We start from the raw sequence: 137,145 nt of genomic DNA on the forward strand, positions 1-137,145 counted from the left end.
CCTCTCCAAATCTCGTCTGCGTCACGCAGCGGACAGCGCTGCTGGCTTTCGGGACCCAGTGAGGACTAAAGGAGCCGCTGTGCCCAAAGCCCTGCTCCCCCAGCTCCCGCCTCCCCAGCACCCGTGGCCCCAGGAAGCCACCAGCATCCTGGCAGGCTGCACCCACTGCGTCCCTCGGAGTCCTGACAGCCCACCACGCCCAGTGCTGTGTGGGGCACTTCGCAGGTGATAATAGCAGCTGTACAGACACTGCTCGCTGCCCCCCACATCCACCCTCCCTCCACCCTCAGTACAGCACTCTGATTTTATGGGGCAGCAATGTAAAGACATCTCTCAGCCTCCTTGCAGCTCGAGGGACCCAACAAGATGGAAGCAAAAGTCATGCCAAAGGGCTTCCAGGAGAGCTCCAGAGAGGCCAACTCAACTCAGAAGGTCCCCATTGCCCTGGGCCTGTCCCCTTCCTCTTACCTGGAATGCAGGTGTGAAGGAGGGAGCCCCAGCAACCATTTGCAACCATGGGGCAGCCACGAGCCTGGAAGCTCTGTGCTCAGGATGGCAGAGCAGCCACACAGAGGAGCCCTGGCCGCTGATGAGACCTTGGAACTGCCACACGGCCCCCAAACTTCTGCTCGAGAAAATCAGCTCCAAATGTTTTTGTCACTGTAGTCAGAGGTCTGTTACTAGCAGCCACGTGCAATTCCTGATGGATTCACTGTCTGAGAAGCCCTGACCCCAGGCCAGGCACGGCACCCCCTTTTCTGACTTGCACACATCATCCAATTGCCACTACCTCCCGAGACAGTGGATGTTACCAACTGCTTCTACAGAGGAGGAAAGGGAAGTTCAAGTCCTGTGACTTGCCAACGAGCCACAGCCAGGAGAGGGGCCAGCCCAGCCCGGGACTGTGGACCCCAGCTCTTGGCCGAGTGCACGCCAGGGGGAAGACGCAGCTAGAGTCAGGGTCTCAGTACCTCGGGGCCCCCCTGGCCAGGCCACACCCGGCCTTAGACACACAGGCTCCGCAGGACGAGGCTGACCCTCAGTCTGAGGGGCACGCAGGAGTGTGAACACCTGTGGGTAACAGTGGAGGAAGGGGCTCGGGCTTCGGAGCCCCGGGTGGGATGCTGGGCCTGATCCCACGTGATCCCGCCCGGGGAAGCATCCCCACGGGAGATGTGCGATCACACCTGGCCCGCAGGAGGTGCTCCCCACGCGCTCCCAGGCCCTTTGGTCCACAGACTCGCGGCTCAGACGGTGCCGGGGGACAGGTGGACACACCTCGCCCCACACGTGCCCTACCTCCTTTCTCTGATTTTAAAGCAAATACAGGAAATATAGACATTGCAAAAATGTATAATAGCAGAGAAAAGGATTAAAAGCCTCCAGAAATCGCCATTAATACAATTTGGAATATCTGTGATGATTCTAGTTAAAAATGAGACTGCACCATTTCTCACGCTGAGGCCGCTGGCAATCCTGCGTGGACTCTCCCTGTAGGACCCACGCCTACAGTTGCTCCAGGCCGCAAGTGTCCTTTCCCACTGGCAGTGACCTCATTCTGCTGACATGTTTTCTGAAATACACACGTTTATGATAATATGTGGGTTTTCTAATCTAACTTCTTTGTCTCCCAGTTTCTTTATTTTTTTATTTTTTTAATCTTTTTAAAGTATTTGTTTTTATTTATTTATTTATGGCTGTGTTGGGTCTTCGTTTCTGTGCGAGGGCTTTCTCTAGTTGTGGCAAGCGGGGGTCACTCCTCATCGCGGTGCGCGGGCCTCTCACTATTGCGGCCTCTCCCGTTGCAGAGCACAGGCTCTAGAGCACAGGCTCAGCAATTGTGGCTCACGGGTCCAGCCGCTCCGCGGCATGCGGGATCCTCCCAGACCAGGGCTTGAACCCGTATCCCCTGCATTGGCAGGCAGACTCCCAACCACTGCGCCACCAGGGAAGCCCATCTTTATTTTTATACAGTACTTTAGAAGTCCTTCCAGAAGTTTACATGTTGCGTTTCACGTCACCGCTAACACACATGTGGAAGCACAGAGACACAGAGATGGGAGGAGACTCAGACCCACCTCCCAAGCCCTGAGCCACAGGAAGTGTTCCCCCCACCTCCCAACACAGGGCAGCCAGGGCCTGATGAAGCAGGACGTGGCCAGGCCGGCCCTGTGTCCTGGGGTTGAGGACGGAGCCCTCATTCGCACCCTCTGAATGTCCTGCTCCGACAAAGTGGTCACGGCACTCGCCGGCCTCCCGCCCCGCGGAGGCTCTGGCCACCGCACAGCCGCGGGGCACAGCCAGCCGCATGGGCCGTGGGGCTGAGACCGCTGTCCCCGCGCCCTTTCACGGGGACATGGCTCCGAGGATGGCCCAGGTCCAAGGAGCCCGGTCTGGAAGATGAAGGGCGACCAGGCCAGTTTGTACAGCAGACACTGATGCCCGCCAACGCCCTGCGGGAGGGTGGCCCCACTCGGGGGACAGTCTCACTTCCAGCACTACTCAGATTTGGAACCGCGACGAGACGCCAGTGCCCGCAGCTCCTCTCTCCAGAGCCCGGCACCAGGCTTCAGTGGACACCACACTCCATGAGATGCTCCCCTTCCTGGTGCAAGCCGTGCTTGGCCACCGCCGGGAGAGCTGGCCTCGTGGACAGGAAAGCAGAGGGAGTGACAGGAAGGGCCAGGCGTGCTGTCCCCCAGGTGAGGCCGGGAGCCGGAGACCCCTGCCCCAGGCCCCTTGCCCACTCTCCACACGTGAGTTCCCGTCTTTGGCCTCCGTTTCTCCATCTGAGGACTGAGGGCAGTGGGTGGAGGGACCCGAGATCAAAGGAGAGAAGTGTCTGAATTGGTAGGGGCGGAGGCTCAGGCCAGGCAACAGGCAGGAGGCCCAGCCCTGGTCCCTGCAGGGCTGCACCCACACCCCTGCCCGCCGGACCCACAGCCCGAAGGTAGGGCTGTCGTGCCTGCCCAGACTGGGCCCGGCCCGGCCAGACCTAAGACGCAGGCATCGAAGGGGCCAGGCTGCGGGCGGAGGGAGACAGGCTGGGGCACGAGGGCCGAGCTGCCCTGCAAGTGCCTGCCTGCTGCCAGGCAACGAGCCTGCCCCGGGAGGGAGGGCGCCCCAGCCCCCGAGCACCACCCCTGCTCAGGCCCGCAGGCTGGAGGAGGTGCAGCGACCCTCCCTGGGGCGGGGGGTGCTTCCTCAGGGCGCTGAGCCGCTGCTGGGGCGGGGCAGGGGGGGCGTTGCCAGCCCGTCTGAGTGGACCCTCCCAGGAGCACACGCGGGGCCTCAAGTACACGTTTCAGGGAGTGGCCAGGGCACCCTGTGCCTGCCCCGGAGGGGCCCCGTGTGTGTGGATGTGGACGCCCCCCAGCGCTGACCACACACACACACACACACACACACACGCCCGCGTGGGGACAGCCACAGGCGCACAGTCTGTGCTCGTCTGACTGCAGCACCCAAGGGTCTCTGAGACCCCCTGCCCACGGCCCCTCATCTGTAGACGAGGACCTGAGCTGGCTGGGGTCCCTGGCTGGGTGAGTCCTGGGCCTCTGTCTGACTGCCCAGGGTAGGGCAATCACCTGCCGTCTGGACGCCCTGCCTCGTGCCCAGCAGGGAGGCCAGAGGCTGACCCTGGGGGTGTGGAAGGGCTGCGAGGGAGGGGACACCGGGAGGGGCAGAGGCCTGGGCAGCAGGATGTCTGGGCGCCAGAGTCCCAGCCCCCAGCCTTCGAGAGGCTCAGGCCTGGAGGCTGAACATACACAGGCCTTTGATCCAGCCGTTCTACCCCCAGGGTGTCGCCAGCAGACAGCAGCCCACGTGCCCCCCATGCAGGGGCAAGAAGGCACTGGTAGCAGCCCCCAAGGGATGACAGCATACTGCCCCTGAGACATGCATGTCCTAAGCCCCAGAACCTGTGACCGTGTCCCCTTACTGGAGAAAGGACATTGCCGATGGGATTAAGTGGAGGCCCCTGTGGTCCCACTCTTACCACGTGGGTCCTTGTAAGAGGGAGGCCGCCGGGTCAGAGAAGGAATCAGACATGGGGTGAGGAGGCCACAAGCCAAGGGATGCAGGTGCCTCTAGAAGCTGGAAACGGCCAGGAACGGATTCTCCCCTGGAGCTTCCAGAAGGAACCAGTCCTGCAGACACAGTGATTTTGGACCTCTGAGCTCCAGAACTGGGAGAGAATGAAAGTGTGTTGTTTTAGCCACTGATTTGGGGGGATTTGTCAGAGTAGGTGAAGGAGGAGGAGAAGCCAAAAGCTGGTGCTGTTTGTTTTTAATTTATTTATTTAATTTATTTTTGGCTGCGTTGGGTCTTCGTTGCTGCATGTGGGCTTTCTCTAGTTGCGGCAAGCAGGGACTCCTCTTCGTTGTGGTGCATGGGCTTCCCATTGCAGTGGCTTCTCTTGTTGCGGAGCACGGGCTGTAGGAACGCGGGCTCAGTAGTTGTGGCACACGGGCTTTGTTGCTCTGCAGCATGTGGGATCTTCCCAGACCAGGGCTCGAACCTGTGTCTCCTGCATTGGCAGGCGGACTCTTAACCACTGCGCCACCAAGGAAGCCCGAGAGCTGGTGCTATTTGCTTCCCCTAAGTAAGTGCAGCCCAGAGAGCGGCGCACACCCCTGGGGCCGGGGCGGCATCACCCGCGGGGGGCGGGGCGTGCCTGGGAAGGGCTCAGCTGTGTTCGGCATCTCAGTCTGGGTGCTGGTCTCACGGGTGTTTCCTGCTTGTGAAAACTCACCCACCAGACAGGTCGATTTCACACTTCAGGAAAAGTGAGCATAAGATCAAGGCCAGAGAGTGCTGGGGGGCCGGGGGTGGGCGCAGGGGGCAGCTCAGCGTGGTTTCTAGAGGCCGGGAGGCTGACCAGGCACCTGGAGTCCGGGCACACACCAGCTCCGCAAGAGCGCCCGCTGCGGATGGGCACAGGCTCCCTCTTTGCACCTCCACGGCCTCCTGGACCACGAGGGACACATCCCCACCCTCGGTCAGACACCCCGAGGCGCCGGCCTGCAGTACAGCCCGGAGCCCGTGGGCAGGGGCCCGGCTGTCTCCCAGAGGCCGCCCTGGGCACAGGCGTTTAATCAGAGCCTGGGGGTCAGACGAGCCCAGTGGCTCAGGCAGTCTCCCCAGCCAAAGCGGACTCTGCCCCCTCACACCCCAGGGGCCCTCTGTGGGCAAGGCAGGGGCCCCAGGCCGAGGAGAAGGAGCTCCCCGAAGATACGGCCCCCCCCGCCCCACGCACCTGGGTCTCCCCTCTTCCAGAACCCCTCACCCTAAGCCTCACCTTTCAGCCTCACACCCGCGCGAGCCCACCTTCACCCGTCCTTCCTGGTCTCCCCGCCCTCCTGCCTCTTCGCAGCCTCCGCCAAGGGCATCCCTTGTCCTGGGCTGGCTCAGCGTCCCAGCCTCCGCCCCCAGCCTGGCCCCAGCTCCCAGGCAAGGGGGAGCCGGTGGGCAGCGCCTGGAGGGAACGGGCAGCGTGGACGCAGCGCTGTGGGTGTGAGCCCCCCGCGTGCACAACCACGGCTGGGACACGACACAGCGAGCAGCTGAGATACAGCTGGGGAGGGAGAAGAATCAGACCATGATTTCCTTCGCTTTGTGATAAACTTCCTTCCAAAATGTGGAGCCCCCACAAGGCGGTGCACCTTGGGCGCTCAGGAGCCGCGCATTGAACTGATGAGATTTCTCTGTGCGCCGTCTTCAAGGAAGAGTAAAATGACAGCTATTTCCAAAACACACAAAGTCGAAGTAACCCTGAGTAATTAAAGCGTCTGAGAGGTGGGAAACAATTCCGCATATCAAAGACGGAAAAAGTTCAAGAAGAGGTTTACAAAATGGTGTTTTACCACCCCATGTGATCTCTTGCTATGAAACTGCTCTTTTCTGTCAGATGCTGTGCTTTATTTCCTGAATAAGGTAACCAGAATTCAGACTGGCTACGCACAGTTACTAATGCTTGCCCAGAGTGTCTTGCTGTCCTGAGTACCTCCGCACGCTGGGAGCTGTGACAAACTCTTCCTGGAGGACTTCTGGAAACGTGCGTCCAAAGTTAAAATATGCAGACCTCTGACCCTGCATTTCTGAGAATTTTTTTCTAAGGAAATAATTGTGCAAGGATGTATATGGCAGGAACCTTTGTCCTAATGGTGAAAAACTAGCAGAAAAGCCACCGGAACCTGGCTGGTAGAGTGAATAAACGGTCCCCCCGTAGGGTGGGGTAGGTTCGGCCTGTGCATGTCTCCAGAGGAAGCTGCCCCTTGGTTCCAGAAGTTACAGCAAGATCTCAGCTGTGTTAGGACGCAGCAGCAGTCCTCAGCCAGGGACGGGTTCCCACCCGACTCCCACAGCCGGGGACACGGGCACTTCTCCAGACAGTTGCGGATGTCACGAGGTGACACGTGTGACTGTCACGACACAGGTGCTCCTGGCGTCTGGTGGGCGGGGGGCAGGGAATCTGCTCACCATGCCACGAAGCACGGGTCGGGCCCTACGCGGAGGATGTCGGCCGTGCCAAGGTTGAGAAAGCCCAGAATGCAGCCTTCTGAGTATCTGACAGTCTGCCCGCCACTCCGTTAACAAAGTTGAAGCCTGAGGTGCAGGGCTGACGGTGGAGGATTGCAGTGGGCCCGACTCCCTATATATTCGTTTGAATTTTCAATAAATTATTCTACGAGATTTGTCTCCAAAAGGCCACTTTGAGTCCATTTCCCTCAAGGTTCCTAGTCGGGCACAACGCACTTTGTTTCAAATGGCCCCTTACACCCTCCTGCCCCCGGCTTGTCTCTGCGTGTTAGGATGATAAGAACGTGTGCTGAAGCTGTTTACTTTCCACCCACCCCCCCATTTTAATGGCTTTATTGAGCTGTAATTTACATACCGTAACATATCCACAGAGTTGTGCAACCAACACCACCATGTAACTGTAGGACACCGTCACCCTCCCCCAGAGAAACCTCACGCCCATTTGCAGCCACTCCACACACACCCCCACCCCCCAGCCCTCGGCAGCCACAAATCTGCTCCCTGTCTCTTTAGATTTGTCTATTCTGGATACTTCATATAGATGGAATCACATAACATGTGGTCTCGTGTGACTGGCTTCTTTCACTTAGCGTAATGCTTTCCAGGTTCACTCATGTTGTAACACGGAGCAGAACTCCAGTCCTTTTTGTGGCCGAATAATATTCCGTTGCGTGGAAAGACCGCGCTGTGTTCATCCATCCATCCGTCATTGGACTCTCGGGTTGTTTCCACCTTCCGGCTGCAGTGAGTAATGCTGCTGTAATCACCCATGTACAAGTTTCCACAGGAACAGGTGATTTCAGGTCTCTTGAGAATATACTCAAGTGGAGTGGAATTGCCGGGTCATGTGGTAGCTCTATGTTTAACCTTTAAATGAACTACCGGACTTTTCCAAAGCGGCTGCAGCCGTTTTCACTCCCCCACCGGCAGTGCATGAGACCCCCCTTTCCCCACCTCAGACGAGTCCTTCTACTTTTAAACAGGAACCTTCCAGGAGTGCGGCCCCTTGAGAGCAGCGGCCCTGCAGTCCCAGCAACGAGATAGCGCTTGCTACCTCGTCAAACTCTGTGCAAATAAATGTGGAAAATGGACAAAATGAGCACTAGCCTAGGAAACATAATTTACTAAAACTAACAAGGGTTGGGGGAGAGACCTAAATAGAACAATTGCCAGAAGAAAAAGAGAAATTTGTCAAGCAGCCATGTTCCAAAAAAGTACGAGACCCAGACAGTGTAACCAAGGAATTCTGCCCAACCCCCCTCCAAGAAAAACGGATCATTCCAACATCATTCACACGGCTTTAGAGCACAGACACAGACAGGTTCTGATTGGATCCAAGGTAAGCGTGATACTGATGTCAAAATCCAACGTATATTGCACATAAAGATGGATCTCTTCTATGAAGACCCATGCAGAAATCCTAAATAAAATGCAAGCAAACAGCTTCTAGCCTGTTTGCACTTTTGGAGCATCAGACTGCATGAGAAGCAGGGCCTATTTCAGGGGGCAGTTTACTGACACAATTCGTGGATTTGATGAAGACGTTTAATGAAATGCAACATTCATTCTCATTTAAAGTTTAAAAAGGTAACGAAATAGAAATAGGTGGAAACCTCCCTCCCTCACGTGATAAAGACACCTCCGCCCCACACGAGCATCATGCTTGATGGGGAAATACATATCTTTGTCCCTAAGACCAAAGCAAGACAAATCCACCATCCGCCCTACTGTTTGGCATTGCTGCACAGGTGAGAAAAGGAAAGAAACCAGGGGCATTCAAACTGAAAAAAGAAAGGTAAAATTAATACTATTTTCAGAGTATATGATTGCATACTTGGAGAAACAAATAAAATCAACTAAACATCGTTATAAGCCAAAGGAGAATTCTGCATGATGACTAAGTACAAAAATAATATATAGAAATCTGTAGCTTTCATCAATATCCCTAATAATAAATTGTAGAAGATAGAAGAGAAGATCCCACTTGAAATAGCAGCAAGACTGATAAAATCCTAAGGAATAAATTCTACATGAAGAAAATTTTTACACAGATACGTTTTGAATGAATAAAAAGTCAGACTATGCCCTTGCGTAGACAGATTCAACATCATAAAGATGTCAGTTCTCTGTAGCTTCGTCTAAAACATTAATGTGATTCCAATAAAAACACCAATAAAACATTTTAAATAAAAAAGGAAAAGTTTAAATTAAAGCATCATAATTAAAAGCAGGTGGTACCATCACGCATGTAAGCAGATAAATGCTGGACGAGGCATTCCTGGTATCAACCCAAACATGCGGACCACGTCCTGTGTGGGGAGACCTGGGTTGTTCGGTGTATGACAGGCGATGTTGGGACAGCTAGAGCTGACTGGGGGAAAGCTTAGATATAGATCTCACATTTCACACCAGAAAAGTCAAAGATATAAATACAATGAAAGCATGAATGTTCAAAGGACCCGTGGGAGACCATTACATTTCCTTATCTCAGGGTAAGGAAGGCCTCTCTACACAAGACAAAATCTGCAGACATAAAATCATGGTACAAAGTAACTGCTTAGGGGGACTTTTCTTCTGCTTAGGATGGAAGAAGCGACAAGAGAATGTCACTCCCACCGTGACACGAGTAAGGCTTCAGAATCATCATTTTGGAGCCACTGGAGGAGCGAGGTGGAAGGACAGCCCCGGGAGCTGAAATCCAGCAGACAAGACGCACAGCTGCCCCCAAGCTGGGAAGCAGAAATCGGCGGTGTTTTGACAAGTTCCCAGGACCCCATGGGGCTGACATGGCGGTTTGGAAGCCCCAGGAGTCCAGACACAGGGGTCATGCTTGCTTAGGCCCTGCCGAGTCCTGGGGGCCGCCCAGGGGGCTTGGAGAGCCGCTCTGTGGCGCAGGGCACGGGGTGCCCATCCGGCGGCGATGGAGGGGCAGGTGGGCCAGGAGAAACCACCTGTGCCCCTGATTCTGTCTGATACCAGGCAGGTGTCCTCTGCTTCAGGGGACATGACCAGCCTGGCTTCGGGACACCAAAAATGAGGCTGGAGGTGCTGCCTTTGGGAGTGGGGTGGGATTGCACGTAAACCCTGCACTGGGTACCGTGGGGCGAAGGGGGGAAGACGGCAGAGGGAACCCTGGAGGCCCAGCACGTTCCGTCCTGGGGAACATGTCCTGTGTCTGTCGTTTAGTCAGTAGGATCCACCAGGGTAGGTGTCAGTGTGGACAAAGGCGCTGTACCCTGCAGCATGTCAGCTCTGGGGACAGGGGGGAGAAGGGTCTCCTGGAGCTCTTCACTAAGTCTGCAATTACTTCAAGATGAAAAGTTGAAAAAAACCGACAGCACTGAGAAGCAGTTTGCACGCTCTTTCCTTTCTGCATCCTCTATCCAGGGGGTGTCACGATGAAACCTCGGCCCCAAGTTCCACCCTGCCCGTCAAGAGGGAATCCTTCTGCCAGCCCTGCGTGCCTGTGAAATGACCCGGGGCTGAGGGCTCTGGGCCCAAAAAAAGGGAACACCTGCGTGCCCACACGTCTATGTGCGCACGGGACATACCGCGCACTGGGGCGAAAGTGTGCGGGGAACCGCAATCGGGGCCACCGTGCGCACACGCGCACGGGCATGTGCACATGCGGAGGATGCAGGCAGCGCGTGTGCACAGCTCCACGTGTGTGTGTCCTGGCTGCAAGTCCAGGTCTAGGTGTGCCCCACTACAGACGCACAAACCCTCAAGAGGCCTCCAGGAGGCGGGGCACCCGCGGAAGGAGACGTGGCCCTGCACAGGCCCCAGTACCTCTGAGCTCTGACCAAGGGATTTACTGTTTACTCAGAAACGCTAACTGCAAACGTTTTAAATAATGATTAGTGGTTCCTGGGGAGACCAGGTTCCAGCTGGGGGGGTCCCTTGGGGTTCACAGCACCTGGCACAGAGCAGGAGTCAGATAATGCCGGACGAACGCCTGAAAGAGGGAACCAGTAAAGAAACAACGGAATGTCCCGGTTCCCCCTGCAGCTCCCCAACCCGCCCCCCGCCCCGCCTTCTGCCACCCGTCCTAGTCAAGCTCCTGGGCTCACCTCACTGGCCCCCCAGGGCAGGGACGCGCTCTCCTCATCTCCGGAGACAGAGCAGAACTCTCTCCCACCCCCTTTCTTCCCTCCTTGCAGCCACCTTGCGCCCGGCTGGCCCTGGGGCCACACGCACACGTTTTGCCCTTGGACCCGGGAACCCCAGCCCGTCTCTGTTGTGGGAAGCAGAGACCTGGGAACCAGGGACCCCAATTCTGTCCAGGCCGTCCTCGTGGTCTCCCTGTAACCTCCTGCCCCCTCCCAGGGTGCCCCTGAAGGGTCTGTTAGCTGGCATCTCCCCACCACCATCCTACCCCAGGAGAAGGCAGGGCAAGCGGGGTGCCTAAGCCATGGCTTGGGGCCCAGACACCCTGACAGGACTGGGAGTGCTGAGATGCTGCCCCGTGGAGGGGAGGGTCTGTTCAGCTTCTCTGGAAACGCAGCAAAGACTGAGGCTCTGCAGGACGAGGGGACGGCCCTGCTCAACAGAGGACACCTGCGCACAGCTTGGCGATGGGACGCTGTCCCCACTCGCTAACCTTCAGGCGCTCGGGGGCGCTAGTCTCCGTGACCCCCAACCCCCGGCCCCACCCCGCTGCCTCCAAGCTGCATTTCTAGCCCCCACTCTGGTCCGCGCCCCCCCGGGTCCACCCAGAGACCTTCTCCGCAGACCCCCGGCGCAGCTCTACACGGTGCGCCTGGCTGGAGAAAGAGGGGTGGCCCTTCCGGGAGGGGAAGGGCAGGTCAGACATGGGAGGGACAAAGGGCCCACGGGCCCTGCCCTGGGAGCCTGTGGCCTGTTCAGACCTTCTCGTCCTGCTGCAGGTCTCAGGCCAGCCAGGAGGGGTTGGGGGAGCAGGGCACTGAGCCCCACTGGAGTCCGCCATGCTCCGAGGCCACACGAGGGCCATGGCATCCCAAACCCTCCACGGTGGCCGCGTGTCCCAACCCCTCGCGTCAGCACCCCACGGGGCACCCCTGCCCTCCCGCATTTCTCCCCTTCCTCGTCCCTCGCTGGGTACGGTTCTCTGAAACCTGACGGAGAGAAGGCAGCCTGCCTCACCGGGGCTCCTCCTGGGCCGCCCGCCGGAGCGCCCCTCACCCCAGCCTCGTGGCCGCCATTACGGGTTGGCTGCTCCTTCCCTCCAGGTCTCAGGCAGTGGAGGGGAGGCGAGCAGGTGGGAAGATGGGCCCCAGCGGGGAGGGGGTCTGCCACAGCTGCACCCGCCCCTGAGCAGGGCTGTGGGCTCATTCCCACCGAGCTCAGGCCCTGGCTTTGGGGCCCAGCCTCAGACAGGCTCCTGGGGGCCCTGGCCCACCGCCCAGCCCTCCACCTCACGGTGTAGCCACCCCCTACCTCCCACGCAGGACGTGCCCTGTATCCCCATCTCCTGCGTGTGTGTGGCGGGGGGCTATCTCAGGAACCCCCTGGAATTCAGCTCTTCTCCGCCATCGAGTTCCCAAGGGCCCAGGAACCACGAGGTCATAGCAGCCGTCCCCGCGAGACCTCAGCGTCGCAGGCACTGTCCTCCCCCTGCAGACTCTCCCCTTCCCACCCGGGGGGCAGAGGGGGCGTGAGGCCCAGCTGCACCTGCTCCCCACCCCCCAGGGCAGGAGAATCTCAGGGGGAGGCCGAGACCAGGTCACCCAGGGCTGGATGCCGGGGTCCAAGAGGGGAGCGGGAGGGGCCCACAGGAGTAGAGCTTGGCTCCCTCACGCTCGGCAGGGTGGGCAGCGGCTGGAAGGACTCGGGCTGTGTCTGAACACTGGACCCCAGCCTTGCCCTCGCCTGACCAGCCATGTGACCAGGCGGTGGCCTCATGTGGAAGGTGAGCGACACACAGGCCTCTGCCCTGGGATGTCTGCCATGGGCAGGTTTCGAGGCTCAGAGCCCTCTGGGGGCCGTGGGCCTTTGGGTCCAGTGTGGGGTGAGCCCCAGGTCACCCCACCGTGCCAGGGAGAGGCTCTCAAGATGCGTCCTGGGCTGGCAGGGACTTGCATGGACCTCCGCCCATCCCTTCTCTCTCTGTTATCACCGGGGACTGCTCCCCCGTGTGAGAGCTGAGGCTCCTGGGGGAGGGCCCGGTGGGGCGAGGGTCCCGGTCCACTCCTGGGCAGAGCCCTGAGCAAGCAGGGGGCCAGGGTGTGCCACATCCTCCCCCGGTCCCGGGGTCCAGGTAAGCGGGGACGCCATGGCTGTGGAGAGCAGAGGCATCTGCAGGTGGGTCCTGCTGCTCTGGAGCCTGGGCGTCCCGAGGGCAGTGGTCAGTTTATGTGACCCTCAGCTAAGCTTTGGTGCCGGTGATTCAGTCGCACAGGAATCTAGGTGCTGGGAAGCCGGTTGTAGATGGGCCAGCATCCGAGTCAGCTGGCTTCAGTAACGGAGGTGACCCCCATGGCCCAGGCAGGCCCCCAGAAATCTCCTGACTGATGATAAAGGTGCTGTTGGTTCCATCTCTCTGGCACGGCGGGGCTGCAAGGGCGGGGTGAGGGCCGCCTTCCTGCAACAGCCCGAAGAGCTTCGAGCTTGTCCATTTTATAGACTGAACTGGGGTCCAGGTAAGCTCTTCTTTCAATTAAGCATCTTCTGCTAAAAGTAAAGTTTGCAAACCACTGACAGAGCCAAACCTCATCAATGCCCCAAAGGAGGCAGTGCAGCCAGGGGAGGAAGAGGCCGGGCCGGTCAAGGGCAAAGCCAGGTGGGGGCAGCCCCACACACCCTGCGGCCTCAGCCTCTCCCTGTCTGGGTCTGGCGCTTCGGGCCAGGGTGGGAGAAGGACCTGGCAGGGAGCCCCCTGCAGCCGGGCCAGGCAGCCCGGCCCCTCTCCCTGCATCGATCACTGGCAGGCAGCCCCAGGTCTGTCATCAATCACCCAGGGTTGATGGAGCCTCACTTCTGGAAGATTCCGGAACAGTCTGCTTCACCGCTCCCATTCTTTCTCCAGAAGCAGGGTGGCATCAGGGAGCTGTTGGTGGCCTCCTCTTCCCCCGCCCTGCGCTGACGTGGGGTGGGGCTCCAGGCCATTCTCCTGAGGCTGAGCCCCACCTCCATCGGCTGTGCATTTGGGACCCCGGGGAGGAGGCTGTGGTGGTCTCAGGGCATAGGGGGTGCTGCCTGCCCGCCACCCCGCTGATGCAGAGCTGGGCGCCACGGCCAGCCCTAAAGACAGGCCAACCCCAAACCAGGCCAAGGCCCATGGGGCTTTGGAGCCCCCCGCACGCACGCCCCCAGGGGTCTGCTCCCCACTCCCCGTCCAGGGAACCCCTTGGAGGGTGGCCCCAGAGTAGGATTGGGGTGACAACATGGAAAGACACAGGAGGCGGAGATGCCTCTGGAAAAAGCATGCTGGTCCAGACAGGAATCCCTCAGATGTGCCCCAGCGCAGGCCTGGGTAGCAGAAAATCTAACCTCACCCAAGACAAGGTCTGGTCACGGCCCCGGCTTCCAGGAGGTGAGCCCTGAGCCCTTGGAGGGTACCACCTAGTGGGGGTGCCTTTGTTCACCTGGGGACCTCGGTGACAAATGTGATGTGGGGTGCAGTCTTGGGGCCATGTGGTATCAATTGACCTCAGGAGGGGCTGGACGCTGAGGTCAGCCACTTGGACAATCACCAATCAGTCAATGAATCGTGCTCACGTAGCGGGGCTCCCGGAGGAACTCCGGACTCGGGCTGCAGTGAGCCCACGGTTGGCTGTGCTCCGGGCCCCGATCTCATGTGGATGCGGGGAGGCCGGCCATCCTACCTCCAAGAGAGGACAGTGGAAGCTTCCTGTCCGGCGTTTCTCCCAGGTTCTGCCCTCAGCTTCTCGCCCTGGCTGCCTTTAACCTGTCTCCTTTCCCGGGAAAAACCGTAACCCTGAGTGTAGCAGCTCTGGTGAGTTCTGAGGGTCTTTCTAGTGAATTGCAGAACATGAGGCTGGCCTCAGGGACCGCAGACTTGTCACTGATGTCAGAAACAGTCCTGTGTGGATTTTCCCTCCCGCCTGTGCCGGGTAAACTCTGGACCCCACCTCCCAGAGCTGCTGCGGGGAGACTGGTCCTGCTGTCCCAGGGGGCCCCCGACGTGTGGCGGAGTTGCTGGAGGTCACCCACTTGCTCCTCTGAACACAAATGGCTGTGCTGGCAGGGCGGTGAAGATGGAAAGGGTCTGTAAACATCTAAACAAGCTCTGGCCACTGGCCCTCTGGGACTCGGGTTCCTTAACTGGAGAACGGCGCAGTGGGGTCCCCCTACCGAGGCCACCTTCCAGGGCCACACTGCAGCCGCACGGGGGGCCGGGCCAAGGCTCCACCTCTGCCCAGCGGGCCATCTGCACAGACCTCAATTTCAAACAGAATCAAAGTCTTTTTGGAGTTTGGGCAAAAATCTTGTGATTTTTCTTCTTTTCAAATAGTTTGGGCTTGGCAAATCCCAAACTATACTTTGCCAAGCTCTCCTTCCTCCTGTAATTTAACGAAGAAGAAAAAAACAAGATGCCAAACCACTGTGCATTTCAAGGGAAACTCGGTCTGTGTGCCACTTCTGCCGCGTCATCAAAATCACGGTTTGGAGAATCGATGTCGGGCCCAACGGCCTCACAGAGCCTTTACCCGAGTTTGGTCCTTTTCTATTTTATCATTTTATTTTTAATCCGTCCATGAGGTGCTGTCTCTGCAGGGAGTTGGGAGCCAGCCAGGCCACAGGTGGCCAGGCGGTCCCTGCCGAGAACCCCTCCCCAGGGCTGTCAGGCCTGAGGGCCGGTACCCGGGAGCCGGCGGGCCAGACCCCAGCTGTGGGCGGAAGGGGGACAGCCGGTGAGGGGTCCTGGGTTGGGAGCTGCCGCCCTCCGCCCTGCCCGTCGCCTTCAGAGGCTAGGGACCCAATGCAGTCTCCTGACTCTGTGTGGCAGGACAGACAGACTTGCTGACACCACCCCCAGGGCCCAGAGGGCCTCGGTGGGCTCTGCTCCGTGCTCCGGGGGCTAACAAGGAAGGGCTGCTCTACCACGGTGGGCTCTGCTCCGTGCTCCGGGGGCTAACAAGGAAGGGCTGCTCTACCACGGTGGGCTCTGGGGAAGGATGAGGGCCTCGGGATCATGGCTGGTGCTTGACCTGCATCTTGCCCTCTGGGGGTTCCCTGGGAAAACAAAGGATAGAAGGGTGGCCTCCTGGGTGAGCAGACCCCAGGCAGGGGAGGCGCCGGAGGGGTAGGGCCCCTGGCTGAGCTCTTGGGACAGGAGGCAGGCTCTGCCGTCTGGTCCATTCGACTTGTGCTGCCAGGGCCCCCCTCACCGAGCCCCGTACGTCCTCCATCCGTGGGTTCTCCGCGGCCCTCAGCGGAGGAGGGATCCTGCAGGGCCTACACCATCTGCAGATGGGCGGGTGCCATGCCCCAGGGAGCCGCCGAGCCACACGCCTCTGCGTAATAACAAGGCACCAGCCCGCTTACGGGGCCGGGAGCCAAGTGTCCACAGCTTTGAGCAGTGGTTTCTGCTCGGATTAAGGGATGCACATCTTCGTTTCCACCATGGGACCCGTTCTGCAGATCTGCCCGGGGGCACCGGCCTTCTGGGGACACCAGGCCCACAAAGTCAGGCGCAGGCCAGCGCCCAGACCTCATGAGGGGAGGTTTCCACCCTCCAGCCCTGGCACGGCGCTCAGCCGTGCACCCCCAAGTTCAAAATTCCAAAGGACCTACTGTACAAAGATGTGCGGGGAGAGGCTGTAGACCCCTGGGTCTCAGCTGCTGGACATGGGGGGGTTCTGGGGTGGATGACTCCACCCATTTCGGACACACAAGACATAGGACACTGGAGGCTCCCTGACAGGCCTTTGCTCAGTGACTCACTCGAGCAGGAGCCCTCCTCCCGAGCAGGCGGAGCCCCTCCTATAGACCCCACCCATTTCCAGGCAACCCCGGAAAAGCCACGCCAGCCTCCCCAAGGCAGGACGGTGCCGCCGTGAGCACTGGCGATGACGACTGGGTACACTAAGCAGGCCACGGAAAGCCCGGGGCAGGACAGGAGGGGGTCAGGGTTCTACAGGGAACTTTCCAGACTGTGGGACACACAGCACCGGAAGCTGCCTAAGGCAGGCCAGGCCCGACAGGTGCTGTCCGTCACACCCTGGCTGAACAGCAGCCAGAGGTACACTGGGGACAGAGCCACTGATGCCCCTCTGACCCCACAGTCACAGCAATGTGGCCACCTGCCCTGAGCCCAGCAGGGAGTCCCGGGGCAGGAGAAGTCACCCAGACCATCAGAACCAGAGGGCTTGGGGGCTGACCTCAGCAAACCACAGCCAGGATGGGGTTGAGAACACCTGCATTTCATGTAGGGTTTAATCCTGGGACAGAAGGATGGCTCGGCATCAGTAAATCTATAAATATAACCCACTATGTTAAGAAGTGAGGAGAAAAAAATATGATCATCTTAAAGGTGTTGAAAGCATTTCATATCCTTTCCTACTAAAAACTTTGAAATTTCTTAGCAAGAAAAGAATGGCGCAAACCTCCCTAACTTGATAAAGATTTCCTCTAGAAACCTTCAGCCAAAGTCATGATTAACGGTAAAACTTTAAAAGCATCCCCCTTACAGTCATGAGAACAGACAAGGGTCTCCATCGTTACCAATATTTTTTTTATAAAGTTATTTATTTATTTTTATTTTTGGCTGTGTTGGGTCTTCGTTGCTATGCCCAGGCTTTCTCTAGTTGCGGCGAGCAGGGGCTACTCTTTGTCACGGTGCACGGACTTCTCCTTGCGGTGGCTTCTCCTCTTGCAGAGCATGGGCTCTAGGCACACGGGCTTCAGCTTGTGGCTCGCGGGCTCTAGAGCGCAGGCTCAGTAGTTGTGGCGCACGTGCTTAGTTGTTCTGCAGCATGTGGGATCTTCCCAGCCCAGGGATCGAACCCGTGTCCCCTGCATTGGCAGGCAGATTCTTAACCACTGCACCACCAGGGAAGTCCCACCAATATTTTTATAACATTTCGTCTTTTACCAGTATTACACTAGAGATCATAGTCAAGGCAGTAATATATATACTTTAAAAAAAGAACTGAAAGCCATAAATATTTGAAAATAAAAAGATCAAGCCATGACTAACTGTAGGTGCTATCGAGAAATCAGAAGGCGGCCAACTGAAAAGCTGTTTGAATTCCCTGGGGGTCCGGTGGTTAAGACTCAGCACTTTCACTGCCGAGGGCCCAGGTTCGATCCCTGGTCAGGGAACTAAGATCCCACAAGCTGCGCAGTACGGCCAAATATATATATATATAGATATATATATATCAATGTTAGAACTAATTATATAATTTAGTCAAGTTGTGAGGTCAAAAAGCAACATTCAATAGTCACTAACTTCCCTGTACAAGTAATGACTGATGAAAATACATTGTCAAACATGTCACAAGAGCCAAAAAAAATCTAAAAATAAATCCAAAAAAATGTAAAAGGCCTGGATCAGGGGTCCCCAACCCCCGGGCCACGGAGCACTACCAGTACATCGCCTGTTAGGAACCGGGCCGCACAGCAGGAGGTGAACAGGGGGCGAGCGAGCGAAGCTTCATCTGTATTTACAGCCGCTCCTCATGGCTCGCGTTACCGCCTGAGCTCCGCCTCCTGTCAGCATTATGGGGAGTTGTATAATTATTTCATTATGTATTACAATGTAATAATAATGGAAATAAAGTGCACAACAAATGTAATGCACTTGAGTCATCCTGAAACCATCCCCCCAACCCCAGCCCGTGGAAAAACTGTTTTCCACAAAACTGGTCCCTGGTGCCAAAAAGGTTGAGGACGGCTGGCCTACATGATAAAAATTATAAAACTTCATTGAAAAGCAATTGTTTAAAAAAACTGAATAAAGGGAGAAATTTGAAATACATAAGATTCTCAATTTTGAGAAAAAAAATCAATTCTCCCAAAACTAGCCTACACATTCAGGGCAATTCATGAGACTTCAGGTCGAGCCCAAAGTTCTTACAGAGGAGAACATTTGAAAGAATAGCCGAGAAATTTTGAAAATTAAGAAATATGTGTCCTATTAAACTATGGTATTTGAAACAGCGAGGTTTTGGTCCAGACGGAAACCTGCGCAGGGATGGGAGGATGGGAGTCCAGAAACACACCTGCGTGGGTTGGAATTCATGTGGACTGATTCACATGGTTGCGGGCGAGGTGGAATCTGCAACGGAGACTCCAGGTGCGAGACTGGTCTTTGATCCATAGAGAACTCCTCAAATATCAATACAGAAAGACCAACAACAAAGGTGGAAGATGGCAAAGGGCTTGGATAGATGGGCCCCAGGAAACACGCAAGGTGCCACGAACTTATGAGAACATCTCAACCTCCCAGTCCTAGGGAAGCACAGATGGAAACACTCATGAGATTCACCTGTCATCCAGGTGGGCACATGACAAGGGGCTTGACCTGGCCCGGTGTTTCGGAAGGACAATTTGGCCATGTTTATTTAAAATATTAAAGTGCACACCCCATAACTCAGCAGACGTGTTTCTGATCATCTGTTCTATAGAAGAACTCATGTGTGCTCACATAGACTCACTGGTGGGGTTTAATGTCGATTTGTCTGATATAACAGAACTCTCGAGCAGAGGCATGGTTAAATAGAAGGAGAATGCAGCCGCTTTTCAGAATAAAGAGGAAACAAACAGAAAGGACAGGGAGATCTGGACATACGAATGTGACATGACCACCAGGACTTAGGGTTCAGTTGAAAATGCTCCACAACAATATGCCTGATAGACCTGAACTATTAGGGTCTCTAAGATGCCCAGAAAAGACCCAGAGAAAGTTCTAGAAGGGAATGCCTGCAGTGTTAACCTCAATACTCTGGATGGAGGGTGTGATTTGGGGTGTGAACAGGAACTTTATTTTTCGTCATACACTTCTGAATTTGGAGTTATAACAATCACATATACATACGCTACTAGAGTATTTTTTTAAGATTTTAGGAAGCTTTAAATTCTGGCTGTTGGTCATGCACACCGGATCTTGGCTGAGAGCAGCGGGCTTCGGCCTGCTCGGCCACCTCTTACCCCAGCACATCTGCCCACTCCAGCAGGGGCTGCAGCAAATAGTCCCCCTACCCGAGGCCCTGCGGGAGACCCTCCTGAGTGGGCAGCCCTTTCACCTGTCCAAACCAAGTGTGTCACCTGTAAGTCCCAGGATCCCGGGCCCCCCTGCTACCCCGTATATAACTGCACTCCCGGCGCCGGGGGCACCCAACCCAGCTCCTGCCTGGTGTCCCCGGGTGTTTCTGACCACTGCGGGGGGTGGGCAGGGGGCTGGCAAGGTCTCTGGTTTTGAAGTGCATTTTCCACAATTGCAGTTAAGTCAGAATACCCAGTCTGGACAGCTTGAAGGTGCAGACGTAGAAATGGTCATTTGGTGAGACTAGCTCCTTCCAGAAAATCTGCAGGCAGGGTGGGAAGGAGCCTGAGGCTGGGGGTCTCTCTGAAGCAATGGGAGGGTCAGCAAGCAGGCTGGCCGGCGACCACTGCTCTGAGCCTCATGCTGAACGCAGCCCTGAGGGGCGCGTCCCATCCCCACAGGAGAGGCCCCTGAAGATGAAGAAGCAGGACATCGGGGGTCTTCATGGCCTGGACCAGGGCACGAGGGACATGTGCAGGGTGTGAACACTCAGGTGAGGGCCAGCCTGTGCTGGTCAGAGCAAAGGCGACTATCCCCCCGGGAGCCCCTGAGCTAGGGAGCCAGAGGTGGAGGGTCAGGGGAGGGGGGTGATGGGAAGCAGCCTCCCTCACCTGTGGCCGGGCTGGCTGCCGGCTTAGAGGACGGATGGAGGATGGGTACGCCAGCCCCTGCTGTGAGCTCCGCGGCCTGCTGTGGCTCATGACCTGGCGGTGACGAGTCAGTGGCACACGGAGAAGCCTCTGAGGGAACCTGACATTGTGACGACATTGCTCTTGCCTGTTATGAAAGGGTAGGTCCACTCCCAGTGGGTGGGAAACCAAAAACTCAGAGCCTGAGAAGCTCTTCTCGTGCCAGGCGCTTCCCCTCCCCACCCCTTCCCTCCCTCCCAGGGGACCTGCCTTCCAGGTGACAAATGCAGGTCCCCACCAGGGCTGGAGTTAAAGCGAGGACGCACTACCAGATTGCCTCCTTCCCCTGTAACTCCGGTGTCCCTCGCTGTCCCCACTCTGGAAGGTACTGTCACAACAGCTTATCACAGGGACGTCCCAGGAGGGTCGCTCATGCCAGGTATGCTCTCAGGCTTCACACAAATTAATCAGACTTACGAAGAACGACAACCCTGGGTTTTTTTTGGTGGGGAGCAGGTTATGTAAAATTCACATAACATAAAATTAACCATTCTAAAGCATACGATTCGGTGGCATTTGGTACCTTCACAATGTTGTGCAACCACCACCTCTGTCTGGTTCCAAAACATTCTCAACACCCCGAAAGGAAGCCTCACACCCACTGGCAGTCACTCCACATTCACCGCCTCCCCCAGCCCCTGGCTGCTACCAACCTGTTTTCTGCCCCTGTGGATTTCTCTCCTGCAGACATTTCGTATAAGAGGAATCAGACAATACGTGCCTTTTGTGACTGGCTTCTTTCACTGAGCGTAATGATTTCGAGGTTCATCCAGGTTGTAGGCTGTGTCAGCACTTCATTCCTTTTTATGGATGAATACTACTCCATTGTGTGGGTAGACCACACTTGCTTTATCCACTCATCAGCTGATGGACATTGGGGTTGTTTCCACATTTTATGTGCTGTGAATAATGCTGCTATGAACATTCGTGTACAAGTTTTTGTTTGACTACCTGTTTTCAGTTCTTTGCTGTATATATACTTAGGAGTACAGTAGCTAGGTCAAATGGTAATTCTCTTTTTCTTTTTAAGGACCCACCAAACTGTTTTGCCCAGTGGCTGCACCATTTTACATTCCCATCAGCAATGTACGGCAGTTCCAAATTCTCCACATCCTGGCCAACATTTGTTATTTTCCATCTTTTTTATTATATCCATCCTAGTGGGTATGAAATGGTACTTCCTTGTGGTTTTGATTTGCATTTCCGTAATGACTGATGATGTTGAGCATCTTTTCATGTACTTTTGGCTATTTGCATATTTTCTTTGGAAAAATGCCACTCAAGTCCTCTGCCCATTGTTTAATTGGGTTGTTTGACCTTCTATGGTTGTATTGTAAGAGTTCTTGTATATATATACATATATATAAAATATGTGCATATATTATATATTTAGTTAATTTATATTATATACACATAGATCTAGACACTAGATCTGTATCAGAGACGTAACCTGCAAACATTTTCTCCCACCCTGTGGGTTGTCCTTTCACTTTCTTGACTGTGTCCCTTGATGCATAGAAGTTTCTAATTTTGATGAAGAAGTCCAATGTATCAATTTTTTTCTTTTGTTGCCTGTGCTTTTGGTGTCCTAGCTAAAAACTCATCGCCAAATCCAAGGTCATGAAGATCGACCCCTGTTTTCTTCTAAGAGGTTTATAGTTTTAGCTCTTCCCATTTAGGTCTTTGATCCATTTTGAGTTAATTTTTGTGTATGGTGTGAGCTAGGGGTCTAACTTCATTATCCCAGCACCATTTGTTGAAGGGACTATTCTCTCTCTCAGTGAATGGTCTCCACACCCTTGCTGAAAACCAATTGACCATAGACATGCACGGGCTTATTTCTATTCCATTGGTCTATGTCTTTATGCCAGTATCACACTATCTGATTACTGTAGCTTTGTAGTGGGTTTTGAAATTGAGAAATGTAACTCCTTCAACTTTGTTGTCCCTTTTTAAGGTTATTTGGCTATTCAGGGAACAACCTTGTATCGTGCCCATTTTTCCTATGAGATAATGGAGAAAGCAAAAGAAGACACAGTGCCCTCCTGGGGTGGCTCAGCTGGGCACCGGCAGTTTGGGCACCAGCAGTGTTGGAGGGGATGAGGGGAGAGGGCTCGGGGGCCAGGCAAGGGCACTGGGTCTGCGGGCCGGGGAGCACTTCCAGGGGCTGCCTTGACCTGGCTCTGGGGCTCCTGGGGCTGAGGGCACAGTGGGCAGGCACCTCAGGCCACCCTCCCCGGCTCCAGCCTCAGCCTCAGGCCTGGGGACCCCTTTGATCTGGGGCCCTCGGGAAGGGCTAGGCTGCCCCGTCTGTCCCCTTCTCGGGGACACCTTTGCCAGATTCTCACTGAAGGGCAGGCAGCAAGGAGACAGGCAAGCTGGTCAATGTCACTATCCAGTCTAAGCCACCAACTGCCTCCGCGGAGGGGACACTTGACCTCCAGTGCCCCCTGCCTCCCAGCAAAGGTGGGCCATGGCCACGTCCTGCTCACCCAGAACTGGCCCAGGTCTGGGGCGCTCGGGCTGAGCTTGGCTGTAGGAACGACCCAACAGGCCAGGTCATGGCTGCAGGCTGTGGTCACCAGCCTCCCCTTTCTCACCCAACTCCTCAGCCGTGTTGTTCCAGCCGGTGCCTCCTTTATCCATGGGGATGTCCCTGCTGTGCTGGGGGACGGGGGGCTGTAGCCTCCTGTGAGCAGGGCCAGGGCCGGAACCTTCCCTCACCTTGGGTTGCGCCCAGGACAGCAGGGCAGGACGAGGCCGAACCGCTCCCCACGCCACCCTCCCCAGCAGCGCACCCCTGACTCTGGAAGCAGCCTGCCCCTTGACTACCCCTCCCTCCCACCTTCCGCCCGTTTCCAGGGGTAGGGGCCCCTGGCTCAGCGTCAGATGTCCTCTCCCACCCAGGAGGCGTTTACTCTTGCACAGAGAGTCAGAGCCCGGCAGCGTCACTGGCAGACCACAGCGGCTGGAATCTTCTCTCAGCCCCACCTGCCAGAGCCTCCCCTCGGGGTCCAGAAGACCCGAGTTCCCACCCTGGGACTCAGTGCACCTGCCGAGGTTGCAAGACCCTGCTCCTCGGACCCTGCAGGGCCCTCCAGGAGAAAGCGCTTCCCTGTGGGCCCACACTCCGTCCCCTCCCTGGCTGTGCCCCGGCCCCAGCTTCACACAGCGTGTGGTGGTCTGAGCGTTGGGCGGCTGGGCTGGGTCCTGACCACACAGGCTGAGGACCTCCTCAGCCCGGTGTGCGGGCCCCGCCCCCAGCCCGTGGGCTGCCCACCAAGGCCACTGAGGCCACAGCCACCTCCCCACTGTTCTCTGCTCCTCCCAGGCTGGCTGACAAGGGCCCCCAGCCTGGCCACCTCTCCCGTCCTCCCTGCCGACTCAGCCCCTTCTCTCAGGCGGACTCCCTGGGGAAGACCCTCGGACCGACGGCCCTGCAGCCCGGGGCACCTTCGTCAGGAGCAGCAAAGGTCGGGACAGCCAGTCAGAGAGGGGTCCGTTCCTGGAGCACCACTCCACGGCCGCGGGGTGCAGAGGAATCGTCGTGTCCTGGGCTGCTGGGGTCTCGGCCCACGAGGCGAGCACGGGGTCCGTGCCTCCACGAGCTCGGGGAGCACGTAGGTGAGTGAGCAAGGTCACGTCCGAAGAGCAAGGTGACGCCTTGCTTCAGATGCCGATTCGTCTCTTCCTAAAAATGACAACTGGAATCTGGGTCCTCCTTCGGCCACGTGGTGGACCCTGGTCCTCCTGGGCCAGCTCCTCCCAGGGGCGAGTCCTCCACGGGGTTCTCAGAGGATGCCTCGAACTTGACCCAGCCCTGGAAACTGCTCTTTGCTTTGGGGACCCAGCAGCCCCTGAGGGCTGTCCACACTCTCCGGGTGACGAAGGAATGCTGGAAGGCCTCAAGTGCGGAAGACTGACTTCCCTCAAGGTTCCTCGAGGTCTCAGGTGCTGCATCTGCGTGGACACATACGTCCTCAGCCCCAAACCTCTGGGGCTGGCAGCAACCTCAGACCTGCCCCAAGACGAGTGGAAGATTCCGGGACTGAGCCAGGGCTGTCTGGGGCGGAGGGAGTGGCCTGGTTTGGTTTAATGTGCCGGTCAGCCGGTCAGCCGCAAAACAAGGAGCGGCCGAGGGCTCTCTGGCATCGCCCTGCAGGCACAGTCTCCGCGGGCTTTTGGTAGAAGCTGGTTTTAGAGCCAGCAGCCTGGCCGTATGGATTGGAGAAAGAAAAGATGAGAAGCCAGCGACGGTCCCGGAGGGAAGAGGTGCGGAGGGGCACACGGAACCAGGCAGGGAGGGCCGGCCAGCGCAGCCGGAAAGCAGCAAGCTCCCGGTGGCCTGGGCCTGCCAGGAGGGCTTCGCCCCAACATGTCACACGGTGCCTGGACACCCCAGGGCCCGGCTCAGCCCTCCCCAGGGGACGGGCCAAGGAGCCGGGGCGAGGAAGGCGGCACAGGGAAGAGCGCGCCAGGCGGGCCCAGAGCTGAGGGCGGGGCCTTCTCCAGTGGGTGCGCAGACCCCAGACTCAGGCACGGGCTGTGCAGGGCCCCCCCTCTGCGCAACTCCTCCCCAGCGCGCCCCGCGTGCACGAGAGGCCTGCCCAGGCTTCTGGCGGATCAAAGGGCCCCGCAGAGCTGAGCAGGCTGCCTTAAAGTCTGAGCCCGGCAGGCGTTGGAGCGAGGGGCAGGGGGACACGTAGGGCCACCCTACGTGCGGAGCAACAGCACCCATGTTCTGTCCGGCCTGCTGACCCCACGGTGCTCAGCTTGGGCCTCCTCCACCCTCCCTGCTCCCGAGAGGCAGCCCCTGCCCCGGCTTGGGGAGCAGCTCGGTCTCAGAGCAGAGTCAGTCTTCTGGGGGTTGGGGACGAGGCCCACGTCTGGGGGGCCTCCAGAGTCCCACTGAGTGTCTGGGCAGAGTCGGGGCCAACTTTGGGGTCTCCACACTGGGGCAATCCCGGGGTGGCCTTGGGCCGAAACCCTTTATAAGGACAAGAGACGCATTCCCGGGCTGCCGAGTGAGGGACTCTGTTTCCCACCTCCCCGCAGAGGCAGGAAGCTGCAGTAAACCAGTGGCACCCACCAGGCCCAGGGTCTGGCTCCCCCTCCCACCCCCAGGCTCTGGGGAACCCCGTCAGGGACCCTGACTCCGTCCGCAGGACGCCCCGCCTGGAGAAGCCTCTGCTCAGCCAGTGTCACATTCCCCTCCATCAGCCACACGCCGTGGCGTCCACTTCCTCTCTCAGGCTGCTGCCTGGGGGCCCCGTGCCCTACAGAGGTGGGGGGACCCTGTGTCCTCTGCTGACTCCCAGGGCATCACAACACCTCCGGGGCCCCAGTGGGTCAGGGTGTGGCAGCCTAGCTGTCCTGCCCAGTGCCCTCTGACCCCGTGCCTTACTGCCAACACGACGGGGCCCTCGTTAGGGACACGGCTGGCAGTGACGGTCGTGAGCAGACACGTGGATGGAATTGCTCAATCTATCTGAAAACTTGCTTTTGGGGTTCCCCTGTTGCTCCGCAATAGCTGGGGAAGGGGAGCACCGGCCCGTGGGGATCCAGAGGTGGAGGCCAGCAGGCCGGCAGCCCTAATGTGCGGATCCGGCGACCCGCGCACTCCCCGTGTCTTCTGAGCGGCCAGGGCCCAGCGTGCCCTGACCCCTCCCTGGCCGGAGACAGGAAGTGGGGGGCAGGGTGCTGCCCTCCAGGACTCGGGGTCACTCCTCGAGAAGACGGAAACGTGGGAGAGCACAGGCCCCCTTCCGAGATGACTCTAAATGGTCCCTTTCTTCTCAGCCCTCCCTTGGTGTAAGCAGAGGGCAAATCCAGCCCCCATCACACACCCACTCGTTCAGGGACGATGCCACTTCCTTTTCATGAGCAAACCACTCGCTCCTTCCTCCCTTCCTTCCATTGCATGTCTGTGTCTGCACGTCTGTGCCCACACCTCTGGCAGACCAGGGCCCCAAAGCAGGAGGTGGTGGTCTTGGTTGGAGCCACAGCAGCCATGTGTGGGCTCACGAGGCCCTCCCCAGTGTAACCCGGCCCTGGCTCCCGAAGCCCAGGCTGCGTGGGCATCCCTCGCCCTGGGCTGCCCCAGACGGGCACTAGATCTGAACGGCAGGGCCGGGGCAGTAAGTGGGGGCCTGGCAGAGGCAGCTGTGTCTCAGGAACAGCGGAGTCCCAGCAGCTGGCACTGGGGCACCTCCTCTGGGCTTCATGACCGGGGATGGGGCCCCTTCCCTCTCCCAGTAACAGTGTCCACGTCTGTACAACATAAGCACTCCCCCGGGTGGGGCAGCAAGGAAGGAGGCTCTGCGGGCCGGACGACTGGACGGAAGAGGGGAAGGAACACTGCAGGTGCACAGGCATCTCCTCTCCAGGCCCCCAAAGCCCCGTGACCTGGCAGAGCCGCCTCCACACCTGGCCTTCCAGCTCCTTGTCATCAAGGCCCTCTGGCAGGGGCCAGCCCCATCCAGAGCCGGGAGGATGGTCCCGCCTGCCATCCCTCTGGGCCACAGGCCAACACCGTGGCAGGGCCTTCATCACTGCCTCCTCCCAGGCCCTGAGAATGGGCCCCCCAGGAGCTGGGTCCACGCGGGGTCACAGCAGCAGCGTCTCTCCCGCACAGGCACAGACCTCCCTCCTAGAGCCTCACGGAGGAAACAAGGAAACTAAGCCGAGTGCCACATCCAGAATCACACTGCTGACAAGTGGGAGGGCCGGGATTTGAACTCAGGCCTGTTCCTTTCGCTCCGGGACAGGACCAGGGAGCCAGCTAGTGCCAGCTACCGAGATGATGCATCTCCTTTCCTCATGGTGCCTTTCTGTTACTTTCAGTCATCAAGTGTCCTGATGATGGAAAACTGGCAAGAAACTGCACCTGGTGGGGAGGCACGCATGTGCCCTGGGAAGAACCTCCGCCCCAGCCTGGACCCTGGCCTCCCCTCGGCCCCCTCAGGTGCACGGAGGCGGGGCACCCAGGAAGCCACCCAACGTGGAGGAGACCAGGAGGGACGCAGCCAGAGCCCCGCACCCCTGGGGAGCGGAGGCTGCCCGGCCGCCATTCCCAGTTTTCCTCACAGCCGTTCTCCAGAGGGACACTGCACCCCTCACTTCCCCGGCTCCCCTCGACGTCAGGGAAATGAGAGCTCGGATCCAGCTGGGGGCGTGTCTCCTCACTAGGGGACACTAGGGGAAGGGCCCTGGCTGCGAGGGTCGTGACCTCTGAAGGGGAACGACACAGGGACCTTGCAGGCAGTGGTGAGGATTTCTCTAGGGGATGGAGTCATCGTACACCTGGGAGGGGCGTGTGCAGGGGCCGTGCCCGTGACCACCATGTCCTGAAAACCGGCCACGTGAGCATGGCACGTGGACATTCTGGCCACACCACTGTCTGGAGGCCCAGAAACGCACTGGACGCTGACGCCATCCTGAGAAATCTCCCCGTCTGGCCGGATTAAGAGGAGGCGACAGAGCCCCATAACAACAGTAAGTGTGTGTGACTCTATCGAGCCTCAGGCCGTCCGGCTCCTGCCTGACCCGGAAGCACGCGGCTGGAGGTGAGCTCCTGAAGAGAAGGCGGGGGCAGGGGCCAGGTGGCCTGAGCCAGGCGGGCACAGGGGAGGCATGCAGGCAGCTGTGTCAGGCACAGGCGAGCAGGAGCAGGCTGGCCTGAGCGCTGCACGGGGTCTGTGAGTCACCAGCATGACCGGGTGGCAGGTGCGTGAGGACGGCCAGAGGCCGGCACACTGGGGTAGGGGCCTCCCAGCCCGTCTCTCACACAATGACTCAGTGTCTCTGGACGAGGGGGTAGAAGACTGCAAGCCCCCTCTTGAGGCTGCTGAGCCCACCACTCTGGGAACCCCAGGGGAGGGATGGAGCCCTCCTTCCTACCCACAGTGGACAAGCTCCCCCTGCTGTGAGGTGAAACAGTAAGCCCCCAGGTTCAAGGTCTGGGCACCCTTATTGGCACATGGTGGTTATCCTGGGGTCCTCTTCCAAGGGTGCCTATTTATTTGCTTTCCCCCCATTTCAACCAATCAGGCGTCTGGGGTCATGGCCTGGTGGTCTCTGGGGCCTTTGCCCATGTATCAGGAGAGCAGGAATGGGGTGGGGGAGGGCAGCAGCCGGGAAGAAAGAAACGGAGGCGCCCTCAGCTCCCGGCGCCCGTCCCCCCGCCCCGGCCTCTCACCTCGCTTCCCACGGCCCGCATCCCCACGCTCTGCGGCTACCAGCACTGTCCACCCGCCCTGCACGGTCCCCCGCCGCCTCGCTCACTGTCACGCCCTCCTCAGCCCCCAGCAATCTGACCTGTTGTCGGCCCGACGCCATCCCTTCCCCAAGAGGTCACCTGCCACCGCCCAGCGGCCCAAGCCAACGGAAAAGCTTCTGCCCCCCTCGCTCGCTTCTCGAGCACCCAGAGCATCACGTGGAGGGGACACAAAACCGGCTGCCGATCTCCAACAACTAACTCGTTGGTTGCCTCTACGCAGGAACGGGCGCGCGCGAGGTCTACTCTCGGCTAGTTTCCCACGTACAGCCCCCCACTCTCCTCCACAAAAAAAATCAAGTGTGAGCTGGAGCCGCGGGAGAGGCGGCTGAAACGGGCGCGGGGGCGAGGGGCCGTAAAGGGGTGCAGGCGGGGGACAAAGGGGACCAAGGCTGCGGGAGCGGACGCGCGAGGCACGCGGCCAGGGTGCAGGAAGGCACGGCCTGATCCGAGGAGAGGGAAGACGGGAGGGATGCCGACTTCGGCTGGGGGCGGGGAGGCCCCTGATAGGCGCGCGGAAGGCGTGATGTCACGTCCGGCGGGGGAAGCCCTGCCTCAGCACCCCCGCCCCCGCCCCCACAGGTGGTGCCGCCGCCCCGGGCGCTGGGCGTGGAGGGCCCGCCCTCGGGGACCCCGGACACGGCCCGCGCGCTCCCGGCCACCCCGCTTCCCTCCAGCAGTCAACAGATCCGCGCGAGCCGGGCGGCCCCGGGAGCAGGAGGGGCGCCCCGTGCGCCTCGGATCGCGCCCCCGCGCCGCGCCCCGCCCCGCCCCTGCGCGCCCCGCCCCGCGCGCCCCTCCCCGCCCCTCTCCCGGGCCGCCGAGGGGCCGGGCCGGGACTGCGCGCTCGCCTGCCGCGCTCTGGGCCGCTGGAGAGAGCGGCCGGACCTCGCGCCCCGCGCGCTCCGCGCCCAGCCGCCGCCGGCTTTTGTTGTCTCCGCCTCCCCTGCCGCCGGCGCCTCCGGACCGCGAGCCGAGTGCGCCGGGACCTTGGCTCTGCCCTTCGCGGGCGGGGGCTGCACGGGCCCGGCCGGGGGCGCCGCCGGCCCCACCATGGAGCTCCGGGCCCGAGGCTGGTGGTTGCTGTGCGTGGCCGTCGCGCTGGCCGCCTGCGCCCACGGGGACCCTGCCAGCAAGAGTCGGAGCTGCGGCGAAGTCCGCCAGATCTACGGGGCCAAGGGCTTCAGCCTGAGCGACGTGCCCCAGGCGGAGATCTCGGGTGAGTGACCCGGTGCTCCCGGGTCTCCCCTGCGCCCCCTTCTCTCTCCCGTTCTGCCTTCGTCCGCCCTGCGCCTCCGCGCCCCGCGCCGCCCTCCCTCCACCCGGGTCTCCTCTGCTCCGCTCGGCCGCCCCCCGGCCCCCAACACGCACACCGGCCCCTTCCCCGCGGAGCTGTCCTCGCCGGGCGGCGGACCGGGCGGTCCCCGGCTTGGTGCGTCCTCCGGGACAGGCAGGGCCGAGCTGCGGGGCCGGCTGTCGGGGCGCAGCCGACGGTGGCCATGGGCTAGGTACTCCCACCGGCTGTGCGGGCCTCTCCGGGAGGCGCCACGGGTCGGCCCGGGGATTCCCGGGGGTCCCCGGCAGAGGCAGCCTAGGGGCCCCGGGGAGGTCGGGAGCGAACTGTGCACTCGGGGAGGGGCGGGGGCGAGGGTGGAGAGGCTCGACCTCTGCCACCGGGAAGGGAACATCACCTCGCAGGGATTCCTGCCCAGGGAACTTGTGCTCGCCTGGCACTCAGGGCCGCCTCAGGCGGGGAGTCCAGCTGCAGGTGGTCGGCGCCTTGGATCCCGCCCAGGGGCCGTGTCATTTCTTTGTAAGAGCATCGCCGTCCCAGGCGGCCTCAGCCCTGCAGCTGCCCGCAGTCCTGCCCACACCCTCCCTGCAGGCCTCTGAGGAGCTTTGGGGACCGGAGTGAGGGTGGAGGTGGAGCATGGTGGCTAAGGATTTCACAGACGCCCCCCAGGCTTTTTCCTCAAACTGCAAATGTGTCCAGAACCACCGTGGGTCTGCGCGTCTGTTCAGGGTGCCTGGGACACGGTGGATGAGAGCGGAGCAGACCAGCTTCCTGCCCTGGGGAACTCCTCCCAAACTGGGCCGGGGTTGGGGAGGGGGCATTTGAGTAGTGACACGGGGGACATGTAATGACCACAGCCACAGGAGTTCTGAGCGAGAGAGGAGTGTGAGGGGCAAGTCCATGGCCGTGTCTTGCTGGGGAATGGGAGGGGGCAGCCAGGCCCTGGACCCCTGCCCCCAGCAGGGCAGGACCCACAGAAGGCTACCTTGATACCTTGACAGCCCCCTGCCCCGGCTTCAAGGCTCCCAGGGTAGGCCTTCCTGTGCCTCTGTCTGCTGACAAAGCCCTGTCATTGTCAGGGCTGCCACCCTCCCTAGGGGACAGGTTTGGGGGGCACATCTGGGTGCCTGGGGCCAGCACACGTTGGTTCGTAAGCCCCGCCACCCGCCATGCAAACAGAGGAGCTAATGCCCAAGAATACCTGGCCTTTCGGTTGAATCCCTTCCCCTGGACACCAGGGTCTCAGGGCAGCTGAGCAGCTGCCCTCACCCAGCCCCGATCTTAGACGGCACTCCAAGGTCCCCTCGCCCCACAGCTCTCCTTCACACATCCCCTGCCACTCGGCCGCTGTGTCCTCGGGACCATCCTCAACTCGATCGCATCCACAGGCCTCTGTCCCAGTTAGGCTGAGAGACAGAGTGGCAGAGTCTGGGCAACCGTCAAGGGCTGGGAGAGAGCAGGGCAGGCTGGAGAAGGTGAGGTGGGGCTGGCGGGGGGCTGGGTCTTGGCCTCCTTGGGCTGGGGCTACAGTGGGTTGGGGACCCGGAACCAGCAGAGTGCCTTGCTGTGCGTGTGACGGTGGGGGGGGGGGGGGGGTGCGGTGTTCGGCCGCCCAGCAGCTGTCCGAGCACCGCGCCAGCCAGGGCTTCAGGTGCTGCCCCCCAGGGCCTGGACTGCACCCCCTCCCGACCAGTGCCCGTGGCTCCTCCGTCCCACCTCCACGGGCTTCTGGGAAGCTGCTCTCCCCGACCCCCTATGGCTTCATACTCCCCCATAAGCACCTGAACTGGAGAGTGCCCTGCAGGGCCCAGGCACCGAGGAGAGTGCCGGTGCCACGTGGGGTGAAGGAAACAGGGTGACCTCCCAAGTCAGCGGCCAGGCCTGTCCTCTCCTGCTCTGAGCAACTTGGCCGGGCTCCGTGGAACGGGCGCCCTCTGGTGGCCCCGTGGTGACACGCTGCTCTCGGGGATCCGGGCCTTTGGTCTCCTGTCCTGGCGGCAGGCAGACTTCTCCAGCCTGCGGACCCCCGGGGGTGGACGGCTGGGCTGGCTGGTGGGGTGGAGACTCAATGCTTGCTAGTCATTGGAAGGGAGGGAGGGTGGCCCTGGGTCTTTGGGTGGCCTTTCCAGCCTGCGCCTGCCTGGGAGAGCAGAAATGGTGTGGGCTCATGAAGGAGGGACCATCAGTGTGCATGGGGCTCCCGTTCGTGACTTTGTGTAGTTTTTTGGATGGACGGCCAGGTGTGGCCCTGATGAGGACGACGGTCATCCCCTTTTACAGGCTGCGCAGCTCAGGTAGCCCTCCCTCCGGCCAGAGCACTATATGGAAGGTGAGGGGGAGCCGCCCCTCTAGCTGGCTCCCTCTGCAGCACTGGGGAAAAGCCCAGCCCCATGCTGCATCTCACGCACACACATACACACACGTGCACACACACACGCATGTGCACACACTTGCACGCACATGCACACACGCGCGTGCGCACACGGGCCGGCCATCTTCTGTCTCTGCCTGTGGGGTTGCTCCTGGTCCCCAGATGTTTCCTGAGCACCTGCTCGGCCTCCTGACACTTGACACGGTTTGTCGTGTATCTCTCTGACCCTTCCCTGAGGCCCTGGGGGCAGAGGCCACCTCTGTCTGTACTGTTCTCTGTAGTAGCCACAGAACCTGGCGCAGTTCCTGGCACAAAGTAGGTTCTCAGTCAAAACTTGCTGAAGACTCGCACACGGCCTGCTTTCTGCCAGCCGTGGTGGGTGGGCAGTGGGAGACGGAGGGCCTGGGCACGGGAGAAGGGGCCTGGACTTCGGGGCTGGAGGTCAGAGGGGAGCGTGGGCCTGTCAGTGCAACACGGACTGGTGGGCAGCTCCTCTGCTCCTGGACCCCGGCTGGCCGTGGGCTCCCCACCGAGGACCACCCCTTAGCCTCCCAGCGGAAACCGCTGCTTTTCTGTGCCGTCCTGCCCGAGGCCGAGGGAGCCCGCCGAGCCTGTCCCTCGGCCGTGCGGCTCTCGCAGGCCATCTGCATACAGCCCGGCCCCACACCGGACGGTTGTGTGCCCCCTGTCCCGTTCAGAGGGCAGAGGCCCCGTGTGCCTGGCTTGGGGCCCCAGGGTGGTCCGTGGCCTCCAGCTGAGCTGCTGCTCTGGCCCTTCACCACTAGAGCAGCTGAGGTTTCATCACCTCCAGCGTGAGGGCAGGGCTGGGGGGCGGTGCGGGGAGAACCACAGGTGGGGGGCCCAGGGGAGCCAGGAGCCGACGGGGCCACCTGCGCGATGCGGCGGCCGGGGCCTTGCTGGAGCCGCGGTGCCGGCCACGCCGCGTGCTGCTCCGAGGGGAGGGACGTCCTCCGTGGGCCTGGGCTCAGGTGCCAGCCCTGCCACGTTGGCCTCCCGGCCACCACCACCCCCAACCTGGCTTGTCTGTGCCTCCGTTTCTTCACGTGTGACACGGGAGTAGTCACGACCACCCGAAGGCTGCAGGAGGGGATCATGCTGACGCCGTGCGCTCTGCGGCTGCCTCAGGCGTGTCCTCCCCTGTGCGCCCCGCCCTAGAGGCCCCTGGAGGGCCTGCAGGCGGCGGTGTCTGGCACTTGGGAGCCCTCATGCTGACCCAGACTCAGCGTGGCTCCCTCCCTGTGACTGTCTAGCTGGTACAGCGGATGAGGAGGGGTCTTTGCAGACCTGCTTCACAGATAAGTAACCGAGTCCGAGAAGCCCCACAGCTTTCTTCAGGGCACTCGGCCCACGTGGAGCTGAGGTCTAGAGCCCAGTCTGTTGACCCCAAAGCCGGTGGCATTAACTGCTGAACAGCCCTGGGTTCTGTGTTCTCTGGAAGCCTCGTGCCACCCCGGCCTGGAGGCCTGAAATGGGGCCTCGAGGCCAGGCCCTGATGGGCCACCAGCTGCCTTCTCCTGGTCGTAGACTCCACTGCTTAGGCCGGGTTAGAACTCGTCTTAACTGGAACACCTCCTGCGCCTTCTCCGGGGCCGCCCTGCCCCAACCCCGACTGCTGCCGGTGACTCGGCCTTCCATGTAGCCGGGCCTCACCCTGAGCTGGTCCCGGGAGCCTGTCCAGTGAAGGCCCGCCGCTCCTGCCCTGCTAGAGAGGGCTGTTCCAGGGGCGGGAATCAGGTGACCCCGCCCGGGGTGTACGCAGAGGATGGCCCAGCTGTGTGCTGCTGGCCGACCCTAAGAGCAGCCCCTGGCGTGTCCCCAGCACCATGCCGGGCCAGGTCCCCCAGGAGTCGTGGACAGATGTCCCATCCAGGGGTAGGTGAGTCCAGAAGACAAGACAGGTCGGTCTTGGTAGACTGGTTCCATGCCGGCCCTAAGAGGGAACAGCGTGAGCCCGTGGTGGACAGGGCTGCAGGGCCCCGGAGGCCTCCCAGGAGAGGGACTGAGGACACTCCCGCCAGGCGGCAGGTGGGCCTCGGAGCCGGGAGGAGGGCACGGAGGGTGTGTGGGTGCACCGGGCCTGTGCTAGGCCACCACGTGCATGGGCACAGGTGTCAGCCTGGCTGGTCCTGGACAGGGAGACAGGCCAGGAGGGGGGCTCACCCGAGGCCACGCCGGAATCAAATCGGGCCCAGGCCTGGACATGCCCAGGTGGTGAGCGGTTGGTCAGCTCTCCTATAAGCCAGACCCTCCTCCCTGAGGCCTGGCTTCGTTCAGGAAGATTTCAGACCAAGACTCAGGGTCCAGGCCCTGCCTGTCTGATGTCTCCTTGCCTGGTGCCTGGCACCAGCTGTGACCACATCCAGCCGTCAGCACAGCCCTGTGGGGTCAGGTCATCACCCACATTCGGGAGAGGACACAGGCTCAGGAGGGTGAGGGCTCCAGCCCGGGGCCACCCACCCCGTGCCAGCTGGCGGCCTTCTTGCCACGTGTGTCTAGGAACAGGCCTGGGCAGGTGCTCTGAGCTGCCTGAAGTCTCTGGGCGGAGATGGTTCAGGCGGAGGTGCTGCAGTCCTCCCCAACCCCAGGCCCTACCCCCTGTCCCCAGCTGTGGGGCGGGGGCTGTCCTGTCCTCCCAGCCGTGACCCCTACACTAGGGGCAGGGCTGGGGGCCTCCAGCTTTCTCGACTGTTCTTGGTCTCGCCATGGGTGCAGGGGAAGCTCTGGGTGTGAGGGGTGCATACCGGCTTTCCTGGCAGGAATCCTGGAATCCTGGGTAGATCTAGGAGCCCCTGAGGGGGCCAGGCCAGCCCCACCCCAGCCCCTCGTCTGCCTGTGGCCTCAGCGTTGGCTCCCGCCAGCTCCTGGCTGGCTCACCTTCCTGGCACACGCGCCCCCTCCTGCCAGGGCGGCCCTCCCCATGCCCACCCTCGGCACACGCCCGTCACCATCCTCCCTCCGGGGCTTGGCCCTGCTACGCAGCTTCCCGGGCATCCCCAACACACCCGCTGCTCTCCAGGGCTCCCCCTGTTTTCCCGGGGTGCTCCCCACGTCTGGGCAACCTCGGCAGTAAGTGTGCAGAGCACCGCCCACGTGGTGCCAGGCTGGGCTGGGTGCTGGGGCTCAGGCGTGTGTCCGCTTCCCCCGGCTGCTGGCACCGGTGCAGCAGGCTAGGCGGCCTCACAGCAGGAGTTTATTGTCTTGCAGTTCAGAGGCTGGAAGTCCAAGATCAAGGTGTCACTGGGCTAGTTCCTCCTGAGGCCGTGAGGGAGAAGCTGTTCCAGGGCCTCTCGTGGCTTCTGGGGGTTGCAGGCGATCCTTGGGGGTCCTTGGTCTGTAGTCTCTGGGTTTGTCTTTATGAGTAGGTGTCCCTGTGCTGGCCTGCTTCTGAATTTCATTTTATGGAAATAAGGACACCAGTCCTATCAAGTTAGGGGCCCAACCAGTTACATTTGCAAGGACCCCACCCTCAAATGAGGTCACCTCCTGACGTCCTGGGGGTTAAGACTCCGACATACGAACGAGGGTCGGGGTTCAGCCCATTGCAGGCGCGGCGCCCCACTCTTGGGCGCATCCCGTCCAGTGGGCGGGCGTCCTGGGCTCTGGGTATTTCGGTGGGTGGCTCCTCAGGACAGGGCCGTGCCACAGGCTCAGGGTCTCGGCTCAGACGTGCGCTGGAGCCTTGGTGATGGAGTGAGGGTGTCAGGCCATGCTCAGCCCGCTGCTCACCCCCACCAGCCTGCAAGCTTCTCAGGAAAATGGCCAGAGCTCTGCACCCCGTGGGCCTTAACTTCTCCAGCTGAGTCAGAGGGGAGGGCCGGGCGCCACTCATTGTGACATTCAGAGTCTGGTAACTGCCGACCCGCTGATGCATCTCACTTGTGGCACGTCCCAGAACCTGGGTGGGCGATGAGGGGCCCAGCCGTGAGACCCTCATGGGGGTCAGGGGCACCCGTCTGGGAGAGTTGTGACTCACTGGCACCAGTTTGCCGTGGACAGGCTGGGGGTCCCCCCCAACAAGTGCGAGGGCCCCTGAGCAGGGGACACAGCATGCGGGGCAGGGTGTGGGGAGGGGAGGTGGGCAGGCAGCTGGCTCCTGGCTCCGTGGCCCAGCCGAGAACGCTGGCTGCCGATTTGTGCTAAGTGCTCCCTGGGTTCTAGAGGCTTGGCTGGATGACAGGGCAGGCCCGGCGGGCTCCATCAACCCTGCGCCCTCACCATCTGCCCTGACCTCGGCCCCCTGGAGGCCCAGCGCCCTGCCTGCCGCCCCTGCTGCATCTTGGAGGAGGAGAGCTGCACAGGCTGGGACGCCAGCAGGGGGAGGCCAGGCAGTTTGCGACCTGGCCGAGTCCGGGGCTGCAGGGAGGGAGGAGATGGAAACCGGGGTCCAGCACCAGGAGATGGTGAGGACCAGCCAGCAGCACCGTGAGGTGGGCCTCCCATCAGCTCGGGTGTCGCAGTGTGGCCGAGCCCAGGGCCCTGCAGGTGGACAGGATGACCACAGCCGGGCCCGGGGCCAAGGGGAGCACCTGGGCTGGAGGAGGCCAGCACGCGGAGGCCCTGCCGGAGCCCCAGCTTGGGCCCTGCCTTCCTCACCCCTCCTGCCCACCCACTGAAGTGCCCAAGAGCCAGCCCCAGCCTCGGCCCAAGGCCCTGCGTCCTTAAGCCGTGCCCTGGCCTCCGCCGGCCCATTGCCTGGCAGCCCCTCCCAGCCTCCCAGAGCGGGCAGGACAGGGTGCTTGTAGGGCAGGCCGAGTACCACCTGGTGCAACCACTTAGTGTGCAGGTGGGGAAGCTGGGTCCCAGAGAGGGGTCCCCCGTGCTCAGAGCCCCGTCCCTGGAGTAGCTTCTCCATGGCCTTGCTGCCCTGGCCCAGGTTGGCCCCAGGTATCTGGCGTGGGCACCAGGCAATGGTGCCACCCATTGAGGGGGTGCCCCAGAGAGGAGGAGGTCGGGGCGAGCCACGCAAGCCTGCCTCGTCGGGGCGCTGGGGGCATCCGTGTGGCCCTCTCCATAGGTGCTGGGCGTGCGTTCCAGGCTGCAGGGGTGAGGTCGGCCAGAGGACAGAGCTGGCGGGGAGGCCACAGAGCTCCCACAGGTACAAGGAAAGACGGGCCCTGGCAGACCCCAAGGCTGGGACATGTGGGCGAGCCCCAGGAGGGGCTGGGTGGGGTGTCCGGGAGAGGAGCCGGCCTGAGAGAGGCGCACGTGAGGACTTAGGCTGCAGGAGGGCCCGGCCGGCAGGAGAAGAGAAGGTCAGGCTCAGCTCAACTCCAGCCCAAGCTCTGCCAGCCCACCACCTCAAGGAGGGCCTCCTAAGGTCAGAGCTGGTCCCGCCGATGGGCACCAAACGCCCGAGCCCCGCCGCCCCGCCTGGAAGGGACGAGGAGAGGCTGGCCAGGCAGGAGGCGAGGACCTTCACCCTCCTACCCGTCCATCCATTCATCCGCTCTGTGCTCACCCCAAGCTATGGGCCCCACCCCCCGCAGGTCAGGGTCTAGTGAGAAACTCAGCTGGGGCCGCCAGCCCCTCCCACACCCCGCAGTCCGGAGCCAGGCAGCCACTGCGCCCCGGCTGGTGGCCTGGGGGTGGATTTGGCTGCAGTGCTCCCAGCAGCTTGAGGGACAGGCCAACACGTCTCCCTGTCAGGCGGGCAGCCAGGCCCTGGACAGGCGCACCTGGCAGTGACTGTGGCCCTGTGCCTCCCTGGCGGGGACATTTCTTGGGCTCACCATGAGCACCAGAACCTGTGGAGGTCCGTGGCCTGTGCTACACCTTTGGACAGTGTCCCCAGTGCTGAGGACCGCTGTCTGAACCTGAGGGCGGCCGTCCGGGCTCGTGTGTGTGTCTGAGCGCATCCTTGGCGCCTGGGGCCACCTGTGGACATCTGGGCCCTGTGGTGAGCCATGTGTGACGTCTGTGTGCGTGCTCAAGTGTCTGGGGCCACGGAAAGTACGTCCCACCCACCTGTGACCATCTGCAGGCCCTGGGGAGACGGGTGATGCCACCTGCTTCAGGGCTGGCTGAGGTATTCACTCCCATCTCCCTTCATCATGGAGTTCGGGACACACTGGACCCATAGGGGTATTTTAAAGGGATGAGGCTCTTAAAACGTTTAGCCCTGCCGTGCCTGACCCCCCTCCCCTGGCCTGGCAGTGGCACCAGGCACCTTGCCGGTCTCCCTTCGAGTGACCTAACACCCAGGGTCTGCCACCTCCCCGTCACTGTATATTTGGGAGCTGCTGCAGGTCAGACACACAGCTAACCGCCCCAGGATAACGTGGGTGTTCCCAACCAGGAGCCGTTCCCCTGGGGCGTTTTTGGTTGTCACAGCATTTAGGGGAGGGGACAGGGAGGCCGGAGACCCCATGAAGTGCAAGACACTCCTGAACAGGTGGGAGGTGGCTTCCCGAAACACCCGTCCCACCCCATGAGAAGCCCTTGAACCGAAGCTCTAGGCAGGATGGAGCCAGCGGCTGAGGGGGCAGAGGGGAGGGGGCACCCCTCTGCTTTGGGGCCAGGATGGCCTTCCAGGGATGGTTCTAGAAGGATGGGCAAACTGGGGTGGACAGACGTGGGTGTGAAGGCGGGTCATTTGAGGCTGGGCTCCTTCACCAGGGTGCACTGGAGAGGCCCAGGTTTAGAAGTCAGGGAGTTCATGAACTTGACTGAGAAAGAAATTACATCTCCTTTTTTGCTAACCTTTAGCATTTCCTGTTACTATGAACAAGGCGACGATGGCATTCTAGAATCTGGGACTTGGTCACCAGTGCAAACTGCTGACTTTTTCACGTCCTTTACATTTTTAGCAAATATCTCAGAGTACCGTTTCCACTCACCACAGCTTTGAGTTTCTGATGGGCATCAGGCCTGCAGGATGTTCATAGGAAAGCGCATGGACGCCACCTCACGCGCCTGTTTATAACGTTCCGACGGCTGCAGCACTGCAGCTAGCTTCCTTCATGGTTCTCTGCGTAATTTTTTACTTCATTACTTCTTTATTCTGAGAACGGGTCTGCAGTCTTCAGCCAGCGGCCAAGGGGGCCCAGGGCGCAGAGAAGAGGAGGCCTCTGGGCGGCGGGCTGGGCCCTCAGCCAAGGCGCGAGGGCTGGTGGAGCCCCATGTCTGCCCCAGGAGAGCCGGCGGGCCGGACGGGAGCACTGGGGCAGAGCGGGGGCCCGGCCAGCTGCCTGCGGGTGGGGGGGATGGGGACACAGAGACCAGTCTCTCTGAGTCACTCGGTAGTGTTCCTTGAGCTCCTACTGTGTGCCAGGCGCTGTCCTCGGTGCTGAAATGCAGCCACAGTGCCACCGCGCAGGGACTGGACGGGTGTCAGAGGCTTCACGTGAGCTGCAGCTTTGCTGGCCACGGTGACCACGCGTTACTTTTGTAAGTTATAAGTAACGAGAAATAACATGTGGGTTTAGACACACGCATGCGGTTTGCAATCATACATGTCGCTCTTGACCGCAGAGCAAAGACCCCTCCCAGCCTGGGGCGGCCCCTGGCCCACGTGCTGCTTGGCCACTCTCACTGTGAGTCGTGACCTTCTCGCCCCATCCTCCCTGAGGGCTTGAGGCGCTTGCTTGGCCCCAGCTCCCCTCCTGGCCCGAGGGTCCCACGCTGCCCTTGCAGGGCTCTTGCCTTGGGTGGGTCCCCCACCCCAGGCATTCCTGGCCCAAGGAACCAGCCCCCACCTCCTCTGCTACCTAGAGTTTTCAAGGTCACCCCCAGCCCAGGGCCAGTGTCCTTTGGATCCAGTGGCCATTCCCAGTGGCATATGTCTTAGGAAAGAGGTGGGGCCCTAGCAGAAGCCAAAACCTGGTCTCCTGGACGCAGCCATCCTGCCGCCAGGGTTCAAGTCTGGTGCCATGTTCCCTCACTGTGTGACCTTGGACCAATTACTGAACCTCTCTGTGCCTCAGAATCCTTTTCTGTAAAATGGGGATGGTAGCAGCGCCTGCTGTGTGGAGTGGTTGTGAAACTGGTTTCTCGTGTGGAGTGCTCAGCACAGGGCTGTGTCCTAGGGGGGCATCACGGCAGGGGGGAGCTGTTGGAGAGAGAGGCCCATCCTTTCTCCAGAGGCGGCTGTGGGCAAGAGTGCCCCCTGGTAGGGAGGGAGGCCAGCCTGCACCAGCCAGGCCCAGGGGCCACACTGGAGGTCAGAGGGATTGGGCTGGAGAGGAGGGGCTCCCCAGTCACTACGGCTGCTGCCTGGGTGGCGCTGTCTCGTGGTGTCCCATGTTCCCCCTTGGCTGGCCCTCGTCCTGAGAAGTTGAGAACTGGGTAGCGCTGTCTCATGGTGTCCGTGTTCCCGCTTGGCTGGCCCTGGTCCTGAGAAGTTGGGAACTGGGTAGCGCTGTCTCATGGTGTCCGTGTTCCCGCTTGGCTGGCCCTGGTCCTGAGAAGTTGGGAACTGCAAGAAGAGTTGGCTGCAGGCCCCTCCTGGAGGGGCAGCCCGCGATGAAGGAGTGCTGCCCCAGCACAGGGCCATGCTGCCAGCCAGGAGGGCTCTTGGGGCAGCCTTGGAGGGTGGCAGCTGGTATTCAGAAATGAGTCCCAAGCAGAGGCCCAGAAGGCCCTGCAGGCTCTGCAGAGACGTCGGAGGGTGGGGGTAAGACAGTGCCAGCAGGACCCCACTCATGGTCAGCCCGCGGCCAGCCTAGGGGCCTGGCAGCCTGCATCAGAAGGGGCCTCTCCTTGCCCAGGTTATGTGGGGCCTGTCACTGCCCCTTTGACCCCTCTCTGGGGATGGGGCTGTCTGCCCCAGGAATCTGACTGCCCTGGGCGGGACCGTCCCACCTCTGCCTGCTGGATGTGGCTGAACAGAGTGGGGACCAAGACACTGGGTGCCTGAGGGAGCAGAACTCCCGGCCTGCTTAGAGACCTGGCCCTTCCCTGACGGATGCGTCAGCTTGACCACCCTGGAGGAACTGAGCTGGAGAGGTCAGGAAATAGGCTGGCCCACCCATTCCCACTGGCCCCCAGGACCCACAGGAGGTCAGGGTCCCATCTTTGGGGAGCCGGGCGAGCGGGCAAATGCCAAGGTCACCTTACTGCTCCAGGTTGGGAGCCCTTTCTGGTGGGTTTGTGCTGCTGGCAGGAGTGTCCCGGCAGGTGTCCCTCCCGTGCGGGGGGTGGGCATGGCCGCTGGCCCCGCGGGCTCCTGCCCAGCTGCCTGACGGTGTCCTAGGTCTTAGCAGCTCCTGGCCACTGACGGGGTGGTGCAGGCTAGCAGGGTGGCCAGGCCACCACTCTGCCCTCATCTTCCAGGAGCCTTCATCTCTGTACCTGGGACCTCTGGGCTGCTGGTGGGCCCCCAGGTGCCCAGCACTTTCATTTCCTCCCCTTCAGTGAAGACAGGGAGGCACTCGGGCCAGTGGAAGGAGACCAGCACTAGGCAACACGTTTGAGACATTGAGCAAGTCTCAGAACCCTCCCAGCCTCAGTCTTCCCATCTGTGAGATGGGGATAATTGTATCTTTCTGTTGACTGAGACGGTGAGGCCCACTGTTCTCCAAGGAGGCCGGGGGCTGTGGGAAGGTGGACCCTGCTCTGACATCCACCTGTGCCCTCCTGCCGCTGGCATGGGCAGGGTCTGAGGCCCTCGTCCAGGGAGCCTGGAAGACAGTGCACACGTGTACATGCCCACGTGTGGCGGGGAGTTGCCGGTGGGGAGCCTGAGTGACTTTGGTCAGGCTTCTCCCCGCGCCCCACAAAGGGCCGGGCCGCCAGATTTAGCAGATAAAACTACAGGAGACCCAGTTAAATTGCTATTTCGATAGTTAATAACTTTGTAGCGTATGTCCTGAATATTTAAGTTTCAAATAAACAACAAATACATTTTTAGTATAAGTAAGCTCCACATATTTAGTATAAGTATGTCCCAAATACTGGGGAGGGGGGATTGTGTGCTTTTTTGGTGGTAAAATATGCATAATAAAATTCACCGTTTGAATGATTTTTACGTGTACATTCAGTGGCACTAAGCTCATTCCCACTGTTGTGCAGCAGTCACCACCACCCACCTGCAGAAATTTCATCTTCCCCAACTTCGTACCCATTAAACACTCACCCCCACCCCCCAGCCCGCTCTCTTCAGTGCCTGGTAATCACCATTCTACCATCTCTATGAATTTGACTCCTCTGGGGACCTCATTTAAGTGGAATCATAAAAGTATTTGTCGTTTCAAGACTGGCTTCTCGCGTTCAGCATCATGTTTTCAGGGTACATCCACGTTGTGGTGTGTGTCGGCGCTTCGTGACCCCTTAAGGCTGAATGGTGTCCGTTGTATGGATGTGCCCCGTTTGGTTTATCTGTTCATCCATCAGTGGACACTTGGACTGTTTCCACCTTTTGGCTCCTGCAAATAATGCTGCTGTGAACAGGGGTGGAAAAGATTCTGTTCAAGTCCCTGCTTTCAGTTCTTTGGGGCCAGATACTTTTATTCTGAAAAATAATGCATCGTTTATCTGAAATGCACGGTTAGCTGTGTCCTGGCTGTATCTGCATGCACGCCCTCACAATCGTGCCTTTGGGGCTGGGCTCGGTGCCCCGACACCGGCGAGCTGGGTGTGTGCTGGACACGGAGGTGCGGCCTGGGCAGACGTGCTGAGTCAGCAGCTGGGGACCATCCCACCTGAGAACTCCCAGGGCCCTCCGGGTGGCTGTCTGCATATCGCTTGGTGGCAGAGCGTGTCTGCTCCTGCTTCAGCCGCCGCCCTCCTGCTCAGGAATTCCCCTGGGACTGGAATCAAGGGAGGTCTTGCGGTGGGAGAGGCGGGGGAGGCCAGGATTCTTCTGTGTCCCTTGCAGCACTCCAAGCTGAGTGGCCTGGGCATGTCACTCTAGCTCCCTGTGTGGCGCCGGCAGCAGTAGAATGGGAGAGAGCAGTTGTCGTGAAGAGGAAAGGATTCTCAAACCCGGAAATGGCCGAGACCCTTGCAGGCACCCAGTGAGAGCTCCATCTCATCAGGAGGTGGCCGGGGACTCTGGAAGAATAAGGGAGTCCTTGTGGACTGTGAAATCACCCCCGCAGGCCCCCCTCGCACCAGCACGCAGCTGGCTGTCATGCCACCTCTGGGGAGGGGTCGGGTCGGGGAGGTGCTGGCTTTCCAGGGGAGGGGGAGGTCTGAGGCTGCGGCTCTGGGGCAACGCTGGTGTTAAGCCTCATTTCCCTGAATGCCAACGCTGCACAGAGATCCTTTCTTTATACGTATTTGTTACTCAGCACCAGGTCCAGCCTGGATGCTGGGCAGAGAGGCGAGAGAAGAGGAGGCTCCCACCAGCAGGCCGAGCAGCTCTCCTGCTGCTGGGAAGGGTGGCCAATCGGAAAGCCCCCAGGGAGGGCCGCCCATGCTCAGGGAGGTTACCGGCTAGGCAGGTGCTTTGGCCCAGAGGGACCTGGAAGGCTTCCTGGAGGAAGGGAGAGGTGAGTGGGCCTTGAAAGAGAGTAGGGCAAGGGAGAAGGGTGCGTGAGATCAAGGGGTTAGCGGAAGCAGCAAGTGAGAGCTGGATGCCAGCGGGGATGGCCATGACCTTGGAGATGGCTGCCAGGCTTTGTGGGGAGTGGCTCAGTTGGGGGTGAGCAGCTGAGCCCCTCTGTTCCTTCCCCTCTGGATTTATGGAGCCGGTGCTGGGCGAGGGCCTGGGACTCAGCCTGCCCCCGAGGGCTCCCTCAGTGGCACCCAGGGGTCTGCTCTATATTCTGGCCCAGCTGAGAGTCTGTGCCCTCTGCCTGTTCAGCCTTCCCGGGGTGGATGGACGGGCCTGCGTTGGGTCTTTGTGGGAAACTGGCTGAGAGGACCCCTGGGCCGCAGTGTCCCCTTCTGCTATTCCAGGATCGCCCCGGTGGACACGGCGGAGGCAGGCAGCATCAGTCCATCTCCTGGGCTGCCCCCCCTGGCCCAGGGGTTGGGTGGACGGCAAGCTAAATGGGAGAGCTGTACGGAGCCCAGGAGCTCCCACCCGGCCCCTGTCGGGGATGGCTGCGTAGAGTCCTGGGTGATGCCCTCTGCGGCTTGGCTTGGGCCAAGGATGAGAAACCAGTGCTGAGCTTGGCCTGCTGGGTGAGGCCTCCGGGGAGCATCTCACTCCCAGGCCCCATGAGAGAGCCCCCTGCCTTGCAACCAGGACCTGGGGTCACGGGCACAGAAGACGCCCCTTCATCCCCAGCTTGTTCTGAGGCCACGGTGTGAGCCCTGAACCCTGAAGCACTGTGGGAAGGCCAGTGGGAAGAGGCCTGGCCTCTGAGCCAGAGCTGCTTCCAGGCCCACATCCAGGGGGGCCCACCGCCTCGCCAAGGCGCCCCCAAGCCCGGTGCCTGCCGGCAGGGTGGCCTGCTCGGGGGAGGGGGGTCCCTGAGCAGGAACTAGGCAGCAGAGAGCGGCCTTGGGAGTTACCTGGTGGAACCCCCTTCTTCAGGCGCCCTCAGTGTTCTGGGCCGCCTTGGAGAGGGCGCTTCGCTCCAGAGCTACCTGTGCAGCACGTGTCTCCGTGTCCCTGTGCAGGCCGGCCGGGGTGGGGGCGGGGGGGGGGGGGCCCGGCACGGCGGCACTGCGGCGAGGGGGGCCTCAGTGGGTGGTTTCTCCAGTGGGTCTGGCAGGCACGGCGGAGGCAAGGAGCAGGGCTGGGGCTGCAGCGAGTGGAGGGGACTGGTCCTGCGTGTGGGAGGGTGACCCAGGAGGAGGAGGTGGCTGAGCCAGAGGAGGGCGTGGCCAGGCGCGGTCTGATATTTCCTAGGGACGCAGATCAGGACGTTAGGATGGAGGCCCAGGTCCCTGAGGCCAGAGGCTGGGGGCTGGAGAGGGCGGGGAGAGGATGCGGGGAGTGACCGATGGTGGCCCTTGAGTGCCCAGACAGCAGTAGGGATCTGGTCGTTGTCATGCGGAGAGGGGACTCTCAGGCAGTGGGCTGCCACTCTCCTTCGGAGGAGAGAGCTGACGCCCCTCCCATCACCATTCTGGGATCGGCCCTGGCTCCCCTGCGCACCAGACTCCAAATGGGGAGCAGCCCCCCGTAGGGCAGGGCGGCAGGAGCCTGGCGGGCACCGGGCGGGCCCCGGGCCGTGGGAAGCTCGGGGTCTGAGCGCGGCTGCCGAGCCGGCGGCGGGAGGGGTGCGGGGCGGCCGCGGCGGTTTCCTGGGAGACGGGGGCGGTGCCGAGCGCAGCGGGGCGGGGGCCGCGGGAGGAGGCGCGTCGCCGCGCGGGGAGCCGCCGCCCTCCACCGTGCGCGCCAGTGCGGCTGCAGTGCCGCCCTGGGAGGCGGCCGCGGAGCCCTCCAGCCGGAACCGCTCGCCTGCGCTTCCGCGCACCTCCTCCAAGCCCTCCAGCCCGATCCCGCTCCTCCGCCTTTCCACGAGCGGACCCCTAGACCCCCACGCACCCGCACCCGGAGTCGCGCGCCGCCCGCCCGGACCGTCACCGCCGCCGCCGCCGCCGCCGCCACCACCACCGCAGCTGGGGACGCCGCCGCCGGAGCCGCCGCCGAGAAGGGGTTTCGGGCTAATCCCGGGCGGCGTCCGCGGAGCTGGGATCCAAGCCGGTGACCCCGCCCGGGCCCAGCCCGCCGCCCGCCCTATACCCATTTCCATCTCCGCCGTCCCACCGCATCTCCATCCGCAGGCCCGCCACCCTCACCTCCACTCCCTCCTCCTAGCCATCTTCATCTCCAGCCCTGTCGTCCCCCATCACCACCGCCAGAACCCCACCTTCAGTCCATGCTACCCCGCCCTCACCCTCACCACAAGCCCTCGTCTGCGCCCTCATGCATTTCTCCACCCCCTTCCCATCATGAGCCCCCTCGCCAGTCTTCGCGTCCACCCCATCGATCCCTCACCCTCACTGCGTCCATCACCAATCCACCTCTCCTCCCCTCAGCTCCCCACCTTCACCCCATTTTCGCGTGCCTCCCGCTGTATCCCCGCAGCGCCCCTGCCACCCCTCCCCGCCCCCATCTCTTCCTGCAGCAAGCCCCCCTTCCTCTTCCGTCAAACCCATTCCCCTCCCCTTCGCTTGCGGCAGCCCCCGCGAGCCCCCTCTCCCGCCACCCCCGCCAATGCCTGCCGCGCCCACTGCGGCAAGCCCCTTCCCCGCCAATCGCGTCGCCCTCCTGCCCTCCCCCCTTCGCCTGCCGCAGGCCCGGCGGCGCGGCCCCCCTGCTCTCTGCGCGGCCGCGCCCACTGCGCCAGCGCCCCCTGCTCGCTGCGCCAGGAGCCAGGAGCTCGGCCACCGCTGCAGACCCTCGCGCGCCGGCTCCTGCTCCGCGGCGTGGGGCCCTCGGTCCCTGGCCGGCAGCGACTGGCGCCCGGGCGCTCGGCCTTTGTCCCGCCGCCAGCGACGCAGCCCCTGGGCAGCGGGACCTCTGGCGAGCCTGAGGGGCGGACCCCTCCCGCCGAGCGCAGAGGGGTCGCAGCCGAGACCCCTCAGTTTCGGTCCCCGTGCGTGACGGAGGCTCTGCAGCGGCGGCAGAGGGCCGCCTTGGTGATGCTGTCATGTGGCCGGAATGGTGGAGGGGCTTAGGGCCGGCGGTGAGGTGGTCGGTGAGGGGTAGAGAAGCGCACTGGGAGCGGGGCGGGAGGGGTTATGGGTTTTATTGCCGCGTTAGGAACGGGGGAGGATGGTGGTTGAAATGTCTTGCCCGAGGTGGGTCTGAGGCTGCCCCCCTGGATGGACTCTAGGTGCTCGGGGTGACCCTGCGACAGAGACTGGCGAGGGACAAACGCTTCTTGGTTGGGGCCGGGGGGGGCGGGGTGAGGAGATGAGGAAAGAAGGTCTGGAGCTCGGGTTGTGGGCGGTGCCCAGGGGACCTCGGGTTATTTGTCCAGCGCCCCCCACCAGCAGGCTGGTGGACGTGCCAGCAGGGTCCTGCAGCACCCACTGGAGCTGGAAGGGGTCCAGGTGCAGGAGTGGGCATGGGCATTTGTCCCAAGAAGGGTCAATTGCTTGGGGAAAGCCTTCTGCACACCCCACCCGCTCAGCAGGCCGGCTGGGGTCCAGAGCTGAGAAGAAGGGAGGGGTAGGGAAGCAGCCCCCTAACTGCTTTTCCAGACCTGGGCCTCTCCCTCGTGTTTTGGAGGCCAGGGTGCCTAGAACTGGCCACAGAGCTGCATTCCAGCACCGTCCTGGGAGGCGAGGGCGGCTAATTGCCTACACTGAATTGCCGAAGAGTATTCTAGGGGCGGCAGGATTAGTTGGTGCAGAGCATCTGGGATGTGGCTTTAAAGTCAAGTTGAGCAGGCAGTCTGCGTACTCCTGTGTGAGCTGCAGAAGCTTCTGGAGAGATGGGCTTGGTGTGGCGCCATCTTCCCTCTGCAGTCTCCTTGGGAGGGCTCTAGGGCCACCAGTCAGGAGTGGCTGCCAGGCTGGGCCCGGACAGATGAGGGCTGCATCCAGCATTGGTGATGGGGATCACTGCTGCGATGGGGTCTTGGGCTAAAGCACTGGGTCTGCAGAGCTGGTGGGGGGACCGCTGGGTGGGAACGCCATCAGGAGGCTGCTTGTGCCCTTAGGAGGGCTGGGAACTGTGGCTGTGTCAGCAGGTGGCAGGAGGTGTGAGGCTTAAAGATGTTTAAGCCATAGGCTGATGGGACTTGCTGAGGAGAAGCCGGAATCTGGGGTGACCCCAGGAGGTCTGAGTATGGGGGAAAGAAGGCGGATACGTGGTCTGCCATCCAGCAAGAGAAGGAACTGCGGGGGGGGGGGGGGTTGGGTAGGAAGCGAGTGCAGGTGTTTTAACCTAGGGAGGGTGGCTGGGGGTTTGGAGACTTGGGACCTGGGGGCCAGGCCTAGAGGAGGGGCTCTAAAGAGACCGGGGATGGGGGAGCAAACCTGCCATGAAAGAGCTCTCCCCTCTTCCCCCCAGAAAACCTGGGATCACGAAAGGAGGGGGTGTCCCAAAGGCTGAGGGAAGAGAGAGTTCTAGAAGGATGTAGTCTGCTGTTGAAAAAGCAGCAACAGACTGAGGAAGAAAGGAGGGGCCGTCACTGGCCAGCTGGGGGAGAAGCCTCAGTGCCGATGGGAGGGGTCCGTGGGAAGAGGGGACAGGCTGATGCCTCCCAGTGGGGAGCGGGGACCGGAGGGGTGGAGTGGGCAGCCCTAAGATGGACGGGATACCAGCCATGCCCTCCTGCCTGGCCCGAGTGCCCCCCTTTCTCCAGGCGTTTAGCCGAGAAGAGGTGAGGGTTTGGGGGTGGAGGTCTGAAATGACAAGAGGGGAGTTTTATCAGTCTGCCTTGCACACTTCCAGGGTCAGGGAGCTCACCTGCTCTCTGGCAGGCCCCACCCCCCTCCAACCGTTTGGCTTAGATCAGGGAACAGACTTGCTTTTTGGGAAGGTGCCCTGCAGAGCCCACCTCTGCCCGGCTGATGTCCAGGACCGACAGATGACCTGCGGGCCCAGGCCGAGCTGGGCCAGTGCCTTGACCACCGACTAGCACCGGCCACCGCATCTGCCCTGCCGCGGGCTCGGGGAGCCTCAGCCCAGCCTGCCCGGGGCCTCAGGCCGGCGCCCGGGCTCTGGCTCCGTGTCTTCACTCCCGTGTGTGTCCGAGGAGGGAGGGAGGGACGGGGGCTGTGCTGGGGCGGCCGGAACAGCGCAGGTCACCGGGCTGGCTGGACGAGGTAGCCAGGCAGGGCTGAGGGGGGCCGCAGGGAGGCTGCGGGGAGGCCAAGGGGGCGGGGGGCGGCTCACGGCTGTGAGCGGTGGGTGGGCCGACAGCGCCAAGGAGCCCGCTCAGAGCCGGCCTGAGAAAAGGGGGTCCTGGGTGATTTGTCCTCGCCTCTCTCCTGCCTGCAGGAACGGAAGGTTCGGGAGGGAGGGCGGCCAGCCGGGGAGGCCGCCGGCCCCTGTGGCCCGCAGGTGCTTGCACCTCGGCAGCCTGCGCCCTCCTGCCTCTCCTGCCTGCCCGCCGCTGCCCCGTGACCCGTCCGGCCTGGCCTGGGTGCCTGTCACAGCTGAGCCTAGGCTGGCACCTGCAGCCACTCGCAGCCCCAGGGCACGCCCCCAGTTCAGCCCCGACCCCCAGCCCGGCACCAGCCCGGCCCGCTGGCCCCACGCAGCAGGGGAGGGGCCTCGCCAAGGGTGCGCTCCTGGCCCCTGCCGTCGGAGGGGAAGCCGGGGGGAGGGCGGTCGGGGCCCAGGCCCCTCCTGGCTGGGTGCACACGGCCCCATTGCACAGCCTCCACCATCAGGGAGACGGGCCCAGTATCTGCCCTGCTCTGCCAGCTGGGACGCCGGCTGGAGGACCCTCGTCCTGCTCTGTGAGCTGCCCCCTGCTGGCGATGGTCCAGGGCCACGGGGCAGCGTCAGCAAGGGCAGCCGAGAGGAAGAACTGTCTCTGGGGACGTCCTCGGGTCCCAGCCCTCCCTGCCTGGAGGTGCCCGCCCACCCCACCCCGGCCCCGAAGGAAGGAGGGCAGGGATGGGGGTGCTTACTCTCTGCCAGGCCCTGGGGAGCCAGGCTCTGTCCCTCCACCCCAGCTGGTTCCCGTGAGGCCCACACGTGGCCAGAAAGGCCTGACTCGCCCCGGGGCGGGGTGGGGGGGGGGCAGGTCCCAGACCCCTGACTCCCCACCCCCGCGGGCCTGGGGCTCTGCAGGGCGTAGGCACACGAGCTCCGACGTCTACCCCACAGGCAGCCCTGTTCCAGGGTTAAGGCCACAGCGCCCCTTAGACAGCAGGCCCTGGGAGCAGGGGTGGGGGTCCCGGGGGACGAGGCGGCTGGGGGCAGGTTTGTGAGGGAAAAGCGGGAGGGAGCTGCCCTTCCTGCCTCTGCCCCGCCACCTCCTTCCTCCCCACCGAGCCTCTGACACCTCCCTCGAGTGCCACCCGAGTGTACAGCGCCCTTTGCCCCCTCCCACCGCGCCTGGGGCAACGCTGCCCTCTCCCCGCTGTTACACTGATGGGCACAGAGCTGCAGACGGGCCATAGGGCGACTCTGCCCTCTGCACCTGTCCCTGCTTCCCCGGGGCGTGTGCAGGAGAGGAAGACGCTCAAACCTAAGTGTGACCGAGCCACCCCCGCAGGCTCTTCAGGGTTAATGCAGCCTGCGGAGAATGACTTGGTCTTACCCACCCCTCTCCCCCCGCAAGGCCTCCGCTGGAGGCCGCTGCCCGCCCTGCAGCCCCCCACCCCTCAGGGCAGCCTCGGGACCCAGAGATCTCTGCCCAGGCTGCTCCACGACCCCCTGCAATCATGCCAGGCGCACCGGGCGAGCCCTCGACCCCAGCCCCACACAGCCTCTGTCCAGGCCAGACCCCTGCGTCCACTTTCCTCCGTGCCCTGCCCCGCTTAGAGGCAAGAATTGCGGCCTGTGGGGAGTGGGCCTGGGGGGCTGTGAGGCAGCCCAGTGGCCGTGGGGGCCTGAAATCGGGCGGCTGGAGCCACTTGGCCCCTGACTGTGCGACTTCAGACAGGAACCCTCATCTCTGCCAACCTCAGTTTCCTGGTCTGTAAAGTGGGTTCACAGCACCCACCTCAGAACTGGGCCCAGCACAGTTTGAAAGGTGCGCCCTGCACCACGAGAGTGGTGGAAGCAACCTCAGTCACGTCCTAGCGCTGCTGTAAGCAGTGCTGCCGGGAGCCCGCGCCCGGGCGGTGGCACAGGGGGGATGGGGGATTTGAGGGTGCAGAGGAGGGTGCACACACCTGAGGGGGCTCAGTGTGTCCTGCCAGGTGGGTGCGGGTCTCACAGCAGGGCCCCAGCAGACTTGTGCCCGGGCTGTCCTGAAGGGGTGGGCCTCAGCCTAGGGGGCCACTGCCTCTGGCCGGCCCGGAGCTGTGGGTGGGTGGCCTGCCCAGCCTGCAGGGCCTGCTGTCCTCAGTGGGAGCTGGCACCCCAGACTGGGGTCGGGGAGGCTGGGGCTCTCCTGCCCTGCCCCTGGGGGATCCCTTCCTCTCCCTGTCCTCAGCCTGGGTCCGGGGAGGGGCGCCGGGCAGGCCTGGACACTTACCCTGTGAGCCTTGAGTCTGGCAGCCCCCCATGCCCCCCACGCAGGACCTGAGGCCTCTCTGTGCTGAGTAAGGTCCAGGCGTGAGCGGAGCTGCTCAGGGCACCTGGGGTGGCCCTCCTCACACGCAGGGGGCGTGGAGAGCTGGAAGGGGCTGAGTGGGGACAGCACCCCACAGCCCTGCCCTGGGGCTCAGCCTTCCACACCCCTGCTTTACACCCATCCGCACCGGGGCTTGCCCCAGGGGGCCTGGAGGTGGGATTCTGCAGAGGAAGCCCTGCTCCTGTGTCCTGCGCTGAGGGCTGCACGGCCCACCCTAGGCGCTGCCCCGAGCCGGGCCTGCCTTCCCCCAACCCTGGCTGGCAGCCCCACCTGCGTGCCGCCTCCCGGGGCCTGCCGCCCACGTCCCCAGTGTGCAGCAGAGCCCACTGGCCTCGCAGCCCGGTCTCCTGGTGCCCCGCCCCCCAGCCTCCCGTAGCCCTTCTCTCCCTCACGCCAGCCCCTCCCCACAGGTGAGCACCTGCGGATCTGCCCCCAGGGCTACACCTGCTGCACCAGCGAGATGGAGGAGAACCTGGCCAACCGCAGCCGCGCCGAGCTGGAGACGGCGCTCCTGGACAGCGGCCGGGCCCTGCAGGCCACGCTGGCCGCCCAGCTGCGGGGCTTTGACGGTGAGGGGCTCCGGGGCCGCAGGACGCTCACGGCGGGGGGCTGGGCATTTGGGGGCCTCTCACAGCGAGGCAGGGTCAGAGGGGACGTAGTAGCAGAACACTGGGCGCGTGCAGGGGCCTGAGCGGGGGGTCACCTGCAGGTCTCTGTCCACCCCGAGGCACGCACGTTTGGAGAGGGCCAGCCCGTCCCTTCCATCAGCCCCTCAGAGGGGACCCTCTGCTCTCCAGAGCTGTCCTAGGCACCTGCCAGGGACAGGTCTGGCACTGGCCACCAGCTGGCCTGGAGCTGGGGAGCTCAGCGTGAGGACTGAGATGGGGGGCCAGGACGGGGCTGCAGGCTGGGGGCACGAGGAGTGTGGGACCCCTGCCATGGCCCTCGAGCCTCCAGGTCAGCTGTGTGTGTCAGTCATCTATTCCCAGCCCCTCACCAGCTCTCTCGTCGTGTCTGGGCCCCTAAACAAGGGACGGTGGGATGACGTTGTGACGCTGACAGCGGGCACCTCGGAGGGGATGGCAGGCGCCGGTGGGAGGGGCCCCAGAAGTGACAGCTGATGTCAGAGCCTGCACAGCATCCATTCGGGACACTAATCTGTGTTCAAAGCGATTCCTCATCCGCTTCCAGGCCCACTTGTGCCCCCCGCCACCGCGAGAGTCCTTTCCACCTGCCCCTCTGTGCGCCACTTCCCGCCCTGCGCCTCAGCCCCACTGTCGTGCCTGCTCTGGCTCCCTCCACTCCTCGTGCCTCGGGAGCAGTCCTTACCTGGCCACCAGCAGCAGGGGTCTCAGAGCCTTTGTCTGAAGTGCGCCTGGGACCTGTGTCTAGCGGGGCCTCGGGTGGCTGTGTTCCAGGACGCGGGGCCCACGCTCACGCACCACACCTTCTGGGCCGGCTGCCGGGGGCCTGGCTCAGAGCAGGACCCTGCTGAAAAGATGGGGCTGGGGGCCGGCCATGGGATTGGGGGCCCCATGACCACCCCGTGTGCTGCTGGGCTAGTGACTGAGCTACAGACTGCCCGTTTGGGCCAGAGGCGGGGGTGGGGACCAGGACCCGGGGTCCCACGGCAGGAGCTGGATGGGAACTTGGACTGTCCGCTCCTTCCCACGGTTCCCACCTGGGGAGCTGCAGGGGCACAGCAGGAGCTGCGGGAGGGCCTTGGGTGGGGTGAGTGTAGACACGGGTCCGAGGGCCAGAGGCCTGATGTCCACCACGCCTCAGAGCAAAGCCAACCTGGCCCTGTGTCCCTGGACACCCGAGTTTGGGCCTGTGTGGGGAGGGCTGGCCACAGCTCTCGAAGCCTCTGAGTGGATGGCCTGTGTGCTTATGGACCCTGCAGTCTCCCTGCTGAAAGGGGTGGACGGCGTTGGGGGCCTCGTTCTCAGCACACGGGGCACAGAGGTATTTCCCCAAAACCACAGGGGTCTGTGGCCCACGCTCACGCCCCGCCTCGGCACCCTGTCCGGGACTCTGGGTACATCCCGAGGGCTGCGAGAGACCCTCTCCAGACCCTCAGGCTCGCCAGCTTCCAAAACCAGAGGGAGGGCGTCCAAGAGAGATGAGGACGGAGGGGGAGGGCAGGAAGCCCAGGAGAGCCTCAGAGGTGGGCAGGGTGGAGAGTGCACAGAGGCACGCCCCCAGGGCAGGGGGCCTGGCTGGGTGTCAGAGGCCGGGGGAGGGGGCGGGACGCAAGGAGAGCTGCTGGGAGGGAAAGCAGGCGAGGGACGCCCTGGGCCTTCCTCCCCCACTGGGTCCCACCCCCACTCAGAGCACTCTCCTGCCCCTCCACACAGACCCTTGCCAGGTGATCTCGGGGGGCACTGAGGCACCGTGTGTCCCCTGCTCCAGGCCCAGCTCAGAAATGGATTCTGGATGCCCAGACCCCGGGCCAGGAGGGGGAGGTCTCAGAGCCCCGTGGGGGCGGGCACCCAGGGCCCGTGCAGGCTCTGATGACTCTCAGAGCACCGGGGGTCCCCGGCGGAGCCCCCTTAATGCCGGTCGCGCTGCCACAGCACGCGGGGTGGGCAGGGGGCTCTGGGAAGGCCTGACGCCCGTCTCCCGCGCGCAGATCACTTCCAGCGCCTGCTGAACGACTCGGAGCGGGCGCTGCAGGAGGCCTTCCCGGGCGCCTTCGGAGAGCTGTACGTGCAGAACGCCAAGGCCTTCCGCGACCTGTATACCGAGCTGCGCCTCTACTACCGCGGCGCCAACCTGCACCTGGAGGAGACGCTGGCCGAGTTCTGGGCCCGCCTGCTCGAGCGCCTCTTCCGGCAGCTGCACCCGCAGCTGCTGCTGCCCGACGACTACCTGGACTGCCTGGGCAAGCAGGCCGAGCCGCTGCGGCCCTTCGGCGAGGCCCCCCGCGAGCTGCGCCTGCGCGCCACCCGCGCCTTCGTGGCGGCGCGCGCCTTTGTGCAGGGCCTGGGCGTGGCCAGCGACGTGGTCCGGAAGGTGGCCCAGGTGCGCGCGGAGGCCCCGCCCCCTGCCGCACGTCCCCGCGCCCCCACCCCGGGGCCCTGGGCCTCCCGGTGCCTCCTTTCACCCTCCACCCCGGGCGGATGGGAGGATCCAGCACGCGAGCTCTGCTCCGGGCAGCGATGGCGAGGCCGGTCCCGGGCAGGAAGGGAAGGAGACGGGCTGCGGCTGGATGCTGAGCCGGCTCCAGGGGTCAGGTGGACGGGAGATGAAGGAGATGCGTGCTCCGAGGCTGGGGCGGGGGATGCCTGGCCCCGTCGGGCAGCTCGCTCCGTCAGACCCACCAGCGTCGGGTGTGGGAGGGCATCGGCCTCAGGCGCCTGCAGCCCTGGGCGTGAGCCACCTCCACCCCAACTGGGGTCCCTAACGAGCCTCCCCAGCCCCAGCCTCCATCCGTTCCGCTGCATGGTGGGCGGTATTCCCGCTTCCCTGGGAGGGTTCGTGACCACCGTGTTCCGGGAGGTGTGGCACTGTGAGCGTATCGGTTATTAGACGGAGCCCCGCCGCGGCCAGCAGGCCAGCTTGGTCACCTGAGAAGGACCCCGGCGCGCCTGTGGGGCTGCACACCTGCTGCGGGGTTGCGCTCAGGCTGCCTTGGCTCCCCAGGTGCCCCTGAGCCCGGAGTGCTCACGGTCCGTCATGAAGCTGGTGTACTGCGCCCACTGCCTGGGGGTGCCCGGTGCCCGGCCCTGCCCCGACTACTGCCGCAACGTGCTCAAGGGCTGCCTGGCCAACCAGGCCGACCTGGACGCCGAGTGGAGGAACCTTCTGGGTGAGCTCCCCCTGCCGCCACCGCCTGCGGGAAGGAGGGTTGGGGGCATGCAGAACCGGGCCTGTCCTCTGGAGCAGGCGGTCCCTGGGGCGAGGAACAAGATGCCCCCTGAACGTCCCAAACAGAGTGCAACGTGGGCAGCTGCCCGGGAGGGAGCCCCGCGGGGTCACAGTCCTGCCCTTCCCCACCGAGCGCGTACGCGCCAACACGTGTGTGACCTACAGCGGGCCAACCCGTGCATGAGTTAACATGTGCGTTGCTGCCCTGGGGTGGGCCAGCTCTGAGGTGTGCCGACGTGACGTGGGTCAGCAAGCACCTGTGCCAACACAGGTGTACCACAGTGTGTACACCTGCTGCTGTGAGGTGAGCCTGCGTGCATCCATGTCGACACACGTGGGCTGACGTGAGGGCTCAGTGTGCCTGTATACCGAGATACGTAAGTTCTAACGCGTGCTGACACGTGGGCCAGTACACATTCATGCTGAGACACGTGCTAACATGGACGTGTGATGGCATGCCTCGAGCCAACATGAAAACATGTGAGGTAACACAGGCATGTGGTGGGCCAGGTGTACGTGTGCCGACAGGCGTAAGCTTACACACGTGCTCAACCTACACGTGTGCCGACGCACACAGGCGCTAACGTGTACACGGGCCGGCCTGAAGTGGGCCGACATGCAGATGTATCGTCTCGTACAAGCTGCCGTGTGCGTGGTAGCACGTGGCGAGCCAGTGCGCGTACGTACAAAGTGCCCCCTGTGTGTGTGCTCACGCCTGTGCCAGACTCCATGGTGCTCATCACAGACAAGTTCTGGGGCCCGACGGGCGCAGAGAGTGTCATCGGCAGCGTGCACTTGTGGCTGGCAGAGGCCATCGGCGCCCTACAGGACAGCAGCGACACCCTGACGGCCAAGGTGCGGGCCGGGGCGTGCGGTGGGCGAGGGGGGGCACCCCGGATACCGCCTCGTACCCTTCCAGGACCCCTGCGTTCTCCCCCAGGTCATCCAGGGCTGCGGGAACCCCAAGGTGAACCCCCAGGGCCCTGAGCCTGAGGAGAAGCGGCGCCGGGGCAAGCTGGCGCTGCTGGAGAAGCCACCCACGGGCACGCTGCAGAAGCTGGTGAGTGGCCCCTCAGCCGGGCAGGCCCCGGGTGGGCGCGGTTGGGGGTCCAGGGCAGGCTGGGCCGGGGTGCCCGGTGGCCTGACTGCTACCCTGCAGGTCTCCGAGGCCAAGGCCCAGCTCCGAGATGCCCAGGACTTCTGGATCAGCCTCCCAGGGACGCTGTGCAGTGAGAAGTTGGCCATGAGCGCAGCCAGCGATGACCGCTGCTGGAACGGGGTGGCCAAGGGTCGGTAGGTGCCCGCCAGCTGACACAGTCCGTCCCTCCTCCACGGCCCCTCGCCGGTCTGGGGCACCAGGTGTTGTGTGCACAGGGCCATACCTGACGTGGGACACGCAGCGGGACGCAGAGCTGGGATGAGGGCTGAGCCCTCGCCCTGTGCCAGCTCCCCACAGCAGGCGCCGTGCTCAGCGCGTCCTCACCCCGCCATAGTGGGGCCTGCACGGGCTCCCATCGGCCCCTGAAGCCTCTGGGGGGGTCTCAGGCTTGCCACCGCCCTGACAGGGGGAGGGGAGTGGGCAGGCATGCTGGGGCAGTGCCCCCGTGCGGGGAGCGGGGCAGTGACCCAGGGCCTGCCTTCCCGGCCTCCAGGTACCTCCCCGAGGTGATGGGCGATGGCCTGGCCAACCAGATCAACAACCCCGAGGTGGAGGTGGACATCACCAAGCCTGACATGACCATCCGCCAGCAGATCATGCAGCTGAAGATCACGACCAACCGTCTGCGCAGCGCCTACAACGGCAACGACGTGGACTTCCAGGACGCCAGTGAGAGCGGGGCCCGGGGGGGCCTGGGGGCTGAGAGCCTAGGTTGGCGCCGGGACGCCAGGGAGCACCGCCAGCAGGGGACGGGGCCCTCCCAGCCCCGCAGCCTTCACAGTGGCTCTGAGGACGCAGCCGCTGCCCGGGTGTGGTCACAAAGTCCCCCTGCCCCTTGCCCCCAGGCACAGTTGTGACCCGGCCCGGATGTCCTCCCAGCCTCGGCAGGCCCAGGGGGTCGGGGTGCTGCGGTCAGGGTGGAGCTGGCGTCACCGGCCCGGGAGGCCCAGGCGGGGGGACGCGGCTCCGGGGTCCCCAGGGCTGGGCGGGCCCGCGGCTCTCGGGGTCCCCAGGGCGGGGCAGGCCCGCTGGAGCCTCCTCTCCTTGCCAGGTGATGACGGCAGCGGCTCAGGCAGCGGCGAGGGCTGCCCAGACAACGAGTGTGGCCGGAGGATCAGCAAGAAGGGCTCCAGCTCCCGGACGCCCCTGAGCCACGCCCTCCCCGGCCTTTCCGAGCAGGGGGGCCAGAAGACGTCAGCCACGGGCTGCCCCCGGCCCTGCACGTGCCTCTTGCTCCTCTCCGTCCTCACCCTGGTTCTCTCAGCAGCCAGGCCCCGGTGGCGGTAACTGCCCGGCCCCAGGGACCGAGGCCAAGGACTGACTTTGCCAAAACTCGAAGCAGACGGTATTGAACTCCCTCGGCCGAGAGCCCCCGGGGCGGGACAGGAAGGGCCGGCGAGGGGCCGCGGCCGTGACCGTGCTGGGGGCTGGGCGAGTGGCTTTGCCTGCCACCCTGGCTTTTAGTTTTGTATCAGGCCCTCAGGTCAGCAGGAAACAGTGTCCCCAAAAGCCATGCATTTCAGGGACCTCGGGGATGCCAGTGCCGTCTCTCCCCCCAGCTCCTGCGCCATCACGGCAGCACCAGGGCCTGTGAGGAGGCGGCCCGAGCAGTGTCCCCCGGAGCGCGAGCCGTGCCTTCCTCTCCCGCCTGCCCCGCCGAGCACCGGGGGCTCCAGGTGTCTGAAAGCCAGGCCCACCCCCAGCGCCCAAGAATCCCTGAGAGGGCGTCGGGGTTCCCGCCGTCCAGGGTCTAACGGGGCCTTTGAGATCATGCATGAACCTTGACCCGCCCCCCCAGAGCCACCTCTGGGCTCTGCTCTCAGCTGCGTCTCTGTGGGGCTCGGCCGCTGCTCCTGGCCATCCACGTGGGCCCGTGGCCCACACGGGGACTTCTGGCTGTGCAGACGCGCCACCTGCTGTTGTCCTGCCCCGTCTCCGCCCAGACCCAGGGCCAGTCCCAGCTCAGGGCGACACAGGCCAGGGCTGCAGGTGACCCCTGGCTGTCACCTGGCCACAGGGATGCTGGGTGGCTGGTGAAACTTCAGCTCAGGGCCAGCGAGACCCGGCTCCGCGGGCCGGAGGGACATCCCTTCCCTGACCCCACCAGCTGCAGGGCCCGGGGAGCTTTGACAGTTAAGGGCTTTTCCAGCCGTGCATCCTCTGCAAGCGCTTCCCGTCCTCTCACCTAGAGCTGCTTTCTCAGCTCCTCCCGAAATGCTTTTGAAGGTCCCGGGTGACCTTCTGTGGCCCTGGGATCTGGGCGCACCCCCGCTCACTCAGGCTATGCAGGCCCCTCCGTAGACCTGTGGGCCCACCCTCCTGGGCCCTGCCCTCTGCAGGGCCTGGGGAGGGGCTGGCGAGAGAGGGAGCCGGGCAAGGGAGGGGGTCCTTGAGGGTCTGGGGGGTGCTGAGCCACCAGGGCCAGGGAAGGTGGTCCTAAGCAGCCCCCGGGCCCTGAGAAGGCTGCTTCGCGCTGCTTTGCTTTTCCTCACAGGACTGGGGGGGCCCTTGGCCACTGGTTAGGGCTTCTGGGGTGCGTGGGGTCCTGCACTCTGCCAGCAGCCCAGCCTCACAGGCACACCCACCCCATCGTAATTCTGTTGTGCCTGGGCAGGGGGCTGGGCTTGGGGCCTCCTTCCCTGCGAGTGAGGGCTAGCTGAACTCTCAGGGGCTCTGGGGCAGTGACCACCTGTGTGCCAGGACGGCCGCCCTTGAGCTACACATGGACGGCCCCAGAGCGGCCTGCCCTCTGGCCCTGCCCTACGTGCATCTCTGGAAGGGGCGGCCCTGCCACGGTCACTGGCCAGGCGGCGGCCAGGCCTGCTGTCTCCTTGTGCTGCACGGTGACAGCAGGTGACGTGTGTTCTTTGAGTCCTCGTATGAATAAAAGGCTGGAGACCGCGTGTGGCTGCAGTGATCCCACTGTGCTCAGCCCGGCTGCAAGGGTGTGCCGTGGGCCGTGCACAGCAGGCCGTGGCTGGTTGGGAGGTCAGGAGGGGCTCGGGCACAGATCGCGCCTGGCGGTGTGGCCCACAGCTGCAGAGTGCATGTCCTGCCCCCAAACCGGGGTCCCCCTGCCGTCCACCCTCACCGCCCCTGCTCTGTACACACACATCCGGACACATGTCCCAGGAAGGTTCCTGTTACCAGTTTCTGCCAAGTAGCCTCAGAGATGCCCAGAAGGTCAGAGCATGGGGACCAGCGTCTCCTGAGGTCGGGCCTGGCGGGACATCCTGATGGTCCAGTCAGCCCCCAGTGCCACAGAGAGAGCCCTGCCACACCTGGCTTCTCTCACCAAAGCACGGACCCCTGCCCAGCCACCCTGCCCTTCCCCAGGCAGTCCCGTGGGATCCCTGAGTAAAGCTGCCAGACCCACCTCTGCCCCCGGGCGGCCCTGCAGCCCCACCTGGACACCGGCCTCTGCAGCACCGCACCGAGTGCAGGGCCCGGCACCTCAGCCAGAGGCAACATAGAGGCGGGAGCCACTGAGGGTCACTTTATTTGGGTGTCGCAGCCCACAGTGGCCTGCCAGTCAAACGTTCTGCAAAGCCTCTCTGTCACCTGGGGCCCTAGAGCACTGAAGGACCAGCAGCCAGGACCCTGGGCCCCGTGAGTGTAAGGAGCAGGGCCCCCAGCACGGGGTCAGGGGGGAGACCAGGCAGCCCACCCTGGGAGAAGAATGCCGCCCCACGGAGGGAGTCCTGCAGGGGTCGCAGCTCCTGCTGGGCCTGGGGCGAAGCTCAGGCCTCCCTGGACACCTGCCCGGCAGCAACTGTGTGCTCACCCGCCCACCCCTCCTCGAGTCCTGGGGTGGTCCCCGTCCCTGCTGGCCCAGCTCCTTGTGGAGCCCTGTACAGGCAGGTGGGTGCCCAGACGCTCACTCGTGACTGTAGGTGGAATATAAGCACCTCGACTTGCGTGGCAGCTTCAGGGTCGCAGACTTCTGTGGCTCGTTGCCACGTTGCTGCAAGGGTTCCCTTGTGAACAGAGCTGGATGTATTCTCCCTGTCGGGGGAAAGGAGTCCACAGGTGAGGTGACAGCCGACGGGTCAGGAGCAGGAAGGGAGGGGGCCCACCTTGGGGGTCTCTCTGCCTTGTCCCTGCAGCACTGGGCCCTCCCTGCCCCGGGCCAGGCCCCGGACCACCCTGGAGCTCCCAAGCCCTGCCCACCCCAGGCCAGGTGCCGGTCAGTGAGAGGCTCCCCCTCCTTGGCTCCTGGTCCCCGTTCATTCCTCATGGGAATCCAGGAAGCCACAGACATCCTGACCGACCCACACTGACGGGCAGAGATCAGCCAGCTCCACAGGGAGCTACCTGTGGGTGGCCTGGGCAAGGCCAGCGTGGGTGTCTGCAGTGCACACATGCACAAGCATGCACACACTCATTCAGACACACCAGTGTTTGCATACGTATGCAGGAATGCATTCTCTGCTCCCCTCCAGGTGACACTCAGTACTCCTTTACCTGGAGACAAGCCCTCCGTCTAGAAATGATGTTTATAATCAAAGTGCTAGTCACTTCCAGGATGGAGAAGTGATTCCCCAACCATAAGACCCTAGTGAATAATGGAAGGATTAGAATGAGGGTGTCTGTGTCCCTACTAGAAAGTGAAGACACATGACAGGGCCATCAAAGATGGGGCACATGGATGGGATCCCGGGAGACCCCAGCAGACCCTCCCTCTGCACAGCAGGGACTCCTTCTAGACAGGACCCCACCCTCGAAAGTGAAACCTCAGTGACCCTAAACACTTCCCTCCTCCCTTCGTGTGGCCTGAAAATAAGGACAGGAACCTGCAGAGTTTCTAGCGTAAACCCATTTCTATACCCAGCCTGGGAAAGCAGAGAAACACACCAGCAAGGAACTTGCCCAAGATCTCAAAATATGCAGCAGTGTTGACCTGGGGAATCAGACCGACTGTCCCGACATGAGAATATCAAGAAACAGGAGAAAATATTAAGAAATGTCAACTTTGAAGAGGTCACAGCAACATGGTAGCCTCAGCTGAAATGACCCACTTCCCGGCAGACATGTTGAAATGTTGGGCAAAATCAAAGTATTTATAAAATCAACAGCTACCTGAGGTCACAGGAGAGCTAAGTCCGATGCACTTTAAAAAAAAAAAAAAAAAAGGCCCTGTGTGGTTGCAGTGAGTGTGTGAGTGGTTATCAGATGCAGAAACATTCCCTTCTGGGCATCACAGGTGAGCAGACAGGCATGGGACAGGCAGCTGGAGCTGGCAGCCCTGTATGGCCTGGACTGTGGAAGGAACAAAAAGCTCTCCCTGCTGGCCAGCGGGGGCCGAGAAAGCTTCGCTGCCAGGGCTCTGAGCAGAAGTATCTCCCAGCAGCATCAGGGTCCCACTGGTCCTCAGCTGACGACAGACAGGAGCAGATACAAAAGCACCCACAGAGCTCGCCCAGTGTAAGGCAGAATGTGATTCCCCCAGGGAGAGAGGGAAGAGCAAATCCCCAGCAAATTAGCAAAAAAAAATAATAAATAAATAGCAAATTTAAAAACTACAACATGCCAAAAACTACCCACCAACCAGAGAGAGCACCATGAGAACGCTGGATGATGGGGAAACTGGAATAGTGCATGAGGTGGTGTGTGTGGCAGCTGCCAGTGCACCCCAGAAGGTGTGGCCGTGCTCAGTTCAGACCCAGCTCTCCCACCGAAGCCACTGGGCACACACAGACTGCACAGGGGCACTCCCACACAAGGACAGGCCTTCGAGACCAGCATAGGTGACTGTTTTGCATAATTTCATAGAGACAAACAGAGAAAGTCAAACAAAATGAGACAGAGGAACATGTTCCAAATGAAAGAACAACATAAAGCCCCAGGAGAAAAAAACTAATGAAACAGAGATAAGTGATTTACCTGATAAAAAGTTCAAAGCAATGGTCCAGGAAAACGCTCACCGAACTTGGGAAAAGAATATAGGAACACAGTAAGAATGTCAACAAAGAATTAGAAAATACAAAAAAGAACCAATCAGAGCTGAGGAAGACACTGAAATGAAAAATACACTAGAGGGAATCAACAGCAGATTAGGTGATACAGAAGAACACGTAAGCAACCTGGAAGACAGAATAGTGGAAATCACCCTATCAGAACAGCAAAAAGAAAAAATATTTTTAAAAAATGAGGACAGCTTAAGGAACCTCTGAGACAACATCACACATACTAACGTTCACAGTATAGGGGTCCCAGAAGCAGAGGGAGAGAAAAAGAGGCAGAAAATGTATTTGATAAAATAATGGCTGAAAACTTCCCTAACCTGAAGAAGGAAACAGATATCCAGGTCCAGGAATCACAGAGGGTCCCAAACAAGATGAACCCAAAGAGACACATACCAAGACATATCATAATTAAAATGGCAAAAGGTAAAGATAGAGAATTTTAAAGGCAGCAAGAGAAAAAGAGAGAGTCACAAACAATGGAACCCCTACAAATCTATCAGCTGATTTTTCAGCAGAAACTTTGTAAGCCAGAAGTGAGTAGCACAACATATTCAAAGTGTTGAAAGGGCAAAACCTACAACAAAAGATACTCTACCAGCAAGATTATCATTCAGAACTGAAGGAGAGATAGAGTTTCCCAGACAAGCAGAAACTAAAAGAGTTTGTCACCACTAAACCAGCCTTATAAGAAATGTTAAAGCATCCTCTTTAAGCAAAAGACAAAAGACCATAACAAGAAATGAGAAAATATATGAAAAAAATCTCACTGGGACTTCCCTCGTGGGCCAGTGGTAAAGAATCCACCTTGCAGTGCAGGGGACGTGGGTTTGATCCCTGGTCAGGGAACTAAGATCCCACATGCTGTGGGGCAACTAAGCCCATGCACCACAACTACTGAGCTCGCACGCCTCAACTAGAGCCCACTTGCCACAATATACAGAGCCCATGAACTCTGGAACCCGTGTGCCACAACTACAGAGCCCATGCACCCTGGAGCCTGTGCACCACAACTAGAGAAGAGAAAACCCACACACCACAATTAGAGAGAAGCCCGTGCACCACAACGAAGAGCCCGCGCGCCACAACAAAAGATCCTGCATGCCTCAACGAAGATCCCACATGCCGCAACTAAGACCCAATGCAGCCAAAAATAAATAAAATAAATAAATAAAATAAATAAATAAAATAATAATAATAATAAACCAAAAAAAACTCACTGGTAAAGGCAAATATATAGTAAAAGCAGTGGATCAGCCACTTAAAATTTAAGCTAGTACAAAGGTTAAAAGACAAAAGTCACAAAATTAACTACAATAAGGAGTTAAGAGATACATATAAAGATGTAAAATATGACATCAAAAACAAAATGTGGAGTGGGGGAGTAAAAAAATGTAGAGTTTTTAGAATGTGTTTGAACTTACATGACTATCAGTTTAAAACAAATTAGATAGATGGCAGATAGGTATAGAGATATGTACATAGATATAGAAATAGATATATAGAGACAGAGATATACATGAACCTCACAGTAACCACAAACCAAAAGCCTACAATAGATACACACAAAAAAAGAGAAAGGAAACCAAACATAACATTAAAGAAAATCATCAAACCACAAGGGAAGAGAGACCAAAAGAAGAAAAGAGCAGAGAAGAACTACAAAAGCAACCAGAAAACAAGTAACAAGATGGCAATAAGTACATACCTATCAATAATCACTTTAAATGTAAATGGAGTAAATGCTCCATTGAACAGACATTGCATAGCTGAATGGATTTTTTTTTAAAAAACCTATCCATATGCTGCCTATAAGAGACTCACCTCAGAACTAAAGACACACACAGACTGAAAATGAAAGAATGGAAAAAGATATTCCACACAAATAGAAACAAAAAGAAAGCTGGGGTAGTAATACTCATATCAGACTAAACAGAATTTAAAACAAAGTCTATAACAAAAGACAAAGAAAGGCATTATATAATGATAAAGTGATTAATCCAAGAAGAGGATATAACGTTCACAAACATGTATGCAACTAACATAGAAGCACCTAAATATATAAAGCAAATATTAAGACATAAAGGGGGAAATTGACAGTAATACAATTATAGTAGAGGACCTTAATACCCCACTTATGTCAATGGACAGATCATACAGACAGAAAATCAATAAGGAAACAGTGGCCTTAAATGACACATTAGACCAAAAAGACTTAATAAATATCTATAGAACATTCCATCCAAAAACAGCAGAAAACACATTCTTTTCAAGTGCACATGGACCATTCTCCAGGATAGATGACATACTAGGCCACAAAACAAGTCTTAACAAATTTATGAAGATTGAAATCATATCAAGCATCTTTTCTGACCACAATGGTATGAAACTAGTAATCAATTATAAGAAGAAAACTGGGGGGGGGAAGAACATGTAGAGACTAAACAACATGCTACTAAAAAAATGAGCCCATGAAGAAACCAAAGATAAAATAAAAAACACCTTGAAATGAATGAAAATAGAAACACAACTTTCCAAAATCTATGGAATGCAGCAAAAGCAGTTCTAAGAGGGAAGTTTATAGCAATACTGGCCTACCTCAAGAAACAAACAAACAAAAGTCTCAAATAAACTACCTAACGTTCCACCTAAAAGATTAGAAAAAGAAGACCAAAGCCCAAAGTTAGTAGAAGGAAGGAAATAATAAAGATCAGAGTGGGAATAAATGAAATAGAGACAAAAAAAAAAAAGAAAAAGAAAAGAAAGAAAGAAAAAGATCAATAAAATACCTGGTTTTTAGAAAAGATAAACAAAATTGATAAACTTTTAGCCAGACTTATCAAGAAAAAAAAAGAAAGAGTAGGCCCAAATTTTTAAAAATTAGAAATGAAAGAGAAGTTACAACTGATATCACAGAAATACAAACCATCATAAGGAAACAGTATGAACAGTTATACAGCAACAAATTGGACAGCCTAGAAGAAATTGATAAATTCCTAGAAACATATAATCTCCAAAACTGAATCATGAAGAAATAGAAAATCTGAGTAGACTAACTGCTAGTAATGAAACTGAATCAATAATCAAAAAACTCCCAACAAACAAAATTCCAGGACTAGATGGCTTCACAGGTGAATTCTATCAAACATTTAAAGAAGAGTTAACACCTATCCTTCTCAAACTCTTCCAAAAAATTGGAGTGGAGGGAACCCTTCCAAACTCATTCTATGAGGTCAGCATTACCCTGATACCAAAACCAAAGACACTATAAAAAGAGAAAATTACCAACCAATATCCCTGATGAACAAAGATGCAAAAATCCTCAACAAAATATTATCAAACGGAATTCAACAATACATTAAAAGGATCATATACCATTATCAAGTGGAATTTATTCCAGGGATGCAAGGATGGTTCAATATCTGCAAATCAATCAACATGAAATATCACATTAACAAAACGAAGGATAAAAATCGCATGATCATCTCAATAAACATCTAGCAGAACAAAATTCAGCATTCTTTCATGATAAAAACTCTCAACAAAATTGGTAGAGAGGGAATGTACCTCAACATATTAAAGGCCATTTATGACAAACCAACAGCTAACACTGTACTCAATGGTAAAAAGCTTTTCCTCTAAGATGTTAGGAACAAGACAAGGATGCCCACTCTCACCATTTCTATTTAACAATAGAATTGGAAGACATAGCATTAAGACAAGAAAAAGAAAGAAAAGGCATCCAAACTGGAAGGGTAGAAGTAAAACTGTCACTATTTACTGATGACATGATACTATATAGAGAAAACCGTGAAGACTCCACCAACAAACTATTAGAAATAATAAATAAAAATTCAGTAAATTTGCAGGATACAAAATTAATATACAGAAATCTGTTGCTTTTCTGTACACTAATAATGAACTATCAGAAAGCAAAAACAAGAAAACAATCCCATTTACAATCAAATCAGAAAGAATAAAATACCTAGGAATAAATGTAACCAAGGAAGTGAAAGACTTGTACTCTGAAAACTATAAGACACTGAAGAAGGAAAATAAAGACTATGCAAATAAATGGAAAACTACCCATGCCCACAGATTGGTAGAATTAATGTTAAAAAGTCCATACTACCCAAATCATTCTACAGATATAATGCAATCCCTATCAAAATACCAATGGAATTTTTCACAGAAATAAAACAATTACAGAATTTGTATTGAACCACAAAAGACCCCAAATAGCCAAGGCAATCTTGAGAAAGAAGAGCAAAGCTAGAGGCATCACACTTCCTGATTTCAAACTATATTACAAAGCTATAATAACCAAAACAGAATGGTACTGGCACAAAAACAGACACTTAGATAGTGAAACAGAATAAAGAGCCCAGAAACAAACCCACTCACACATTGTCAATTAATCTACAACAAGGAAGCAAAAATATATGATGGGGAAAAGACAGCCTCTTCAATAAATGGTGTTGGGAAAACTGGACAGCTACATGCAAAATAATCAAACTAAACCACTATCTCATACCATACAAAAAAATCAATTCAAAATGGATTAAAGACTTGAATGTAAGACCTGAAACCATAAAACCCCTAGAAGAAAACATAGGCAGTACTCTTTGACATCATCATTCTTAGCAATATTTTTATGGGTCTGTCTCCTCAGGCAAAGGCAAGAAAAGCAAAAATAATCAATGGGACTACGTCAAACTAAAAAGCTTTTGCACAGTGAAGGAAACCATCAACAAAGTGAAAAGGCCACCTACTGAATGGGAGAAGATATTTGCAAATGATATGTCTGATAAGGGGTTACTACCCACAATATATAAAGAACTCACACAACACAATATCAAAAAAAAAACAATCTGATTAAAAAATAAGCAGAGGGCTTCAATAGGTATTTTTCCAAAGAAGACAGACAGATGGTCAACAGACACATGAAAAGATGCTCAACATCACTAACAATCAGGGAAATGCAAATCAAAACCACCATGAGATGTCATCTTACACCTGTCAGAATGGCTATCATCAAAAAGACAACATAACATGTGTTGGCAAGGATGTGGAGAGAAGGGAACCCTCAGGCACTGTTGGTGGGAATGGAAATTGGTGCCGCCACTATGGAAAACAGCATGGAGTTTCCTCAAAAAATTAAAAATAGAGCTCTCATACAATCCAGCAATTCCGCTCCTAGGTATTTATAATCCAAAGAAAAGGAAAACACTAATTTGAAAAGATATATGCACCCCAATATTCATAGCAACAATATTTACAATAGCCAAGATATGGCAGTATCTTGTACCCACTGACAGGTGAATGGGTAAAGAAGATGTGGTGTATTTATACCGTGGAACATTACTCAGCCATAAAACAGAATGAAATCTTGCCATTTGCAGCAACATGGATGGACCTAGAGGGTATTATGCTAAGTGAAATAAGTCAGGCAGGGAAAGACAAGTACTGTATGTTTTCACTTATGTGTCGAAGCTAAAACAAAACAAAACAAATATAACAAAACAGAGGCAGACTCACAGATACAGAGAACAAGCAAGTTGTTACCAGAGGATGGGTGGGGAGGGGTAAAATAAGGGAGGGAGACTAAAAGAGGTACAAACTACTAGTTATAAAATAAGTCACAGGGATGTAATGTACAGCACAGAGAATACAGTCAATATTTTATAATAACTTTGTGCAGCGTGTAATCCATAAAAGTATCGAATCACTATGGTGTACACCTAAAACTATTGATAACATAAGACTGTGTAAATCAAGTATACTTCAATAAATAACAGTAAATAAAATTAGGTGTTGTGTAGTATCAGAGAGGGGAAAAGGGAGAGATGGAAACCATAAGGTTAGAACAAGTCTATTTTTAAAAAGAAAACCGGAGAAAAAGATTGGGAAATGCACCAAGTGGAGCTGAGGCAGGGATGCCCCCACAGAAGGCGGGGACCCCCGCAGAAGGCGGGTGGGCAGGAGCTCTGAGTCTGCGGGGGCGGGGGCGGGTAGGGAGAGCAAGTCTTGGACCCAGTGGGGTGGGAGGTAGAACGAAGACCCCCGTAGAAGTGAGAGCCCCCCACTCCTCCTTCACAGGCTGGCAGCCTGAACGCAGCCCCCAGGCTGCAGGGGCCCACGCCAGCCGATTCCTTCTGGACGACATTCTGGAAAAGGCGAGTGTGTAGGGGCGGGAGCCGACACGCACTGCCAGGGGCGGGGGAGACAAGACCATAAGACAGGTGGTGCCGGGACGCGGGCTACCGCGTGGAGAAGATAAAACGGGCCCGTGCTTCCCATTATCAACAAAAATATATTTGGGACGGAATAAGGAGGGAAATGGTGGAAAGCGATGTTTCAAAACAGAGAAGACGGCGGTGTATGACCTGAGGACGCGGCAAACTTTCCCAAAGCAAAGCCGAGTGATGCGAGGGGCGACCACGGCTGCACTGACGTCCAAGCCTGCACAACAAAGACCATGGACACGGGGAAGTGCAGGTCACAGAGTAGAGAAGAAGCTCCTGCTATCAATTTTTAAAAAAGGCAATTTAACAACAACAAAAAATGGGCAAAGATCACACACATGTAATTCACAGACAAGGAATTCCAAAGGGCCAAAAATAAATGTATGGAAAATGCTCAACTTCGCTTGTCATCAAGGAAATGCAAAGAGACCTTCCAAAGCGTCGTGCAGTGTGGTCTCACAGTGGAAGCAATTCCACCCGTCATGTAGGGAGATGCCAACGAAAGCAGAACCCCAGAACAGGAGACGGGGTGGCTTCCCTGCATCTCGGCCAGTTCTTAACAAGCCAGGCCTCACATGAGCGTAACTCGGCATGGACGCCTGTGTGGACACCTGTCCCACCTGGGGGGAGGGGGGTCAGGGGCTCCTTTTATTATTTTGTTGACTTTTTAAAATTTCCACCGTTGCACTAGGTCGGATCCAGGGCCTTGAAGCTCTTATAAGGGGGTGGAGGGTGGTCTCTTCTAAAACAAGAACACAAACCACAAAGGAAACTAAGCTGGGAGCCTCCCCAGGCTCAAGGTCACTCTCTGGACCCCCGAGGAGGAGCGGCAGCGGGCGGGAAGGCAGAGGGGCAGGTGCCCAGCTCCCCAGGCTCCAAGGGCGAGCTGGCGGGGGCTCTGTGGCCTAGAAGGAACCTGAGGTTCCAGGCACTGTGTTTTCTGCATCCTTCCTGGGACCCACCCTGCTCCCCACCCCATCTCTCCAGAGCATAGAACGCTGGCTCTGGGCAGAACGCCAGCACCCCAAATTCCAGGCCCTTTATCTCAACCACCAACATTCCCGGCCAAATGCCACTGCCCTTTCCCCATCCCAAGGCCTCCTCCCAGGCTGTGTCCCTCTCGGGCTCCCCGACTCCCCTTCCCAGCTTCCGGGCTGCTCCCCAGACCTTATCTGGCATCCCTCAGGGCACTACCAACCGGCCTGGTCCCTCCGGCTCAGAGGCTCTGGCCCCCCACCCCCCCACTGTCCCCTCCCCTCATGCCCTGAGGACATGGGCCCCCCTCATAGCATCCTCTTGGCCTGTCCCCCGCCCCCGCTCCTCCCCTGCTCTAAGAGGGGCCCATCCGCCCATCCGCACCCCCGCCCCTTCGCTCCACCGCCTGGACCTCGCCTGCTCCAGGGCACAGCGCCTCAGACACCACCGGCCACTGTCCTGATCACCGACCCCCGGCCCGCACCCCGCACCCCTTCACACTCTCTGCCGTCCTCCCCCACTGCCCTCCTGACCTGCTGCTCTTCCACTGAGTCTGGACCCCGAAGGCCACGGCCGCCACCCTCGCTCTGAGGTCGCCCACGGTCACCCTGGGCCACCTCCCCCCTGCGCCGTCCTGCCCCCCCCCCTCAAGTGCCCCCGGTGTGGGCCTGGGGCGAGGCAGGTGCCAGGGCTCCTCTTACCAGCCTGAGGGAGGACCCGGCGTCCAGGTGGCTGGCCAAGAGGAGCCTGGAGGCGGGGAAGCTGAGAGCAAGGGTCGCAAGGGAGCCAGGGGGCAGCCGGGCACACTCTTGAGCCAGAGGAAGGGTGGGAGTGGCTGGGGGGAGGGAGAAGGCAGGGGTGGGAGCGCCTCAGAGCGCACGCAGCAAACTGACCCCCCAACGGCTGCCCGGCGAGACAGACCCCAGGCAGCCGGCCCTCCACCTACTTGGCAGTGACTGCCTCTCCACACGCGGACACACACCCGCTCCGCAGCTGCCCGGGGCAGGAGAAATCCCACCGCACGGCCCCCCCTTCCTAAGGCTGTGGGCAGTTCGCTCTCCCCTCCCCTCTCCCCTCAACTTCTCGGGACACACAGGACTTGACCCTGAGGCCGCCCCCACCCCCCGTCCACCCACGCGGCTCCAATGACTGCCCACAGCTGACGGGTCCACCCCGGCAGCCCTGCCACGTGCTCCCGGCGCCAGCGTGCGCTTCTCTGCAGCCCCGCCTCCTGCAGGTGCCCAGCACACGCTGAGCATTTCTACATTGAGTTCTGACCCTGCACCCCCTCTCGCCAAAACTTGACCCGTCACTTAGACCCGTCGATCACTGCCTTGTGCAGTGATCCCGTGGCCCTCCCCTCCTGCCCTCGTGGCCCTGATGCCCAGCACAGCCCCTGAGGGACCCAGCGCCAGGCCCTCGGGGCTTCTCCCTCTGGGGCACCGAGGTCCCGGCGAGTCACCAGGCCTCGCACGCCGTGCTCCCTGGCCTCAGCCCACCCCCTGCTGGCAGTCTCACCCCGAGCGCTGCTGCCCCAGCGACCTTGGACGTTCCCCTCCCACCAGCCTCCAGCAGGCGACCGGCAGTCCCAGTGACGCCACGACCCCCCGACGGGGTGGGGCGCACAAGGGAGGGGCGGGCAGGCTCCTCCAGGTCCAGGCCACCGACGGGGGCACAGGTGGGGCCCAGCGTGCGGCCTGGACACAGCCTCCCTAGCTTCCTGGGGCCCGTCTTCCTGCAGCGGGGCCTAAGTGACCAGAACTCCAAGTTCTCAGAGAGCCAAGGGGCCAGCGGCCAGCCCAGCCCACTGCGGCCGGGAGAAGGGAGGTGGGATTTCGGGGCACATCCTCACGCTCAGAGAACAGAAGCAGGCAGAGGGTCTCAGCAACATCACAGAACTTTCTGGAAAGGGAGCTTTGCTTTGCAGGAACCCCTAGCATGGGGCCCCCTTTGCTCCACACGCACTGGCAGTGCCGGGTGCCACCCTGCTCTGAGTCTGTCAAGGGGAAAGCTGACCCCAGGGACAGCCAAGAGCCCAAGCTATCCCTGCGTCTGAAATCCCGACTGGCGGCTGCCCAAGGCACTCGGGACCTGAGGGCGTGGCCACTGGCCTGGCTGTATCCCTGCTCTGGTCGGAGTCTCCGTGGACGGCAACGTGGGAGGGGAACAGGCGGCACGAAAGAGGGGTCCATGAGGCACAGCCTCCCAGACACCGCAGGGACCACCAAGGGCAAGGTGAGAGGTGATGGGTTCCCGTATATTCTGGAGACGCAGCTGAATTTCCGGGTGAGGGAGGGACGGAGAGGCCAGCGCTGGGCCCGTGGCCTGAGAGTGGCGGTGATGGGGAGATGCTTCACCACACAAGTGAAAATACACAGAGGCACAGCATCTATTAAATAGACCAATGGAACAGAGAGGTAAGATTTAAGCTGGGACGACTAACTGTAGCGCAACAACTGTAGAATGGAATGCCGCGTATCCTTTTAAGAAATCAGTGGCTGAAAGCCTTCCCTTAAAGTCACAGGTGGCCTGCCACTGCCACGTCATCCAGCACCACTGCAGCACCGGCCAGTGTGCCGGGGAAGGGATAGACAGCCACAGACGCCGGGGAGGGACGGACCCAGGCATCGCCATCTCCAGAGCCCGTGGCCGACCACCCAGAGGCTGGGGACAAGCAGTAGCCGAGCTGCCCGATCTCGTCCATGGTGTGGGCACAGATCATGTGTAAGACGAACGCTGGGGCCTGCGGGCTGGGTCCCCCGTGGACGGTACTGAGGCACTGTTGTGGCACCTGCGGTTCAGCTTGGCACACAGTTCCTTGTGGAGGCCGGCAGCTGTGGCCCTCCCCCACACAGCAGCTCTCCCTCCTGGAATGTGGGCCCCCCCAGGGCAGGGACCCGGTGCCCTTGTCCTCTGCGGTGTCCTGGGTGCCCAGAGCATGCTGGGCAGCGGGGAGGCACTCATTCACGTGTTGGCCCAGAAAGGAGTGGACATCGCAGCACCCATCTGGGGGCGGGAGGGAGGGAGTGAACCACGTTTGGGGGAGGGCGGTCCAGCCAGAGGGTGGAGCCAAGCGCCAGGGGGTGAGCGCCAGGGTGGGTGTGGTGACGCAGTGGGGCCAGAGGCGCGAGGGCTCTGAGGGCATGCGGGTGGAGGGCCGTACTTTGAAGGCGGAGCTGAGCAGGTTTGCTGAAGATCTGACGTGAGGTGTGAAAGAGGTTGCCGGTGATTCCTTTGTAATGGAAAATATCAAACTCAACAGCAACATACTGTTGCCTAGAAAACAACATACAGGAGATGCTGTCTCCCAATCAAACTAAACACTGAAAATAATTACAAAGTCCCAGCAAGACATTCTTGAACCTGACAATTTACAATTCATCTGATATGGACAACAGCTAGTGCATTTCAGAGGGAACAGAAGCCTGGTGGGATTGTCCCGGGGACCGTGGAGCCAGCAGCCTGGAGCACCCAGGAGCACGTGTGCCCGGGCAGCAAACAGAAGTGGACACTCGATCACCATTAATCCGGGGGGAGAGGTCCAGCTAGGCGGCTCTCGGGTCCTGCACAAAAACGAATTCTAGGCTGATTATAAAATTCCAGGTAAAACCATAGTGCAAGAAAATCGTTTGTAAAATCTGGGCACACCCTTGTATAATCTCATCCAGGGTTGCTCCCTAAGCAGGCCAGCAAACCGGACCCTGAAGGACAGAACAGACGGCGTGAACAAGAGAGTAGAAAATTCCACGTGGCCAAGTTCAACTGGGAGAAGGCCCTTTCCACAGGAGAGGGAGAGGGGATGTGCTTTAGGAAGAGTCCTCACAAGTCGGGGAGAGCAAAGCTCTCCAGTGAAAGCAGGGCAAGAGGAAGGACAAATGTTGAATCGGAAGCGTGGAAGTGTGCTCACACTGGTACAAGCCTTCCCCAGGGGACCGGACAGGGCGACAGTGCCAGAGCCCGTGACTGATGGTGCGGTGTGGGGACACGCGCGGTGACCTCCCAGAACGCAAAACTAAAGGTGTGAAGAGTTAACGCCCGTGAATTTAGACAAAGGGAAAGATAGGCCAACGGTGTGCGTGCAGCACCCTCTCACAGGTGAACGGTGAACCCAAACGCCCTTCACAGGGGCATCGGGCAGACATGCTCGGGTTCCCGCGTGGAAGTGACAGGACCGCGCGGTGCTCTGGAAAGGCAGGTTAAGGTCGCAAAGTTAACCTTTGTTTTAATTAACGTAAATGGACGGAGTGCATGAAAAAGCACATGTGTGCATGGGGCGCTTGAGGACATACACGCATGTATGCATGCGTGCACAGATGAAAATCTAAACATGTTCAGGATAGTTATACTTGAGTAGGCTAGGATGCTTTACGCTGATTTCATCTTGCATAACCAGAATGAAACGAACTATTTTCATTTGGGGAAAATGATGTTGCAGGTAAGTATTTAGTAGCATAGAGAGATGTTTGTGGCCTAGTTTAGAACACGACCGTGCTCCCACTTTAGATACTCATGTGCGTCTGTGCTGTGTGCACGTGTGTTGTGTGTGTGGTGTCTGTAGACACATAGATGAAATCGGAAGGACACACACCACAGTGCCAACCGTGGTAATTTCCGGGTGTCAGGATAATCGCCATTCACTATTTCTTACTTTTGTGTATCCATATTCTCTAACTTTTCTACGAGTCCTTGTTAGGACGTTTTCCTTCTGGCAGATGCAGTGGGAGGCGGCCACACCCCCACCCCTCCCCCCTCCCCAGGAAGGCCCTCCACTGCCATGTTACGTGTCCCCCCGGGGGGCCTGCAGCCACAACTAGCCGAGGCTGCTACAAAGGCCCAGCCCCCAGCCTCCATGGAGAGCCCCTCTGAAAAGCCAGCCCAGCTCCAGAGCAACACACAAGGTCATTTCTCACTCTGCCCACAGGCCTTCCTCTCCCCTGACAGGAGCATCGGTCGGGACGGCCCCCAGCAAACTTCCCACATAGGGAGCCCCGTCTCCAACAAGAGGCTATGGAAGTCAAGCAAAACCCCCATGGCTGCAGGTGCCGCCTTGACCAGCAAAAAGCCTGCCTGGTTGGGGACCTCACCTGCTAGGCTCCAACCCTGACTCCCTGCCAACTGCCGCGCCCCGCCCCGCCCCCCTCCCCGAGGTTCTGCTCTCAGCAGCAAGCCCCCCTGCCGCCACCTCCTCCCTGGAAGCACCACCACCTTCTTGCCCTCACTTCTCACCACCCCCCTCCCCCCACCCCCTCCACGAGAGCAGACGCACCACCCAGGGGCCCACTCTCCTCACGCTGTGCTCCTGGCTCACGGTCACCCTCTAGTTCCTCCTCCGTCTCAGTCCACATCCAGCAGCCCCCCTAGAACACCCCTGGCAAAGCAGACACTCAGTAAACGCACGTGGAAGAAATGAACGCGCTGGACACCAGCGGACAGCCTGGAGCCCGTGGGCAGAAACGTGAGACACCCAGCCTGTCCCTTCTGAGCCCGGTGGGTCCCCCATCCCGGCGGTGATCTCTAGAGCGCGCTCCAGCCGCACCCTCCGGCCCTCCTCCTCTCCTGACAGACGGCGCAGGCCCACGGGGCCCAGTGAGATCGCCAGCGCGGACGTGGAGCCCCTGGCCTGGGTAGGGGCAGAGAGGGTTAAAAACAGCCCCACGGGGGCCGCTTTACTGGGGGTCAGGAGGGAGACCTTGCTACGCACAGCACTGCAGGCACAGACCCCCCGCCCTCGATTCCTTGGGGCCAGGAGCCCAGAAGCGACCCCAAGGTGCAGCTGCCAGCAGGGGAGAACAGGCAGCCCGGCCCCCACAGCCTGGGCACCAAGCGCGGCTCCGCTACTGAGATCCTTCCACCCTCCAGCCCTCGCCCTTCCGGTGGGCCCTGCACCAGGAACTGGCAGGGGGAGGAGAAGGTGAGGGGCCTGGGCCGTCCCCCGGGGGCCCAGACGCCCTCGAGGGCCGGCACTGCTGCTCCCAGCGCGGTACTCTGCTCCCCACCGCAGCGCCAGGTGACCAGAGCCCGACGTGGGGCGAGGGCTGCACAGGCGTGCCGTGCTCCGTGCGCGCACGTGTGTGGGTTACACGGCAAGGACTCCCTGTGCGCTGTGATCGCTCCTCAAAGAGGACCCAGCCCCCGGTGCTGTGAGCAGATCCAGGGTGCACCCCACAGGGGCCTGTTATCAAAAGACCCACTACACAGGGGGGAAACGGAGGTGACACTGGCTGTCAGAGCTTCAGGGCCACAGGCCCGAGGGCAGGGTTCAGCCCAGCCTCTCCGGTGGAACCGAGGACAGGTTCTGAGAAAGAGCAGACATCGCCTGCCCCTCTCCCTGGCCCCCAACAGGCCCGGGCCGCCCGGCCACGTCCCAGCTTCTGCACACAGCCCTGCTCACCACCGGCCTCACCAGGAGCAAAGGGCCGGGGAGAGTCACTACCCACGCACCCTCAGCTCTCCTCGCGGCCCACCAGAGGTGGGTGGGGAGGGTGGGAGAGGAGGGTGCTTCTAGAAGCAGACTCCTGCTGCGACAGACACCCGGGAGAGCGGGCTAGGAGGAAACTTCCAGAAGCAGCCCCAAGGCCAAGTGCCCTGTGGTCCGGGGGAGCCATTGTCTACCAGGGCCGTCCGGTGTCAGCAGAGCCCCCAGGTGTCCAGCGGAGCCCCCGGTGTCACGTCACACCTCCAGGGAGCCACGGGCACACTAAGCGTGGCGTTGCCACCTTACACGGGGACAGTGCCCTCCCTGTCCCCACACAGACCCATCTGGAAATTCTGCAAAGTGGCTTGAATTTGAGCAATTTCAGAGGATGATGAGGGATGCTTGCCCGGCCACCCTGCAGGCCGGTGCCTGTGTCCCAGGAGCAGCCCGGCCCGGCGCCCGGACTCACCGATGGCCATCAGTGAGTGGCAGTCCCTCCTGTGGAAGTCGCTCCAGGCTTTGGTCTCGCAGTATTCGCTGCAGGTCAGGATCCCGTAGCAGCGGGTGCAGGGCGTGAGGCGCACCCCAATGCAGCGGCCACACTCGTAGCAGAACTTGAAGAAGGGAATCCTGCCGGGGAGCCACGTGGGCCGTCGGGAGGCACCCGTCACCTGTGCCCGAGGCCCGGAGCCCCGGGGCCTGCCCTGTGTCCAGTGCGGTGCTACTGGGAACAGGAAACAAGGCCCGTGCCCTGGAAGCCATCCGGGTGCTGGCCAGCCCGACTGGGCAGGAGACGACACCACACCATTAGGGGACCCGCACCACAGCGTGGGAGTGGGGGGCAGTCTGCAGTGGGGGGAGCAGCCTCCTAGCGGGCGCGCCTCGGGAGTGGGCCTGGCACGCCTGCGTCAGGAGGACGGTGAGCCCGGTGGGTGTGCCTCCCCCGCGCCCAGCCCACCCCCGTCCACCAGGGTTTAGTGGGAGGGCGCCGTCCAGGACGCCCACCGCCCGCAGCAGGGCCAGGCCTCTCAAGAGCCGCGCTGTCCGGGGCAGTGGGGGTCGGGGCCGGCCTGGCAGCACGCCCAGCCCACCACCACCCTCGGCCACTCACTGCCCCTGCTCGTCCAAGTCCAGCCCCTCGGGCAGGCCGGTGCCCTTCCGCTTCAGCCGGCGACAGGGGGCCAGCTCCGCTGCACCGGGAGACCGCGTTAGCCCCCGTGGGCCCTCCTGGTCACGCGTGACGCCACCTGCGGAGGGGGCTCTGAGCTGCCCACCTCGACCACCCTCCTGTGGTGGGCCCACCCCTGGCTGTGCGGCAAGGCAGGCAGGCGCCCCAAGCCTTGGACAACCCCCGAGCAGGTCCGAGGGCGCAGAGCGGGGCTCGGTGCTGGCGGGCGTCCCTCTGCCCCTGCATCCTTGCCCTAGGATCTGCGGCCTCCTGGCCACCGGCCCCGGCTCTGTGTCCGCTCACCACGCCTTGAAAGGCCACCGGGCAGCGCCAGGTTCTCTCTGGCCTTGCCCGGCTCACACCCCTCTCTGGAGGGGAGACTCTTGGCTCTGCTCTCTGGCCACTGGTGGCAGGATGCACAGCGGGCTGGGGGACAGGAGGGCAGCGAGCCCCCGACAATAATCACCTGCGGCTCAACCACGTCCCTCCACCTTCCTGTCCTTAAACAACACGTAGTCCTTCCAAGGAAGGTCACCTATCCTCCGCTTCGCCAGCACCCCTGAAGATGCAGGAACTTCACAAAGAAACACCTGCTGGCGAGTAGAGATGAGTAGAGAAGGTGGGAGCCCCTCATCACCCCCCCAACCGCTGTGCCCACCAGCACCCAGAGCCACTTCCCACGCTGCTCTGGGGACTAGGACGTGGGTCAGGAAGCCAGCTGTGTGACGAAGTGTGCAGGGCCAAAGCCACCGTCCTGAAGACCACATGGCACCAGGGCGATGCTTCTGGGAGGGCTGACAATAAAGCAGAACTTAAAAGTGGATCTGATGGCACCTCGGTGTCACAAATCACCTCTTTAAAAGGAAACAGGGAAATGACAAGAGGGCATGTCTGTTTGTTAGCGTGCTGGGACTCTTTTGTGAACAGCTTTGTTGAGACCTAATTCATATTCCATCCGATACACCCATTTAAATGTGCACAATCCAATGGCTTTTAGTACATTCACAGCTGTGCAACCATCACCACAATCAATTTTAGAACACTTTCATCCTCCAAAACGGTTCCAGCCCGACAGCCTTCATGCCCCGATTCCCCTACCCCTCCATCTCTAAGCAACCACTCATCTACTTTGTCTCTGTGTATTTTCCTGTCTGGACATTTCATATAAATGGAATCATATAATATATGGTCTTTCACGACTATTTTGCTTACTATAATGTTTTCAAGGTTCATCCATGTTGTAGCATGTTTCAGTACTACATTCCTTTTTATGGATGAATAATATTCCATTGTATGGTAGACCACAATTCGTTTATCCATTCATCAACTGATGGATACTTGGGTTGTTTCCATTCTTCGGCTTTTATGAATCATGCTGCTATAAATCTCCGTGTGGACATATGTTTTCATGTTTCTTGAGTATATACCTAGGAGTGGAATTGCTGGGTCGTATGGTAATTCGATGTTTAACATTAGAGGAACTGTCAACTGTTCTCCACAGCAGCTGCACAATTTTGCATTCCCACCAGCAGCGCACGAGGGTTCCACCGTCTCCACATCCTCACCAACACTTATTATTGACTTCGACTATAGCCATCCTAGTGATTGTGAAGTGATATCTCTTATCTCCCTAATGGCTAATGATATTGCACATCTTTTCATGTGTTTGTTCGCCATTTGTGTATCTTTCTTAGTAGAAATTTCTATTCATACTCTTTGTCCATTTCTTAATTTGGTTGTTTGTCTTTATTATTAAGTTGTAAGATTTTAAAATTTATCCTAACTACATACAAGTCCCTTATGAGATATATGATTTTCAAAACATCTCCCATACTATGGGTTATGTTTCGTTTTCTTCATAGTATACTTTAAAGAACAAAAGTTTTTAATTTTGATTTATTTTTTTCTTTCCTTGCTTATATCTAGGAATCCATTGCCAAATCCAAGGATATGAAGATTTATCCCTGTATTTTCTTCTCAAAGTTTTATAGTTTAAGCTCTTACATTTAGCTCTTCAATCCAAATTGAATTAATTTTTGTATGTGGTGTGAGGTCAGGTCAAATTTCACTCTTTTGTGTGTGGATCACCAGTAGTCCCAGCACCGTTTGTTGAAAAGACTGTTCTTACTCTCATTAAAAAGTCTTGGCACCGTTGTTGAAAATCGGTTGACATAGACACATGGGTTTATTTCTGGGATCTATTCTACTCCATTGTTTCTATATGTCTATCTTTAGGCCAGTATCATGCTATCTTGATTACCATTGTTTTGCAGTAAGTTTGAAATTGGAAAGTCAGAGTCCTTCAGCTTTGTTCTTTTTCAAGATGGTTATGGCTATTCTGGGACCCCTGCAATTCCATATTAACTTTAAAATCAGTTTCTCAATTTGTACAAAGAAGTCAGTTGGGATTCTGATAGGGAGATGAGATGTCTTTCCATTTATTGGGGCCTCCTCTAATTTCTTCAACAATGTTTTGTGGTTTTAAGAGTATAAATTTTACACTGTTTTTGTTAAATGTATTCATAAGTATTTTATTCTTATTGATGCCATTGTAAATGGAATTGTTTTTTAAATTTCACTTTTGGTTTGTTCACTGCAACTGTATAGAAATACTATTGATTTTTGTATGTTGATCTTATATCCTGCAACCTTACTGAATGTATTTATTAGTTTTAATAGTGTAGTAGTTTTATTTTTAGATTAATATTACTATTTTTATATGTAGTCAAAATAGTTTAATACTAGTTTGTTAGTTTTAAAAGTGGTTTCCTAAGGTTTTCAATCTGTAAGATGATATCTGCAAATAGAGTTTAACTTTTTCCTTTCCAACCTGAATGCCTTTTATTTATTTTTCTTGCCTAATTACACTGGCTAACAACGCCAATACAAAATTATATAGAAATGGTGAGAGAAGACATTCTTGTCTTCTTCCTGATCTTAGGGAGAAAGTATCTAGTCTTTCATCATTGAGTTTGATGTTAACTATGGGGTTTTTTGCAGGTGCCCCTTATTGGGTTAAGGAAAGGCCCTTCTATTCTTTGTTGTGTGTTTTTATCATGAAAGGCTGTTGGATTTTTTACATCAAATGTTTTTTCAACATCAATTGAAATGGTTTTTTCTTTCATTTCTAATAATGTACTGTATTACATTTATTATTTTGTTGTTTAACCACCCTTGCATTTCTGGAGTAAATCCCACTTGGTCATGTCAGATATTCAATAGTTCTTTTGACATGACGCTGAATTTGGTTTGCTAGTATTTTGTTGAAGCTTTTTGCATTTATATTCATAAAGGATATTTGTCTGTAGTTTTCTCATAATGTCATTGTCCAGCTTTGTAATCAGAGTAATGCTGGCTTCATAAAATAAGTTAGGAGGTGCTCCCTTTAATTTTTGAAAGAATTTGAAAAGGATTGGTATTAATTCTGCTTTAAATGTTTGGTATAATTTACCAGCCATCTGTGCCTGAGCTTTTCTTTGTTGGGAGGTTTTTTATTACTTATTCAATCTTTTTAGTTGTTATAAGTCTGTGCAGATTTTGTATTTCCTCTTTAATCAGTTGTGGTAGATCATGTGTTTTCAGCAATTTGTCCATTTCATCTCAGTGATCCAATTTTTGTCATAAAATTGTTCATAGTATTCTCTCATAATCCTTTTCATTTCTATAAGTTTGGTAGTAATGTCCTCTCTTTTACTTCTGATTTTAGTAAATTGGGTCTTCACTTTTTCCTGGTCAGTGCAGCCAGATATGTCAGTTTTGCTGATTTTTTTCAATGAACCACCTTTTGGATTTATTGATTTTCTGTTGTTTTTCTGTTCTCTACTTCATTAATGTTTGCTCTAACAGACACACATTTATCTGGCTAGCTAACTAGCTTACTTTATGTTAGTGTGCTATTCTTCCACCAATGTTTTAAGCAGGAAGGTTAGGTTACTGATTTGAGATTTTTTTTTTTCTTTTTAATATAGGCATTTACAGCTATAAACTTCCCTATAATCACTGCTTTAGCTGCATTCCATAAGTTTTGGTATGTTGTGTCTTCTTTTGCATTCATATCAAAGCATTTTCTAATTTCCCTTTTGATTTCTTCTTTGACCCCCTGGTTATTTAGGAGTGTGTTTTATGTGATTTCTCCAAACTTCTTTCTGTTATTCATTTCTAATTTCATTCCACTGTGGCCAGAGTACATAATTTGTATTATTTCTATCCCTACAAATTTATTAAGAGTTTTGTGGGTTTATGACCTAGCATATCATCTGTCCTGAACAATGTCCCAAGTGCACTTGAGAACAATACATATTCTGTTGTTGGGTAGGTAGAATGTTCCATAAATATGTTGGGTCTCATAGTCTAATAGTATTGTTCAATCTTCTGTTTCCTTATGATCTTGTGCCCAGTTTTTCCATCAACTATTGAAAGTGGGGGATTGACATCTCCAATTATTTTATTGTTGGATTATCTGTATCTCCCTTCATTTCTGTCTGATTTTGCTTCGTGTATCTGGGTGTCTGCCATTAGGTGCATATAGGTTTATAATTATTTTATCTTGCTGATTAATTGACTTTTATCATTTTTAAATGTCCCTCTTTATCATCAGTAATTTTTTTTGTTTTAAAGTCCATTTTTTCCTAATATTAGTATAGCCATTCCAGCTTTCTTGTGGTTATTTCCATGATATATGATTTTTTATCCTGTTACTTTCAATCTGTTTTTATTGTTGACTCTAAAATACATCTCCTGTAGACAGCATATAGATGAGCCTTTTTTATTTTTATTCAGTCTGACAGTTTCTGCCTCTGGACTGGATTATTTAGTCCATTCACACTTGTTATTATTGATATGGTTGAATTTGCATTTGCCATTTTACATTTTGTTTTCTATGTGTCTCATAATATTTTTGTTCCTCTGCTCCTCCTTTATTTACTTTTTTGCATTAAGTGAATACTTTTTAATGTAACTTTTACTTTCTTCATTAATTTCAAACTATACTTTTGTTATTTCCTTAGTGGTTGCTTTAGGGTTTACCATATGAATCTTATCAATATCAGCTTCAGATCCATATTAAGTTAATCACAGTGAGATATAAAAGAGTAACTCCTATATAGCTCTGGCCTCTTTCCTCCCTTTTTGTGACATTATTGTTGTACATATTACATCTGTAAATGTTACAAACCCAATCTTACAGTGTTATGATTAGTTATATAATTTTGTGTACACTAAAGAAGCTGAAAAAAGCATGTATTTATAGCTTTTGCTATATTAAACTTATTATTTATCATTTCTGGGTCTTTCTATTTCTTCTTCTCAATTTGAGCTGCCATCTGGAGTCATTTCTTACTACAATACATCTTTCCTCCTACCCACCTCCTTTGTACTGTTATTGGCAAATATATTGCATTTCCATATGTTATGGGCTCAGTAATACACACACATCTATAAATATATATTAATATATATGCACACATTATATATAAAATTCATACATATATACTTATACTAATTTTTATATAAATTGCTTATATATAAATTAGTATGCAAATTGCTTTTTAAATCTGTTAAGAAAAATACACATTCATTTTTACAATGACTTTTGCCAGTGCTCTTTGTTCATGTGGATTTGATTTCCATCTGGAGTCACTTGCTTTAATATTTCCTGTGAAGCAGGACTACTAGTAACAAATTCTTATGGGTTTTGTCTTTCTGGGAATGCCTTTATTTCACCCTCATTTTTTAAGTTAGCTTTGCTTTGCTGGATATAGGATTCTTGGTTGACGTTTATCTCTTTGAGAACTCGGACTATAACATCCCACTACCTTCTGGTCTCCATTGCTTCTGATGATAAGCCAACTGCTAATTTTATTGGGGTTCCCTTGTAAGTGATAAATCATTTAACTGTCAGCATTTCCCTTGTAAGTGATGACTCATTCAGCTGTCAGCTGTTTGTGGGTCTCTTTGTGTTTATCCTATTGGAAGTTCATTAAGCTTCTTGGATATATAGATTGATGTTTTTCAATAAATTGGAGATGTTTTCATCCACCATATCTTTGACTACTTTTCCTGCTCCTTTCTCTCCCATCGCTGCTTCTGGTACTCCAGTTATGCATATATCGATGTGCTTGGTGGCGCCCGCTTTTCTACGGGGACCTGTTCATTTCTCATCATCATTCTCCCTCTCTGGGGCTGGTTACTGTTATTTGCTCAGTGGCCAGCTGGGTTAACGCTGTGACATCTACATCCTCCCTGCAGCGTGAAGCTTCTGATGCTGCTCCACACAAGGTGCAGCTGCGTGGGTATGCCCACAGTCACCCAGGACTGACTGTGGTTTGGGCAGGGCTCTGTCTCCTTCCTGGAGCACACCCAGATGTTTAGTTCCATTGACTGCTGACTGATTCTTCTACTGTTTACAACAGTGCTCTTGGGCATAAATTGCTTCACAGACTGGTTCAATCAAACTAGGGCTCATTGAAGGCACAGTTCCCAAGGTCAGTATTTGAGATTTGCTCTGACCACAGGAGGGCTCCTCCCAGCTGCCTCTTTCCTGGTTTCTTTGGCAACCAGCCAGATTACAGTTTAGTCTTTATCTCTAATGAATCCACAGTCTCCTTAACAACTGCCTTTGCCACAACCTCCACTGATTCTGAGAGTACCATTAGGCTTGAATGTCTCCATGCTTTATTGCCAATGAGGTAATTTCCTTTGAGGTGAGGTTCAGTGCTCTCTGTTTTATGGTGTGCTTCTCCCTTGGGTAGATCTCTGAGCCATGGCTCTGGCGCTGTGCTGGGGACAATGGTGGGGACAACAGCACACTTTCCTCTTAGTGACACTCCCACTTTAGGACCTGAGCAGTCAGTGGAGGTCAGGGATGATAGCCTGCGGTCTTCTGAGCTTGCCTCTCCCAGCATGAAACCTCTGCCTTACTAGCTGGGGCAACAGCGATCAGAGCCCCAGTATTCTCAGTGGTACCACATTGAAGGTTGAGCCTCTGTCCCATAAATTGGGGGCTGAGCATAAAAATGAAGCCCCACTCCCTGGACATACCAAAGTCAGGTGGCTGGGGACAGGATGAGAATTGCTGACATCTACCCTTCCCAGAAAGACAGCCCTTATATTCAGAGCTGAGGGGAAAGGGAGATCTGAATACCACAGATTCTCCGTTCTTACCAAATTTGATTTTCTTCAATAAATGTTATGCTCTATGATCTTTAGACCATTTACCAAGACTTTAAATGGTTGGATTTTTAAATTATCATAATTTTCAACAGTCTTGCTTGGAAGTGGGTCTGTGGACCACCTCATGCTGTCATGCCAGAAGTAGAAACTATATACCTATTGTTTTATATAATTGCTATTTCAATAAGATAAGGAAAGGCAAGAAATATTATTTATACTGTCTTTTATAATAACGCTTGCTGGTGCTCTGTGTTCGTGTAAACAGAAATTTTCACCTGATCACTTGCTTTCAGAACACCTTTAGTATTTCTTGTAAGGCCAGACTACTAGCGGGTTTTGTTTACCTGGGAATGCCTTTATTTCATCTTCATCTTTGAAAGTTACCTTTTCTGGACATAGGATTCTCAGTTGGCTGCTTTCAACCTGAAGATCTTCCTTTAGAATCTCTTTTAAGGCAAGTCTGCTAGCAATAAATTCTCTCAGCTTTTGTTTAACTGGGAATGTTTTTATTTTGCCATCATTTTTAAAAGATAGTTTTGCTGGATTTAAGAATTTTGGTTGAATTTTTTTTTTTTTTTTTTTTTTAGCACTTTGAATGTCATCCCACTATCTTCCAGCCTCTAAGTCAACAATTAATCTCATGGGATCCTCTCGTATGTAATGAGTCATTTTTCTCTTCTTGCTCCCAAGATTTTCTCATGGGCCTTGGATTTCTGCAATTTTACTATAATGTGTCTGTTTGTGGATCTCTCTGCATTTATCCTATTTGGAATTCCTTTGTCTTCTAAGATGTATAGATCAACATTTTCAGCACATTTGTGAAGTTTTCAGCCACTAATTCTTCAAATATTCTTCATTCTCTCTCTCTCCCTCCCCCCACCCCAGTCCCATCCCCCCCTCCCCACAATCCCATCACACATATGCTGATGTGCTTGGTGCTGTCTCACATTCCTTGAGGTTCTGTTCATTTTTCCTCACTCTTTTTTTCTCTCTCTTCTTCTGATTGCATCATCTCTATCAATCTATCTTCAAGTTTGCTGATTCCTTTTTTCTGTCACTGCTGTGCCCCTCTTAGTAAAGTTTTCATTTTGGTGACTGTACTGATTCTGAATTCCAGAATTTCTGCTTGGCTCTTCTTAAAATAATTTCTATGTATCTCCTTATGAATGTTCTCTGCCTGAGAGGTTGTCATCATACCTTCCTTGACCTCTTGAACTGTGGCTTCCTTAGTTCTCTGAACATACTTTAAATGGCTCCTTTGAAGTCTTTCTCTGTTAAATCTGACATCTGGGTGCTCTCAGTTTGTTGTTTATCTCTTTTTTTTTTTTTTTTAATCTTTCCAATGTATGCATCATATTTTCCCATTTCTTTGCATGTCTCGTAATTATGGGTTGAAGACAACGATTTAGATAATATACTGTAGCCACTCCAGGCACTGGTGCTCCCGCAGTGCTGGGCTTGTTATTGTTATTTGCTTATTTGCTTACTGACTGGCTGAAATATTTTTGTGTCTGTCCTCCCCCCACCCCCTGCAGTGTGAAGCTTCAGCTGTTGCCCCTGACAGGGTGGAGGGTCACTCACAGCCACCCTGGATGACAGTGGTTTGGGCAGGGCTTCCTTTGACCATCTCTTTTCATGACCACACCATATATTAGCGCCATGGATTTCAAGCTATTGCTCTATTACTTTCAAAAATGTCACGGGATGTAAATTCCTCCTCAGTCTGATCCAGTCAAATGAAGGCTCTGTGAAGAGACGGTCCCTGAGGTTTGTTGAGGCTTGCTCTGGCCTCTGCAAGCCTCCCCTCTGCTCCCTTTTCCCCAGTTTTCTCTGGCTACCAGCCAGCCTCTAGTATACCCTCGGTCTCCAAGAACCTACCAATCTGCCTCCGTTGCCTTTCACCGGTGGGCTTTCGCTACTCCATGCTGCATGGGAAATGAAGTGAGGCACCAGGCGGGGGACGGCCCATCTGCTGCCCACATTCATTCCATTTGTATGATTTGGGGGGGCCTATCAGAGTCCACCCAACTGAAAAAAGATGCCACGTTGCAGACCATTTGTGTGGAACTGTAAGGAGAATCCAACCCCCCGGGGGCTCCTCAGGTTCGCCCGCAGGGGAGAGGGTTTCTGTCCGCTCCCAGGAGGGCGCAGCTTTGGAGGACCCTCTCCATCCTTCCTCCACACAGAGCCGGAGCCTCATCTGACCAGCCAGACTGACGCGCTCGGGCCCGTTCCTCAGAGGCAGCTGACGCGTGTAAAGCCGCTGCTCTTGGCCTACACGCCCTCTCGTCCTCCTGGCCTCTCTGGTTCAGGAGCTGCCATGGCTGCAGGAGCATCTGCTCGGTGGACCCAGACGTCCCCCCAGGCAGTGACGAAGCTGATGCTCTACCTGCTGGGGTCCCCCTGCACGGCGAGGACCTGGGGCCAGGAGGACCGGTCAGTGGGCCCCAACCTACCACAGCTGGGAACGTGGGCTGTCTGACCACTGGACACCACAGCGTTGGGTAAAGGAGGAACTAGCCAAGGACTAAAGAAACAGATGCTGAACAAAAGTCAGCGCTTGGGTCATCGGGGTCACGACGCCATGCATTCTTCGGCAGAAGCTCAGCACAGGCTCAGGTCCCGGCCTCTGTCCTCACATGAGGTCTGGAGGCTCCTCCGAGCTGGGGGCGCATTCCAGGTGGGACTGGGCTGGGGGCCCAGAAGCTCTGCCTCTGCCTGCAGCTGCTCCTGCTGCCCCCTCCCTGCCCCCACCGCTCCCCAAGCTCCATCCCAAGACCCCCGCTCACCTCCCTGCCCCGCTCTCCCCTGAACTAGGGAGACTAAGTGCAGGAGGTGAGGGGCTGGGCGAGGCTCCCCAGCCTTGGGCACCAAAACCAGGTGAACCGGGGCCCCAGAGGCAGAACCAAGCCTGGAAGAGAGAGGGGCAGAGCCGGGACCCTACACAGCCCCTAGGAGGTTGTGCCAGCCAGCGCCTGCTTCCCAGAAGAGCTTCAGTGCCAGGTGTCCTGCCCTCTGATGCTTTTCCAACCCCCCCAAATGCACACACCCCTACGGTGCCTCCAGACGGTTTTTATTATCTGCAAGCAAAAGATGCACTTAAGTCTCCACTGAACCACACAACCCTGCAAGCAGGGCAGAATCCTCCACCAGCGCATGTGCAGCTGGCAGGGATGCAACACATTGTTGGGAAGCCTTCAGAAGCCAGCTTCCCACTGGGCGAGGCGCACTAAGCCCCCAGGCCACAGCACACCCCCAGGTTTGCCACACGCATGGCTGCTCCACCTCCCGGGGATGCCAGGTGGCGCCAACAGCTTCTGCCACGGGCCCCTCAGAGTCCCCACTGAGGAGGTCCTGACACCGCCTGCTGCAGCGGTGCAAAAGTGCACTTTCACTTTTAGAAAGATCCATTTTTTCTGTTTGAGCTTAAATACAAGGCAATTTCATCAATACAAATATACAACTCTCGACAGTAATTCGCAATTTTTAAAAATTTGCCTAGAATAAGAATTTATCTTCTGAAGTCACAGTTTCCCGAGCTGCAGCCTGTGGACACCCAGGCGAACCTCGGACGTGATCTCAGAAGTCTCTCTGCGTGTTTCTCAAATAGGAAGGACATTTGCCTAGCATCCTTCCCATCGGTGGATCTACAAGTTCACAGCACGTGCCTCTTAGGAGGAGAGAGACAGGTCATGGTTGGCTGAACCGGGGGAGGAGAGGGGAGCTACTTACCTCGGGAGCTAGTTACCTCGCCCGTGGGCCAAGAGAATTCTCCGCATCCCAGCTTCACCTCCAGCCCGAGCTCTCCTGGGTAGACACAGCCGTCCTGCCACTCCTGCACACCCCGGATGAGCTCGATGTAGGCCTCCTTCAGGTCCTGCTCCCTAAGGAGACCCTCGGGCTCCTCCTTTTCCCCCTCTGGGGCCTCCGGGATGAATCTAGGAAGACGAAGAGCAGGGGGAGGGGAGACCGATGCTGGCTGAAGGTCTTAGGGCCACTGGGTACCGAGAACCACACACCATCTTATTTCAACCAGCAACCCCCGAGGCCGACTGCATAGCTATCCCTGTTCTCCAGAGAGGGAAACTGAGGCACCAGGGGCACAGTGCTTGCCCAGGGTCACATAGAAATGGAAAGTGCACTAAGTGTGCAGCCGTGTCTGTCCGACAAGGGTAATGGCTGCAGTGCCCTGGAGCCCGGGCCAGGCAGCCCTCTCCAGCCCAGGCCAGCCCCACTGCCTGGGGCCCAGTGGCTGCCCCACTCCAACTGTGCACTGGGGGGCCTTGTCTCCTCCCCCAGCCCAGCGTGCACCCCTCCCCTGGCCTCTCCCCTTGGTTTGACACTCCATCTGGACCAGGACAGGAAGCTTTGGGCCAGGGGAGGGGTCTGAGAGCAGTGTGAGGGGCAGCAAGCCGACTAGCAAGGGGCACAGACTGAGGGGAGGATGCCAGGACGGGCAGGCGCGCAGCAAGGGGGCAGAGCACGTGCCACGGTAGCTTTGCCTCTTCCCTGCTCTTGCTAGCTGAAAGCACTGACTTAAAAGTAGAGCCACCTCTCGCCCCCTCACACCCACCCCCACCTCCTTCCCCACTCTAAAGGGCTCTCTGGGGGATGCTGCGCCGGGGTGTCTCTGGCCTACAGACCTGTGCCGCCGTCAGGCTGATGGCCTGGCGGGGCTGCTCACGCATGGGAACCCTCAGACTGAGCCCCTCCACCAGCCAGCCTCAAATGCCAGCCAGGAGCCACAGAGGCTTAACAAAGCACCTGCCCAACGAAGAAGGGATTCGCCTGCTGCAAACACAAGTATCTCTCTTTGCCACATTGTTATTTGTCTGTAGAAAGAAGCCAGGAAGGATAGAGACCCAAATGCAACAATGTTAAAGTCTGGGGGCTCAGAATTGGTTTGTTTTTCTTTTTCTTACCTGTAGTTAGGGGTTGAATTGTGTTCCTCTCCCCCTCTCCCCACCTAAATTCATACGTTGGGAGTTCTAAGTCCCCGGAACTGACTGTGTGCCTGTATCTGAAGACAGCATCTTCACAGAGGCGATCAAGCTACCGTGAGGTCATGAAAGTGACCTCAATGTGACTGATGTCCTTAGAACCCAATGTGACTGATGTCCTTATACAAGGGGGAAGTTTGGACACAGGGAGACACACAGAGAGAAGATGATGAGAAGACACAGAGAGCAGACAGCCATCTGCAAGCCAAGGAGAGGGGCCAGGACAGATTCCCACCCCCTCAGAAGGAACAACCCTGGGGAGGGTTCCCACACCTTTTGGTGCCGAGCATGGCGCTCTCCGGGGTCCCGGCAGCAGCAGGCACACTGCCCCCCACCTCCACCTGGTTTTCAGAATTGCCAGCATTTGGGATTTCGTAATATGAGATTGAGGAATAACGATCTTCCATGTCTCTCGTCTTCGAACCTGGAAGCAAAGCCGGGGACCCACATTCGCCCTCAGGGGTCCTGGCAGGCGCCCCCGGACCCGCCCACAGCACCATGGGCCTCAGAGGAACAAGGCCCTTTCCCCTAACACGGCGGACGTCCTGACCCTGTTGGAACCGCCCAGGGAAACCTCCTCCAGCGCCCCGAGGGTGTCCCTAGAACCACAGGAAGCACCGGCTGGGCTACCCTCCTGCGACCTTAAAGTAGGTCCACGTTTTGGGACCACAGACAGCAGGCTCCTCCTTCCCCCGCGGGCCTCGGGAGCCAGGGCGGCGAGGACCCGGTCCCCACGCAACCCCACACTCACACCCTCTCACGTACGTCGGGTCCCAAATCTGCTCTGCTCCCCTCCCAGGGAGAACAGCGGGCCAGACCCAGGGGGCGTGGAGCCCACGCACAGGCCCCCCACCGCCGCCTGCACGCAGCTCGGGGATGTCCCCACTCATGCCCCTGCCGCGGGGCCGCACCGAAGCTCGGAGAGCTCTCACCGACCGCACAGGGTCCACGCAGGCCTGTGGCACACGCAGCACAGCCCGCTCGCCAGCCTCCGCTCGGCACAGCTCAGGGTGCAGGAGTCAGGTTTCCCTGGAGACCGGCCCGCCGTGCCCCAGGCGGCTCCGGGTCCCGGCCAATCCCCGCGCCCGGCCACGCCCATACCCACGGCCCCGCCCGCACCCCCTGGCGTCCCGGGTAGGGCAGGTGGGTCCCCTCTGTGACCTCACAGGGCCCACGGGCCGCCCGCCCCCAACCCCCGGCCCGCGCCCGGTGCCCCGCGGAGACCCTCACACCCGGCTTGCTGAGCCTGGGCCAGCGGCCTCCACCTCGGACACCCATCTCGCGGTCAAGCAGAGGACGGCGGGTCGGCCTCTGGGTCAGGGACTCCCCGGGGGAGATAGCGCTAAAAGCTCCCAACGCCCCCCGGGAAGAGCTCAAGAGGCCCCGTGTGACACCTGAGGACACTGAGGCACAAGGGAGTAAATTAACTTGTCCACAGCCACGTGCTAGGACACGGTAGGGCCAATACTTGATCAAGCCCTGCCTGACTCCAAAGCGGGTCGTTTCCGGTCAGTTAGTGTTTGTGGAAGGCACAGAGCGGGAGCTCACGGCCTGGTTGGGGAACAAGATAAGGGAGGAGCCGAGGGTCACTGGGAGAGAAGTGTTAGCTGTCTGGACCGAGGGGTCACTGGGGAAACCTTTATGGGGAGAAGATTCCTAAGTAGGGTTTCAGAGGATGAGTAGGAGCTCTCTCAACAGAAGAGAGAGCGCATTTCAGGGAACTGGACTAGTACGTGCACAGACACAAGGCTGGGAAAGAGCATGAGGCCTTTCTGCCACTGAAGCAGTCGTGGCTTCCTGGAGAGCGAGCGAGGAGGGGCTCTCTGGAGGCGCAGGGGTTGGGGTTCTCGACGCAGACTGCCCCTGAGAACAGGGGAAAGGGATAAGAAAACCTGATGACCAGGCCCCCCCCCCGAGCTGGAGTGGTGGGAAGAAGGCAGCTGTGCCAGGATCCCAGGGTCCCAGGGGCACTTCCTCCACCCTGCGATCTGTCTCCCAATTCACCTCTTTCTTCTCCCTGCTCCCCTCTCAGCCCCCCAGTACCACTTTGGTTCCTAGATCCCCTCTCTACCTCTTATCCTTTCCCCTCAGGTCCCATCTTTGCTTTGCTCCAACTGCAGCTTGCGAAGCTAAGCAGAGACAAACCGTGCTGCCTTTAAAACTTGTTTGTGAAAAGAGAAAGAAAAGCAGTCAGCTAAAACTTCCTGTTAAACCATACCACCTGCTGTGAGTTGAGCAGTGCCCACCCCCCCCCAAAAAAGGATAAGTTGAAGTCCTAACCCCTCTGAATGACCTTATACAGAAACAGTGTCTTTACAGATGCAATCAAGTGAAGAGGTCAGACTGGATTCCGGTGTGCCCCAAACCAAGTAACTAGTGTCCTTACAAGGAGAGGGAGATTTGGAGACACCAACACAGAGGGCAGAATACACTTCGGTTGTTTTCAGCCTATGGGTTTGTTGTAATGCTTTGTTACATTGACTCTAGGAAACTCACATATCACCCAGAATAAAAGACTGACTGAACAGCAGCTAAAACTATTTGTTTCAGCAAATCTGACAACTTCGTGAGGCTGGCAAAACAATTCTAACATGTGGCCCAAAAAAGGTGTTCTGGAAAATTCTATAAACTGGAAAAAAATGCAATATGAAATGCTGAAATTCTGCTTATGTTCATAAGAATATATGTACTGGTATTTTTAAAAACCAGGCATACAATTAAAAAGCCCTATTTCCACAAATTGATACAAGTCCTACAATGATGAAGAGTATATTCCAAAAGAATGTTTTCATAGGAAAAATATATTAATATTCATCGACAATATTCAAGAATATTAGTTTTTGGTGAATAAACTTGGTAAAAATCAGCAAATTAGTAGTTCAGCACACTGACCTTTAGGACGACTGGCTTTCAGCAAGTTAGCTGTTCAAATGACCGGTGATGGTGTTCGCAAATCTGAAAATACTGGCTGAACCTATTATAGTTATGAAATTTAGTGAAATATGACTGATGATGTGTGCATGGGGAAGAAGAGTGGCATTTCTATTAAAATTCAGTTGAAGGCTTTGAAAAGTCAACAAAAGCCACTTAAAAACTGCAATCAAATTAGATGCATGTGAGACACTGTAGAAGATTTGTGAGTAAAAAAATATTTTAAGAAATTCCAAAAGGATTCTACGGGCTGATCAGTTCTCAAGTGCTTTTAAGTTCACATGAAGGAAAGCAAGGGAAACTGGAAGTCACGGCCGGGCACCGAGTGCCACTATGAGTAACGCCTCAGCTGACCCACAGGGAAAAGTGAGCAGACGTATATGTGTGAGATCATGACTCATCAGAGGAAAGTGAGTGGATATACATGACAGGTAGTAGGTCAAAATACAATGTTTAAGGGAATGGGTAAAAATCTTGCTTTAAATGACTTTTTAGATCAACTAAATGATGGTTAGGTTTTTATCTTTTTTTCAGAATCACATGGAAGGCATGGTAACACACAGCTTCCTGTGTCTCACTCCCAGGGTTTCCGGTTCAGCAGGTCCTGAGTAGGTGGACTCCTGAGAATGTGCATTCCTACCAAGTTCCCAGATGCTGCTGCTGAAATCTGGACCACGCTTTGAAAACCACGGGGCCACGGTGTGGTGGGCAGGTGGTGTCGACTGAAAAAAGAAAAAGCACAACCTGAGAATTATGAGTTAAGTTTTTTGGGGGCAAAATGAGGACAATACCCCAGGAGGCAGCATTTCAGATAGCTCGGAGAAACTGCTCTGAACAGGTAGCGGGGAGGTCAGTATATATGTGATTTTGGTGAAGGGGGAGTACACGCAATCAAGCACGTATTTCTTGCAGAAGGTTTCTGCTAGTCACGAGGAGCAGACGTCACTGTGAAGGATTTTAGTGCTTTTCTAGATACAAGGAGATGCAAGAATTGGGCTCATAAAATCTTCTCCTGAAAATATCTAACCATCTGAAGAACTGTTCTGCCAGTTTTTCCTAGAGTACAGAGTGCCACATTCCTGATCTCTGCCCTGAACTCCTGTCAGGAGGTGTTGAAGGTCAGCAGCTGCAGCGGCTCATAATTTAATCCCTGTAGAGGTAGATGGCCAGTGCCAATTTGTAGGTGACAAGGGAACAGAGAGAAAGGATGATGGACAGGACAAAGCAGGAGGGGCCTTGAACGCCAGGTTAAAAACAGAAGCAGCAAGACATTTTTACACAGGAGGGCGGTGCAGTCAGACGTGTGCTCTGAGAGGTTTCAAGACTTTTTGCCTGGGACCCATTGTAATACCCCATTTCATATCATGAGCCAGTACAAACATAACTCAAAAAATTATGCGGAAAAACTCACTCTGCTACATGAACGCACCCTAATATTTTCATGTAGTCTATTCTTTTCTATACCATTTTACTAAAAATAAAATACAGGTCATAACCCTCAAAATTGATTTCACAACCCACTAACGGATCACAACTTGCTGAGTCAGGACCAACATTCAGAAAAGCACTGCTTTAAAAAGCGTATTCCGGCTACAGCGAGGAGGGCTGGAAGGCTCCCCTCAGGAGGCTGGTGCCAAGCCCAGAAGACAGTGGCCCAAAGTAAACACAGCAATCAAGGTGGAGAGAATGGATCTGAGATACTCAGGATGACCTGTTACCGACTCATTAACTCCATGGGGTGAAGGAGTGTGAGGTTATCAGTTAAGAGGCCTTGGAACAGAAAATCCACCTCAAATATCCAACAGTAAAGGGTGATTGGATGGCTCAGGAAACCAAACAGTCCAGAAGTTGGAGGCTCTTCAGGTTTGGTTTGATTCAGTGGCCCAACAGTATCTTCGAGGACCGTTTCTTCAGCTGTGCTTTCAACCAAGGCTGGCTTCCCTTTGTGGTCATAAGGAGTGGACAGAGGTTTCCAAGCCCCTCTCTCCTCTTTGGTTCATATGGCAGCCCAAGCCCTTTCCTGAAGCAATCATGGGGGTATAGGCGTCACTGACTGGACGTAATCAGAAGCCCGATTCTGGAGCTGGGGGACAGGGAAACTCCACCTACTTGGATGGCTCCCGTGAACTCTGGGGAAAATGGGAATCCCATCCCAGGAAAGTCAGAATCCTTCCTTAGGCCACAGAGGAGGGAAATGGATGCTGGGAAGGCCTCTACGTAGGTGATGTCTGGACCTGTGAAGACCAGTGAAGACCTGGTTACACACCAACATTTGAATCTTTAGCTCAAGGGAGAGCCCCAGGTAGCAAAAAAGATCTGAGTTACCAATGCTTGGTGGCTTTGGCTAGAATGGAGAGAATCAAGGTCACCCAGAGAGACTGTACAGGTTCATTTTGTCAGGTTTATTGAGTACTCTGTATGGGGGGGGGCGGGGTATGGGAGTACTGGAGAATAATTTCTAATAGAACGGATTGCAAATCTTAAGTAAATGATACAGATGAACCAGAAAAAATGTTTTCATATTATCAGAATAGAATTGAAACGGCAATAACTAGATGCATGCAGGACTGGAAGACAGTTAACCCCTTTTCACTGAAACCGGCCCCTGAAAGACACTGGACCTCAGAAAAATCTATTGAAGAGGGCTTCTTACATGGCAACTGTGTAATTAAATGGTATTAATTCTTTAAAGTTACAGTAATAACGCAAAAAAAATAATAATTGAGAAAAATAAAAACAAAAATACTGGTCTATGAAAAAATGATGAAAAGCTAACGGTAAGTAGCTTTATTTTATATGAACCATGTTTTACAATAAGACAGAAAATAAAATGCAGAAATTACACAGGGTGATTTATTAGGAAACAAATAACAAAAAGGAATACACATAAAGCTATACTAAAGGGCACCTCACCTGGCTATGCGGTTATAAGAGAAGCAGTTATTAAGGGGCCTACCTACAAAACCATGTGCAGGATACCGGTCAGTGCCCAGATGAGGATCTGTGACAGGGTCCCCTGCTCCTCTGCACATCAGCCACAGCTTGAGAAGCGCACCTCCCCGAGCCCCGCCCAGCTGGAAACCTCCACGTTCGCAAGGACAGGCAACAGCTACTCTCAGATCTCCCGGCTTGCAACCTACGTGGCTCTGGCATCCAGCGCCGGGAGGCCCATTCCTCCCAGCAACCCGAACCCGCCCACCTCCCTGCGGCCATTCAGACTCTTCCGATGGCCACCAGTCCAGCCAATGGCCACAACCCCCAGCCTCAGCCAATCAGAGGAGGCCTCTCCCGTTTAGACCTGGCCAATGAGGCGGCGGCCAAGGTTTTGTGGGCGTGCTCGCTCGTGCACAACCACTACAGGGCCCGCCCCGGGAGAGAGGGAGGGGCGCCCCTCGGAGGCCTCTAGGACCCGGGGGCGCCCGGCCGGCCTCCCGACGGCCCAAAATAGACACCGGGGCTGGGGGCCCGAGAGCAGGTCATGGAAGCGGAACGAGCCGGACGCCGCGGGGCCAGCGCGGCCACCCCGCCGCTGTTCGTGCGCGTCGCCCCCTCGCTCTTCCTCGGGAGCGCGAGCGCCGCGGCCGCCCCGGAGCTGCTGGAGCGCGCGGGCGTCACCCTGTGCGTCAACGTTTCGCGCCAGCAGCCCGGCCCGCGCGCGCCCGGCGTGACCGAGCTGCGCGTGCCCGTATTCGACGACCCGGCTGAGGACCTGCTGGCGCACCTGGAGCCTACCTGCGCCGCCATGGAGGCCGCGGTGCGCGCCGGTGGTGCCTGCCTCGTCTACTGCAAGAACGGCCGCAGCCGCTCGGCCGCCGTCTGCACCGCCTACCTCATGCGTCACCGCGGCCTCACGCGGGAGCGGGCCTTCCAGGTAGGGCGGGACTTTCTCGTGGGCGGGGCTTCCGGCGGGAAGAGGCGGGGCCTTCTGGGCGGGGCGAGGCTCTTTGCAGGGGCGGGGCCCGCTCGTGGGGGCGGGGCTTCGAGGAGAGCCCGGTCGTGGGGGCGGGGCCTCCGGGCGTTGGAGATGCCCGCGGAGCTTGCGACCAACTTTGCGCGGTGTCCAGCCAAAGCCTCTCGTTTGCAGATTGTGAAGAGCGCCCGCCCGGTGGCCGAGCCCAACCCGGGCTTCTGGTCCCAGCTCCAGAAGTACGAGGAGGCCCTGCAGTCGCGGTCCCGCCTGCCCGAAGAGCCCTCGGGCCCGACTGAGCCCTAATGGGTCAGCCCTTGAGGACGGCCCAACCCCAAAGGGGGGCGCTTGGAGTTTCCTGCAGCCTCGGGGTGGGAAGAGGTAGTTCACGCACTGACGGGAGGGTGGTCTGTCCTCTACTGCCTCATGTCCCACGGATTTTTTATGTTCTGCAACTTCCTGAAGGTCTCTGTCCCCCCTTGACGGTAGGGCAGGGGTGTGTCCACCGAGGAGAGAGCTGAGAATCGTTCCTCCCCTGGTCAGCAGGTTTATTAGACAGAGCTTGGTCAGGAACATCAAAACCACTTGAGGAATTTTAGCCAAAACCACATTTACTACAGAGAGATGGAGGCCACGGAGCCAAGGTCAGGAGATGGGGAAGTACAGGAGTCACAGAGACCTGCCACCCTGTTCCTGGCTGCCTTCCACTCTGATGTGGGCGACTTCTGGGGGGCTGCTGGCAGAACCTCGTGCCTGCCACCTGCTCAAGCCACAGTGGCTTTCCCAAACCTCACACTGGTCCCATCACAGAACACAACATGGGATCCAGCTGGTGAGGGCCCAGTTTCCAGACTTGTAGCTGCTGTGACACAGAGTGAGGGTTCGAGGCTGTGTGACAGACCACCCAATGTGGGCACCCTTGAGGGTCTCAGTGTGCGTACCTACCTCCTACCTTACTGGCCTCCCAGTTTCAGCAACAGCAATGAGTCCCAGCCTAACATCCTGCAGCCAAGGTCATGTCAACAATGCAATGACCACCCATGTGTCTGAGCTTGTTGATTCCTCTTCTGGTTCAGAGGCACCCCACTTGGACACGCTACAGCCTAAAGACTATACTAGAAAATTAATCACCACCAACACTCCTTAAATAAGATAGTGGGGAAAGAGTAAAGGAAAAATTGGGTAACACATATGAGTTACAGATAATATAATACCGGGTTAATATACAAATATATACATAACAAGGTTATGAATAAAATACTGCAGTTGATGTTTATCATTTTCCTTGACCCTCAGCCAGTGCCTCAGGTCCTGGTCTTTCCTAGTCGGGTGTCTGGAGCCTTCGTCCTGAAGAGCCCTGAGCGGCCCTGCCTGCACTGGCGCTGCGGCCTCTGCGACCTCTGCCATACAACCAGGGCGTCCTGGGAGGCATCAGGAGAACGCCCTGAGTTCCAGCGTCCTCCTCCTGGCCCCCCTGAGCAGCAGCAAAGCCCTGCTGCCCCTTGAAAGTCAGGATAAGGGAATTCCTTGGCGGTCCAGTGGTTAGGAGTCGGTGCCTTCACTCCTGGGGCCCAGGTTCAATCCCTGGTCAGGGAACTAAGATCCTGCAAGCCGCATGGTGCGGCCAAAAAAAAAAAAGAAAAGAAAAGTCAGGATCAGTCGCCTCACCCAGCAGAGCAACTCCTGATTTGAGGCTTGAGCCCCAAATGGTTAAGTGGTGTCTCAGTCCCCCGTCCAGGTGTGTCCCCAGATGGAAGCATCCTACCTGCAGATGAAGACCTCTGACCCAGCAGAGCCCAAATTTGTGGGGATGGGAAGCTCACACTCTGTGAGTGAGGCACTGGGGTGGTTGTGAAAGGGTCTTCCTCCTCCCCAACCCTCTTGCTCCTGCACCCGGGCTTCCAGCTCTGACGGTCCCTGGCTCAGAGCACACACCACACCCTGCAGGTCAGCACCCAACCCGGTGCGATGTCACCAATCGGCAGCCCCCATGTCCGAGAGCCACAGCCCTCGTCATAACCCAAATGCAGCTCTTCGTGGCTAACCCGACTTTCACACCTTTATGGAAGGCTTGCCAGCTGCCACTTACTCCCCACAAGCCCCTCACAGCTCGTGTCACTTTTTCATCAACCCCGTAAACAAGCTCCTGCTGTTGTCTCCACGTGGCGGGTGAGGCTCCAGTGGCTCCACCTGTAACCTCAGGTGAGCTGAGCGGTTTGCCCAGCTAGGAGGTCAGGAGCCAGGACCTGAGCCCACACATTTTTACCCTGTGTGCTCATGACACCCTTGCTGGCACACCCCCTCACCTGCTGACCTGGCCCTGGGTGACAGGGCTGCCAGGATGTCAGAGCCTGGGCCAGGCTGAAGGACATCTGTGGGTCACATCAGCCTTTTGTCCCACCAGCTCCATTCTGAGAACCATCCAACTTTGGCTGCCACCAGAGGCCCAGGTATCCCTAGGACCTCTGACCCAGGGACAACACAGCCCCCATCTGAACACCACAGGCTTCCTGGAAGCCCTCCTGCCTCCGTGTCCACCCGCTGGCAAGTGAGGCCAGGGACCCACTCCCCTCCCAGTGCCAGCGCACTCGAATAGGGGTACCTAGTCCACGTGCATCAGGGGAAAGCTGGGGTGCAGGCGGAGTGTCAGCTGCATCAGCCCACCCAAGCCAGCCAGGATTTGATCATCAAAAGGCTGGTGTATGAAAATTCCTACGGGAGAAACCCCAGCCTCTAGCAGTGCCGACTTTCAGGTTCCTCTCCCCTAAGCGGTTTGGGGCGAGAGGAGGACTGCACCGCAGCCACCCTGGACCTTTGTCAGCAAGGCAGTGCCCCCGCCCCCAGCACTGAAGGCAGTGTCCTCCGCAGGACAGGAACAGGGTGGAGAGTGGAGACGACCCCTGTGGCCTTCGAAGTGGTAACAGCCCCTCTGGACCTGCAGGACTGCCCCATTCCACCCCTTCTGTGTGCAGAACTGGCCGCTGGGAGGTGCCCAGGAGAGAAGGGATGAGACCCAATCCCTGCTCACCCAAGTCCAGGGGACCAGGAGGGCGAGAAGCCCCCTGATGTTAACTTACCCTGAGTGTGCAGGTGGCTGGTAGACCTGCCTGTGGGTGCCTAGGGCAGGCTAGTGTGGGTGCCCACACACGGTCCTCCTGAAGGTCTTCTAACTCCAGCCCCACTGGCCTGGTGGGGGGTCGGTGGCTCCAAAAGGCTGGTCAAACTGGGAGTGCCATCTAAAGCACTCTGCCCTTGGCACCTGGGCAGGTGCTGGGCCACCTGAAGGCATAGAGGACTGATCAGACCCCAGTTCTCTTCCCTCTTGAGTCTCGGATGCAGGACTGAACCCCCTCCTCCAGGTGACTGGCGAGTTTGGGGTGGGGCCCCGATAAGGAGATTGTGTCCCCCCAGCTAAGATGGCACATAGGAAAAACTGAAGAGATGCCTCGGTGCAGGTGCTCTGAATCAGTGAACATGTGTCCTCCCACTCAGGCGTCCTTCCCACCCAGCCCCCCACCCGCGGAGGAGGGCAGGCAGGATCACATGGATGACAGGTTGGGATACTGAGCCCAGAAGGATCAAACGCTACTCAGGGATGCCATCGAGGTTAAGTGCGTTGTGAGTCAGGCCCCAACTTTGCCACAGGGAGACTGATCAGGGGAGAGAGGTGGGTTGGATTCCAGGCCAAAAAGTCCCTTCTCCCTAAGGGTCTGACTTCTTACGCGATGATGACAGCATCTTGGTGGCCCCTCCGGTTCCATGGCTTTGAGATCCCCCTGATGCTAGCTCTTTGAGCACCCTCGCTGGTCTGCAGGCAGCCCCTCTGGGCCTAAGTCTCTGGGCAGGCCTGGGCGAGGTGGAATGGGGACAGGCAGGCCAGGTCCTGTTACTGCCCAGCCCTCACCTATACAATCTTCCTCCAGGGCCCTGACAGCCCTTAAGGCAGCACTGTCCAGCACAACTTTCTACAGTGATAGGACATCTGCTCTGTCGAGGATGGCTGCCGCTAGCCAGACACTACCCTCCAAACACACACGGAGACCTTGAAATACAGCTAGTGCAACTGAGAGACTGAACTTCTAATTTAATTTAAATCTAAATAGCTACACTGGGCTTCCCTGGTGGCGCAGTGGTTGAGAATCCGCCTGCCAATGCAGGGGACACGGGTTCGAGCCCTGGTCTGGGAAGATCCCACATGCCACGGAGCAACTAGGCCTGTGAGCCACAACTACTGAGCCTGCGCGTCTGGAGCCTGTGCTCCGCCGCGATAGTGAGAGGCCCGCGCATCGCGATGAAGAGTGGCCCCCACTTGCCACAACTAGAGAAAGCCCTCGCACACAAACGAAGACCCAACACAGCCAAAAATAAATAATAAATAAATAACAAATAAATTTTAAAAAATAAATAAACAAATAAATAAATAGCTACACTTATCTGACAGCACAGCCTTAAGGTTCTCGAGCACCGCCATGCACCATATGGCACGTAACACAGACCACTGGTCTCACAGAGGAGTGGGTCGGGTGTATGGGAATCATTCCATCATTCCTGGGGCCAGAGGTTCCCGAATGGACGAATAACACTGAGTTCCAGACGCCACACTTCCCAGCTTCCCTGACCCAGGTGTCCAGCAGTCGCGGCCTCAGGAACCTGGCCCGCAGCATCGCTGAGGGATCGGGCATCCTGACTCCCGGGGACTCCCAGACGCGAGCCGGGTAGGAAGCGCAAAGGGCTGGGGAGACCGCAGGGCCACTCCGCCGCCCGGCGCACCCCGGCTCGAAAGCGCCCCGCCCCCCACCCCACCCCCAGCACAGTGCCCCGGCCACCTGCACACGGCAGCTGCAGCCCCATGCACCGCACCGGCTCCCGGCCCAGCCCTGGCACAGCGCCCCCGGCCCCACGCACAGCGCCCCCGGCTCCCCTGTGCCCCCGCCCCGCACAGCGCCCCGGGCTCGCGGTCCTAGCCCCGCTCTCGGCTCCTCGGTCTCCCCGTTCACAGCGCCCCCGCTCACTTCGCCCCCGGCTCCCCGGTCTCCCCGCGCACAGCGCCCCCGGCGGCGGCCGAGCGGAGCCCGAGCGGGGCGGCGCACGGCGCGGGGCCGGGCCGGGCGGCTCCCGGCGCGACTTCCTGTTGTGCCCTCGCCCCGCCGCCACCGCCGCCACCGCCGCCGCCGTCTCCCGGCGCCCCTCGCCCGCTCCCCGCGGCCCGGCGCGGCCGCCGCCCATGGATTTCACCTAGCGCGGCGGCTATGGCGGCGCAGTGCTGCTGCCGCAAGGCGCCCGGCGCCGAGGCCGCGCCCGCGCGTCCGCCGCCCGAGCCGCCGCCCGCCCTGGACGTGGCCTCGGCCTCCAGCGCGCAGCTCTTCCGCCTCCGCCACCTGCAGCTGGGCCTGGAGCTGCGGCCCGAGGCGCGCGAGCTGGCCGGCTGCCTGGTGCTCGAGCTGTGCGCGCGGCGACCCGCGCCCCGCGCGCTCGTGCTCGACGCGCACCCGGCCCTGCGCCTGCATTCGGCCGCCTTCCGCCGCGCCCCCGCCGCCGCCGGCGAGCCACCCTGCGCCTTCGCCTTCGCTGCACCCGGGCCGGGTCCCGCGCCGCCGCCCCCGCTGCCCGCCTTCCCCGAGGCGCCCGGCGCGGAGCCCGCATGCTGCCCGCTGGCCTTCAGGGTGGACCCTTTCACGGACTACGGCTCCTCGCTCACCGTCACGCTGCCGCCTGAACTGCAGGCGCACCAGCCCTTCCAGGTCATCCTGCGCTACACCTCGACCGACGCCCCCGCCGTGAGTCCCCCGCCGCCGGGTGGGCGCTGGGGCGGTGGGCTGGTCGCCGGGTCGTTTCCAGGCGGCTTCTCCCCGCGCTGCCGCCAGGCTAGGGGGGGCGTTAACGTGGGCTCTGCGCCTGAGGCACCTGCGGAGAGATGGGGCCGGCCTGGCACTTCCCCACCTGGCTCCGGAGTCCTGTCCAGGTGCCTGCAGTGCTTCCCAGCTGGTGCCCGGGGAGCCCGTAGGAACCTTGGACCGAGCGAGAGCCTGGGTGCTGGCCCTGGACCGTGGGGACAGGGGACAGCATGCCACCACGGGAAGCCTCTCCTTTCAGGTGTGCGGGGACTGTCCCTGCCTTGGGACAGGGACAGCTTCTGGTGAGCACACGCCAAGCCATACATCTGAGGGAGCCTGGCACTGAGAAGCAGGCCAGGCAGTGTCAGATGTGGAAGGGCCCCCGTGTGACCTGGCCTTCAGAGGAATGTTCCCTGGAGGTGGCAAGAGGGACAGACCTGGCGGAGTGGGAGGCGGAGAGGCCCGGGTTGGCTCTAATGCTTCAGGCCCCCTGGGGACTGGCGGGTGCGTCGGCGGGGCTGCCCCGTGTCCCCAGCACAGACACACGTAGGCTCTGCGGGGCTTTGGACGTGGAGCACCTGCCGCCCCAGGGGCTCAGCAGGAAGGCTGCGTGGCCCAGGCTGGGTGCTGTGGCTGCAGCGCTCCTCCACCTGTGCATAGGAGGGCTTTCAGGATGGAGCAGGGCCTTCCGTTCTGGCAGCATGGGGGTTCCTGGGTCTCCGTGTGAACAGCACACTTGTGACACTGCCCGCCCCAAACACACACACACACACACAACATACACGTAGCTCTGGGCGGCCCCAGAAGTTTCCATGTGTCAGTGCCCCCAACATGTAAATGGATAGGGTGATGCACAGGTGGCACAGAGGCATCAGGTCAGAAGCCATCAAGGTGACACCTGGACAGGAAGAGCCTAGAGCAGACACACACCTACGGGCTTCCTGCATGATTCCCAGGAGCCCTCAACTGCCACCTCACCTCCTTTGTGAGCTTCCGTGGGTGTGCTGGCCTGGTCCCTGGCCTGCTGGGTTGGCACCTGCTGGGGTAGCCTGGTCTCTGACAGCGGCATGTGTGCCTCCCACTACAGCCGTGAGAACAAAGGGGTATGATCCTCCCTGACCTCGATCTGTGAACTTGGAGCCCACGTGTCTGGTCCACCCAAGACTGGCAGAGTGGTGGGACTAAGGCCCATAACAGGCCACCCTTGCTGGCCTGACCATACCCCCAGCAGCTTGACCATGGGGGCCTGTCCCCAGCATGAGCCAAGGGCTACCTGCAGAAGGACCCACTGTGGGGGGAGTCTCCTTAAATGCAGATTCCTGGGTCCCAGCCCCAGGAAGCTCTGTAGCAGGGCCCAGGAGTCTGCATTTTTGAACAGGCTCCCCAGACAGGCCTTCTGAACATCTGGGGCAGCCCTGGGGGTCCGCAGAAGAGGAAGGTACCGCTGCAGACCCCTCACTGTGAGAAGACAGAGACATAGCGGCCCAAAGGAAGTTTTGAAGACGTCTGTGAACGCTGACAGTGGTCTGACTGGGTCTGCAGGAACTGGATAGGCAGCCCTGCCGAGCCTGGGCGTCTGCTAAGATCTGGGGTCTGCAGGAGAGGCAGCCCCCTCCTGGGTCTGGGGTCTGGGGTTTGCGGGGTAGGGAGCCCCACTTGGGTCTGGGGTCCTCCACGTCTGTGGTCTCAGCACAGACAGCTCGCAGCGGCAAGCGGCTGGGGTTACGCTCAGCCGTGGATTGCTCAGACCTGTCACTTGCAGGGGGCTGGGGTCCTTCCGTAACGGCCCTGGGAGAGCCTGCGTGCGCTCGGTCACTAAAGTAGACGAGGGACAGTCCAGTTGGCTTCAGTGATCGTGTCGTCCCGGCAGAGGGGGCGTGAGAACAGATTTGGGGCCCCACGGAATGGCTGCGGTTGGGTTGGGGGAGCTCCCCCAGGCTCCGTGCGGACCTTCCTGGAGACCCCAGAATGTTTGGCCGGAGTTGAGAGGGGGTGTCTTGCAATGGCCCTAGGGAGGCTGGGGGCAGTGGTGGGCACGAGGGTGCGAGGGAGGGCTCCCTCGTGGGGGTGGGGCCTGGCCTCGGCATCTGGGGGGCGGTTGGCTGCAAGGGCGACAGTGTCCGGCAGGCGTGGAAGCAGGTAGGCGGCACGGCACCGAAAAGCACCCCCGTCCTGGGCCCCCGTGGCCTCCCCGGGCCACCAGCACCGCGCAGTGGCGGCATCTTCCGGGCGGGGGCCGTTTCCTTGCGCAGCGGCCCTGCAGGGCGTCCTCCCCACTCCTGCCCCGAGCCCACGCCTGCCCCCGACGGCTGCCCTTCCCGAGGACACCGTGCGTGGTGTCAGGTCCTGTGCGGAGGTCCCCGTCCGTCCTGCCGACGAGCGAGGCACCCACCAGTGCTGGCCCGCCCGGGAGGTGGGTGCCTGGGCGCTGGTGGCCGCTGCGGGGTCTGTCCACAGGGCTCCGGCCGTGGCCCCAGCGGCCCTCCCCCGGGCTGCCGCTGTCCCGCCCATCCCCTCCGAGAGCCCGGCCTGAGCTCCCTGCCCACAGGCCCTGGCCTGGAGCCCTTCTCCCCATGGGGGGGAGGGTCCCTCCCTGTGAGGCTGCGCCATTTCCAGGGGTGGCGCTGGGCTCAGGCATACGTGGGGGTCACCAGGAAGCACTGCTTTCCCCACACGTCCACATTCCCAGCTCCCTTTCCTGGCTGAGACCGGGTTTGCTCCTGCCTGTGAGAATTTGGACTCGGGTGCTCTGACCGTCTCAGTTTCCCTCTGGCAGCTGGCGTGAGGGGCACAGGCTGGGGGACTCCCTGCGTGCATGGCCTCCCACCTGGAGAGAGGCCTGGCCCTGGTGGCGAAGCACAGGCCACACTCTGTGTCAGCTGCCGTGCCTGCCCAGGGTGGGCAAGCGATGGTGCCCAGGAGCTGCTGTTGGCCCTGGACGAGCCCAGTCAGGCCATCCCCTCCTGGGCCCTTCCTTATTCCCTCCCTCTCCAGCTGCTGCCCCAGCAGCCCTGGGCCTGGAAGCCTGAGAAGGACACGGGGGTGGGGGCCACTTCCCAAGGCCTTGCCCTCTCCAGGAACTCTGCTTAGCTTTCAGGAATCAAGGCTGGGCTGGCAGGGGTGTTCTGGCATCCCCATGTGCTGCTCTCTGTGGGGCATGGCCCCCTGGCTCCCCCCATTCCCTGTGTGCCTCGGGTGCCCCCGCCTCACTGGTACAATGAGGGCCGTCAGCCAGCAGCTCTGGTCTCCAGGAGGCCTCAGCCCACATGATGGGGAGGGCGTCACTGGCCAGAGCCCAGGGGCCGTCGGCTGATACCCTGCCCACCGCCCACTGCAGATCTGGTGGCTGGACCCAGAGCTGACCTACGGCAGTGCCAAGCCCTTCGTCTTCACCCAGGGCCACTCCGTCTGCAACCGTTCCTTCTTCCCGTGCTTCGACACGCCCGCCGTCAAGTGCACCTACTCGGCCGTCGTCAAGGTCAGCGCCCACCAGCAGGCCCCGCTCCTCACTCTTACCTGCCCGAGTCTGGCCCCAGCTGCCACTGGGACCACTGTTCTAGAAGGAGCCCACCCTCCTCACTGTGCAGGAGGGGGCAGCCTGATAGGGTCGGGGTCCTGGACCCCGGATGAGCCAATAGGACCCTGACGAGGGGAGGGCACAGACCGAGTCGCTGGGTCCCAGGGCTCCTGGCCTGAGCGTGGCAGCACCCCTACGCCCACCCGACTCCCGACTGGGGCAAGAGGTGTGCAGACCAGGAGCGTGGGGTTCCCTGAATAGTGTGGGGGGACCTCTGATGGAGCTGAGAGGGTCCCCGACAGTGACGTGGCTACCTGGTCCAGGTGGCAGGGCTTCCCGTCGGGGACATGGCATCCCCTACCGTGAATGTGGGGCTTCTGACCGGGCTGTGGACTTCCCACTGGGGACACGGGGTGCCCTGACGGGGCGTGGGGCTCCCCATCGAGGACACAGGGTGCCCTGATGGGTGGGGCCTCCTCGAACACAGGCCCCGTCGGGGGTGCAGGTGCTGATGAGTGCCACACAGAGCACCTACGTGGAGGAGGAGGGCGTCTACCGCTTCCACATGGAGCACCCCGTGCCCGCCTACCTCGTGGCCCTCGTGGCCGGGGACCTCCAGCCGGCAGACATCGGGCCCAGGTAGGGCCGCCTCGTGCTTCCTGCAGCCGCCGCCGCCGCCCGGAGTCCAGGCCTCGCGGAGACCCTACCGTGGGCCGGGTGTGCGGCCCGCGTCTGCAGCTGCCCGGCGGAGGACCCCACATGCCATATCGCCACTCCCCGGGGCCGTCCCTGCCAGGCTCCTCTCACTCCCGTGTACCCCCAGACCTGGAGGCTGGGCTTCCGGCCTCCCCAGCGCCCTGCGCAAGCTGGTCCTCCTGCCGGGCCGGGCCGCCGCTGGACATAGCCTCACGCCTGTGCGGGCTCCCTCGACTCAGAGACAGAAGGAGCCAGCGGCCCCTCGCATGTGGCCTGGCCCCCACTGTGGGAAGGGCCTGCGTGGTGGCAGTGAGTGAGGCAGGGCGGCGGGCAGCAGCTGGGCGGTGGACCAGGCCAGACTAGGTGTAGGTGGTGTTTGAGCCCAAAAGCAGAGGGAAGGCCTCGTGGGGTGAGCGGGATGGGGGCTGGTCGGCCCCCACCCACCCTCTCCCCTGTGACAGGAGCCGCGTGTGGGCTGAGCCGTGCCTCCTGCCCACGGCCACCAGCAAGCTGTCAGGCGCGGTGGAGCAGTGGCTGAGCGCAGCCGAGCGCCTCTACGGGCCCTACCTGTGGGGCAGGTACGTCCTGGGGCACCTGGGAGCCTGGCTGACTGCAGGAGGGGTCAGAGGGCAAGTCCCCACCCTGCCGAGAAGCAGCGGGAGCCCCTGGTGGGGGGCCTTGTCTGACCGGGGGAGGAAGTGATGCTCACTGCCCGGGCCCCGGCCCTCTCACGGTCGCCCCCCACCCTGGGCAGGTATGACATCGTCTTCCTGCCCCCCTCCTTCCCCATTGTGGCCATGGAGAACCCCTGCCTCACCTTCATCATCTCCTCCATCCTGGAGAGCGACGAGTTCCTGATCATCGACGTCATCCACGAGGTGGCCCACAGCTGGTTCGGCAACGCCGTCACCAACGCCACGTGGGAGGAGATGTGGCTGAGTGAGGGCCTGGCCACCTACGCGCAGCGCCGCATCACCACCGAGACCTACGGTACCGCCCGGGCCGGAGGAGGGGCGGCAGGGGCACCGCCGTGGCCTCGTGCAGGCTGGGCTACCAGGGCCATCCGGGCACTGTGTGCGGGGCTGGGAGCCCAGCCTGGCCCCCGGGGCGCGGTCCCCCTGCCGTGTGTGTGTCCAGCCGGGTGGCCGGGGGTCGTATCCACGAGGCTCAGGGCAGCAGCCTCGCACCTGCCCCGTCCAGGTGCTGCCTTCACCTGTCTGGAGACAGCCTTCCGCCTGGACGCCCTGCACAGGCAGATGAAGCTCCTCGGCGAGGACAGCCCAGTCAGCAAGCTGCAGGTCAAGCTGGAGCCAGGTACCCACTGCCACCGGCCCTGCTCCGGGCCCCGGACACGTCATCCTGCAGGGCGTCCTTGCCCCCCCAGGCTAACTCTGGCCGGGCGTCCCTGTCCCCACCGTGGCATCCCTGCCGAGGCCAGGTCAGGGGCCCCTCAGCCTGCCACTGCCTCTCACGGGCTCTGAGCACCTGTCACCGTGGTGTGTGGGCCGAGGTCTCCATCGAGGCCCCCCGGGTAGGGCGGGCCCCATCTCCGCACTCCTGGGACATCCAGATGTGAGGGACAGCGGCCCTCTTCCCGCTCCACACAGCACCTGACCGCCATCCTGCCCCCATCCCTCGGGACGTGGGAGGGTCAGGGCGCTGCCCAGAGCCATGGGTGTTCCGCTCGCAGGGGTGAATCCCAGCCACCTCATGAACCTGTTCACTTACGAGAAGGGCTACTGCTTCGTGTACTACCTGTCGCAGCTCTGCGGGGATCCCCAGCGCTTTGACAGCTTTCTCCGAGTGAGCGGCCCCCTCCCCGAGACAGGCCCCGCACGCCCCCCTCGTCTCTGCCCCAACTCCCAGGGCTGCCCTTCTCCCCTGGTGGTGGGGATGGAGTGGCGGGGGCCTATGAGTGGAGCTGGGACACGGCCTTCTCTCTGGGCAGTGCCTGGGGTGCTTCCTCCCCTCCCTCCCTCCCTCCCAGTTCTGACCACTTGGCAGGGCCCATGGGGCAGCAGCGGGTGCCTCCGCGCCACCCTGGGCCCTGCACACCGCTCTGTGCAGACGCCTCAGTGCGGCGGCCCTTTCCGGCTGTGCAGGCCCCAGCTGTGGGGTGGGTGGTGGGATGGTGGTGGTGTGCCCAGCCCCCAGGCCAGCCGAGCCCTGCCCCTGCCCCAGCAGGCCTACGTGGAGAAGTACAAGTTCACCAGCGTGGTAGCCCAGGACCTGCTGGACTCCTTCCTGACCTTCTTCCCGGAGCTGAAGGAGCAGAGCGTGGACTGCCGGGCAGGTGAGGCCCACCGCCTGCCGCGGGTCCGCAACCAGCTAGCCCTCGGCCTGCCAGGGAGGCGGCGGGTGTGTGGGCTCCACCGCACAAGATGCCCCCTCTGCCTGGAAGAAATTCCCTCGGGTTCATCCGTCCTTCCTGCAGCCACCCTCGCTGGACAGTGTGGGCCTCGGGCTGGACACCATAGGAGCAGAGAGGAGGGTGTGCTTCCCAGCATGGAGGTGGCACTTAGCCCAGGAAGACCTGATTAAGCAGTCCCAGAAAGAGGTCCCCGGAAACTGCCAAGGGCCTGGGGCAGGATCTGCGAGACAGAGAGAGGTTTGCCTGAGAGCTAGCTGAAGGCAGCTGGCCTGCGTGCGAGGCTCACGGGGGTGTCCCTGGTCCACGGGCTTGGGGGCCAAAGAAGAGACTGGAGAGTCTGACGTCTAGGGAGAAGCCAGGGCTTGCTATAGGGCAGTGAGGTGTGGCTGGGAGGTGTGGGCAGGGGGACCCCGTGTTTGGGAAGGTTTGGTCAGTGCTCCAAGCGCTTTTGGGAGCGGGCGATGGGCAGAACCTGCCCCCACGGCTGCCCAGCTCCAGGGTTTTAAAGCAGGAACATCGTTTTCCCAGGGTGGTGCCCCCTACCCCCTCGTGGGGCAGAGCCTATCCCGCCACCTCCCCTCCATGGGTTTACAGTGCCTCGTTGTCTTCTACCCAGGAGATGCGTGGAGGGGCCAGGGATCCCTCAGTCACCAGCTCGAGCCTCTGTGTGCCCCTTCGCCAAAGCCACCCCAGTGGTTTGGAGTGGCAGGGGCTAGAGGTGACCCCGGCCTCCCCAGACGGCCCCCGCCCTCGGGGCTTCCAGGCCCCGGAACAGTCACACCCAGGCACACCCTCGGGGTCTGGGGTCTCCTGGGCAGGCCTGCTCGGGACCCCAGGGTGGCGTCTCCCCTGCAGGGCTGGAGTTTGAGCGCTGGCTGAATGCCACGGGCCCCCCGCTGGCCGAGCCAGACCTGTCTCAGGGATCCAGCCTGACCCGGCCCGTGGAGGCCCTCTTCCAGCTGTGGACCGCGGCGCCCCTGGACCAGGCGGCCGCCTCTGCCAGCGCCATCGACATCTCCAAGTGGAGGACCTTCCAGACGGCGCTCTTCCTGGACCGGCTCCTGGACGGGTCCCCGCTGCCCCAGGGTGAGTCCTGCAGCCAGCGGGGTGGTGGGGGAAGGGAGGGGCCGGTGGTGGGAGAAGGGAGGGGCCGGCTGGCCTGACCTGCCCGTGGCCGGCAGAGGTGGTGACGAGCCTGTCCAAGTGCTATTCCTCCCTGCTGGACTCGATGAACGCCGAGATCCGCATCCGCTGGCTGCAGATCGTCGTCCGAAACGACTACTACCCCGACCTCCACAGGGTGCGGCGCTTCCTTGAGAACCAGGTGCAGCCACCGGCGCGGGCCCGGCCCCGCCCCGCCCCCGCCCCCGCCCCCGCGCCCGCCCAATCAGACTGGGCATCCCAGAGAATGGGGTGGGGAAGACGTGGCGTCGGGGCTGGCAGTGGGGGGAAGAGCGCACACCCCGCCGGGCCTTGGGGAGGCGGTGCCCAAGGGCCAGGCTGGGAGCAGAGTCCGGGGTGGGGGTCTGGGCCCACTGGGCCCTGGGCGTGGACAGCCGGGGCATCTGAGCTCCTCAGAGGCCCTAGGGCCCCAGGCCTGCAGGGGCCCGGCCTCCCCACTCCCCAGACCTGTCCCCCGGCAGTGCCCCCCTAGCCCGAGCTCCCTGGAGCTGGGGCCTCTACAGAGGCCTGCAGTGGCGGAGGCAAGGACAGTGGGGCGCGCGCTGCGGCAGTGTGAGTGCAGCCCTGGGGCCGGCGGGCGGGAGGGGCCGGGGAGCGGCCAGCGTGACAAGCGGCCGCCCGCAGATGTCCCGCATGTACACCATCCCGCTGTATGAGGACCTCTGCACCGGTGCCCTCAAGTCCTTCGCCCTGGAGGTCTTCTACCAGACGCAGGGCCGGCTGCACCCCAACTTGCGCCGGACCATCCAGCAGATCCTGTCCCAGGGCCTGGGCCCCGGCACAGAGCCCAGCGTGGAGCAAGGCGGGGCCAGAGCGGACTCGGAGGCGGACGCGGACGCACCAGCCCTGCTGCTCGGGGACGAGGCCCCCGGCAGCGCCATCTCTCTCAGGGATGTCAACGTGTCTGCCTAGCCCTGACTTCCCGACACCACGATTGTGCCTTCTGGGCCCCGGCCCACCGTGACCGCGCCTCAGCCTGGCCAGAAGCTCTGCCGGGCCCGCGCACCCCTCCTGCAGGCTCTCTGGGGCCCCCCCGGGGCCGGCCAATGCCAGGGGACCTGGTCCCCCCAGCCCTCTTGCACTGCAGGCCTGGAGCGGCCAGCACACGCCACACCCTCCTGTCTCAACACTGACTGCCAGGCGCTGCCCCTGGGTGGATGGCGACCGCCACACCGTGCCTTACATCTGCCGGGGGCCCGGGCCACGCTGTCCCCCCAGCGTGCTTCCTCCCCGCGGACCCCACCCCCCACCCCCGGGGATGGCAGCCTCGGTTGGCCCCCGGCAGAGGACGCAGACATGCCCTCCGTGTGGGGGGAAGGGACACCGAGGAGAGGGTGGATGTCCCTGGGGAGGGGCCCCCGGAAAGCCTTAGCTCCTCAGGGAACACGGGATCACGGGATCCCAGGCCCCAGGGGGAGTGGGACGGGACAGTCTGTCTTGGGGCTGCCTGGGGCCAGTGCAGCAATAACACACAGGGAGGGGCAGGCGGCGCTGGTGCTCTTTCTAGGCCCACCCTGCTGGAAGAGGCCTGGGGAACCCAGTGCTTAGAGCCGGGCCCCCCGGGGACCACTGTGCAGGGTCACCGTGATTGTCCCATTAAACCTCCACTCTGCAAACTACCTCCCGGCCTGTTCGTCCCAGCTCCTTCACACCTGCCCAGCTGCCGTGGGGCGGGGTCCTGAGCTGGTCACCGCCAGACACGCAGGCTCCCGGCCAGAGGCCGGAGGGGATGGGTAGGGCTGAGGCTCTTCTCTGCCCCCAGCCCCTCCTGACCATCCCGGCTCTGCCCTCGGAAGCCCCCGATCCTGCCCGGCAGCCCTGGGGGTCTGAGCACCAGCGGCAACCTCCCCCCTCCCCAGCCCCTCCCCCCCCCAGCCCCAGACCCCCAAACACCAAAGCAAGGAGGCCACTTGTCACCACCCTTGCTGTGGGCCTTTCTCAGCAGTGGTCCCCCATCCCAAACTGGAGTAAAGGAAGAGGTGAGTGTGACTTTGGGGGATGGAGAAGGAGGGATGTCTGCAAGCACAGGTGCAGTCAAGGCTGCAGGTACTGGTGGGGCTTGGAAGAGGGAGTGAGGTTGGGCACTCCACTTGGGGCATCACCACGAAGGATGGCTAAGCTGTGGGCACTGGGATTGATGCAGCCACTGCGACAAAGGGCAGTGATCGGGCCCTGCTCCTCCTGGTTGCCTGCGGGGTTGGGCTCACGGGGCAGCACACCTCTGGTTGTGGGTCTCCCACCAGGATTACACTCTCTGGCCCCGCAGTGACATGTCACCTGACCCACTGGCCGGACCCGGTCACAGAGCCCCCCTCTACCCAAGGGGCCAGGGCGTGGGAGGACCGCAAATGGTGGGCCAGCAACCCTGGCCCTGCCACATCCGGCTCCCAGGTCACCAGATGTCCCACTGACTCTCCTTCCTGCACTCAAGATCCAACCCCTCTACCGCACCCCCCTGCCCCGGCCAGAAGCTGACCTGGCCCCATCCAGTCACGGCCCAAGGTCTCGGGGGCCTGTCCCAGCACCAGGGCCAGGTGGGGCTCCCCTCGGCCCAGCCACTTGTGAGCTGGAAGGCCAGCCACCCACCCACGGGGAACAGGGACAGGGCGGCAGCAACAACACCCTTGCGGAGGGAGAAACACGGGGGGCCAGAAGCCCCCGCCCCATAGCAGTGTTAGAGGCCCACCAGGGACCCCATCCTGGGCCAGGCTCCCCCAGGCCTGGGTTCTCTGTGGCCCTTGGCTCTTCCCTGGGAAGGGTCCATCCTCCTCCTGTCTAACTGACCACACCTGAACGTGGCATTGGCCGAGCCCTCTTTGGGGGCTGAACTGCTTCCTCAGCCTCTTCCCCACCAAGGCCATTTTCAAGTCTCTAGTCACAAACTTTTTAGTCCCAGCCTCCTGGTTTCTTTGGCAGTGCAACTCTCAAAAGCACTGCGGTCCCCCAAGGTCCTGACATGGCCTCTGTGGGCGTGCCGCCACACCCGAGGTGCCTGCTTCGCTCCCCCCGGCCTCGCCCGACTTTGCGAGGCTCAGAAGCAAGCCCCACAGTCTCACCGGAGTGACACCCGCACCTCAGTGTTGTCCTTGCCACACTGTCCTGACTCTGATCTGCCCTCTGGGATGAGCAGGTGCCCTCTCAACCCCATGAGTCCCTGCATTCCTGCCTGTCTCGATTCCTTTTCCTCCCAGCTTGCAAACCGGGAATGTTTTTTCAGCCTCTCTCTTCCTCGTGGTATCTTGCCAAACGCAGCCTGTGACCAACACAGGCTGCCAGGGTTTCCCAACCTCTTCCACCAGACCTGTGAGTTATTTTGGACATCGTTTGCCTCATGGGTCATCACGGTTGAGTTCTACCAAATGTTTTGTGGCTGTATACCACAGCTTCCGGCGACGGGCCCATGCCAGCCCCCAGCCTGCATCCTATGTCCTGATACAGCCTCACACCTATTCTGGGACCGATGTCTGTGCTCTGGCAACAAACAGCTCTAAAATACCAACGTTTTATTTTATTTTAGTTTTAATTAATTTATTTATTTTTGGCTGTGTTGGGTCTTCGTTGCTGCGTGCGGGCTTTCTCTAGTTGGAACGAGCGGGGGCTACTCTTCGTTGCGGTGCGCGGGCTTCTCATTGCGGCGGCTTCTCTTGTTGCGGAGCATGGGCTCTAGGTGTGTGGGCTTCAGTAGCTGTGGCTCGCGGGCTCTAGAGCGCAGGCTCAGTAGTTGTGGCGCACGGGCTTAGTTGCTCCACGGTATGTGGGATCTACCCAGACCAGGGCTCAAACCCATGTCCCCTGCGTTGGCAGGTGGATTCTTAACCACTGCACCGCCAGGGAAGTCCCTAAAATACCAGTGTTTTAAATGACGAAGTTTTATCTCTCACTCGTGCCTCGTGTCCACTTCAGGCCAGGCGGGGGTGTGGGCTTCCTGTCACTGGTTCCTGAAGGACCCATGCTGATGGACGAAAGCACCTCGCCAGAGGTGGGGCTGTGAAGGGGCTCACACCAGCAGTCAGATGCGCTGGGGCCACGCGCCACGTCTGTCCACTCCTGCCACGTGCATGGAGGTGGGGGGTTTCGGCCAGCGGCAGTACTGACCACCATAGGGGCTGAGGGCAGTGTTGGGAGACAGAACTTTCGGGACAGAGAAGGGAGGAGTCAGGCAGGAGAATGGGGCCGAGGGGGGTGACGTCCGGGATGGGGATGGGAGTGGCCGTGAGCATCAGATCTGCTGGGGCCAGGGAAGGTGGGGCAGCGAGGAGAGATGGCGTGTGGAGAGCTGACGCGTGAGGGTTTGCGCGTAGAGCCCCGCGCTGCCTGGAGCCTCTCTGGGGTCCAGGTACGGGCGTCTTGAGTCCCTCAAGCCGTGTCCTGTGCGGTCCAGATTCGCCTTGGGGGCGCTTCTCTCCCCTCCCCCACTCTTACTGGGACTTACTGGGGATAAGCCCCCCTCTCTCAGGCCAGATGCCTTGGGTGGAACTTCAGATGTGAAGATAAGGCCCAGTCACGCACCCACCCAGGAGAGCACCAACCACGTGCACGACGGCCAGCACTCACCGGCCCAAACTGACCCCCAGGGAAGCAGGGCTAACAACGTAATCAGAACAGAACTAACGTCTCAGCCACACAATGGCGGGGTGAGGGTGGTTTGAAATAAACCCTAAGACAGGAACAGGCACCTGTGAGATGACCAGGAGTCAGGAAAAAGAACCAGTCAGAGGCCTTGGAAGTTTCTTAAAGGGACAACTTTTTAAATTAAAAAAATGCAACCTGAGAAGAATGGTCACAATGAAGACGGGACTCACGGATCGGAGCACCTGACAAAGAGCGCTCCTAGCGTCAGCAAAGGGCCTTACGAAGGGAAAGTACACAGGAAAAGCGAAGCAGCGGAATTCGCCCAAGACCCGGGGTCACGGAGAGACTGGGCCGCACAAAGCAGCTCAGGCTGATCAAGGCATCCTCGCCCTCAACACATCCGGGACTCCAGCCTCCTTTCCTTAGCCGTTGCCCCCCTCTACCCACCATCAGACCTCCCCGGCCAGGCTGGGCCACCTGAGGCCGCCACGCCCCAGGCAGCCTCCCTAAGCCACACACCCTAACACAGGCTGTCCTTTCACCAAGAGCAATCTGATGTCAGCTGTTAAGGGTTTTTTTTCCTTCTTCACTTTCTTTCTAAATAATCACTGACCAGACCCTGGGAGGATGAAGGCCAAGAGTAGGGCAAGGACCCGAACGTGGGGTGCGCCAAGGCTGCCCACAGGGCTAGCCCGGCATCCGAGAGGGGCTCTAACGGGCGCAGGGCAGGGCGCTGAGAGCGCTCCCGCCCACCCACCCAGGCCCAGATAAGCCTCCCTTGTTCAAAAACGCATGAGCGGGCTTCCCTGGTGGCGCAGTGGTTGAGAATCCGCCTGCCAATGCAGGGGACACGGGTTCGAGCCCTGGTCTGGGAAGATCCCACATGCCGCGGAGCGGCTGGGCCCGTGAGCCACAATTGCTGAGCCTGCGCGTCTGGAGCCTGTGCTCCGCAACAAGAGAGGCCGCGATAGCGAGAGGCCCGCGCACCGCGATGAAGAGTGGCCCCCGCTTGCCACAACTGGAGAAAGCCCTCGCACAGAAACGAAGACCCAACACAGCCATAAATAAAATAAATAAATTAAAAAAAAAAAAAAAAGAATAGGAACTGGGATTCAACATAAAAAAAAAAAAACAAAAAAAAAACGCATGAGCAAGCAGAGAGGAAAAGACTCCACGACCTGAAGTGAATGCAACGCCCGCAGTGCAGAAAATATCCCACTTTGGAAATATGGTCACCTCAGAGGACTGAAGTCAAGGAAGAAATTACCTGTATTGTGTTCAAAATAAAATTTAAGAACACATGACCATTTTGGAGCAGTAGTTAAGGGGGAAAATTCCTATAAGGAGCATGTATTATTTTTAACAATGAGGTTAAAAAAAACCCAAAACTTAATCTAAAACATCACCCCAAAAGAATCCATTCCTCTGTCAGCAAGCAGAGTGACCTGGGCCCGCCTGGTTTCAGAATGCTGGCTCCGTCCCACGTACAGCTGCGGGGTCCTGGGCTGCCACCTCCGCCCTTTGAAGTTCAGGTTCTTTGTCGTAAAATGGGACAGTGACAGCTACCTCTGAGATGCGTGAGGATCATACACACTCCACGTCTCGTCATTGTCAAATGCACTTGACCCTTCAAGCCCTTAGGGGCGGAGCCTTCCTCACTTCTGTTGAACGGATTGCGGGTTGCAGGAAGACACGGACGACTTTGTTCCAGCCCTGCCTGGGAAGATTCCTTCAGCTGGAACCTTCAGACAGGGGCGGGGGAGAGACCCAAGCTTCCAGAACCCACTCCCACTCCACCCCAGCTAAGACCGTCCCACGGAGGAACAGTCCACATTCGTGGCCCTCACTGACTGCCCCTTGGCCCAGGCCCAGCACTGTGTCTCACTCAATCCTCAGCACGCCCCAGGGCCTCTGCACTGTGGGGTTTGTAGCTGGAGACGGGGGCCCAGAGAGCAGCTGGGACAGCTGCCCAGCAGGGCCAGGTTTCCGGTGATCCTCGCTCAGGTGACTTCAGGCTGCTCCTGGCTCGGGGGCCCTGGACTACTGTTCTGCATGCCTCCCGGCCCCGCTGGGGTGGACGCCAGTGCTCCCACCGTCTCTCAACGCTCAGAGGCCAGAGTCAGATCTGGGATGTGCATGGTGGACGCTGGTCCTACGGGCCCAGGGCCTTGCTAAGGTAGGGGACCTCCCACCTGTCCCGCCCCCTCAGGAGGAGAGTCCCGGAGAGAAGGGCTTGCTCAGAGGGACAGGCACCCCACTGCCCGCAGGCCCGGGACACGAGTCAATCTCCGGCTGCCTGGGGTGGGGCACATGGCCTTCATTGTTCTGTGGGCCTGAAACTGCCTTGCAATTCAGACGTGTCAATGTAACTGAGAACGCGTCTCAAGAGCTTCCTAACCTGAGGGGCCCAAGGCCAATCCTTCTTCCAGCTCCACGGGGCCTCCCGATGTCTCACTTGTAACCGTCAAACAGCGCTATGACATGGAGCTGGTGTTCCTGCCTTACAGCGAGGGCCCTGAGGTCAGACTTTAAATAACTGCCCATCCCAAGACCTGCAGTTGTGGAGACTGGGGCTGTGAACCAGCTGCCCCCAGAACTCCTCATCTTCCCACCCCAGGCTGCTTCCAACGCCTCCTGATACCCACAAGCCAGAGGCTCCACTCTGCACAGGGCGGGGGGCGGAGCGAGGGGGGCTCAGGAGGGAGAGGGGACTACTGCCAATTAGCCAAGGGGTCATCTCTGCACCCAGAGGTGGGGAATGGCACCACAGGGCTTGTGGGGGGTAAGTGTGGCCCAGGCCGAGCTGTGCCCACAGGCCGACAGGAGAGCTGCCTTCATGCCATCTCAGTGTTGGTCACAAACCAACACTGCAGACCTGGGCTGCTGCCTACCCAGCACCAACTGTCTCCTGACCCCTTCTCTAGGCATGGGCCCAGCTCTGGACACCAACGTGCCCACAGGACACTGCCTGCTCTCCAGAGCTTGCAAGCCTGGGTAAGTGGCACAGCAGAGGCCCCCACTTAGAGTCCAGATCCTGGGCTGGCCCCAGCTCGCTGCTCACCACCCCAATGTGTTACCTGGAGCAGACCAGTTGCCCAACACCCCAGGTCAGGGAAATTTGTCTGTCCTTCAGGACACCCACATGAAGCAGAGCCCAGGCCATTCCTGATTCCATCCAGCTACGGTGCAGCCTCCAGCTTGCCATAAACATCTTCTGGGAGAGTCAGCACCACGGGGATGAAGGGTCATGAAGTAAGCATCCCAGAGAGAGATGTCAGACGATGCGGTCACTCCCTTCTCTAGAACCTCAGCAGAGATGAGGACCCTAGGCCTCCAAACCAGGGATCTGGGGCCTGGTGGGGTCAAGATAGCCCATATCATGCCACCACTAGCAGCTGCTACTCATGCAGGCCTTGCTGGGCCTCTCAGAGGGAGAAGCCGCAGCTGTCACAGCAACCGGGGGCTCTGGAGCAAGAAGGTCGAGGCAGGGGCTTTTGGACCAGGCTCCGTTTCTCATCAGCAGTGGGGACTTTTTGGATTAGATTGCAGAAGGGCTTCGATCTGACCACCCTTCCTATCTGGGAGGCTGGGCAAAAGCGGCCTGGGAATACAAAATTTGAGAAGCTCTAGTAGGTATCAGAGAGTTGTCCTAGAAGGATTGTGCCCCACCCCACCCCATCTCCTCCCCTGTGCGGCCCTCTGTGAAGGCTCCAGCCACAGTGAAGCAGGCTTGGAGAGGCACTCAGAGAATAAGCCTCTGGCTGGCTGGCTGCCTTCCTTCCTGGGAATGGGGACGGGGAAAGGCTGGTTCCTGCAGCAAAGGTGAATCCTTGAGCAGATCCTGAAGTCACTGCCCTCACCAACCCGCAGCACTGAGCGGCCATGGGCTGTAACCTTAACTCCAGCGGGTCACTGTCCAGCCCACCAGGACCAGATGCCCGGCCATCTGGGGACCAGGAGGATGGTCCAGCCTCATCGCCTGCCCGGCTCCGGATCCACCGCGTCTGATCCCAGCCTGCCTTGAGACAGCCTCCCAGGCCTGGGAAGGCCCTCCCGGGGCCGTAACATTCCCCAGGACCCCAGCACACAACCACAACAGTGGCGGACACCACACGGTCCCTGACGGCCCACAGCTCCCTTTCCCGAGTCTCATTGGCTCTCCCGACACCAGGTGGCCGGACCCACCGTCCCCGCCGGAAGAAGTGCATTCTGGAGGCAGCGCGGCATGCTGGGACCTGTAGTTCGTGTCCCGACCTCGGCCGAGACTGCCTCTCTGGTCCCTTCAGCCTCAGGAGGCAGTCCCGACGCCCCGACCCGAACCACACCGGCCCGAGGACAAGACGCTGCCAGCCTCCCAGGTGTGAGTCTCGGCTGAGACACCTCCGAGCCCCCCGGCCCTGGAAAGAGCAGTGCAGCCAAGGCGACTAACCGGCTTCGCTGGAGCCTAGATCGAGAGCCACGCCCCCTGGGGGGCTGGGACTCTGGCGCGGACTTCCCAACGCTCAAGTGGGATTGGGCCGTTCTGTCATGTGGTCAGGGGCTACTCTCCTGGTTGGCTGCAGACTAGATCGACGGTTACCGGGGCGACGGAGCGGGCGGGCACCGGGGCCGGGTGGTACTGTGGGTCCAGCGGGGCTGGGGGGCCGGGCCGGAAGGGGGAGGTGCGAGGCAGGCGGGGCCGCGGCCGCTTCGCGCTCCCTCCGGGGCTGCGGGCCCCCTCGGCTGCGCTCGGCACCGGGGTGCGGACAGCAGATGGGACCTCGGGGTGCCCAAGATGAGGGCGCCGGCCAGGGAGCTCTTCCGGGACGCTGCCTTCCCGGCCTCGGACTCCTCGCTCTTCTCTAGCTTCTCCACGCCGCTGGCCCAGTTCCGGGAGGAAATCACGTGGAGGCGGCCCCAGGTGGGGCAGGGGGGCGCGCGGGTCTCACGGGTCTCGCGCCAGGCGTCCAGGCACTCCTTCCTGCAGGGGTGCGAGCGCGGCAGCCGGGGTTAGCCGGGGCTGGGTGCACGGCGGTCGGCAGGGTCTGCCGCCGCTGTCCTCCTGCGTGGGCTCCCAGGCCCCCTCCCCAGCCCACTTGGGGTGTGCTGGACCGGAGTTTACGGCCCCTACCTGCGAGAGCTCCATTCAATAGGAGATTCAAGGCACAGCGAGAGGGGCGTTTTAACAGACGCAAACTCAGCCCCACTTGAGTCTGCTTTGAAGAGCTTCTAGTCTGCATGGCTCTTCTGGCCACAGGCGGTCTCGTTCTGTTTCTCATGCTGTTCTGGAAGGGCCAGGCTGAGCCTACAAAGCAAAGCCGTTTTGCTCTGCACGTTCCTGTCTTGGACCTCGTGCACTTGCACTTTCAGATGTAATTATTTTAAGGTGGCAGTTTAGAGGGATGCTCTGGCCTAGTGCTATGCGGATATCCTTAGAAATGGTGTATCAGCCGAATAAGACTGTCCAAGGAACAGTCTCTCCCTGAGCATATGCAGTCTTAGTGGGGACATCTGCGTGCACCAGGCCTGGAAGAAGGCCAGACCTGGCTTTGGCTGTTGAGGTGCTTTCCATGGGCAACACTGAGAGGGCATGTTTGGCATGGAGGTGCCAAGGGCCAAAGAGCCTGATTGGCCATGCCAGTGGAATTTGGGTTAAAAAAATGTGGGGGTGGATTTTAGGGACAATGGGAGGCCATTAGAATGTTTTTAGTAGAGGAGTGATTCGATTTGATTTATGTTTTAAGAAGCTCACTCTTACTGCCAGGTGTGAAGTGGATGGTTGAGGCACGAATGCAGGTGGCCGTTGCAGTGGTCCTGAAGAAAGATGAAGGAGCTCAGATTAGTGTGACAGCCGTTGGGATGGGGCTTTGGAGTGGATGGATTTGAGAGATATTTTGGAGGGGGGATTGATAGGTCTTAGTGACCGATTGGAAACTAGAGCTGGGTTCATGGTGGTCAGGAAATGGGAAGAGAAACATATTTACATAACACTCATTATATGCCAGTAAAGGCTAGGTATTGTATGCACACAGAATTTATGCTCTTGATTTTATTTAGTCCACCAAATAATTCTATAAGGTTGTTACTTGTATCTCCATTTTACAGATCAGGAAACCAATGTTAAGTCAAAAGGTTGCCCAAGGTCTCAGAACTAAGAAGTGGCAGAGGTAGGTCTGAGACCCGAGTTTGTCTTAGTGACCGATTGGAAGTAGATGGTGAGGATGGAAGAGGGACCAAGAATGACTTCTAGATTTCTAGCCTGAGCACCTGGGGGGGATGATGGTCCCGGTTGATGTGCTGGGGAAACTGGGAGGTGGAGGAGAGCTAGGGGTGGAAATGTAGGCTTGGGTTGTGCTCTCACAGGTTGAAGTGGAGCTAACAGTAGGCAAGTGGGTATGAGAGTCGGGAGCTCAGGAAGACCTGGGCTAGATGCTCCACCTGGGAGCTGGGACTGTAACAGGTGGCTTACTGTCCAGGGTCTGGAAGGGTATCTCAGGAGAAAGTACGGGCAGAGAAGAAGAGGCGGCTTGGAACCGAGCCTTGAGGAACCGCAGGTGCCTTGACAGGTAGACTTGAGAAGTGGCAGGCAGTGAGGGGAAAGGACAGCCAGAAGCCCTTGGAATCATGGAAGCCAGGAGGGGGCTGCTGGGGCCGGGGGCAGCCACTGCTCTATGCTGCCGAGTGTTGGGAAAGACAAGGACAGAGGATGCCCGTTGGAGGTGACGACACGGAGGTGACATTGATAAAAGCGGTTTTGGGGGCATGGCTGGCTTAGAAGCAACGAGGTGTTGCAAGGAGCCGGAGGGAGGAAGTAGGGGCAGCAGCTCTTTCAAGAAGTCGGTCAGTGACGGGCCTAGAGGGGAAATAGTGCCCAGGGACAGTATCTTAGAGAAGAGGAGACATCCTCTCCCATGCCTTGTGCTGGTGGGATCCTGCCTGCAGAGAAGGAAGGAAGCGGGGATGGTGGGAGGGATCAGACACTGAGGGCAGGAACGGGGTCAGGTCAGGGGGCTTCTGATGGAGCGTCAGGTGAGGCCATCCGCTCAGAGGGGCGAGGGTGTTTTGAGAAGAGAAGGAGGAAGGAGAAGGGGTCAACTAGTCTGGGGTGTGGAAAATTGAGCCTTTTAGAGAAACAGTATAGAGGACCCACTTGAGACTTGCCTTTATGAATTTAAAGTGAGACCGTTTTCTAGACCAACATTGCACTGTTTTATGAAAGGGGGGGTAGGATTCATCCAGAGTTGGGAGTTTTGCCAATTAAGGAGGGTAGACAGAGACAGGGACCCCGGAATCTAAGTCGGATGCGATGATCTGAAGCCAGGAGGGGCTGGCGGATACTGGCTGCAAGAAGCCAGCTGCTTCCCGTCCCCTCTTAGGCAATGTGGATGACCAGAAAAGCTCCTCCCCAGCCCCTGTCACATAGATCCTGTGTTCTTAGTTTTAAAGCTAGCCACAGGCATGAAGTAATTCTGGACGATTTTCTTTATTTCAGGAAATCTGCGCCACGCCCCAGCTGTTTGCAGATCGCGCTCAGGAAGGGCAGGTGAAGCAAGGGCTGCTAGGGGACTGCTGGTTCCTGTGCGCCTGCGCCGCCCTGCAGAAGAGCCAGCACCTCCTGGACCAGGTGTCTGCCACAGTGCGCTTCCTCTCCGACCCTTGCTTCCTGTCTGCCCGCGTTGGAAGGAAGCAGGAGGCAGCCAAGCTCTTGCTCTGCGGGGCTCGGCCCTCGGGCCACGGGGGCTCCGAGGCGCAGACGCAGTGACCCCCTCCCGCAGGGACCAGCAGGGGTGCTTTCTGCCCTGCTCTGCCATCTCCTGAGCCCTGGGTCAGGCAGGCATTTGGAATAAAAAGACAAACATGCCAGCCCAGGGTAGGAAAGGGTTGGCTGAGAGGTCCTATGCTGCTTTGGAGTAAGCTTCCTAGCTAGTTGCGGTTGCTTTTTTTTTTTTAACAGGTTTTGAATATAGATTGGCAAAAGGTGATTAAAACTGTTTCCAATGCTAAGCAGGTACCACAGTTATAGAAAGCCTGTCAGACTCCTTCCCCAGGAACCCTCACGGCCTCGCTAAGTGTCACCGATACAGGCAACAGCGTTGATGGTGGTGACCCCTTTCCGAGCCGCTCCCACGTCCCAGGCCCTGCGCTAAGCCCACCCCAGTTGCTGGCTTTCATTCTCACAGGCCTTGCTGGCTTTGACCCTTTCTTACAAACGAGGGCACTAAAACCATTGTCATGTTCCCAGTTAGTAAGGGGCAGAGCCAGGCCCAGACGAGGCCATCTGGGTCCAGATCCCATCCTGTCTCTCAGCATTAGGCCAGAATCACAAACCCAGCAATGAAGAGCGGGCCGGGCACTGTCAGAGTTTCTGAGGTCCCAGGCTCCAGCCAGGGGGTCGCTGTGCCTATGGTGACCTGCCACCAGCTGCTCTGTCGAGAACTGGGTCACTCGGGCCTATAAAAGTCACATTTGTTTTGGATTCAGGTCGCGTGTTGATTGGGGACACTAGGACATAGTGGTTGACTTTGACCTCTGGGAGACAGCCGGCTCCCTCAGTGTGGCCCTAGCCTCTTTTACTGAAAGGTCTGTTAGTCTTCTGCCCAGTGAGCGGGTTTTGCACTAGCACTGCCAGCCAGGCGTCGGGGGAGGTGGAATCCTTTGCGCGACGGGAGGGTACCGTTGAGCACGGTCACGCTCTGCTCGGGATGCTGGGAGCGCGCCGCGTGGTGGCTTCTCTCACCGTCTCCTTTTGCCTCTCCCCACGCGCGGCAGGTCTTTCCTCCGGGACAGCCGAGCTGGCTCGACCAGACGTACCGCGGCTCCTTCACCTGTCGAGTTTGGCAGTTTGGACGCTGGGTGGAGGTGACCATAGATGACCGTCTGCCTTGTCTTGCAGGGAGACTCTGCTTCTCCCGGTGCCAGAGGGAGGATGTGTTCTGGCTTCCCTTACTGGAGAAGGTCTACGCCAAGTACGCACGCTGGGGGCGGAGGGGCCGGGCCAGGCGGGCTGGGGGCCCGGGAAGCACATCTGCTCGCCCTGGGCTGCAGCGTCCTTGTCAGCAGCGAGGGCCTGGTGGCCAGCCCTGGGTGGGGCGACCCGTCCAGAGACAGAAACTCTGAGACTTGGCCTGTGGTTTGCTCTCCCCTCTGCCCACTCCCTCTTTCCCTGCCCTCGTTTCAAAGTCGGGCATGAAGGCCTCGCCTCCAGAAAGAGGGTGTGTGTCTTCCTCTCTCTTTCCTCAAACCCAAGCGAGAGAAATGTCTCCGTCTATCTGTGTCACCACTGGGGACAGGCGGCCTCTGTGCAGGTTGCTGGGAAGGAATGAGGCCGCCGAGGTACCATGCTCGTTTATCGTAGTCCCGAGGCCGAGGACTTGCTCCCCCAGTGTGCCGATGGCCGTGCTGAAGGGCGCTGGGCCGGTAGGCAGGCCTCCGCGGTGGGAGTGAGCCCTCCACTGCTGCCGCTGGCGGGGCCGAGGGCCTCGATCACGACACGCAGGAGTGGGAGCGCACAGCCTCTGTGCCCACCTCCCGCTGGTGCCCCACAGGGGCAGAGGCAGCAGGGCACTGCGGGGCGCTGTCCCTTATGGCCTTGGAGGCGAGCTTGTGTCTGCACTTGGTGAGGACAGGGTGGGAGGGAAAGAGGGGAGGAAAGCGAGGCGATTGAGGTGGGTAGAAGGCAGACCACAGGGGGCAGGAGAGGGGCAGGGGGCCTGATGCCGGAGCCTCACGCCCTCCTGGCTGTCTCCCCAGGATCTACGGGTCCTATGAGCACCTGTGGGCGGGACAGGTGGCTGACGCCCTGGTGGACCTCACTGGTGGCCTGGCCGAAAGGTGGAACCTGAAGGACATGGCAGGAACCAGCGGCCAGCAGGACAGGCCGAGGGGCGCGGAATGTAGGACTTGTCGGCAGCTGCTCAGCCTGAAGGACCGCTGTCTGCTGAGCTGCTCGGTGCTCAGCCCCAGAACAGGTAGGGCGGGAGCGGGCGGCGGCACGGCAGGCCTGCGCACCTGGGCCCTCTCGGCCTCCTGTACGGAGCTTTTTACTGTGGTCCTATATGGACTAAGTGGAAAGCAGAACCTTCGGAACTGGTGTCTGTCTGGGTGTGTGACCTTCCCTACTGACCGTCCCTCTCTGGAGGGAAGTGTCCCCTTTCCGCTTGACCAGGGCTTACCCCTATGGGGAGACAGGAGCCTGTATTGGGGTCAGTGGGAACCAGGTGGTGGCACCATCTCTGGCCCAGGTGGTAACCTGGCAAAATCGACACTCAGGTTTTCACTTTAGTAATATACCTGCTCATTGAAAGAAATCCGTTGAAAGAAAAAAACCACTCAGATTTGACTACTTTGGACTTTTTAGTCCCCTTTCTCAGTTTTTTTTTTCCAAAAAGATGTATACGTTTTGTATTCTATATGATATACCATTCTCTGTGTTGCTGTGTACACTTGGCAACGTCTTATTGTATTAGTGTATCTGCTGTGCTCTTAATCTTTCCCTTGATGTTGGATATTTAAGGCCTTTCCCATTTTATGCTATTATAAATAACATTGCAGTGGACATCTTTATGCACAATTGTTTTCATATTTAGGATTATTTTCATAACGGGATTTTTGTCCGAAGAATAAGAACATCAAAATAAACTGCCACGTGTTGACCGTTACGCTGCGCGGCACGTGCGTGAGGGTTAGCACAACCCCGGTCTGGTTTCCCCACCTGCAGACCTCAGGATGGGGGTGGGGAAGCACACTTTGGGGGTGAGGGGGGCCCACAGAGTGCTGTGCTGGGGCGCCGCGCGAGACACGGCCTCAGAGGGTGGCCTGTAGAGCATCAGCTGCCCCCAGGGTGGGGTATGGCTAATTCTAGGCACGTCAGGCTTTGGGGGAACCCCCAGGCAAAGATGGAGAGCAGCTGGAGCCCACCGAAGTGGCAGGGGTCTGGGGACGTGGGCGGGAGACCCAGAGTGGTGGCTCCAGTGCCTTTCTAAGCAAAGCCCTTAAAGACATTCCAGGAGTTTCTTCTCCCGTCTGGACCGCCCCCCGCCCCCCCACCGGTCTCTGCTTGGCCCCTCCACTTCTGCGCCTGTCTGTCCCAAGGCCTCTGGCCAGGTGGAGGGTCTCCCACGGGCCTCCAGCTCTCCCCACCGGTTTCTGCTCAGACACTACCTGACGCCCCTGACACCCTAGCGGGCCTCGCCGAGAGCAGGTTTCGCTAGTTTCTGGCGTCACAGACCCGCCCGTGACGGTGCTGGGAGCAGCCCTTTTGAGAACCTCCCTCATCATCCTCAGCGAGGACCGCGGCCCAGAGAAGGGAATGACTTGCCAGTCCTGGTGGCAGCCGAGCCAGAGTCTAAACCCAGGTCCTTCACTGTGACTCACGCTGCATAAGGCCACCCCTGAGCTGACTTGTCTGCAGCCGTCAGGAAAGGAGCCCCTGGTGGCCCGCGGGGACCCGGGTGCCTGTGCAGCCGCAGTTGGGTGGGCTGGGGCATCCCAGGGAAGGAGGCGGACCTGTGCGTCTGCGCGGTTTGGGGACTTGCTGGCTGTTCCTCACCCAGGTACCAGGGCGCTGGGGGAGTTTCACGCTTTCATCGTCGCGGATCTGCAAGAGCTCCGGGGTCGGGCTGGTCAGAGCATCCTGCTGCTGCGGATTCAGAACCCCTGGGGCCGGCGGTGCTGGCAGGGTCCCTGGAGAGAGGGGTGAGTGCGGGCCAGGGTGCGCTCTGGGTCATCGTGCCGGTCTTGGGGGGGGAGGGGTGCGGGGCCCGAGGGGCCGCCCAGAGCCGCCTCGACGGCGTGCGCGCCTGGTGTCCAAGGTCCGGGCCGTGGTCAGGACAGGGTTTGGTTGCTCTCCTGCTCGTGGGCCACCGTGCTCTGTGCTCGGCCCCAGATGGCCTGTTGAGGCCGGCTTAGTGCTGGGCCCTGTGACCCAGGCGAGCCGGGGCGGTCGGGGCCTGTCCTGAGGGCACCCACGGACTGGTGGATGCCCTGCCGGGCTGCGGGTGACAGAGACCCACGGGACGCCTGCACCCAGACCTCAGCTCAGCTTCGAGACCGGGACCGGGGCCGCTCCCCTTCGCCGGCCCAGGGTCACAGAGCGGGACCAGCACCCCACCCCGCCCCCGTCATCCACCCAGCCCGGCAAGGGCACCTCCTGCCCTGCTGCCTGGGCACTGCTGTCGCTCTCAGGCGGGAGGCCTCGGCTGAAGGGAGGTTCCTTCCAGGGGTGAAGGGTGGAGCCGGGTGGAGTCGGCGGCCCAGTCTGAGCTGCTGTCGCAGCTGCAGGAGGGGGAGTTCTGGGTGGAGGAGGACGAGTTTCTGCGGGAGTTTGACGAGGTCACCATTGGCTTCCCCATCACGGAGGCTGGCCACCTGCAGAGCCTCTACTCAGGTAAGGGAGGCCTGCGCCCCGGGGGAGGCCTCGTGGGGACGCGGTGGCCCGGACGGACTGGCCCCTGAAGTCAGGCACCGCGTCCCACCGCCGGGCGCCTGGGCACCCCTCTTGCCCCTTGGCTTCTCTTCAGGGCGGAGCAACGGTCACATCCCCCCCTGCCCTGGGGGGACAGGTGGCGGGGTGGGGGCCCCCTGCCAGTGCAGGGGGCGTGAGGAGGACCCTGTCCCTGCGGCTGACGTGGGGGTCCCCGCCCAGGAAGGGCACTGTGCCACACTCAGGCGCTGCCCGGGGCCTGGGTCAAGGGCCAGTCGGCGGGAGGCTGCCGGAACAACAGCGGCTTCCCCAGCAACCCCAAGTTCTGGCTGCGGGTCTGCGAACCCAGTGAGGTATACGTGGCCGTCCTGCAGAGACCGCAGCTGCGCACGGCGGGCCACCCAGGCAGGGACTACCAGGCCGTGGGCCTGCACCTCTGGAAGGTAACCCGCCCGGGCCCAGCACCACGCTCTGTGGGATGCAGGCACAGGGATGAGGAGGCGTGAGCCCCAGGAGCCCCCGACGTGCCCCTCGCCCCCCCGGCTGTCCTCCCACAGACCCCGCTCAGATCTGAGTCCACAGGACTCACCTCCCTCCCCTGGCCCAGGGTGCGCCCTTTGGCCAAAGGCAAGCTACACAGAGGCAGCCGTTAGCAGAGCTGGCAGAGGTGTTAGGAGAGCTGCGGGGGGCGGCCCGGGACCTCCCTCAGTCCCCTCCCTGCAAAACGGGCATGGGGTCGTTGAGCTCCCGTGGGTTGTCTGAGGGTCTGAGGGTAGGTCTGTGGCTCCCGATGGAGACCCCTGTCCTGCTCTCCGAGGGGACGGGAGGGCGGCCGACAGGACCGCGCTGCCCGTTGGCTTGCCCAGTCGCTTGGTGTTTAACCCTGTATGTGCTGACGGGGTCTGACAGCTCACATCGCACTGTTCCCCGTCCCTGTGCGGCCACGGCCTGCCTGGCGTTCCTTTCCTCTTGCAGAAACTGCTGGCAAGCCGTTTGCCTGGCAGTCCCCAGGTTGCATCAGCCACCTGCCTTTGCGGGCGCGGCCCTGTCTAGATTTGTCTCTTTCCTCCCAGAGCAGGAGGACTTGCAGGCTCCCGTGTGGGACGGAGCCGCTGACCCCAGGGCTGAGGGGAAGGCCCGGGTTCACCGGGGATGGCGGGGGGGGACCCGTAGGCCTGGGTGCTTCGAGGGGGGCCCTTCTGTGACGGGTGCACGTGGGCCTCCCCTGCAGGTGGAGAAGCGGCGGGTCAGCCTGCCCAGGGCCCTGTCCGCGCCCCCCGTGGCGGGCACCGCGTGCCACGCGTACGACCGCGAGGTCCACCTGCGCTGTGAGCTTCCCCCGGGCTACTACCTGGCCGTGCCCAGCACCTTCCTGAAGGACGTGCCAGGGCAGTTCCTGCTCCGGGTCTTCTCCAGCGGGAGAGTCTCCCTCAGGTGAGGGCGGCGGGCGGGCCAGGGACTGGGGCAGGGCCGCGTGCGATCGCGCCACGGCCGCCTCCTGTGCTTGTCTCCCCGGCAGCGCCATCCAGCCGGCAGCCCAGAGCGCTGCCCCCAGGGAGGCCCTGCCCGTGGGCGAGTGGGAGACCGTGAGGCTGCGGGGCTCCTGGAGGGTCGGCCGGACGGCGGGGGGCAGCCGGAACTTTGCCTCCTACCCCACCAACCCCCGCTTCCCCTTCTCGGTGCCGGAGGGCGCGGGCCCCCGCTGCGTCCGCATCACCCTGCGCCAGCACAGCCGTGACCACGAGGGCCTCCCCATCGGCTTCCACGTCTTCCAGGCAGGCGCCCCTGCTCCCGGGCGTCCGGGTGGGGTGAGCCGGGGTCGGGGCGAGAGGCCCCCTGGGGTCTGTCCGCGTCATCCAGTCACACGCAAGACTCATTTCTAGGTTTCCTAAAGTCCGTAGCTCACTGGGGGTCACAGCTCAGCTCAGGCAGCCCCTCGTCCCCTCGCCCGGGCTCAGAACAACTGGACACTTGTGTCCTGAGCTGCCCCCAGCACTGCACCTCCAGCCAGGAGGCCCGAGAGGGCGCAGAGGACGCCGTTGTCCAGCAGGAGCCGCCCTGAAGCCGCATGAATCCTCCCCGCCCCAAACCCCGTGCCTGAGTCTGGAACCAGCGAGGGCCTGGGCTTGTGGGGACCAATAGGAAAGGGAGGGAGGGGAGGCCCACACCCGCTGAGACGCGATGGACGGTCGCGCCACCGAGTGAGGGTCTTCAGATCAGAAAGAAAAGACAGAGCTGGGGGTGAGGAGCTGAGAGCAAGGCCAAGGGGCGGGGCCGAGTCCCAGGCAGTAGGAGGGTGGGGTGGCCTTCGGGAACTCGGGAAAGTGTGCCGGTTGTCCCCGCAGAGGAGAGGCTGCCCCCCGGGGTCATGGGGGCCTGGAGCTCTGCCCACGGGTGGCCGGAGACTGTGGAGGCCAGGCGAGGGCCAGGGGCTCACAAACGCCGCCCCGAGCGCCTTCCCCGGCCTCGGCCCGCCCTCCCCCGGCCTCGGTCCGCCCTTCCCCGGCCTCGGTCCGCCCTCCCCCGGCCTCGGTCCGCCCTTCCCCTCCCGCCCTCGGTCGGCCCTCCCCCGCCCTCGGTCGGCCCTCCCCCGCCCTCGGTCCGCCCTTCCCCTCCCGCCCTCGGTCCGCCCTCCCCCGCCCTCGGTCCGCCCTTCCCCTCCCGCCCTCGGTCCGCCCTTCCCCTCCCGCCCTCGGTCCGCCCTCCCCCGGCCTCGGTCCGCCCTCCCCCGCCCTCGGTCTGCCCTTCCCCTCCCGGCTCGTGAGCAGGGTGCACCTAGCGGACCTCTGGCTGGAGGAAGCCGGGAGGTGAAGTGCCAGAGGTCAGAGGTCGCAAACCCAGATCCCGTGGTGACGGTGTGGCTCCCCTGCTCCTTCTGGGGACCCCGCTTCAAGATGGGCTTGGGCAGTGGCAGGTGCCCGAGGAGGGCATGGGCTGGAGGATGGCCCGGAGCTGTGCCATCAGGGGCCCGTCGTGGGGCTGGGCACGCTTAGCCTGCGGTACACACGACGTGGGGGAGGGGAGGGTCGGCTCCTCTCTGAGAAGGTTCTGTGCCCTCAGGATCCCAACGGCTGAGGACACGCTCTGGAGCCTCGCTCCACCGCAGGCCACCCCCGGGGTACCCCCCTGGCGCTTCGAAAAAAGTGCCGGTGCTGGGGCCAAAGAGATGAGTCCCAGGGCAGGGGCTTGCGCAGTGGGGGCCTCCTGGTGCCCTGGGTCTTAATTCCCCCACCTAGCTCCTCCCAGCGGCCACCCGGAAGGCTGGGCTGTGCCCTGGGACACGAGGTGCCCTGGTCTCTTCCCCTGAGAGCCCCAGGCAGAGCTTCTCGGGGCCCAGAAGCTGGGGCTGCAGTGACAGCCCCTGGAGGACGTGAGGGCGGGTCTTCTGCTGGTCCCCAGGCTGGGGCCCTCGGGTGGTGGGGCCCCGGTGAGTGGCGAGTCCAGCTTTGGGGGCCTGGCACGTGTGACGGGGTCCAAGCAGACTGCACCGGGCTGCTCCCAACCCAGGGCAGTGCTGCCGGGAAGGGAGCGAGGCCAAGGCTGAGACAGGGGACTTGCCTTCGCCGTCCTGGCGGGCACAGCCGATTTGGTCCGCCCACGGGCAGGCCGCCCGGTCTGAGCCCGGGCCTCCCCCAGGTCCCGGCGGACGGCGGGGGCCAGGATGCGCCCTCCTTGCTGCTCCAGGAGCCTCTGCTGAGCTGTGTACCGCACTGCTACGCCCAGGAGGTCAGCCGGCTCTGCCACCTGTCCCAGGGGACCTATTGGATCGTGCCCTCCACCTACCTGCCGGACGCAGAGGGGGCCTTCACAGTGACCGTGGAGACCAGAATAGACAGGTGGGGCGCCGGGGCCGCGTGTGTGTGTGTGTGTCGGTCGGGGGGCCGTGGTCCTCAGCATCTTAGCGCCCCTGGTTCTCTCCCGCCTGCCCCACACACCCCAGCTCTCACTGTCCTGGCGGAGCCCAGAGGCCTGTGGGAGGAGAGTGCGCCGTCCAGGGAGCAGACGGGCCTGGAGTGTGTCTGCCTCTCCAAGTGCACGGGGAGGGACCCAGTGGGGTGACCGCGGTGTCTTCTCCCACAGGCGCTCCATTCACAGCCAGGAGATGCTGGGGCAGCTCCTCAAGGAGGTACGTATGGGGCCTGGGAGGGCCCCGCTCACTCTGCTTTGGGACCTCCTCGTGCCCTGGGTCGTAATTCCCCCACCTAGCTCCTCCCAGCGGCCACCCTGAAGGCTGGGCTGTGCCCTGGGACACGAGGTGCCCTGGTCTCTTCCCCTGAGAGCCCCAGGCAGAGCTTCTCAGGGCCCAGAAGCTGGGGCTGCCGTGACAGCCCCTGGAGGACATGAGAGCCGGCCTTCACCCCGCCAACCGGGGCAGTGCCGCCAGCCCTCGCCATCTCCTCCCGCAGGCCTCCTTCGTGGCAGTGATGAAAGCCTAACCGGGTGACCCTGCGTGTCGGCTCCGGTGACTGGGGGTCTGAGGGGCTCCCAGTGGCCCACACGCCAGTGCCGCGGCGGCCGGGCCTGAGCGGGACCTGGCAAAGAGCCCCCATCCCGGCAGGTGCTGCGGGAAGGGCAAGAAAAACTCAGGGTGGGCACCTTCGTTCCACGCCGCTGAGCTGACAGAGCCTCCCTGAAATCCTCCACGCCCTGTCTCCTTGGCCCCGGAGAGAGGCCTTACGGCGCATCGGGACAGATCTTGTTTAAAACTATTTATTAGAAACGTTTTTAGGATGTAACTTTATAAATAAACATTAGCACTGAGCAGCTTCCAGCTGGGTCCTGGTTCAGGTAGCCAGCGGCTTCATTGGCTGTCACTGGGGGAGCAGGTGAGGGGCTCCCGCCCGGCTGCTGAGATACGGGGGGGTGACCAGGTGGCCCAAGAGGGGCAGGGCTGGTGTAGGGAAGGAGGAGGTGGGTAGTGAGAAGAGAAAATTGGAGGGGCGGCACATGGCAGTCCGCAAGTGGCCGAAGCAGCACGGTGCCATCGACTCCCCATCCACGCTGGGCCCCCCACCTGGCTGCCTTCTAGTCATCTGGTCTACCAGCCGACGGGCTCTGGTGTGAATGCTGCCGCCAGTGCCCAGCGGCCTCCTGCTTCCTTCTAGGAGGTGTGGGATGAGGTCCTCTGCTCTTGACTTGGGAGGGGATAGCCCGCAGGCCTCTGACCCCGGGACCCCTCAACCCCTAACCATTTCTGGTGCCCCAATCTTGGCCTGGTTGTCTCCTGCCCCATCTTGCTCCTCTGACTTCAACACCTTGTCATCACCATGATCGGGGCGTCTAGCCAGTTGGGTCTCTTTGTCCTGTATTACAACATAGTTTCTTGGAAAGAACTGCCAGTGCCTATTCCATTCCGCGAAAACGTGGGCTGTTCCTCATCTTCCTGACTTGCTCCGTCCCGGAGCACTGCTGTGCCTGACGCTGCCCTCGGGGAGCAGGAGTTGTCCTGGGAAACCCGAGTTCTGAGTCAAATGGAGCTAGGATGGGGCCACCACCCCCGATGGGACCACCCCTGCGTCTTCGGGGACTCAAGGGGGGTCCCAGTCTCCACCCTCCCCCGAGGTACCGTTTGTGATTTGTTGTCTGGGGCGGGTGATGGTTTCAGTCTCGCCCTTGGCCTTCCTGACGGGCGCTTCTGACCCCAGAGAGGGTGTTGGTCATTTGCACGTGTGAATCCCAGCTACATGCTTGGAGACCAGGAAGTGACGCCATCGCCCGCTGGGAGCCCGTCCTGGCAAGATTCCACTGTCAACAGCCTCCTGTGTCCCACCCTGGCAGGGCCCATGAGGATGCGCCAGAGGTCAGTGTCAGCTCAGGACCTGAATGCCCAGTGGTTCTCAAGTGTCTGGACGTCCCCTCCCTCTCCCTGAGCACAGCCAAGGAGTAGAGGGCCTAAGGGCCAGGTGGGTGGGGGCATCTGGGGGAGTCTGCTGTGCACACTTGCTGTTGGGGGCGGGTCCTTCCTCTTGGAGCCCGGCCACCTCTGCAGTCAGTGGGCCCAGGCCTGGCTCTCTCTGCCCTGCAGCTGGAGCTTCTTCATGAGTGACCAGAGGCGGCCTCACACCTGGCCCCCAGCCACCTGCCCTGTCACCCTGCTGTCAGTGTATCTCAAACCCCCGGACGGGACGAGACCACCACCTGTGCCACCAGAGGCAGGCCCCTGTCGCCAGGCACAGTGGGTGATCCAGCTCCAAACCCCACGGTATCAACTCTTCTTGCACCTCGGAGGCCAACACAAAAACAAGTTTGGGGTGCAGGATGTTTATAAGGGAAGGAGGGGAGGTCTGACACGTGCATCCAGAGTCCCACATGGGGCTTAAATGCAGGGTGTTTACACCCCGCCTGGCTCAGTCTCCCCGGCAGGTTACCCCTTGGGTGTTCTTAGAAGAGGCAGCAGAGCTTCGTGTGAGGGCACAGAAGGTGGCTCTCGCAAGCCAGGACGGGGACCTCCGCCAGGAACCAAATTGGCCAGTGCCTTGACCTTGGACTTCCAGCTTCCAGAATTGGGAGAAATCAATGTCTGTGGTTAAGCCTCCGAGCCTGCGGTGTTTTGTCCTGGCAGCGACTGAGACAGGCTGCTCCTGATTCTTGAGCCGTGGCCGCAGGCTTCCCTGGAGTGGACTTTCTCTCTAAGTCTCCACAGGGTGCGTGTGCTCTCTGCAGCTGCCACTGCCTTGAAGAGCCCTGTCCCGAGATTGGCTGGGGGGGGGGGGGATGGGTGCCTCCAGACCCACACGTCCCTGCCCAGCCTCGAAGCCCTTCTGTACTTGGCCAGCTCACCCGATGGCCCCGCCTGGACAACCAGTGTCACTGCCAGCCAGCTGTGTGCCGGACACCTCTCCCTCGGGCCAGCCTGGGGCTCCCTGCTCCACCAGGGCGGTCTGGGGAGGCCTCCGGGGGGCGCACTCGAGCTGGGCCACTGCGTCTCAACTCTTGTCATCCACTGATCCCCTTCCCTTCCCCACTTGCTTCACTTCGAGGCACTTCATTTACATGAAAATAGAGAAAGTCAGTGCACTGTCTCACCCCCGTGAGGGTTCAGACGGGGGCCCTGCGGAGCGCCACCCTTCCAAAGGGGCCTGAAAAGTAAAATGCTGCCAACTGCCCCAACACCATCGGCCTCCCACCCTGGGCAAGGCGCCAGGACTCCCAGAACCCCAGAAGGCACGGGTGGGCCTTCCCAGGGCAGAGGGCGGGACGCTGCCGGCTTCTCCCCAGGAGCCCGTGGGGTGACTCACGGTTCCCCTCGGCCAGACACCCTCGCTGTGCCCGTCTGGGGAGAGTCCTGGTCCCTCGCTGGGCGAGGGCCCCATCTGGGTCCCATGGCGGGGTCGTTTGAAGGCCAGGACCGCGGCCGCTGCAGATGGGAAGGCGCCCACCACCTGGGCTTCTAGGCCACAGCTGGCGCAGCGGGCGCTGGCCTCGTTTACTGAGCCAGAGGAAGCAGAGTCTGGGCACTGAGAGGCAGGGTGCCGTCGGGGGTGGCCTCCGTGCCCCAAGCCCCAGGCCCCCTCCTGCCATCAGCCCCCCGCTTGCGCCAGCTGTTACGTCATCCCCTCACAGTGGCCACGCGCCGGCTGAGCTGCAGGGGGCCCTTCCCCAGGCCAGCCTCAGGAGCCAGGCAGGCCCGGTTCCACTCCACGCGGTCACCTCCTAGCTGAGCCACCGCCAGCGCAGCTTGTGTTCTCTGGGCCCCAGTGTCCTTGCTGTCCAGGCTCTGGCCACACTGACAGGGTGTCCCGTGTCCGCGCTCTGGCCCTATGGTTTGCCCTGGAGTCCTGGGTCTGGATGCGTCTGCTTGGGTGGGGTCCGGCTCAGCCCAGGTCTGCCGACGAGGGGAGTGAAGGAAGGGGACCTGCTCCCCGAGGCCTTGCAGGGTCTGAGCCCGTCCAGCTGCGGTGGCCGTGCCCCCTCCCGCCCGTGGTGGAACTCCTGATGTGTTAGAAACCTCGGGCCTTGCCTAATATCATGTCTGATGCTGGCCCCAGGCCCAGTGCAGGATCCCCCGGGTTGGGGGGACTGCAGAAGGCAGGGCCCCCGCAGGCTCTGGGAGGGCCTGGGGCCCCAGGGGCGCCCACTGCTGCCTCAACCCTCCACTGTACTGACTGACACAGACTGGGACCCTACTCTGGGCCCACCTGGGCTCCACGGAACCCACACCGAGCTGAGTGCCCTGTGCTGAGACCAGGGCTGTGTCCAGGGCCAGGCGCTGCCTGGGGTCCCTGTTCTGTGGACATGCCACTGGGTAAAGACCACCTCCCTCCCATGTGCCGTGGCCCTGGCTGACCCAGATGGGCGGGCCAGGGGGTGTGCAGGTGAGGATGCCTCCTTTGCCGGGCTTTCCCTGCAGACTTTGCCCTGAACCACCTGCTTGAGTTTTGTGGATATCACTTCCTGCTCCAGGCATAGCAGGCAGTGCCTCCTCAGTGGGAACCGAGCCCTACTCAGTCCTGATCCTGGATCTTCTCTCTCGCCGTCCTCCCTCCCTCCCTAGGCCTGGTCAGCCTTGGGGGCGGCAGAGCTTCTGGGGTGAGTATCGAGATCCTGGTGCCCTGAGAGCAGATTGTCAGGGAGGGGGCCCGGCAGGGCAGGGCTTCCTGAGCAGGAGGCAGGATGGGGCCAGAGTGAGCTGGACAGGCCCAGCCAGGCCAGGGCCAAGGCTCTCAGATGCTCCAGGCCCTTTTCTCTCCGTCTCTATCTCTCTGTCTCTGTCTCTGTCTCTCTCCATTCATAAGTATGCCTTGCGCAGTGTCCCATGTATGCCTCTTTTAGTTTTACTTAATTTTATTTTCTTCCCTGATGTTTAACAGATTAACCTAGCTTTTACTGCCGTTTGAAGTGGAGGGAAAAGTCACTTTGCTCCTGGGGACACAGCACGTGGCCTTGGGCGTGGCTGCCCCATCAGAGGAAGAGTCTTCTCTAGTTGAGAGGACGGGCTTCGCGGGCAGGCTGGGCTCGCCAGTCCCAGGAGTGCGCAGCTCTGCCACTCCGGGGCCCTATCCGTCTCCAGGGTTCTGGCTGCAGCCCGGGGGTGGTCCAGTCTGTGCAGCGACCTTCAGGCCATTCCTCTCTGGTTCCTGGCGAGTACAGGCTGCGTCTGCCCAGCCTGCACAGCCCCGAGTGTGGCCTGGAAGCCTGCTCACTCAGGGTCCCTGGGACCAGTGGCCATGGAGGTTTAGTCAGGGGCCCTCTTGTGCACGATTTCCTAAGCCTCCCGCCTCCCACCCCGCTGCCCCGCCCACCCACCCACCCTGCCACAGGGCCGGGGCCTGTCCTCAGCTGCCTGGGACTCCTGGTCCCTTCACAGATCACCCGGGAGGTGAGGCTGCAGGGTGAGGACCAGCACTGGCTTGGGCTGGGCTGCGACTGCCCCGTCCGGGGCCAGGCCAGGTCCCCTGCAGGTTCCAGGGCCTGGGCAGACGTGTGCATGTCTCTGTGGGCTCCCCCCTCATCCCCCAAGCCCCACGGACGGGACCCGCCGGCATCTGCGATCCCTGTCCGCCACCTTGCTCCCCCGGTCCCTTCACGCTGAAGCCCCTCTGTGAGCACGTGCAGCTTCAGGCATGCAGGGTCCTCAGGTTGGACCGTCGGCCCACAGGTCACCCAGAGAGTCATGACAATGAGGTGATAGATGACGCGTGGGGGTGGCAGTGGGGCTGGGGGGTCTTCGACCAGCCTGGGGTCTGCCAGGTGCAGGGCAGGGGCTGGCGGAAGAACCGGGCACCCTCAGAGAATGGAAAGAAGCTCTCTGTGCCTGCAGTGCGGGGAGGGGGCTTGGGGAACAAGGCAAGAGCTGAGGCTGGAGAAGTATGTGAGGGTCCCGAGGCCGTTCCAGGAGCTTGGGCCTCACGTCTTGGGCAGTGGCAGCCATGGCAGTTTCAAGCAGGGCCCCATGTGTGCCTATTTGACATCTGTCTCTGGCTGAAGTCTCAGGAACGGACTTGGGGGAGGGGACCAACCAGAAGACTGCCGCCTTCTTGTAAGCGAGACAGGAGGGTGTCCCGGCGGGCGGGGGCGGGGGTGGGCGCTGAGGGGAGAGGGCAGTGCTGTGGTCTGCTTGGAAAGCAAAGCCCGCAGAACGTGATGCTTGATGCTTACTTAATAGGTTTGGTTATGCAGATGGACGTGAGGAGAATTGGGACCTTCCAATCCATGAGCATGGTGTAGCTATCCATTTTTGACATCTTAATTTCTCTCAGCAATATTTTGTGGTTTTGAGCATACCTGTTTTCCATTCCTAGTTTGCTGAGAGTTTCTATCATAAATGGGTATTGAATTTTGTAAAATGATTTTTTTTGCACCTATTAAGAGGATTATGTTC

The 137,145-nt window shown here is 59.3% G+C and overlaps 5 protein-coding genes and 2 long non-coding RNA genes across 24 annotated transcripts; 4 read left to right on the forward strand and 3 right to left on the reverse strand.

The window, feature by feature from the left end:
* Window positions 1-16,526: 16,526 nt before the first annotated feature.
* LOC309662520 lies at window positions 16,527-24,744 on the reverse strand. 3 transcript variants are annotated; one of them, XR_014264749.1, is made up of 4 exons: window positions 20,712-24,744; window positions 20,365-20,530; window positions 18,711-18,817; window positions 16,527-17,499 (listed from the first exon to the last, which is right to left on the reverse strand). It is a non-coding gene; the product is annotated as an uncharacterized lncRNA (long non-coding RNA). The 3 variants fall into 3 exon arrangements; XR_014264750.1 differs by having other exon boundaries at window positions 20,365-24,744; XR_014264751.1 differs by having other exon boundaries at window positions 18,711-18,766; window positions 20,365-24,743.
* A 4,588-nt stretch (window positions 24,745-29,332) lies between these two features.
* Window positions 29,333-59,379, forward strand: GPC1 (glypican 1). The gene is made up of 9 exons (XM_082465300.1): window positions 29,333-29,936; window positions 51,860-52,018; window positions 54,082-54,473; window positions 55,095-55,260; window positions 56,044-56,174; window positions 56,260-56,379; window positions 56,479-56,612; window positions 56,972-57,147; window positions 57,530-59,379. Exons 1-9 carry the CDS (start codon window positions 29,771-29,773, stop codon window positions 57,763-57,765), a joined length of 1,680 nt encoding a protein of 559 aa, XP_082321426.1. The 5' UTR covers window positions 29,333-29,770; the 3' UTR covers window positions 57,766-59,379.
* ANKMY1 (ankyrin repeat and MYND domain containing 1) lies at window positions 43,190-96,217 on the reverse strand. Of its 11 annotated transcripts, none has more exons than XM_082465306.1 (7): window positions 96,078-96,217; window positions 94,455-94,579; window positions 92,307-93,067; window positions 89,688-89,838; window positions 88,163-88,352; window positions 76,546-76,706; window positions 59,514-60,483 (listed from the first exon to the last, which is right to left on the reverse strand). In XM_082465306.1, the coding sequence occupies exons 4-7, from the start codon at window positions 89,819-89,821 to the stop codon at window positions 60,219-60,221; spliced, it is 750 nt and encodes a 249-aa protein (XP_082321432.1). In that variant the 5' UTR covers window positions 89,822-89,838; window positions 92,307-93,067; window positions 94,455-94,579; window positions 96,078-96,217; the 3' UTR covers window positions 59,514-60,218. The 11 variants fall into 11 exon arrangements, 10 of the variants coding, with proteins under 10 accessions (XP_082321427.1, XP_082321432.1, XP_082321433.1 ...); XM_082465307.1 differs by having other exon boundaries at window positions 96,067-96,197; XM_082465308.1 differs by lacking the exon at window positions 96,078-96,217 and adding an exon at window positions 95,302-95,440.
* On the forward strand, window positions 95,824-97,522 carry DUSP28 (dual specificity phosphatase 28; the record flags this gene model as incomplete). Its single annotated transcript, XM_082465315.1, has 2 exons — window positions 95,824-96,216; window positions 96,430-97,522. 2 exons carry the CDS (start codon window positions 95,824-95,826, stop codon window positions 96,556-96,558), a joined length of 522 nt encoding a protein of 173 aa, XP_082321441.1. The 3' UTR covers window positions 96,559-97,522.
* LOC309662519 lies at window positions 97,445-100,494 on the reverse strand. The gene is made up of 3 exons (XR_014264748.1): window positions 99,975-100,494; window positions 99,330-99,531; window positions 97,445-97,856 (listed from the first exon to the last, which is right to left on the reverse strand). It is a non-coding gene; the product is annotated as an uncharacterized lncRNA (long non-coding RNA).
* An 848-nt stretch (window positions 100,495-101,342) lies between these two features.
* On the forward strand, window positions 101,343-111,471 carry RNPEPL1 (arginyl aminopeptidase like 1). Of its 2 annotated transcripts, none has more exons than XM_082465299.1 (11): window positions 101,343-102,029; window positions 105,424-105,564; window positions 106,109-106,242; window positions 106,761-106,877; window positions 107,054-107,289; window positions 107,500-107,613; window positions 107,990-108,102; window positions 108,484-108,592; window positions 109,526-109,756; window positions 109,852-109,994; window positions 110,477-111,471. In XM_082465299.1, exons 1-11 carry the CDS (start codon window positions 101,502-101,504, stop codon window positions 110,762-110,764), a joined length of 2,154 nt encoding a protein of 717 aa, XP_082321425.1. In that variant the 5' UTR covers window positions 101,343-101,501; the 3' UTR covers window positions 110,765-111,471. The 2 variants fall into 2 exon arrangements, with proteins under 2 accessions (XP_082321425.1, XP_082321424.1); XM_082465298.1 differs by having other exon boundaries at window positions 101,345-102,029; window positions 106,091-106,242.
* Window positions 111,472-119,043: 7,572 nt separating this feature from the next.
* CAPN10 (calpain 10) lies at window positions 119,044-131,585 on the forward strand. Of its 5 annotated transcripts, none has more exons than XM_082466319.1 (12): window positions 119,044-119,324; window positions 121,896-122,039; window positions 123,173-123,369; window positions 124,154-124,371; window positions 125,956-126,097; window positions 126,622-126,788; window positions 127,047-127,267; window positions 128,056-128,258; window positions 128,344-128,632; window positions 130,461-130,660; window positions 130,905-130,950; window positions 131,231-131,585. In XM_082466319.1, exons 1-12 carry the CDS (start codon window positions 119,199-119,201, stop codon window positions 131,258-131,260), a joined length of 1,983 nt encoding a protein of 660 aa, XP_082322445.1. In that variant the 5' UTR covers window positions 119,044-119,198; the 3' UTR covers window positions 131,261-131,585. The 5 variants fall into 5 exon arrangements, 4 of the variants coding, with proteins under 4 accessions (XP_082322445.1, XP_082322446.1, XP_082322448.1 ...); XM_082466320.1 differs by having other exon boundaries at window positions 128,344-128,599; XM_082466322.1 differs by having other exon boundaries at window positions 121,896-122,027.
* Window positions 131,586-137,145: the final 5,560 nt, after the last annotated feature.

This window comes from Balaenoptera physalus (genome assembly GCF_965194825.1).
Source record: "Balaenoptera physalus genome assembly, chromosome: 6".
Classification (NCBI taxonomy): domain Eukaryota; kingdom Metazoa; phylum Chordata; class Mammalia; order Artiodactyla; family Balaenopteridae; genus Balaenoptera; species Balaenoptera physalus.

Bases quoted from the DNA above. Each gene is read 5' to 3' on its own strand.
- GPC1 (XM_082465300.1), top strand. From the start codon at position 29,771: ATGGAGCTCCGGGCCCGAGGCTGGTGGTTGCTGTGCGTGGCCGTCGCG. The intron at 52,019-54,081 runs GTGAGGGGCTCC...TCCCGCGCGCAG, and splicing joins CCAGCTGCGGGGCTTTGACG to ATCACTTCCAGCGCCTGCTG. The intron at 55,261-56,043 runs GTGAGCTCCCCC...CGCCTGTGCCAG, and splicing joins CGAGTGGAGGAACCTTCTGG to ACTCCATGGTGCTCATCACA.
- ANKMY1 (XM_082465301.1), bottom strand. From the start codon at position 90,513: ATGGGCGTGGCCGGGCGCGGGGATTGGCCGGGACCCGGAGCCGCCTGG. The intron at 88,353-89,687 runs GTGTGGGAACCC...TCGTCTTCCTAG, and splicing joins GCCATGCTCGGCACCAAAAG to ATTCATCCCGGAGGCCCCAG. The intron at 60,484-76,545 runs GTGAGTCCGGGC...TTCCCCCGACAG, and splicing joins CCACTCACTGATGGCCATCG to GGAGAATACATCCAGCTCTG.
- RNPEPL1 (XM_082465298.1), top strand. From the start codon at position 101,502: ATGGCGGCGCAGTGCTGCTGCCGCAAGGCGCCCGGCGCCGAGGCCGCG. The intron at 107,614-107,989 runs GTACCCACTGCC...TTCCGCTCGCAG, and splicing joins GCAGGTCAAGCTGGAGCCAG to GGGTGAATCCCAGCCACCTC. The intron at 108,103-108,483 runs GTGAGCGGCCCC...CTGCCCCAGCAG, and splicing joins GCTTTGACAGCTTTCTCCGA to GCCTACGTGGAGAAGTACAA.
- CAPN10 (XM_082466319.1), top strand. From the start codon at position 119,199: ATGAGGGCGCCGGCCAGGGAGCTCTTCCGGGACGCTGCCTTCCCGGCC. The intron at 126,098-126,621 runs GTGAGTGCGGGC...GGTTCCTTCCAG, and splicing joins CAGGGTCCCTGGAGAGAGGG to GGGTGAAGGGTGGAGCCGGG. The intron at 126,789-127,046 runs GTAAGGGAGGCC...GTCCCCGCCCAG, and splicing joins CCTGCAGAGCCTCTACTCAG to GAAGGGCACTGTGCCACACT.